General features: G+C 50.9%; 1 protein-coding gene and 1 long non-coding RNA gene across 4 annotated transcripts; one reads left to right on the top strand and one right to left on the bottom strand.

Annotated features, from left to right (window-relative positions):
* Positions 1-7,435: 7,435 nt before the first annotated feature.
* On the top strand, positions 7,436-97,295 carry IDE (insulin degrading enzyme). Of its 3 annotated transcripts, none has more exons than XM_029059371.2 (25): positions 7,436-7,460; positions 40,845-41,029; positions 41,791-41,998; positions 45,225-45,394; positions 48,515-48,637; positions 49,655-49,767; positions 51,288-51,450; positions 52,933-53,025; positions 55,232-55,323; positions 56,375-56,455; positions 57,042-57,145; positions 63,493-63,595; positions 67,501-67,623; positions 74,171-74,253; positions 79,118-79,262; positions 81,139-81,249; positions 82,147-82,267; positions 83,850-83,941; positions 85,877-85,988; positions 90,190-90,357; positions 91,078-91,350; positions 92,564-92,625; positions 92,840-92,912; positions 94,204-94,271; positions 95,160-97,295. In XM_029059371.2, the coding sequence occupies exons 2-25, from the start codon at positions 40,870-40,872 to the stop codon at positions 95,253-95,255; spliced, it is 2,937 nt and encodes a 978-aa protein (XP_028915204.1). In that variant the 5' UTR covers positions 7,436-7,460; positions 40,845-40,869; the 3' UTR covers positions 95,256-97,295. The 3 variants fall into 3 exon arrangements, with proteins under 3 accessions (XP_028915204.1, XP_007664275.2, XP_039767409.1); XM_007666085.3 differs by lacking the exon at positions 79,118-79,262 and adding an exon at positions 78,472-78,616 and having other exon boundaries at positions 7,437-7,460; XM_039911475.1 differs by lacking the exons at positions 7,436-7,460; positions 79,118-79,262 and adding exons at positions 13,637-13,731; positions 78,472-78,616.
* Positions 62,147-90,222, bottom strand: LOC114810032. The gene is made up of 6 exons (XR_003757774.1): positions 90,142-90,222; positions 87,075-87,188; positions 85,408-86,620; positions 74,999-75,139; positions 72,563-72,756; positions 62,147-62,359 (listed from the first exon to the last, which is right to left on the bottom strand). It is a non-coding gene; the product is annotated as an uncharacterized LOC114810032 (long non-coding RNA).
* Positions 97,296-101,746: the final 4,451 nt, after the last annotated feature.

The raw sequence follows: 101,746 nt of genomic DNA on the forward strand, positions 1-101,746 counted from the left end.
TCTGACTCCCAAGCCCGGGCTCTTTCCACTGAGCCACGCTGCTTCTCGATTAGACTGTCAGCCCGTCAATGGGCAGGGATTGTCTCGATCTGTTGCCCAACTGTCCATTCCAAGCGCTTAGTCCAGTGCTCTGCACATAGTCAGCGCTCAATAAATACTAGTGAATGAATGATCGATGGGGCAGAAGTGAGAGGATTGGTGTCTACACTCTACACGAGGAGTCTGAACAGGGATGGGAACAAGGAGATGGCGCGGGACGGTTTTCCAAAAGGCCGCGCGGCTTCCCACGCTGGGGATTGGACCTCGGGTGGGGTGAAGTGGCATATGAGAAGCAGCGTGGCTCAGTGGAAAGAGCCTGGACTTGGGAGTCAGAGGTCATGGGTTCCAATCCCGGCTCCGCCGCTTGTCAGTTGGGTGAGCCTGGGCAGGTCACTTAACTTCTCTGGGCTTCAGTTCCCTCATCCGTAAAATGGGGATGAAGACTGTGAGCCCTACGTGGGACAACCTGATTACCCTGAATTTACCCCAGCGCTTAGAACAGTGCTTGGCACCTAGTAAGCGTTTAACAAATACCAACATTATTATTATTATATTCTTCCACGGAAGCTGGCGCTCTGGGCTCTAGAAGCTGTCACGCTGAAACCAAAGAGACGCTGTTCATAAACGCGGGCGGTAATGTCACGGTCTGGATGAACCGTGGCATTACCAATGGACCGATTTGTCCATTCCAAGCACTTAGTACAGTGCTCTGCACATAGTAAGCGCTCGATAAATACTATTGAATGAACGCCTAAGCAGTCTTCCCGAGGCTAGCGCGAGAGGCCGGCAAACTCTCCCAGCCAAGCCCTCACACGTCGAGAGCGAGGGCCGGTTACAAGCACTGAGCATCCGGGGAGTGTTCAGAGAAGCAGCGTGGCTCAGTGGAAAGAGCCCGGGCCTGGAAGTCGGAAGGTACTGAGTTCTAATTCTGCCTCCGCCACCTTAGATGAGTCCCTTCTTGCGTGGCTCAGTGGAAAAGAGCCTGGGCTTTGGCGTCAGAGGTCATGAGTTCGACTCCCGGATCTGCCACTTGTCAGCTGTGTGACTGTGGGCAAGTCACTTCACTTCTCTGTGCCTCAGTTACCTCATCTGTAAAATGGGGATTAGCTGTGAGCCCCACGTGGGACAACCTGATTCCCCTATGTCTACCCCAGCGCTTAGAACAGTGCTCTGCACATAGTAAGTGCTTAACAAATACCAACATTATTATTATTATTATTGTCTAAGAGAAGCAGCGTGGCTCAGTGGAAAGAGCATGGGCTTTGGAGTCAGAGGTCATGAGTTCGAATCCCAGCTCTGCCACTTGTCAGCTGTGTGACTGTGGGCAAGTCACTTAACTTCTCTGGGCCTCAGTTACCTCATCTGTAAAATGAGGATGAAGACTGTGAGCCCCATGTGGGACAACCTGATTCCCCTGTGTCTCCCCCAGCGCTTAGAACAGTGCTCTGCACATAGTAAGCGCTTAACAAAAACCAACATTATTAACTTCTCCTCAGTGAGCTCATCTGCAAAATGGGGATTAAGACCGAGAGCTCGGGGGGCAGGGGGGTGATGAGGACTGTGTCCGACCTGATTCAACTCGTATCTTCCCTGGTGCTCAGTGCCAGGCACATAGTAAGCGCTTTACAGATACCATAAAAGAAGGGAGTACGGTCCCTTCAATAGTGTTTATTGAGCGCTTACTATGTGCAGAGCACTGTACTAAGCGCTTGGGATGAACAAGTCGGCAACAGAGAGAGACAGTCCCTGCCGTTTGACGGGCTTACGGTCTAATCGGGGGAGACGGACAGACGAGAACAATGGCAATAAATAGAGTCAAGGGGAAGAACATCTCGTAAAAACAATGGCGACTAAATAGAATCAAGGCGATGTACATTTCATTAACCAAATAAATAGGGTAATGAAAATATATACACTTGAGCGGACGAGTACAGTGCTGAGGGGTTGGGAAGGGAGAGGGGAGGAGCAGAGGGAGATGGGGGAAAAAGAGGGTTAAGCTGCGGAGAGGTGAAGGGGGGTGGTAGAAGGAGTAGAGGGAGAAGAGGAGCTCAGTCTGGGAAGGCCTCTCGGAGGAGGTGAGTTTTAAGTAGGGTTTTGAAGAGGGGAAGAGAATCAGTTTGGCGGAGGTGAGGAGGGAGGGCGTTCTGGGACCGCGGGAGGACGTGACCCAGGGGTCGACGGAGGGATAGGCGAGACCGAGGGACGGCGAGGAGGTGGGCGGCGGAGGAGCGGAGCGTGCAGGGTGGGCGGTAGAAAGAGAGAAGGGAGGAGAGGTAGGAAGGGGCAAGGTGATGGAGAGCCTCGAAGCCTAGAGTGAGGAGTTTTTGTTTGGAGCGGAGATTGATAGGCAACCACTGGAGGTGTTTAAGAAGGGGAGTGACATGCCCAGATCGTTTCTGCAGGAAGATGAGCCGGGCAGCGGAGTGAAGAATAGACCGGAGCGGGGCGAGAGAGGGGGAAGGGAGATCAGAGAGAAGGCTGACACAGTAATCTAGCCGGGATATAACGAGAGCCCGTAGCAGTAAGGTAGCCGTTTGGGTGGAGAGGAAAGGGCAGATCTTGGCGATATTGTAAAGGTGAAACCGGCAGGTCTCGGTAACGGATAGGATGCGTGGGGTGAACGAGAGAGACGAGTCAAGGATGACACCTAGATCGTGGGCCCGAGAGACGGGAAGGATGGTCGTGCCATCCACGGTGATAGGGAAGTCTGGGAGAGGACCGGGCTTGGGAGGGAAGATGAGGAGCTCAGTTCTAATGGCTAGGATTTTGGTCCCCTCACTCAGGGGACCTGGAGGTTGAAGCGGGGGGTTCCAAAGAACCTGAAAAAGAGCGACGGGGCAGGTGGAAAGCTGAGAACCTGGAAGGGGACATCTCAAAGCCCCTCTGGGGTGACCTCTCCCCTAGCACACCTTCCCTGAGCCATTTTTTATTCCCTGGGCATCTCAGCCCTGCTGCACCTCCTAAAACACTAAATTCCCACCACCCTCCTAGCGTTTATGAATATTCATTCATTCAGTCGTATTTATTGAGCGCTTACTATGTGCAGAGCACCATACTGAGCGCTTGGAATGGCCAAATGGGCAACAGAGAAGACCTTCCATACTTTTCTCGGCCGGACTGTAAAGTCCGGGAGGGAAGGGATCGTGTGTTCCTAACTCGTCCGTCCTCTCCCAAACACTTAATACAGTGCCCCGCTCCCGTAATAATAATAATAATGTTGGTATTTGTTAAGCGCTTACTATGTGCAGAGCACTGTTCTAAGCGCTGGGGTAGACACAAGGGAATCAGGTTGTCCCACGTGGGGCTCACAGTCTTAATCCCCATTTTACAGATGAGGTCACTGAGGCACAGAGAAGTTAAGTGACTCGCCCACAGTCACACAGCTGACAAGTGGCGGAGCAGGGATTCGAACCCATGACCTCTGACTCCAAAGCCCGTGCTCTTTCCACTGAGCCACGCGAGTGCTTCCGGTTGACTCTGAGCTCCGGGAGGGACGGGGAATGGGTCTGACCCTCTTATATCAAAAATATTTAATGAGCACTTCCTGAGTGTAGAGCCCCGAGCAGCAGCGTGGCTCAGTGGAAAGAGCCCGGGCTCGGGAGTCAGAGGGCGGGGGTTCGAATCCCGGCTGCGCCGCTCGTCGGCTGGGTGACTCCGGGCCAGTCACTTCACCTCTCTGGGCCTCGGCGACCTCGTCTGTAAAATGGGGAGAAGACTGTGAGCCCCACGTGGGGCCACCTGATCACCTTGTATCTCTCCCAGGGCTTAGAACAGTGCTCGGCACATAGTAGGTGCTTAACAAATACCATCATCATTATTACTATCGTCCACGTGGGACAGCACGAGTACCTTATGACCATCTCCGCCAGCGCTTAGAACAGTGCTTGCCATACAGTAAGCGCTTCATTCATTCATTCATTCAATCATTTATTGAGTGCTTACTAGGTGCACTGTACTAAGCGCTTGGAATGTACAGATAGAGACAATCCCTGCCCAGTGAAGGGCTCACAGTCTAAACGGGGGACAGCAAAGCGAAACAGAACAAAAACCAGACATCATCAAGATAAATAGAATCAAGGGGATTCATTCAATAGTATTTATTGAGCGCTTACTATGTGCAGAGCCCTGTACTAAGCGCTTGGAATGAACGAGTCGGCAACAGATAGAGACAGTCCCTGCCGTCTGACGGGCTTACGGTCTAATCGGGGGAGACGGACAGACGAGAACGATGGCGATAAATAGAGTCGAGGGGAAGAACATCTCGTAAAAACAATGGCGACTAAATAGAATCGAGGCGATGTACATTTCATTAACAAAATAAATAGGGTAATGGAAATATATACAGTTGAGCAGACGAGTACAGTGCTGAGGGGATGGGAAGGGAGAGGGGGAGGAGCAGAGGGAGATGGGGGGAAAAGAGGGTTAAGTTGCGGAGAGGTGAAAGGGGGGTGGTAGAGGGAGTAGAGGGAGAAGGGGAGCTCAGTCTGGGAAGGCCTCTTGGGGGAGGTGAGTTTGAAGTAGGGTTTTGAAGAGGGAAAGAGAATTAGCCTGGCGGGGATGTGCACCTCATTAAGAAAATAAATGGGGTAATAAATAATATATACAAACGAGCACAGTGCTGAGGGGAGGGGAACGGGGAGGAGCAGAGGGTGGAGGAGGAGCAGAGGGAAAGTGGGGGCTCAGTCTGGGAAGGCCTCTCGGAGGAGGTGAGTTCTCAGTGCTTAGCAAACACTATCATTATTATTACCTCAGCGCCTAGAACAGCGCTTGGCACATAGTATGCGCTTAACAAACGCCATCACTATTATTACTGTCGTCCACGTGGGACGGCCCAATTACCCTGTATCTCCCCCAGCGCTCAGAACAGTGCTTGGCAATAGTATGCACCTAAATACCATACTTATTATTCTCTGTGCCTCAGTTCCCTCACCTGGAAAATGGGGATGAAAAGTGGGAGCCCCACGGGGGCCAACCTGATGAAACCCGTCTCTCCCCTAGCGCTTAGAACAGTGCTTGACACATAGTAAGCGCTCAATGAGTACCATCATCATTATTAGTCGTATTCCCTGTGCCTCAGTTCCCTCACCTGGAAAATGGGGATGAAAAGTGGGAGCCCCACGGGGGCCAACCTGATGAAACCCGTCTCTCCCCTAGCGCTTAGAACAGTGCTTGACACATAGTAAGCGCTCAATGAGTACCATCATCATTATTAGTCGTATTCCCTGTGCCTCAGTTCCCTCACCTGGAAAATGGGGATGAAAAGTGGGAGCCCCACGGGGGCCAACCTGATGAAACCCGTCTCTCCCCTAGCGCTTAGAACAGTGCTTGACACATAGTAAGCATTTAACAAGCACCATTATCATCATCATCATTAGCTTTTTTCTCTGTGCCCCCCCCCCCACCTGCCAAACGGGGATGAAAAGTGGGAGCCGCACGGCTCAGTGGAAAGAGCACGGGCTTTGGAGGCAGAGGTCATGGGTTCGAATCCCGGCTCTGCCACTTGTTAGCTGTGTGACTGTGGGCAAGTCACTTCACTTCTCTGGGCCTCAGTTACCTCATCTGTAAAATGGGGATGAAGACCGTGAGCCCCACGTGGGACAACCTGATTCCCCTCTGTCTACTTCAGCGCTTAGAACAGTGCTCTGCACATAGTAAGCGCTTAACAAATACCAACCCGATGAAGCTCGTCTCTCCCCCAGCGCTTAGGGCAGTGCTTACAGCAGTTAACGAGTCCCACCATCAGCATCCCGGTGGTCGTTATCGAGCAGTGACAAGAAGCAGTGACAGAGAAGCAGCGTGGCTCAGTGGCAAGAGCCCGGGCTTGGGAGTCAGAGGTCATGAGTTTGAATCCCAGCACTGCCACTTGTTAACTGTGGGACTGTGGGCAAGTCACTTCACTTCTCTGGGCCTCAGTGACCTCCTCCGTCAAATGGGGATTAACTGGGAGCCTCCCGTGGGACCACCCGATGACCCCGTCTCTCCCCCAGCGCTTAGAACAGTGTTCTGCACATAGTAAGCGCTTAACAAATACCAACATATTATTATTACGTCACTTCTCTGGGCCTCAGTGATCTCATCTGTAAAATGGGGATGAAGGCTGAGAGCCTCACATGGGGCAACCTGATGACCCAGCACTTAGAACAGTGCTCTGCACATAGTAAGCGCTTAACAAACACCAACATTATTATTCTTCTTCTCTGGGCCTCAGGGACCTCATCTGTCAAATGGGGACGAAGACTGGGAGCCTCCCGTGGGACCACCCGATGACCCCGTCTCTCCCCCAGCGCTTCGAACAGCGCTCTGCACATAGCAAGCGCTTAACAAATACCAGCATTATTATTATTATTCTCTGGGTCTCAGTGACCTCATCTGTCAAATGGGGATGAAGACTGGGAGCCTCACGCGGGACAACCTGATGACCCTGCATCCACCCCGGCGCTTAGAACAGCGCTCTGCACATAGCAAGCGCTTAACAAACACCAACATTATTATTCTTTTTCTCTGGGCCTCAGTGACCTCATCTGTCAAATGGGGATGAAGACTGGGAGCCTCACGCGGGACAACCTGATGACCCTGCATCCACCCCGGCGCTTAGAACAGCGCTCTGCACATAGCAAGCGCTTAACAAACACCAACATTATTATTCTTTTTCTCTGGGCCTCAGTGACCTCATCTGTCAAATGGGGATGAAGACTGGGAGCCTCAGGTGGGACCACCCGATGACTCCGTCCGTCCCCCAGCGCTTAGAACAGCGCTCTGCACACAGTCAGCACCACTACCCACAGGTTGAGGACGGAGGCGTCCTCGCCGGTGGAGCAGGGGTTCGGGGAGGGGGGGCGTCGGACCACGTGGCGGAGGCCTCGGTCGACCAGGCGGCCGGTTGGGAGGGCCGGCGCCTGCGCAGTAGGGCGGGGGCGGCGGCGCAGGCGCAGAGTGGGCGGCGGGCGCGGGAGCGCGCCGGGGCGGTGGGGGCGCAGGCGCAGGGTGGGCGCGGGAGCGCGGGGGCGGCGGCGGCGCAGGCGCAGGGCGGGCGGCGGGCGCGGGAGCGCGCCGGGGCGGTGGGGGCGCAGGCGCAGAGCGGGCGGCGGTAGCGGGAGCGCGCCGGGGCGGTGGGGGCGCAGGCGCAGGGCGGGCGGCGGGAGCGCGGGGCGGTGGGGCGCAGGCGCAGGGCGGCGTCGGGCGGGAGCGCGCCGGGGCGGTGGGGCGCAGGCGCAGGGCGGGCGTCGGGTGAGGGAGCGCGCCGGGGCGGCGCAGGCGCAGGGCGAGCGGCGGACGCGGGAGCGCGCGCGGCGGGAGCGCGGCGGCGGGGCCCGTCCTCCCGCAGCGCGGGGAATGCGGCAGCGCCCGCCGGGCCCGCTGCTGCTGCTGCTGCTCCCCCTCCTCCGCCCCCGCCCCGCCCCGACCCGGGCTCCCACCCTGCGGTAAGCGCTCGGCCGGGGCAGCCGGGGGGGGGGGGGAGGGAGGGGGAGCGGGCCGGTCCTGGCGCCGAGCGAAATCGCGGTGCGGCGGGGGGACGGGGGCAGGACCGGCCTGCCTCGCTGATTTCATTCTTCTTGAAGACCGTCAGCCTCACGTGGGGCGATCTCCTCTCCCCCAGCGCTTAGAACAGGGCTCTGCTCATAGTGAGTGCTACAAATACCAACATTATTATTATTATTATTAAAATGGGGATTAACTGGGAGTCTCACATGGGACAACCTGATGACCCTGTCTCTCCCCCAGCGCTTAGAACAGTGCTCTGCACATAGTGAGCGCTTAGCAAATACCAACATTATTATTATTATTAAAATGGGGATTAACTGTAAATCTCACGTGGGACCACCTGATGACCCTGCCTCTCCCCCAGCGCTTAGAACAGGGCTCTGCTCATAGTGAGCGCTACAAATACCAACATTATTATTATTATTATTAAAATGGGGATTAACTGTAAATCTCACGTGGAACCACCTGAGTTCCCTGGATCTCCCCCAGCGCTTAGAACAGGGCTCTGCTCATAGTGAGCGCTTAGCAAATACCAACATTATTATTATTATTATTAAAATGGGGATTAACTGTAAATCTCACGTGGGACCACCTGATGACCCTGTATCTACCCCAGCGCTTAGAGCAGTGCTCTGCACACAGGAAGCGCTTAACAAATACCAACATTATCATTATTATTTATTAATAATGAAATGGGGATTAACTGTGAGTCTCACGTGGGACAACCTGATCACCCTGGATCTCCCCCAGCGCTTAGAACAGTGCTCTGCACATAGTGAGCGCTTAGCAAATACCAACATTATCATTATTATTTATTAATAATGAAATGGGGATTAACTGTGAGTCTCACGTGGGACAACCTGATCACCCTGGATCTCCCCCAGCGCTTAGAACAGTGCTCTGCACATAGTGAGCGCTTAGCAAATACCAACATTATTATTATTATTTATTAATAATGAAATGGGGATTAACTGTGAGTCTCACGTGGGACAACCTGATCACCCTGGATCTCCCCCAGCGCTTAGAACAGTGCTCTGCACATAGTGAGCGCTTAGCAAATACCAACATTATTATTATTATTAAAATGGGGATTAACTGGGAGCCTCACGGGGGACCACCTGAGTTCCCTGGATCTCCCCCAGCGCTTAGAACAGTGCTCTGCTCATAGTAAGCGCTTAACAAATACCAACATTATCATTATTATTAAAATGGGGATTAACTGGGAGTCTCACATGGGACAACCTGATCACCCTGTCTCTCCCCCAGCGCTTAGAACATTGCTCTGCTCATAGTGAGTGCTTAACAAATACCAACATTATTATTATTATTATTATTAATAAAATGAGGATTAACTGTAAATCTCACGTGGGACCACCTGATGACCCTGTCTCTCCCCCAGCGCTTAGAGCAGTGCCCTGCACACAGGAAGCGCTTAACAAATACCAACATTATCATTATTATTAATAATAAAATGGGGATTAACTGTGAGTCTCACGTGGGACAACCTGATCACCCTGGATCTCCCCCAGCGCTTAGAGCAGTGCCCTGCACATAGTAAGCGCTTAACAAATACCAACATTATTATTATTATTATTATTAAAATGGGGATTAACTGTGAGTCTCACGTGGGACAACCTGATGACCCTGTCTCTCCCCCAGCGCTTAGAACAGTGCTCTGCACACAGGAAGCGCTTAACGGACACCAACATTATGATTATTTTTCTTGCATCACACCCCCCCGAATCCCAGCTCTGCCACTTGTCAGCTGTGTGTCTGTGGGCAAGTCACTTAACTTCTCTGTGCCTCAGTTACCTCATCCGTAAAAATGGGGATTAACTGTGAGCCTCACGTGGGACAACCTGATTACCCTGTATCTACCCCAGCGCTTAGAACAGTGCTCGGCACATAGTAAGCGCTTAACAAATACCAACATAATAATAATCCCCCGGCCGCCCCATCCGGGCCCAGCGAGGGAGGGGAGGGAAGCATCAGGTCCTGGGGGGGACGGGCAGCGTTCAGTAGTATTTATTTATAATAATGTTGGTATTTGTTAAGCGCTTACTATGTGCCGAGCACTGTTCTAAGCATTTATTTATAGTACTTATCGAGCGCTCGCTAGTTGCAGAGCACTGCGCTTGGAACGGACAGATCGGCAATCATCATCACGATGGTGTTTGTAAAGCGATCACTATGGGCAGAGCCCTGCATTAAGCGCTTGGAACGGACAGAGCGGCAATCATCATCATAATTATAGTATTTATTGAGCGCTGATTATGTGCAGAGCCCTGCACTAAGCGCTTGGAACAGACAGATCGGCAATCATCATCATAATTATAGTATTTATTGAGCGCTGACTATGTGCAGAGCACTGCGCTTGGAACGGACAGATGGGCAATCATCATACTTATGGTATTTGTTAAGCGCTTACTATGTGCAGAGCACTGCACTAAGCGCTTGGAGTGGACAGATCGGCAACCTTATCATTATGGTATTTGTTAAGCGCTTACTATTCAGTCAATAGTATTTATCGAGCGCTCACTATGTGCAGAGCACTGCACTTGGAACGGACAGATCGGCAATCAGCATCATGATGGTGTTGGTAAAGCGATCACTATGGGCAGAGCACTGCACTGAGCGCTTGGAATGGACAGATCGGCAATCAGCATCATTATGGTATTTGTTAAGCACTTACTATTCATTCAATAGTATTTATTGAGCGCTTACTATGGGCAGAGCACTGCACTAAGCGCTTGGAATGGACAGATCGGCAACAGAATCGGCAATCATCATCATCATGATTATGGCATTGGTTAAGCGCTTACTGTATTAAGCGCTTGGAATGGACAGATCGGCAATCATCATCTTAGTTATGGTATTTGTTAAGCACTTACTATGGGCAGAGCACTGGACTAAGCGTTTGGATTGGACAGGTCGGCAGTCATCATTATAGTTATGGTATCTGTTAGGCGCTTACTATGGGCAGAGCACTGGACTAAGCGTTTGGAATGGACAGATCGGCAGTCATCATCATAGTTATGGTATTTGTTAGGCGCTTACTATGGGCAGAGCACTGGACTAAGCACTTGGAATGGACAAATCGGCAATCATAATTATGGTATTTAAGCGCTTACTATGTGCAGAGCACTGTCCTAAGCGCCGGTGGAGTTACCGGGTAGTCAGATTGTCCCACGTGGGGCTCACATTTTTTAATCCCCGTTTTTCCAGATGAGGTAACCGAGGCCCAGAGAAGTGAAGTGACTTGCCCAAGGTCACACAGCAGGCAAAGGGCGGAGTCGGGATTAGAACCCACGACCTCTGACTCCCCAGCCCAGGCTCTTGCCAGTGAGCCACGCTGCTGCTCCGTCGCCTGGTGTGGCTACAGCCCGGGCCTGGGAGTCGGAGGTCATGGGTTCCCATCCCGGCCCCGCCGCTTGGCTGCTGTGTGACCTTGGGCAAGTCACGTCACTTCTCTGGGCCTCGGTGACCTCATCTGGAAAATGGGGATTGAGATCGGGAGCCCCACGTGGGCCAGGGGCTGTATCCAACTCAGTCTGCTTGTGTCCAGCACTTAGTACAGTCCCTAAGCACTTCCCAGATACTATCGTTAATTATCCTTCGCTAAGCACTTACTATGTGCCAGTCGGTGGGGGGAAAGGGATCCGTAAAACACAGCAGCGCGGGCTCTGGGCGGTCCTGTCCTCTGGGTGCGGGGCACTGTACTAAGCGCCCGCTTGACCGGATTCGTAATAATAACGATGGTGATCGTATTTGTGAAGCGCTTACTCTGTGCCAGGCCCCGTTCTGAGCGCTGGGGTAGATACAAGGTAATCAGGTGGTCCCACGTGGGGCTCACAGTCTTTATCCCCATTTTACAGATGAGGGAACTGAGGCACAGAGAAGTGAAGTGACCGGCCCAAGGTCACACAGCTGACAAGTGGCGGAGCTGGGATTAGAACCCGTGACCTCTGACTCCCAGGCCCGGGCTTTTTCCACTGAGCCACGCTCTACAAGGTAATCAGGTTGTCCCACGTGGGGCTCGCAGTCTTCATCCCCATTCTACCGGTGAGGTAACCGAGGCACAGAGAAGTCAAGTGACTGGCCCAAAGTCACCCAGCGGACGGGTGGCGGAGCCGGGATTCGAACCCGCGGCCTCCGACTCCCAAGCCCGGGCTCTTTCCACTAGGCCGCCCCGGGAAGAGGGTCGCGGTAGACCTCAGTGGGCTTCTTTTTCTCACAGCGCTGCCCTTTCCGCCTAGTAAGGCACATGGTAGCGAAAACGTGTTTCCCAGTTCTTCCCCGCGTTCTATCCAGAGTGGGCCGTGCCTCAGTTACCTCATCTATAAAATGGGGATGAAAACCGTGAACCCCGTGTGGAACATGATCTGTGTCTTTCCTGATTGATTAGCTTGTATCTGCTCCAGCGCTTCGTACAGTGCCTGGCACATGGTAAATGCTTAACAAATACCATTTAAAAAAAAAAAATCCCTGCTTTCGGGCAGAATTAAGTGCAACCCCAAGATACCCAGGAGTCAGCATCTCTTCTCTCGTCGCCCATCCTAACCAGGCTGAAAGAGTGCAGCCCAGGAGAGCCTAGTGGGAAGAGCACGGACCCGGGTTCTAATCCCCGGTCCGCCACTTGCTCGCTGTGCGAATCTGGGCACTGAACTCCGCCGTGCCTCAGTTTCCTCACCTGTAAAAATGGGGATTCAGGGCCTCTTCTCCCTCCTACTTAGACTGCGAGGCCCATGGAGGACAGGGACTGTGGCCCACCCGATCAGTTGGGATCTACGCCAGCGCTTAGAACGATGTTTGACCCACAGTCAGCACTTAACAGATACTATTAAAACAAACAAAAAAAATCCTCTGTGCTCGGGACCACAGCCTAGGCCTCGAAACTTCTCGGTGCCATTTTAGGTTGCCAGTCCAGTGTGGAATCCAGGAGACCTGTGCCCTGGAGGCAGCGATTAAAATGCAGCTCTCTCTAAGCAAAATGTCTGGAACCACCCCCTGAACCTTAGTCTGCCAATCTGTAGCCCGGTGACTCTGAGCCCTCCTTCTTATTCCCGCCTCTCTTTCGTGGTAGGATTTAGCTTTCGGGCCGTCCGCCGGCGTTCTCGTCGTCAGCGGCATTTACTGAGTTTCTGTTTGCCCGGAGTATTGGATCAGAGGCCCTTGGGAGCTTGGGAAAATAAACAACCAGAGTAGAAGGCAAAGTCCTGCCTCCGTGGACTTTACTGTGGGGACGGGCCATCGGGCACAGGGTACGGATATACAATAGGAACAAGTGTGAGACCAGAGATGAAAATAATAATAAAAAAAAAACAGGAGGCAGTTAAATAAAATACAAAGCCAGGTACGCGTGAGTATCAAGGGTGGCCGATGGGCTTACCGGGGAAGTTGGCTTTTTTTAGAGGGAGGGAGAGTGGAGTGTGGAATGAGATGCAGTTAGATTACCTAGGGAAGGGATGTAGTTGGAAAAGAGTGGGTAGTTAAGTGAGCGGTGGCTGGGGGAACATCCGAAAGGCAGTCTTTGGGAATTTTTGTCTCATCCCTTTCTCGCTACGCCCCCAGCTCACGCCCTTCTCCCTAGCTAACCTTCTTCTGGGTCTCATTCTTCATGCGGGTCTCCAAAGGCCCGTGCCCTTTCCCCACCTGCAAAGCCTTTCTCCGAAGCCAGCGTCTCCGGGAGCGACTCCCCAGCTGGTCAGGACCTCCTCCGTCCTGGCTCCTGCTCAACCACCTTAGTGTCATGTGATTATCCGGTTAGTACTGTCCATTTATTTAACTCCCTCCTCTTGCCCTTAGACCGTCTGTTCGGCAATATCCGAACTCTCTCCGGCGCTTAACGCGGGACTCCGCAGGCAGTAATCGCTGAGTAAAAACCACCGATTGAGGAGAGCCAGTAACTATGGGGGAGAGCCTTGAAGCCGAGGCATCTTTGATGCGGAGGGAGATAAGCGACCGTGGGAGAGAAGAGAGTGATATTTCGGGAAGGGGATCCAGGAGGCCGTCTCAAGCGTGGGGAAATGGGGAAAGGCTGGAGGCAGCAACTCTGGCAAGGAGGTCGATGGGCTAATCTCGTCAAGAAATGGCCATTATTTTGAACCAGGTGGTGGCTCTTTGGGCGGTGAGGAGCCGTGACACGCCTTTGAGGAGAAATCGCCGGGTTTTAACCGCGAGTCGTTCGTGAGAGCAGAGTGGTGTGAGGAGGTGAGGTTACCGAGGTTGCGGGTTTCAGGCACAGAGATGGTGCTAATGTTTCTCTGTATTTTTTTTTTCCCTATGGTATTTGTTAATTGCCTGCTAGGTGCCAGGCACAGTACTAAGCGCCGAGGTAGATCAGGTTGAACCCAGTCCCCCTCCCACATGGGGCTCGCCGTCGTCATCCCTATTTTACAGATGAGGTAACCGAGGCCCGGAGAAGTGAAGTCTCTCCCAAGGTCACGCAGGGGACTCCCGGGCCCCCGCCATATCCACCAGGCCACGCTACATCTCGGGAAGCAACGTTGTCAGGGGAGATGGGGAAAATTGGGAGGAGGAAGCGGGGGAATGGGGAGGGTTGGGGTGCGCTGCATAGAGATGGTAGCTGTGGCCATGTGAATACTAGAACAGCGCTTCGCACATAGTAAGCGCTTAACAAATGCCACTGTAGTAATGATGGTAATCATTAAGCGCTTACTACGTGCCGGGCACCATACTGAGCTCCGGGTCGGGTACAAGTAAATCAAGTTGGACACAGTCCCGGTCCCACCTGGGGCTCACAGTCTCAATCCCCATTTTGCTGATGAGGTAACGGAGGCCCGGAGAAGTGAAGCGACGTGCTCAAGGTCACGGAGCGGACGAGCGGCGGCGCTGGGATTAGAACCCGTGACCTTCCGTCTCCCAGGCCCGCGCTCTCTCGGCTACGTCGTGATAAACTCCCCACTGTAAAAGAAAGGTCCGGGGAAGAGAGGGGCAAGAGGAGCCAGCCAGAGCAACCGATGAAGCTGTTGGAGAGCTAGGAGAGCAACGGGGACATCAGAGCCAGAAGGTCCTGGGTTCTAATCCCGGCTCTTGCCACGTGTCTGCTGGGTGACCTTGGGCAAGCCACTTCACTTCTCTGGGCCTCAGTGGCCCCATCTGTAGAATGGGGATTCACAGCGTGAGGGGGACGGGCACTGTGTCCAACCTGATTAACTTGTACCTACCCCAACCCTTTGGACAGTGCTGGGCACGTAGCAAGGGCTTAACAAGTACCATTATTATTATTATTACGAGCTAGTATCAGTCGGAGGAGGCGGTGACAGCCCGTGGTGTTGAAGGCGACCATGGGGTCTCGGTGGATTAGGACAGAGCAGGGTCCATTGGACGGAGGTAGGAAGGAGGTTAATGGTGACTTGGAAGAGTGCAGTGCAGAGGGCAAAAACCCGATTGGAGTCGGTCAGAAAGAGAGCGGGGGAGAGGAAGCGAAGGCGGTGGGGTGCTATCCGGAGGATCCAGAGAGGGTTTTTGAAAACAGGGGAGCATGTTTGAAGGCAGAGGGGAAGAAGCCATCTGTGAGAAGGAGATTGAAGATAGTGGGGAGGAGGAGAAGGAGGGAGGGAACAAGTATTTTTAAGGGATGAGAGGGAATGGGGTCAGAGGCAAGGGGAGAGGAAATAGAACGGAATAGAGGAGGGGGGGGTGGTGAAGACTTGAAAAAAGTTCAGGGAAGGACAACCAGGTGACGAACAAGACTGCAGCTCGAAAGAAACAGACCGAGCGGGGCCATGCCTGCAAAGAATCATAAATGGCAGATCTCCAGACTGGAAGCTCTTTGTGGGCAGACGACGTCAGACCAGACACTGGGGACGTTGGGGAGCAGCTGGCCACGCTGCAGTCTCCCATCGCGCGGATGACAGACGAGCCCCGGGGCTGCGACTTCAGGACTGAGATGAACCTGCGCAGAGGAGTTGTTAATAGTATCAGTGATTTCTTCAAACCCCACCCGCATCCTCTTGTCTCTGCCGGTCCTGTTCGCGTCAGGGGAAGACGGGGCAGCTTCGACCCGTTTGTTCTCCGCTCGTCAGGTTGGACACGGGCCCCGGCCCAAGTGGGGCTCACAGTCTTAATTCCCGTTTGACAGCTGAGGCCCAGAGAAGTAAAGTGACTTGCTCGAGGTCACACAGCAGATGGGCGGAGCTGGGATTAGAACCCAGTTCTTGTTGTAATGTAGTCTCCCAAGCGCTCAGTATGGCACTCTGCACGCGGTAAGTACTCGATAAATACCGTCGATGATCTCCATTTGGTTGATGGGGTGTCCTTTGAGAAGCAGCGTGGCGTAATCGATAGACCCTAGGAGTCAGAAGGTCATGGGTTCCAATCCCGGTGTTGCCACTTGTCTGCTGTGTGTGACCTTGGGCGAGTCACTTCACTTCTCTGGACCTCAGCTACCCCATCTGTCAAATGGGGATTGCGACTGCGAGGCCCACGTGGGACAGGGACTGTGTTCAACTCGATTTGCTTGTATCCAGCCCAGCGCTTAGTCCATACATAGTAAGCACTCACCAGATACCATTGTCATCATTGAAGGTGGGCGGGTTCTAAACAGAAGAAAACACTCACCCAGCGGGCGATAAACTGATGGTATTCATATGCATTGGAAATATCAGTAAATCCTAAAAGCTTAGCTAAATTCCCCGATGCTAAATTCACGGTAAGTTAGTAGAGAGAAAGGGTTATAGAGGTTGTGGACCTCCATTGCTGGTTCTTCCCAGGGTCCTGGAGCCAGAATTTGGACAGGATGGGCCACAGTGCGACTGACATCCAGTGACACTGCTTATGGCCTTTTCAGTTTTTAGGTAAGCAAAGTTTCCTCGGTTTTGCAACTGAGAGATAGCCTTACCAAGACACTGGGGGATTTCCTTCTGTACTGTATGGGTGCCAGAGATAGGAAATGCCTGCTTAAAAATAATGCTTGTTAATTCGGAGGTTTAAATAACCACGGGTGGACCTCAAGACTCAGTTCTGGCTCCCCTTCTCTTTCCGATCGACACTGACTTCATCCTTTCCCTCTGTTTCAGTTACCATCAACTCCCAAGTCTACCTCAGTAGCCCCCGCTTAATAATAATTATGATATTTAAGTGCTTGCTCTCTGCCAGGCACTGTACTAAGCACTGGGGAGCTCAGGTTGGACCCATTTCCCTGTCTCACGTGGGGCTCACAGTCTTAATCCCCATTTTACAGATGAGGTCACCGAGGCCCAGAGAAGCAAAGTGACTTGCCCGGGGTCACACAGCAGAGAGTGGCGGAGCCGGGATTAGACCTCAGTTCCTTCCGATACCCAGGCCCGGACTCTTTCCACTACATCACGTTGCTTCTCTATTCTCTCTGTTGCCCGAATCGTTTTCCTGTGACATTGTTTTATGCACATATACCCCCTCCTCAAATGGTTCATTCTTCTCTCTGTCAGGCAGAAACTCCTGACCATTGGTTTTAAAACCCTCAAACACCTCTCTCCCCTGCTTGTTCTTGCCCTTCTCGCACTGTATGCTTTACTCCTCTCAAGACCCTTTTCCACCCTGGCCATCATCTCTCTCTTTTTTTTAAAATGGTATTTGTTAAGTGCTTACTGTGTGACAGGCGCCGGGATAGATATGAGGTAATCAGGTTGGACAAAGTCCGGGTCTCGGTCGTAACCTCCATTTTACAGATGAGGTAACTGAGGCACAGGGAAGCAGAGTGACTTGCCCAGGGTCACCCAGCCCACAAGTGGTGGAGGGAGGGTTAGAACCCAGGTTATTCTGACTCCCAGGCCCTCCCCCTGTGGCTTTGATTTCGTGTTCCTCGCTGCCAACCTCTTGCTCATGCCCTCTCTCCTCCCGCTGGGAATCCCATCCCCTTCACATCCCTGTTCTCCCCATCTTGGAGGCTTGCTGTAACCACACCTCCAGGAGGCTTTCCCTGATTCCCCGGATGAAACGTTGATCGGTCCTGATGCATTTATAGGCAGGGCGAGCCTTTCATTAGCAATTGAGGAAAAGTCTTGAAAACACAAATGGACTATACTAAACGACTTTTTTTTTTCTTGGAAGAAGCGGAGTTAGTCCAAATGATTTGAAGGTAGGGGAATTGCCAGGCTTGTTTTCCGAGCACGGACCTGGCCACAAAGGAATTTTTTATAATTGGTATTTGTTGAGCGCTTACTATGTGCCAAGCACTGCTCTGAGTGCTGGGTTAGATACAAGTTAATCAGGTCGGACACAGTTCATGGGGCTCACAGTCTAAGTAGGCAGGAGAACAGGTATTGAATCCCCAATTTATAGATGAGGAAACTGAACCACAGAGAAGTTAAGTGACTTGCCCAAAGTCACACAGCAGGCAGTTGGCAAAGCCGGGTTTAGAACCTAGGTCCTCTGACTCCCGAGCCCGTGCTCTTTCCACTAAGGCACACTGCTTTTTAAGTCACTTTTTGGTTAGACTATTGTAAGAAATTACTATGTATAATTGACATGTATTGATCAATCAGTGGTATTTATTAAGCACCTACTGTGGGCAGAGCACTGTGTTCAGCACTAGAAATGCAGTACAGTAGAGTAGGTAGATATGATCCCTGCCCACAAGAGGTTATAGTTTAATCTGGGAGACAGATATTAAAATAAATCGCAGATGGATTTTTACAGACGTGCTGTGGGGGTGGGTGAGAATCAATTGCACAGGGCTGAAGCGATGCAGAAGGGAAGGCAAATGGGGAAGTGAGAGGGCTTAGAGAAGCCCACTTGGAGAAGATGTGATTTTTTAGCAGGGCTTTGAAGTGGGGAGAGTGGTGGTCTGGGTCCGAAAGGGGAGGGGGCGATCCAGACCAGGAGGAGGAGGTGGGTGAGGGGGCGGCGGTAAGGAAGACGAGATCAAAGGACGGTGATCGGGCTGGTGTTAGAGGAGCGGAGTGTAAAGGTTGCGTGGTAGTAGGAGGAGATCAGCAAGGTGAGGCAGGAGGGGGTGAGCTGATCGAGCGCCTTCAAGCCAGTGGCAGGGAAAACCGTTGGATGTGGAGATAGTCGGGCTGAGAAAGTTGGAGACTGGAGGTCCTCAAGGGGCTCCTACGTAAGATGCTAAGGAGGAAGCAGGCGAAGGGGGGAAGAATCAGAGAATGAGAAGGAATTCTTGTTGAATTGTACTTTCCAAGGGCTTAGGACAGGCTCTCTGCCTACAGAAAGCGCTCAATAAATACGATTGAATGAATGAATAAGGGCTCACCTGAAAGAGAAGAATTGGGGAACGATGCCGAAGCAGCCAAGACCCTGATGCTGCTGATTCGAAAGGTTCTGGCTCCGATCGGTCAGTGGTATTCATTGAGCACTGTAATAATAATTGTAATAATTATAGTATTTGGTAAGCCCTTATTATGTACCAAGCACTGTTCTAAGCTCTGGGGTAGATACAAGTTAATCAGATTGGACACAGTCCCTGTCCCACATGGGGCTCACACTCTTAATCCCCGTTTGACAGGTGAGGGGACTGAGGTACAGAGAAGTCAAGTGACTTGCCCCAGGTCACACGGCAGACAAGTGGCGGAGCTGGGATTAAAACCCAGGTCCCCTGACTCCCAGGCCCGGGCTCTTTACTAAGTACTCGGGAGAATATAGTACAGTGTTGTGTTTTTTTTTAAAAGGCATTAGGCGTTTACTCTTCCAGGCACGCTACTGAGTTCTGGGTAGGTACAAACTAATTGGATTGGACACAATTCATGGCCCACGTGGGGCTCACAGTCTAAATCTCCATTTTCAGATGAGGTAACTCAGGCACAGAGAATTCAAGTGACTTGCCCAAGGTCACACAGCAGACAAGTAGCAGAGCTGAGATTAGTACCCGGATCTTTCTGACTCACTAGGCCATCCAGCTTCCCTGTTGGTAGACACGTTCCCTGCCCACAATGAGCTTCTAGTCCGGAGATTCTGATTCTAGTTCCGAAGGCCGCCAGACTTGCCCCAAGGAAGGCACCGGCTTCAGGTCTGGGTTCTGGTTTTCCCTCCCCTACTGACAGTCCCAGCCTCAACTCAAGTTTGAGTGGTTCGAACAGGCCAGAAGGGAAGTGAGTTAGCCACCAGTTGGGGCATGGCAGCAATAATAGTAATAACTATGGAATTTCTTAAGCGCTTACTATGTGCCGGGCACTGTTCTAAGGGACAGGAACATGTGCCCTTAATTCGCCTTTGAGAGAGACTGTTGAAGCAGACAGGTTTACCACCGTGCATGTTTACACGATGAACTTAGCCTAAGTCGCGACAGGACTATTAAGAAATGTTCTTCCAGCGTCGTGGGGCTGTCCGTATTTGCTTGCCATGTCCTGTCCAAAGAAGCCATTCTCTGCCTGCTCATGGCACCAGACCGCCGATGCGTGCCGCAGTGCAAGTTCTTCAAGGGACTAAGGGAGCATTTTAAACCGGGCGAAAGACTTTGGAGACTTTCTCGGTCTCCTCTCTGAGAAGATAGGATCGTAGCCAAGTGAGGGGTTCGTCTGAGGTGAATGGTCAGGTGAAGAGAGCGGAAGTTGGGGAGGAAGGGTCTGAAATTTTCAGAGAATTAACCAGTGGGAAAGGACCTCAGTAGATCATCTTTGTCTGTCATCTCTCCCTTCCTTGAGAAGCAGCCTGGCTTAGTAGAAAGAGCCCGGGCTTGGGAGTCAGAGATCGTGGGTTCTAATCCCCGCTCTGCCACTTGTCAGCTATGTGACCTTGGGCCAGTCAGTTCACTTCTCTGTGCCTCAGTTCCCTCCCTCATGGGGGATTAAGATTGTGAGCCCTATGTGGGACAACCTGATTACCTTGTATCTACCTCAGCGCGTAGACAGTGCTTGGCACATAGTAAGCCCTTAACAAATACCATCGTTATCATTATTACTGGGGTGCCACAAAAACCATTCCTCCATGAAAGCGTTCGCAAATGGGGCCGAAACCCTAAGCGCATCGCTCTTTTCAGCTGCTTAGCCCGGAGGCTTAGCACTTGCCGTCTTTAGCGTTCTCTTCCGTTTGTTCTCCACCCGTAGGTGGGTTTCGGTTTGTCCTGTCACCTGCATTCGTTGGCAGTCTCACGAAGAATAGGGAACATGTCGCTCTTCTTCCCCCACAGCATCAAGGAGCTGGTTGGTGATGAGCTGGTGAAGCCCCTCAGGCAGACACACACAGGTTCAAGATAAAATCAGATATTGGCAAGATATTGGCAGCTTCTTTGGATGTGTCAGTTTGGGGGAGGGCTAAGGATGTGGGGCCTGGGGGATGCCCTGGCTATCGCCGAGATGATGTTGCCTTTCCTAGAGCTCTTGGGTTTTGTGATGCCTCTGTCTTTTCCTTCTGCCACCCCTGGGTCTTACGGCTTGCCAGTTTTTGTTTCTTTTTTTAAATTATACTTGTTAAGCGCTTACTATGTGTGAGGCACTCTATTAAGCTGTGGGGTAGATACAAGCTAATCCCCTCATGGAGCTCACAGTTTTAATCCCCGTTTTACAGACGAGGTAACTGAGGCCCAGAGAAGTGAAGTGACCTGCCCAGGATCACACAGCAGACAAGTGGTGGAGTCACAATTAGAACCCAGATCCCTCTGACTCCCAGGCCTGGGCTCTACCCAGTGAGCCACGCTGCTTCCCCTGTTGAGGTCCAGGCGAAAAAGAACTGTGGCAGGAGGGGGTAGGATTATGGTGAGGAGCTCGAGGTGGTGCCAGAGCCAGATGGACCTGCTCTGTCAGGAGTTTCATTTTGTCCTTACCGAATGTCCTTATGTCGTAGAGGCCATTTTTCTAATTTATTGAAGCCCCTTTAAATTTCAAGGCTGTTATTGTTATTATTGTTGTTGTCATTATTATTGTGTTAAGCGCTTATCATGTGTCAAGCACTGTCCTAAGCGCTGGGTTTTATACAATTTAATCAGGTTGGCCACAGTTCCTATGCCATATAGGGCTCACAGTCTAAGTAGGAGAGAGAACGGGTAGGGAATCCTCATTTTCCAAATGAGGAAACTGTGGCCCAGAAAATTGAAGAGACTCGCCCAGGGTCACACAGCAGGCAAACGGAGGGGTTCGGTTAGAACCCAGGTCTTCTGACTCCCAGGCCTTAGCTGTTCGTACTGGTCATGCTTCAGTCCGCCAATCGATTGTATTTATTGAGCACTTACAGTGTGCAGAGTTTGCTAAGCAATGGGGAGAGTACAGTATACCAGTCTAAAAGACACGTTCCCTGCCCACAATGAGCGTACAGTCTAGAGGGGTTGACAGACATGAATATCCCTAAAATTAGAGATATGTATGTAAGTGCTGTGGGGCTGGGAGGGGATGAATAAAGGGAGCAAGTCAGGACAGAGCAAAAAGGAGTGGGAGAAGAGGAAAGGGGGCCTTAGTCAGGAAAGTCCTCTTGGAGGAGATGCGCCTTCAATAAGGCTTTGAAGTTGGGAAGAGTCGTTGTCGGATTTGAGGAGGGAGGGCGTTCCAGGCCAGAGGCAGGACGTGGGAGAGAGGTCGGCAGCGAGATAGATGAGATCGAGATACGGTGAGAAGGTTAGCCTTAGAGAAGCCACGTGTGCAGCGAGATGAGGTAGGAGGGGGCAAGGTGAAGGAGGGCTTTAAAGCCGATGGCAAGGAGATGCTCCTTCTGAAATGTTAGCAGCTCCACCCAATTAAACATCCCTGATGAGCTCACCCTCAGTTCTGTCATCCAGATCACTGGCAAAGGAGCTAAATAATTGCCTTCAGGGTCACCCCACCTGCTGAGGTGATGCTGAGCCACAGGTAGCCACTGGCTACCTCAGCCCGTGTACCTGTCAAAGCCTACCACCGCCAAGACCAAGATACCCAAGACTTTGGGTATCCACCCATTCAGGGGACTAGCTCGGTTTGCTGACCAGAGGGTCCCAGGGCCGAACGCTAACGTCGGTGACCTCGTCCGCTGCTTAGTTAAATCAGCCAGTGGGATTGGTAGGAATGACTAGCAGAGCTTTGCAGTAGTTAGATTGTGTTGACAGCAGAGAGTAAGGATGGGTTATCGTTGACCCACCCCAATTAGAATTAACGATCCCTCGCCCACTCCATTTTCGAGCCGCCTTGCCTAATGAATACCTTTAAATTCTGCAGGAGATTGGGCAACCTCTCTGGGCAGGGATGATGACTGTCCCGTCGAGAATACCCACAGTCCTCCCACCTTTTCAGTTTAAAAATCTTTTAGTCAGTATAGTACAATATAATCTCCGACGGTTCAGCAGATACTTGTTGACCAGTTGACTGACCTGCTCACCGGTGATGGTCAAAAATGGCCACCCAACCTCCCGCCCCATCTCCCCACATCCTCTGTTGGAATGATCCTGGATGGCAGCCTCCATTCTGGATCTCCAAGCGGATTAGGAGCCAGTAAAGAATCTAGGTTCGGCCTCCCCCGGCCCGGAGGAGGAACTTGTCTGCATTTCCCTCAAGTCAGTTGAAAACGTCAAACGACCCCAGGTCCTCTCTGACTCAGCCTGGCCTAAAGCCAATACTTCTCTATCTTCCCTTTTCAAGAAAATTAAACACCAGGCTTCCCCGGAACTATCTCCCCTCACGTCTCCTTCCTGCCAACTGACATGTAGCTGGGAGTCGTTTTAACCTCCGGTAGTAGGGATTGTCACATCCCCCTTGACATCTCTGTGCGGAAGGAGAAAGGGAATTCCAAAGGGAGTCGATTCATTTTAGACCAGCTCTCTGCGTAAAGATCACTGGGAGGTCTGTTGCCCATCTTCTGTTGATTGTATATGGGATTGTTCTTGTTATTTGTGTGAGGAGTTGATTTAGAGTGAAGAGCCCAGTAGGGCGTATGATCTAGGCCATTTGGGAGATTTCGGAAGAAGGTGGGTCCAAGTCTAGGACTCCCTAGTTGGGAGTTTGGGTGTGGTGCCGTTTTTTGTTGTTCGAGAGGGCTTGTTTACTTTGCCATGTTCACACTCGAGGGAGTCGCTGTTGAAAGGGGTGTTGGTCGTGCGAGTTTTGACATCTGGCAGTTCCACAGAAAAATGCTCTCCTTCCCAATATTGACTGTGTCACATTTATTTTTAAAGACAATTATGGGCCCTGATAAGTAGTAGTTACACCATCCAGTCAGGCATAGTGGACAGAGCATGGGCCTGGGAGTCAGAAGGTCATGGGTTCTAATCTGTCTGCCGTGTGACCTCGGGCCAGTCACTTTGCTTTTCTGGGCCTCAGGTACCTCATCTGTAAAATGGAGATTGAGACTGTGAGCCCCACATAGGTCAGGGTCCACGTCTAACCTGATTTGCGGGTATCCATCCCAGTGCTTAGGACAGTGCCTGGCACATAGTAAGCGCTTAAATGCTATAATTATTATTATTATTGTTGTTATTAAGCGTGACCCTTTCTGCTACATTTATTCCTTTTGATACTGATTTGCTTGCTTTAATGCTTGCCTATGTGTAGATATTGTTCTTTGCTAGGGTTATTTATAGGCCTCACAAGGAATTTAGATGATGGGCATGAGAAGAGATTCCAGGAGTGAGATTCCCCTGCTGTGTCAGATCTTGGAGAAAAAAGATCCCTTTTTGTACAGTCGGGTGTAAGACTCAAAGGGTAGGGTAATGAGCAGGCTCCTTTTTCTTAAAGAGGTTTTTGAGAGAGAGCGTCTGAGAGAGAGCGTCGGTGGCTTTTTAATTGGATTTCATTAATCTTGCAGATAATAATAATAATAATGTAGTTGTTAAGCATTTACTATCTACTATGCTTGCTAAATAGCATAGATACTGTTTCTATTTTGGACGAACTATGAGATGGTTTGCCTTGACATTGTTATCTGTTGTGTTTACTATGTGCCAAGCACTGTACTAAGCACTGGGGTAGGTATAAGATATTCAGGTCCCTCATGTGGCTCACAGTCTAAGTAGGAAAACAGGTATTGAATCGCCATTTTGCAGATGAGGAACCTGAGGCACAGAAAAATGAAGGGACTTGCCCAAAGTCACACAACAGACGAGTGGCGGAGTTGGGATTAGAACGCAGGTTCTCTCACTGATTAGGAAATTCTGATGTTACCGGATGCAGATGGAGTAGAAATTATAATAGAGTTGTCTTTTGGTTAGAGGATGGCAGTTAATTAATCGTGTTTATTGAGCACTCACTGTGTGAAGAGCACTGTACTACCCTTTGAGTACAGAACCCCAGAATGATCGGGCATGCTAGTGTGATGTGAAAGAAATGCCATGCAGCTGTTTCATTGATCTTGGAATCCTTGATTTTTCACCAGATAGAACTGGGTGAATGAAAAGCCCCGAACTCTCTTACTTTTTATCTTCAATTCTTTGTCAGCTTTACGAGGCCTTCTTTTGTAGATTTCTAAGTACACCCCTCTATTTTGATACCACATCCTACTCAGAAGACAGGTGTTTAAATAGGGAAAGCAGCAGCGCTTAGAACAGTGATTGGCACATCTTAAGCGCTTAATAGTTACCGTAATTATTATTATTATAAGGACAGAAGTTCTGTGGGGGTGAGAGGAGGGTCAATAGGGGGACAGACCCCAAATAGGGTATTCAGTCTCCACCTCCAGTCTGTAAATTCCATGAGGGAAGGGATGATGGCGTCCCTCCTACCAACTTTTTTGAATTGTATAAGAACACGGGCCTAGGGGTCAGAGGACCTGAGTTCTAAATCCACTCTGCTAACTTCCTGCTGTGTGACCTTGGGCAAGTGACTTAACTTCTCCCTGCCTCACTTTTCTCATCTGGAAATTGGGGATTCACTGCCTGTTCTCACTCCATTACACTGTGAGCGCCATATGGGAAAGGGACCCGATTAACTTGTATCTTTCCCAGCGCCTAGGACGGTGCCTGAAACATAGTAAGCATTTAATAAATACCATTATTATGCATTCATTCAATCACATATACTGAGTGCTTACTGCGCTTGGGAGAATACAGTACAATAATCAACAGACACGTTCCCTGCCCTTCTAACGTGTAGAAGGGGATGCCTCCAAGTCCATACTGCACAAGAGTAAGGCGCTCAATAAATGCCATTGATTGAAGCTCAATTCTTCCAGTCTCCAGATATTTCCCTGATAATGCCGGGGCCTTTGAAAGAAGTGTTTGACTGTCAGGCAATGGGATCGGTTATTAGATCGCGGCTTCCCAGGTGCAGATATTGCTCAAAATTTCCGGAGATGGAGAACTTCACAATAATAGTCCGTTTGCAGGGTCACACTCTATATTCATTCAGTCGTATTTATTGAGCACTTACCCTGTTTAGAGCACTGTACGAAGAGCACGGGAGAGTACAATGCAACAACGGTAACGGCCCCGGTTGGTGGTTGAGGCTCTTCGGTCGGAAATCTCCGACGGTGCGCCTCTGTCCGGAAGGAGCAATGAATTAATCGTATTTATTGAGCGCTAACTGCTTGCAGAGCACCAGAGTAAGAGCTTGGAATATGGCTAAGGCAAGGCCCAAGGGAATTCTGTCTGCTACAGAGCTAAATCTAGCCAGCCTTGGTAGACCGAAGCTATTTTGGGAAGGTAATTGGTTTTTATTTATTTATTTATTTCAAATTGCACTCTAATAGTATTTTCAGTCTTGCGGAAGCAGGTTGACGTTCGGAAGATACCGGCCGAGCGTGTATAGAGAGGGTAAAGCCGTGCTTGTTTGAAAAGATTCCCAATTGGTGTTGCAGCGGCATAAACACAGATTATTCGGGCAGTGGTAATTTACTGAATGGCTATTTTGCGGAGAGCACTGTATGATACATAATTTCTAAGGGCAGTCAAAGAAAATTATATACATATATATACAGACGTGCACGTAAGTAGCAGCGTGGCCTAGTGGAAAGAGCGCGGGCTGGAGAGGCTGAGGACCTGGGTTCTAAACCCGCCTCTGCCGAATGCTTGCGGTGTGACCTTGGGCAAATCACTTAACTTCTCTGTGCCTCAGTTCTCCTCTTCTCTCTCCCACTTAGATTGTGAGCTCCCACTTAGATTGTGAGGACAGGGATAGCGTCCAACCCAGTTCACTCGCATCTACCCCAGAGCCGAGAACAGTGTTTGACTCTGATAGTGAGCACTTATCAAATACTCTTAAAGAAAGGTGCTGACGGTGGGTGCAATCAGGGGTACTTACTGAGCGCTTTTTGTGTGCAAAGCACTCTACTAAGTGCTTGGGAGAGTGCAATACAACAAACCCGGCAAAACACATTCCCTCCCTACAAGGAGCTTAGGGTCTAGAGTTCAAATACAAAACTTTCCCAATTTTAGCTTCAACAGTGACTTGGGCGGAGTTACCCAGGATGGCCGAAAAACATTTCCCACACCAGCTAATAAATCGGTGGTGTTTATTGAGCGTTTACCGTGTTAGATTATCACTGAGGGATTGCCGCTCTGCCCGGCTCCTAATGAAAACTGTGGCATTTAAGCCCTTACTTTGGGCCAAGAATTGTACCAGGGGGTGGGGTAGATGCAAGCGAATCAGGTCAGGCCCAGCCGGACCCACAAGGAACTCACACTCTGAGGAGGAGGAGGGAGAACAGGTATTTCTACCCCGTTTTCCAGATGAGGAGACTAAGTGAAGTGACTTGCCCATGGTCACCCAGCAAGCAGATGGCAGAGCTGGGATTAGAACCCAGTTCAACCTTAGTCGGTCGATCGTTTTTAGTCAGCGCTTACTGTGTGCAGAACGCTGTACTAAGCTAAGGTCCTCCGACTCGGAAGCCCGGCTTTTTCTACTAGGCCATAATGTCTCCCCGTTGGCTATTCGGGAGGTGCTTCCTTGATCCCTTTACCCCCACTTCCAGCCTCCTTTTAGACTTTGGGAGCCATTTTGAGGTCCTCTAGGATTATGGGCGGGGGGTGGGATCTGGGGAAAAGCCTGGAATTCAGTCAGGAAGAACTGCCGACGTGCAGTTCCCTGGAGGGGCTTTTGGGTCGGGGCCAAAGATACACTTCGCCAGCCAGAATACCATAGTGAACGCGTTCGCTCCCGCAGTTCCTGGTGATCGCTGCTAATTGAGCTCAAAAATGGATTCTGTCTGGGGGAAACACATATTCACCAGCACATCCTTCCCAGCATCAATCCAGCAGTTGCATTTACTGAGCACTGGCTAGGTGCAGAGCACTGTACTAAGCGCTCGGGAGAATACGATACAACAGAATTGGTCGATATGTTCCCTAACCACAGCAAGTTTACGGTCTAGAGGGGAAGACAGACGTTAATCTAATAATTTATAATATGTAATTTGTAGATATCTACATAAGTGCCGTGGGGTTGAGGGTGCGGCAGGTAATGCCCAAAGTGCGTAGATGAGGCAGAGTGGAACATCATTTAAAAAAAAAATGGTATTTAAACGCTTACTAGATGCCAGGCACTGGGGTAGAAACAGGCTAATCAGGTTGGACACCGCTCGTGTCCCGCATGGGTTCACAGCTTTACTCCCCATTTTCCAGATGAAGGAACTGAGGCCTAGAGAAGTGAAGTGACTTTCCCAGCAGCAAAGTGGCGGAACCGGAATTAGAACCCCCGGCCTTCTGACTCCCGGCCCGTGCTCTCTCCCCTAGGCCGTGCTGTGTCTCTTTTTTGGCTTCTGACGTCTACAAGGCTTCAGTCAGTCAGCGGTATTTATTGAGCGCTTCCTGTGTGCAGAGTACTGTACTGAGTGCTTGGGAGTGTCCAATATAGCAATATAACAGCTACGTAGGCACCGGTAACCCCTCGCCATAGGCCAGGGGCATCATCGTGGCCAGCATTCTCACCCTCGACCGGCAGGCCGACTGTCGTCCACCCCCGTCTTCTCTGCGGTTTGTTGGTTCTCCTTGGCCAGCTCTGGGGCAGGGGCTCCTGTGTGGTGACGCCTTTGACCGCAGTAGCTGCCGATCCTCAGCCATGCCCACCTCCGGGAATTTGGTACCCAAGCCACGCGCGGGCAGGCCTCGTACTAGGTGTCGGAAGAATCCTGCGGGAAACAAGAAGAAGTTATCAGAGATGGCTTCGTTGTTGATTAGCTAACAGGGGTAACTGAGTCACCGAGCCGTGGTCAGGCGACTGCGGAAGGGCATAAAAACCCAGTGGCTCGTGCCCAGCGAGGTAAGGGAGGCGCATCACGGGAACAGCGGCGATCCATTCCTCTCGGAAGGCTTAGGGAAGGTAAGCTGTGCAGATCCCTGTTCGGAGCGGGGAGGCAGGGACAGCGGTAGGATTTTCTAGGGGCTCCCAGGATGCCGGCCTGTGCTCGGAAGTAAGAGCATTTGAAAGAGATGTCGGGTTTCTTGGTTTTTTGGTGTGTTTTTTAATTTCGGGAAGTCTGGCGCAGGGTGGGGATGGAGATCCACCGTCAGGGGAAGGACCAAAAAAGCACCACGGTTCTGGGCGTGGCCGGCATTGGATCTCGCCCGGAAAAAACCAGGCTTGTCCTCCTGTGTGCTGTTGAGCAATTTCCACAGTTTGAATGAATTGGTTTATGGCTCGTTGGCAGCTCTGTTTGTGACTCCTTGGCACAGGATCCCGCAATTTCACATCTGATCGCTTTAGATAAATTGGGAATGGGAATGGGTCTGTTTATTGTTATAGCGGACTCCCCCAAGCGCTTAGTGTAGTGCTTTGCACGCAGTAAGCGCCCAATAGATGCGATTGAATGAATGAGTGAAAGAGAAGTTGGGCCGGGCGGGAGCTCTGCTGTGGCCAGGGAGGCTGAAGGGGGTATCGGTCCCCTTTTGTAATGGATTTTGTTAAGCGCTTACTATATGTGCCAGGCACTGTCCTAAGCGCTGGGGTTAGGTACAAGGTTGGGCACAGTCAGTGCTCCACAGGGGGCTCACAGTCTTCGTCCCCATTTGACTGACGAGGGAACTGAGGCCCCGAGAAGACAGTCACACAGCAGACCAGCGGCAGAGGCGGGATTAGAACCCAGGTCCCTATGACTCCCAGGCCTGTCTCAATCCACTAGGCCACCTGGCTTCTCCTCATCATTTTTTCATAAAAACTTCCAGGGAGAAAGCGACCTCTCATCGCCCTCCTGGAAGTGGGCATTTCCCTCGTAGTGCCTGGAGCAAAAACTGTTCTTTTGCCAACATTCTTGGTGGGAATACAGGCCATCTTTATGGTAAGCTCGTCCTCTAGACTGTAAACTCTGTTGCGGGCAGGGACCGTGCCTGGTTATTATTATATTATATGGTAACCTAATCTTATATGGAACGCTCCCAAGTGCTTAAAACAGTGCTTTGCACGCAGTAAGTGTTCAATAAATGCAGTTGAATTGGATGAATGAAAGAAGGAATTCAAGACTCAAAATGTGTAATTTGCAGAGTTTTCGATCTTAAAAAGGCAGCACTCTGGATGGAGCTACAGGATTTCTAATAATGTTTCTCCAGGCAGTGTGGCTCAGTGGCAGGAGCCCGGGCTTGGGAGTCAGAGGACGTGGGTTTTATTCCCGGCTCCGCCCCTTGTCAGCTGTGTGACTTTGGGCAAGTCGCTTCACTTCTCTGTGCCTCAGTTACCTCATCTGTAAAATGGGGATGAGACTGCGAGCCCTACGTGGGACAACCTCATTACCTTGTATCTATCCCAGGGCTTAGAACAGTGCTTGGCACATAGTAAGCGCTTAACAAATACCATCGTTATTAGACTGTAAGCTTGAGGTGGGCAGGGAACCTGTCTGCTAACGCTGTTGTATTGTACTCTTCCGAGCGCTTAGTACAGCACTCTGCACTCCGTAAGCATTCAATAAATGCCACTCATGGATTGCTTTGAAAATCGGGACAGCTGTCATCCTGCAGACACTCTGAGGATTGAATGCATGATCGTAGATTTTAGAAAAGGAAGCACAGTAGTGGAATGATGGAGAGATTCCCAAACGCTTAGTACAGTGCTCCGCACACAGTAAACGCTCAGTAAATACGATTGAATGAATACAAGATTGCAGAAAGAAGTTAAATCCTCGACCTCTGGCGGTATCTATGGCAACTAGAAGTTTGCAGTGCCATTTATTTAAAGCCTAATGGGTGCAGAGCACTCGGAAAAAAATACCCGGATGAGAATTAGACCCCCAGGAGACTCACCGAGGAACAAGGAAGGGAGCGGGGACAGGCACGGAACGAAAGAGAAGACAAAAATAGCATAAAAGACCCGGACAAAGATAAATACCAGAGCTATAAACAGAAAGAGCAGGAGGGTAGTGTGACTGGACGAGCAATTTTAGGCCCCTGGCAGCTTAGAGGCCACCTGCTGCCCCTCTAGCAGCCTTCCAGAAGTCTAAATTTGGGGACGGCCACGGGCTGTTGGTGCAAACTTGCTTCCCGCTGAGGCAGAAGCCAGACCCCTGGATGGCATGGAACGGGGTGGGCAAGAGGGACAACAGGGTGTCCCCCTCCTTTCCACTTTTCCTCCCCCCACCGGTGATGGAGCTCTGCCGCCTGGCAGGGTGGAAGGCGGAGTCTAGACTTGGGGGCAGGGAATGTGTCTGTTACGCTGTTGTCCTCTCCCAAGCGCTTAGAACAGTGCTCTGCACCCAGTAAGCGCCCAGGAAATACGATCGAGCGACCGACTGGTGCTGGGCCAGAGGGCAGGACGGGCGTGAGGTGGGGCTCCAGGGTGGCACCGAGGGGAGTCGGCGACGTAGACCGTAAATCAGTTCGCTCTTCACCTTCTTTGGCTCTCCCCTCCCAACCCATTCTCATGTCCTCTCCTCTGTGCGACGTGAAAACTCACGGTTGGGAGTAATGCCATTTCCAGCCAGGATTCGGTCTCTGATTCGGTCATATCTATTGAGCGCTTACTGTGTGCAGAGCACTTTTCTAAGCGCTTGGAAAGTACAATTCAGCCATAAAGAGAGACAGTCCCTGCCCAGCAACGGGCTCACAGTCTAGAAACAACAGATTGCTCTCTCGGACATCCATCCGCCCGATCCGGGACGAATTCCCAACCTCAATCCTTCAGTCGTATTTATCGAACCCCCACTGGGTGCAGAGCACTGTAATAAACGCTTGGGAGAGTACAGCGGCATGGCCTAGGGGAAGGAGCACGGGCTTGGGAGTCAGGGGACCTGGTTTCTAATTCCAGCTCTGCCACTTGTCTGCTGTGTGACCTTGGGCGAGTCACTTCACTTCTCTGTGTCTCAGTTACCTCCTCTCTAAAATCGGGATTAAGGCCGAGAGCCCTATGTGGGACAGGGCTGTGTCTGACCCGATTATCTTGTATCTACCCCGGCGCTTAGTACGGTCCCTGGCACATAGCAAGTGCTTAACCAATGCCACAGTTATTATTATTACAGTATAACAGGGTTGGGAGACACATTCCCTGCCCACAACCAGCTGACAATCTAGAGGGGGAGTGAACCTGTTGCGGGCAGGGAATGTGTCTGTCTGTTGTTCTATTGTACTCTCCCAAGCGCTTAGAACAGTGCTTTGCACGCAGTCGGCATTCAATAAATACAATTGAGTGAATGAAACAAACGACAGACATTAAGTGCTGTGGGGCCGAGGGAGGGGTGACTAAAGTGTGCAGATCCAAGCGTAATCTCACAGACTTTTCCCTCTTCTCCATCCTCACCTTTCCTTCAAGTAAGCCGTCTCTCAGTCCTGTGAACCTACTGACGTTTTTGGCCCGAATACCTTTTTCTGCTACTTCTGAAGTGGCATTTATTAGACGTAAGTGCATTTCTCTAGGAAAGCATCGAAACATTTTATACTAACTGTAAGATAAGGGCATACTAGTGGAGTATTCTTCGGCGAGCCTTCCCAGCCAACTGGCTAGACAAACCAATTCAGCACAGATATTCCCACTCATGGAGTAGATTGGTTCTACAGATAAGTGTAATTTGGGATATCCCCACATAATTATTATGATATTTGTTCTTACTATGTTCCAAATACCGTCCTAAGCACTGGGGTGGATACCCAAGACAGACCTGGGTTCTGATCCCGGCTCCGCTACTTGTCTGCTGTGTGACCTTGGGCAAGTCACGTTCCTTCCTCTATGCCTCAGTTATTGCATCTGTAAAATGGGAATTAAGACGGAGAAGCCCTTGTAGGATATGGATTAGGTTCAACTTGATAAGCTTGCGTCTACCCCGCCACTTAGTAAGTGCTTAACAAATGTCATTAAAAAAATAAGATCAGATCTCGCGCAAGACTCATAGTCTAAGTACTGTATAATAGTAGCATAATCCAAGTAGTTAAGGTAGGAGGGAGAACAGGCATTGAATCCCCCTTCGGCAGATGAGGGAACTGAGGCACAGAGAAGTTAAGCGACTTGTCCAAGATCACACGGCAGGTAAAAAGTGGAGCTGCGATTAGAAACCTGGTCCTCGAACTCTCGGGCCTCATATATACTCACCTTTCTCCTCTGAAAGGAGGGAGCTCGAAGGTCCTCCGAAATTGTTATTTGAAATTGGAAGAGAAGCAGTTATGGTCTAGTGGAAATAGTCGGGGAACCCAGATTCTGTGCTGGCTCCACCACTTGCTTGTTGTGTGACCTTGGGCAAATCACTCAACTTCTCTGTGCCTCAGTTTTCTCATCTGTAAAATGGGGATTCAGTACCTGCTCTCCCTCCCCGTTCCACTGTGAGCCCTGTGAGGGGCAGGGACTGGATCTGACGTGATTATCTGGTACCTACCACATTACTTGTCCCTTGGTAAGCACTTGACAAATACCACAGTTATTATTACGGTTATTGTGCTCAAAATGCATCATCCGTGCTCAGCTAGGCGATTTCCTCAGCAGCTGAACTGCATCCTTGTTCCCCTGAAGTGGCTGTCTTAATCCAACTTTCTCAAATCCATCATTTTTATTGAGCACTTACCCCATGCAGAGGGCTGTCCTAGGCGCTTGCGGGAGTAAAATGTAACAAAATGAGACAGATTCCCTGGCCTCCAGTGCCGAGTGCAATTCTCTTGAAGACGCAAAGCAGACCCAAACGTGCTCTCCTCATCCTCATCCCTTTCTCAGCTTCTGAGGAATAATGTCTTAGCCTGCCATCAGGAAAGGGATTCGGTAAATATAAAGATTCGTCATTCAGTTTGGACGGATGATTTGTTAGCATGCTGTGTCCTTGAAGCGAAAATTGCTGGAGCCCCAGAAGTAGTGTACTAGCCCATCCATCACCTGCCCAACCCCCTATTTTGTCCGATTTCCCAATGGTGAGAGGAGGAGGGAGAAGCATCTGAATTCCCCTCCTTAGGGAGTAATTGGTAATGAGGAGTGCACGTGGGTGATGGAGTGGGAGGTGTGCATTTCCTGATTTTCGAGGGTGCAGCTGTCCCAGGACTAGAAGAGCTGGAATTGGGGCAGTTCTGATTGCCTTTGGAGTAGGATCAGGTATCTGTTAAAGCCCTAGCCTTGGATAGCTTGGTTATAGCTTTGGGATGACTGCCACTTGGGTTCGTTGGTCCATTTAATTGAGATGGGAAGACGAAATAATCATAATTTTGGTATCTACTAGGTGCTTACTATATGCCAAACACTTTACTAAGCTCTGGGGTAGACACAAGATAATTGGATTGGACAGAGTGCCTTTCCCACATGGGGCTCACAGTCTCAGTCCCCATTATACAGATGAGGGAACCGAGGGCCAGAGGAATAAAGCGACGTGCCCAAGGTCCCACAGCAGACAAGTGACGGGGCCGGCATTAGAACCCGGGTCCTCCATACTCCCAGGCCCACGCTCTATCACTAGGCCACGCTACTTCTCAAAACAAACTAAATAAGCACGGCCTTCTTCTGCCGGGCGATTGGATCCGACACCGTCTTTGTTCTGCCGGCAGAGGGGAAACATTCCGGATGCCCTCGGATCAAAACGGTGGTCTCTCGTAGACTTTATGGCGTTGGGGCAGAGGGATCTCAGAGAGAGGAGCCTCCCGACAACCAAAAGTCGGACAGAGGGCTGGATGGGCTGTAATCTGACCCACTCCAAATTCCCACCGACTTCCCGCCAGGGACATTGGAAAGTGACCGCCAAGCCACTGTTAAATGTCAGGCTCCCGGAGAATGACGTCTGTAAGGAGCTCTTCGCCAAAATACATCACCTGCCGTCTCCGGGACGAATAATCAATGGGCATTTCTCCATCTTATGGTATTTGTTAGGTGCTTACTGTGTGCCAGATACTCTACTAAGTGCTGGAGTAGATACAAGCTGATCAGGTCGGACACAGTCCCTGTCCCCCATAGGGCTCACAGTCTTAATCCCCATTTTACAGGCACGGAGAAGTGACTTGAACAAGGTCCCACAGCTGATGGGTGGCAGAGCTGGGATTATAATCCAGCTCCTTCTGACACCCGCGCCTGTACTCTGTCTGATAGGCCATGCTGCTTCCTTTACTATGCACGTACTGTGTAATCATAATAATTGTGGTGTTTGTTCAGCGATTACTATGTGCCAGGCACCGTACTAAGCGCAGGGGTGGGCACGAGCAAAAGCCGAAGCCCAGAGAAGTGAAATGACTTGTCCAAGGTCACCCAGCAGACATGCGGCAGAGCTTGGGATTAGAGCCCAGGTCGTGCTGACTCTGGGGCCCGCGCTCTATCCACGAAGCCACGCTGCTTCTCCGCTCAAGGTCATCCGGCGGCCAGACGGTGCTGGGAGGATCACCCGACTTTCCCGACACCCAGCCGCGATGCCCCTACAGCATCTCAGCATTCTCCTCGGCGCACCTTGCTCTACGGAAAGCGAGGCCCTGCTAAACGGAGAAAACCTTCCAGTATTCAAAAATGTGGCGCCCGTCCCAAATCTCAAAGTCACCCTGGTAGTCAAAATGGTGAAAGATGGCAGAGCGCGGTTGGCCTGCTGAGATCTCTGAGCACTTGACAACTTGCTCGTCGCTTATACGAGCACGTCCTCAACCTTCGGAACACTGAGGAGGTGCTACGGGATTTAATCATGTTAATAATAATGTTGGTATTTGTTAAGCGCTTACTATGTGCAGAGCACTGTTCTAAGCGCTGGGGGAGATACAGGGTAATCAGGTCGTCCCACGTGAGGCACACAGTTAATCCCCATTTTACAGATGAGGTAACTGAGGCACAGAGAAGTCAAGTGACTTGCTCACAGTCACACAGCTGACAAGTGGCAGAGCCGGGAGTCAAACTCATGACCTCTGACTCCGAAGCCCAGGCTTTTTCCACTGAGCCACACTGCTTCCCCAGAGCCACGCTACATTTCAAAGATGTCGCCGTCAGGAAGAAAAGTTAAAGAAGATAGCGCAGCAGCTAGCGAAGAATCTCAATCAGCTCTTTCCTTCCTACTTATCCCTTCTCTCCTACTCCACCCCGTTTGCACTCTGGTCCTTTCAAGCGAAGCCACTCCATCTTTCCCGCTGTCGACCTCTCCCGCGTGCCTTCCCCCTTGAGTATCTGGCAGACCACAGCTCTCCCTATCTTCAAAATCCTTCTGAGGTCACTTCTCCTGGAGGTCTTCTTAATAATTTCTAATCACCCCTTCCCACAGTTACCACTTCTGTCCTTCCAAGCCACTTGGTATTCTCATAACTCCCTTGACTGTTAACACAGAACACGTCTTATATACCTATCACCCTCTCATCTGTAGCTAAATATCCTTTCCCCCCACTATCCTGTAAACTCCTCGAGAGCAGGGATCCCGTCTTCTGATTCCGCTTTAATCTTCCAGACGCTCAGTACATTCTTCCGCCCCCAGGAGCTCGATGCTATTGATCGATCTCTGTTGCCAGCCCGAGGCATCCTGTGCAGATCGCCGGTGAAGATGACATGGACGCATGCTTCCAGAATGCTAATGTAGCTTCCGACCACAGCCTGACAGGCGGACGTGATCTTTACATCTCATCGGATACCGGAAAGTGCAGCCCCAAGACCTCTGTAAAATATTCTCTGACTCTATGAAAGCATTTGACGTGGTCACCACAACTAGACGCCGGAGTTCGCTTAGTGATTTCGGCTGTCCCGCTCAGTTTATTTAAATTTCTTGGACTTTACTGCGTGAGTGACCGTGACCGGGCTGTCTGATCTATTCCCCATCACCAATGAGGTTAGACAGGGATATTTATTGAACACTTCCTATGTGCCGAGCTCTGTACTAAGCGCTCGGGAGAGTACACCACAACAGAGTCGACAGACACATTCCACAACGAGCTTACAAAGTCTAGAAAACGTATAGTGGATTCAGTTCGATTCAGTTCATTTTATGCCACCGTTCTGGAGGATGCAACAGAAGATCCGCATACAGATACTAGTCAGTCATTCGTATTTAATGAACGCCCCCTGTGTGCAGAGCACTGTACTCAGCGCTTGGGAGAGTATAGTATAACAATTTAACAGACAAATTCCCTGCCCATAATGAGCTTGCAATCTAGACAGGGAGACAGACATTCATGTAAATAAATAAGTCCCAGCTGTGGGGCTGGGAAGGGGGAATGAATAAAGAGAGCAAGTCAGGGCGACGCAGAAGGAAGTGGGAGAAGAGGAGAGAAGGGCTGAGTCAGGGAAGGCCTCTTGGAGGAGATGTGCTTTCAGTATAGCTTTGAAGGCGGGAGAAGTATTAGTGGATCTTCCACTTCTCTGGGAAGTTCTTCCAACTCAAACACCATCCCATGTTCTAGAGGCGCCATTCACAAATCGTCACATGCAAATAGCTGCGCGCCCCAGGCAAGACGTCACGCAGATCCCTTCACCACATCAGCAGGAGCTACGAACTGAGGCTAAGGGGAAGGAAACCCAAGTAATACACGTGCCTGCGTCAGGGAAACTACCTGTTTTAAAGGAAAATCTGTATTGGCAGCACAGAGCTAATCCCGGTCACAGAGTCTTGTTCCCGAGGCTTCAGGCTGGCCAAGGCCTAGATAAGGAAATAGAAAATCAAATCAGGAAGGCCAGCGCATCCTCTGGGAGACTGTCAGAGAAGAGGTGTGAGAGCGGATGACCATGGCAGTGCAGTTTTAAGCTCTAGACTCAGCCCGTGATGGGCAGGGAACGCGTCTGATAATTCCCCTGCTTAGTACTCTCCCAAACGCTTAGTACGGTGCTCTGCACGCAGTAGGCCCTCAATAAATACCACTGATGGATAGTCCAGACTGAAGGTCTAGAGATTTACGATGCTTTCCGACCTCTTCTATGGCTGAGAGACCCAAACCCCTCCCTTCGAGGCACCACATCCGACTCCTGGAACGATTCCACCGCTGTCACTGACAGGCTGTCTTCCCCGTCAGACGGCAAGCAGGAGCAGAGACGGATTCATCCGGGAATGCAGTCGGGTATCCTTGCCTTGAAACTATGCTGACTTCCATACAGCAGCTTCGGGAAGGACGCGGGAAGAGGACGGATGACGGCAGGCTCCCCAGATGGCTGCTGTGGGGTGAGCCGAAACCGGAAAAATGAAAGCACGGATGGAGGACCTAGTTTAAGGCCGCCGCGAAAGAAGGCCCTCCGTATCTCCTTGAAAACTGGGTGTCGGTTGCCAGATACCAGCGTTGACACCCAGCGACCGAGAAAGGAGCTGCTCTTTGATTCATTCAGTCGTATTTATTGAGCGCTTACTGTGTGCAGAGCACTGTACTAAGCGCTTAGAAAGTACGGTTCGGCAACAGAGACGATCCGTACCCAACAACGGGCTCACGGTCTAGAAGGGGGAGACTGGCAGCAAAACAGAACAAGTAGACGGGCATCAGGAGCATCAAAATAGATAAATAGAATTATAGATATATACACATCATTAATAAAATAGAGTAATAAATACGTACAAATATGCACAAGTGCTGTGGGCTGGGGAAGGGGGTATAACAGAGGGAGAGGGTAGGGCGATGGGGAGCTTTGTAAGACAAGAGAAGCAGCATGGCCTGGTGGAAAGAGCACAGACCGGGGAGTCAGAGGACCTGGTTTCTAATCCTGACTCTGCCACTTGTCTGCTGTGTGACCTTGGGCAACTCACTTCCCTTCTGTGCCTTAGTTACCTCATCAGTAAAATGGAGATTAAGACTGTGAACGCTATTTGGGAGAGGGTGTGTCCAATGTGTCCAAACTCATTATCTTATGTCTACCCCGCTTAGTACAGTGCCATAGTCCATAGTAAGTATTTAAATACCGTTAAAAAAAAGTCAGAAGTAAAACTAGAGGCAGCAGACACCAGCACAATGAAGGATTTTTGTGTGTAGGGGAAGGAGGGGAGAGTGTTGGGAGGTTGGGTTGGAGTTGAGACTGTTTTCACCCGTACATGCCCCCTCGGGTGAATTTCCCCCACGGTCTTCTAGGAGGGCATGACTACGGCAGAAGAGCAAGCCAGGATTTTCACTTTGTTCTTGTAACAAACCTTAGAAAGGAGGAGGTGTCCAGTTTCTGCAGGCTCCTCGGATTGCGCCTGGGGCAACTTGAGTGACCGGAAAGGGTCACGTAGAAGTTGGTGGAGATTTCTCAGTTCAAAGAGCGTAGCTGCAGCAAAGTGAAAGGAGCAGGTTTTGGAGGGGTCTTAGGGGCCTGGCTCTTTCTCCCAGGCAGCTCTTCTAGCCCGGGAGGATGGACACTACAGGCCAGTCATGAGCACCGATTTTTGAACCTATTATGGGTTGCGGGAGCTTTTTCTCTGGTCTCCTACCTGCTTAATACCTCCCTCCTTGACATTATCCAGGACTCCTCTTTCCTTTCTCCCTTTAACGTGCATATCCAGCCACTCTCCGCATCCTGTCCATTCTCCCTCCGTAACATCCACAGCGACGTCGTACTGATACGTGGTACGTCACGTCTCAACTACTGCACCGACCTCATCCCTGACCTCCCTGACTCATTCATTTATAGTTGTATTTATTGAGTGCCTGCTGTGTGCAGGGCGCTTGGAAAGTACAATTCAGCAATAAAGAGAGACGATCCCTGCCCCGACTGAGCTTACAGTCTAGAAGAGGGGAGACTGATGTCGAAACAAGTAAACGGGCATCAATATAAATAAATAGAATTATAGATATATACATAGGGGCTCTGGGACGGGGAGGGGGGGAGGAGCAAAGGGAGCGAGTCGATGTGATGCGGAAGGGAGTGGAGCTGAGGAAAAGGGGGGGTGAGTCTGGGAAGGCCTCATGGAGGAGGTGAGCCTTCAGTAGGGCTCTGAAGGGGAGAAGAGTCCATTCTCTCTCCAGTCCGTTCTTCACTCTGCTGCCCCGATGGTTTTTCTGGAAAATGATTCCGTTCACACCTCCCCACTGCACATCGTCCAGAGGTTGCCCCTCCACCTCCACGTCAAACAGAAACTCCTCTGCGTCGACGTTAAGGAACCGAGTCAGCTCTCTCCCCACCACCTGGCCTAACTTCTCTCTCTCACTTCACCTCAGCCCACACAATTGGCTTCTCTAAAACCAACCTACTCACTATGCCTTGATCTCCTCTCCACGTTGGCTCCTTGCTCACGCCCTCCTGTCTGGAACGCCCTCCCCGCTTCATATCCGACCGACCACCACTCTCCCCATCTTTAAAGCCCTATGGAAATCTCTTCTCCTCCAGGAAGCCTTCCCTGACTGAACCCTCATCTCCCCACCAAGCGGCATCCCCATCCCTTGGATAGTCTCCTCACCCCCATCCACAGCACTTACTTACATAATGAGCAACAGTGTGGCTTGGTGGAAGGAGCACGGGCCTGGGAGTCAGAGGAGTTGGGTTCTAATCCCACTTGTCTGCCACCTTGGGCAAGTCACTCTCTGTGCCTCAGTTTCCTCACCTGTAAAATGCTAATTCGGTACCCGCTCTCCCTCCTCCATTTGAGTCACATGTGGGACAGGGAACTTGTCCGACCCTATCGACCTGTACCTACCCCAGTCCTTAGAACATCTCCACCACTTAGCCACGTAGTAAGGACTTAACAAATACCGTGTCCTGACACTCTGCCGCTTCCTCTATTTGTAATTTATTTTAATTTTAAATGCCTCTGCTCCTCGAGGGCAGGGATCGTACCTTCTTATTCTGTTGTACTCCCCTAGGGACTTAGTACAGTACATAGTACGCGCTCCATAAATACCATCGATTGATTGATCGGCAGCAAGTACTCGATAAACGTCACTGACGTTTGGTTGTTATGTGGTCCTGGAATAATGGGCCAGTATCACTCACCTGACTCAGTGTTGCTCACTTACCCATCTTTCAGGCACCCACGGTATGTGCTCCAGCTGCTAATTAAGATCTTCAATACCAGGCCAACTCCTGCCTCAGCACCCCGATTTTCCTCTTGCCAGTCCTGCGGTCCCGTGACTTCGGCATTCCCGAGGGGTGTGTGGCTAGTGGGGAAAAGGGGTTGGCTCCCGACTCCTGTAGAAAGGCTCCCGGCAGCCTGCAGCAGACGCTTCGCGCCCCACTGACAGCGGTTGGTGCGGTCGCGTTCCGCTCTCCGTCTCAAACGCGGCCCGTGGCCAACGCTCGATCTTCCTTCAGTTTTCAGAGATATTCTTACGGCAAAATGGACCATTCGGCCGTGAAGAGAATAGTAAACAACATCATCAAGTCGCCCGAGGACAAACGAGAGTATCGGGGACTAGAATTGGCAAATGGCATCAAAGCGATTCTCATCAGCGACCCCACCACAGATAAATCCTCAGCAGCCCTTGATGTCCATATAGGTATTTACATTTTTGGGTACTTTGGCTTTTTCTTTGCTGACAGTGCTATGGCAGGACAGCGTACAGTAGAGGAGCAGTTCGCCGGGCAGTCGGTTTCAGAGCGGAGCCCTTCTTGGCCAGTGGAATCCACTCTCCTTGTGAGCGGAGATTGTGTCTGCGGAATCTGTCGTATTGAGTCTCCTGAGGCTTAGGACTGTGCTCTTCACACAATAAGTGCTCAAATCAGTCATACTTATTGAGTGCTTTCTGTGTGCAGAACGCTGTACTAGGAGCTAGGGAGAGTACATTGCAACACAGTCGGTAGACAGATTCCCTGCCCACAAGGAGCTTACGGTCTAGAGGGGGAGGCAGATATTAATATGAATAAATAAATTAGGGATAGGAATGTAAGTGCTGTGGGGCTGAGGTTGGGGGAGGTGTAATTAAATACAATTGATTGATTGATTGAAAAGGCTCCTGTTGGCCCGTCCTGGACGCTCTCATCTAGCGCCTTTGGAGCGGACAGATTTAAATAAATTTGACCGATCGGTCGATTGAAAAGGCTCCTGTTGGCCCATGCTGGACGCTGTCCTTTAACACCTTCGGAGCGGACAGACCCCATCTTCACGAGCCCTGGAGTACTGGCCGTCCAGTCCCACGGACCCCAGTGGCTCAGGCCCCTTAGCACGGCAGTCGTTGGACCCGTCTAATCCGGCAACCTCTTCTCCGGATCTACTGAGACTTGTAACGGGGAGGATGTGTTTTTTTTTCCTCTTCTGCAGGATCATTGTCAGATCCGCCAAATATTGCTGGCCTTAGCCATTTTTGTGAGCACATGCTGTTTTTGGGAACCAAGAAGTATCCCAAAGAAAACGAGTACAGTCAGTTCCTCAGCGAGCACGCGGGGAGCTCCAACGCCTTCACCAGCGGAGAGCATACCAACTACTACTTTGATGTGTCGCACGAACACTTGGAAGGCGCCCTGGACAGGTAAAGATGAAGAGAGATTCCGATGAAAATATTTGGGCCGGGGCGACTGAACAAACCCAACGCACCCGGGCCGGGCATCCTGGCACGGAGGAGGAGGGTCGGTGGAAACAGCAGCCTCGGCGGTGTTTTCTCGACCTGCTGGAAGCTGGGTTCGATGGCCGAGGAGCCGTGAGGCGTAGAGGAAAGAGCGCGGGCCTGGTAGGTAGAGGATCTGGGTTCTAATCCTGGCTCCGCCACCTACCAGTGGGACCTTGGGCGAGTCGCTTCTCGGTGTCTCAGTTTCCACGTCTTTGCCTCATGGGGATTCAAGAGGGAGACTCCTACGGGAACTGTGAGCCCCACGTGGGACCCGATCATCTTGTAATAATGATGGTATTTGTTAAGCGCTTACTGTTCTAAACGCTGGGGTAGATAGAAGGTAAGCAGGTTGTCCCACATGGGCTCAGTCTTAATCCTCATTTAACAGATGAGGTAACTGAGGCACAGAGAAGTGGCCTGCCTTAGGTCACACAGCAGAGAAGTGGCGGAGCCAGGAACCCGCATCCCCCGACTCCCAAGCCCGGGCTCTTTCCGCTAAGCCACGCTGCTTCTTTACCCCAGCGCTTAATACAGGACTTGGCTAGAGTAAGCACTTAACCAATACCGTTATTATTATTATTCAATAAACAAATGCTAAAGGAGGGGGAAGTTGGAAGGTGCTAATAGGTCAGGGAAGACATTCACTCTCTCACTCTCGCCCCCCCCCCCAACTCAACCTTTGTGAGCTTAAGCAAAGAAACACAGCGTGGTCTTGATCAAGGCCGATTCTCCCCCCTGCATTAGGGAGAGAGTGGACCGTCACCATAGCCACAGAGAGACATTTGTGGCGCTCCGGCACCGATCAGCTCCAGCCCCAGTGGCCGGGGTTGCCACGGGGTGATAGGCCGATGTGTACTTTTGGCGTTTTGCCTCTGACGTATGACCGCTTCTATCCCTCGCCCCGGGATCCCCTTTTACCGCCCCTCAGAGAGACACCAGGAGCAGAGTGAGCCGGAGTGGAACCTTCTGGATGAGGCGCCGGTTCTGGCTGCGAAGCCGAGCCCGCTTTAGGAGGCGAACTAGGGAAGAGACAGGGAGAGCGGCTTCCCCTTCGCCGTGGCGAGAGGCTCGGGCCGTTCCGGGCCAGAGTTTGGGCTCACCGTTTACGTCCCTCGGCGACCGAAACCGGGACAAGATGCCGGTCGTCTGGGCGGTTGCCCGGAGTCCTAAACTGCGGGAGTCCCAAAATTGATTGTCGTTGGCTCAGGGCCCTGCTGGCGGGCCAAAATGGCAATAGCTGCTGCTTCACACAAACAGGAAAGTAGGACCTGGCATCACCGTCCCCTCCCCCGGGGGGTATTTAGGACATGTCGTTCCAGAAATGGTCTCTGCTTCCTAGTCTCTGTGGATGAATTAGAATTTGTCCTCACCGGGGTTCCCACCCTTTCCCGATTGAAAATTGCATGAGCCAGCACCCCAGCCGACTCCTCCTCCTCCTCGGCAAGGGACGTCATCGGGGTTTGGCAGTTGGCCCGGAGCCGTTCCGAGTGGTCCGACAGCAAAAGAGACCGGTTAATGTGAATAGAACCGAGTAGGTCGCCTGGGTCCCCCGCAAACCCTTGTCCCCCGGCAGAGCCCTCCTCGCTGCCCCAAGATCGACCGACCCCAGAAGACCAAAAGGACCCCGCTCCCAAAAGACCCGCACTCGGGCTGACACTTTATCCCCCCCCCCCAATGGTTGGCGCGAGCGCCTTCCAGAGGGGTGGTCACTTCCTCCTCCCCCGACAGCATCCCCCCGTTTTGGACCTGTTCTTCACATTCGCTTGGCACGACCGTTCAGGTGAATCGCTCCCTCCGTAAAACCCGTCATCTGCTCATGTCCGATAATCACGCTGAGGCCACAGTCCGGATGGTAGGTGGCCAGCTTCGCCTCCGTCCCAGCAAGGGTCGCTATCACCGCCAGCAAATGTTTCTCTGCAGGGTCTCCCTTGTTCTTTACACCCAGTTCGGCCTTTTTTAAAAAATGGTATTTGTTAAGCACCTGCTGTGGGCCAAGCACTGTTCTAAATGCTAGGGTAGATGCAGGATAATCAGATTGGACCCAGTCACTGTCGCACACAGGGGTAGATGTCCCCGGTGAGGGAGGTTCCCTATTTCCAGGAGGACCAGTTCCCCGAGATAGGGGTGTAGCGTGACCTACCGAAGAAGCAGCCTGGCGTAGTGGGTAGAGCACGGGCCTGGGAGTCAGAAGATCGTGGGTTCTAGTCCTGGCTCCGCCACTTGTCTGCTGTGTGAGCTTGGGCAAGTCACTTCACTTCTCTGGACCCCAGTTACCTCACCTGCAAAACGGGGATTGGGACTGTGAGTCCCTCATGGGACGGGGACTGTGTCCAACCCGATTTATCTGTACCCACGCTTAGTACAGTGCCTGGCACATAGTAAGAACTTAACAAATATCACAATTATTAGTGGATAGAGCACGAGCCTGGGACTCAGAAGGACCCGGGCTCTAATCCCGACTCCGCCACCCGTCTGCTCTGTGACCATGGTCAGTTGAACTTCTTGGTGCCTCAGTTCCCTCATCTGTAAGACTGTGAGTCCCATCTGGGACAGGGACGGCGTCCAACTCAATTTGCTTGTCTACACCCCAGCGCTTAGCACAGTGCCTGGCACGAAGTAAGCGTTTAACAAATTATTAATAATAATTCCCATCTTACAGATGAGGTAACTGAGGCACAGAGAAGTGATTTATCCCGGGTCACAGAGCAGACAAGTGGTGGAGCCGGGAGTAGAACCCGGGGCCTCTGACTCCCAGGCCCGGGCTCTCTCCGCTCGGTCATGCTTCAGTTCTTTCTTGGGCAACCAGAAACGGGGACCTCCCTCGTCAGGGGCATCTCAGTAGTAACCCTTTCCTTCGCCCAAAAGATAGCCAGATTTTACTCATGGGCGGTTTGTTTCTTCCTCAGTCCCAGGAAGGCGTAATTCCTTAGCTTTCTGGTTCCTTAGTTACGTTCCTTAGTTACGTTTCCTCTATTGAATGTTCCCTTTCAGTCGGGTCTTAGCCTAGTTACTCGGAGTAGCCGTGCTTTCGGTTACTATAATTTACATACCGACTTCCCATTTAGGTGCTAATCAAACCCCAGTTTCAGATTTTTAAACCTTGTTTCGAGAAGTTCAGCCTCGGTTAATAGGAGTTTCATTTCTGCAGGTTCGCGCAGTTTTTCCTGTGCCCTCTGTTTGACGAGAGCTGCAAAGACAGAGAGGTGAACGCCGTTGATTCCGAGCACGAGAAGAACGTGATGAACGATGCCTGGCGGCTGTTTCAGCTGGAGAAAGCCACGGGCAATCCCAACCATCCCTTCAGCAAATTTGGGACAGGTTTGTCACAGAAATTGCTAATAGCTGCAGCTTCCCGCTGGAGTGCTTTCAGAATCTCGTTGGCTCACCGAAAGCAGCTTGGCCTCGTGGATAGAGCCCGGGCCTGGGAGTCAGATGGTCACGGGTTCTAATCCCTGCCCTGCCACTTGTCCAATGTGTGGCCTTGGGGAAGTCACTTCCCTTCTCCCTGCCTCAGTTACTTCAACTGTAAAATGTGGATTAATAATAATAATAATAATAATAATAATAATGTTGGTATTTGTTAAGCGCTTACTATGTACAGAGCACTATTCTGAGCGCTGGGGGAGATACAGGGTATCAGGTCGTCCCACGTGAGGTTCACAGTTAATCCCCATTTTACAGATGAGGTAACGGAGGCACAGAGAAGTTAAGTGACTTGCCCAAAGTCACACAGCTGACAAGTGGCAGAGCCGGGAGTCGAACCCATGACCCCATGACTGTCAGGACTGTGTCCAACCCCATTTGCTTGTAATCATCCCTCAGGACAGTGGCTGGCACGTAGTAAGCGCTTAACAAATACCATAATTCTGATGATTATTATTATGATTTCCCCCCAACTCCCTGATGGAACCCGCAAAGATGCTTAGCTTGAACCACTCCCCTCTTGTTTCCATTACTTGGGTTTCTATCTGTTGAAGACACTAGAGGCGGAGGCTGGTTTGCTTTCTGTTGACATTATCGTCGTGAACATCACAGATGAGTCATTGTGTATCTCAGACTTCTGTGTGTGCACCACAAATCCTGGCTGTGTTAAATATTTGCTGCTCAGTGTACTGCCAAGACTCGCTGACGCCAGCTTTACCATTCAGTTTCTCCGCTTTCTCTTTGGTCCTCGGTTTCCTGCTTGGGGTTCCCCCCGGGTTAAGGTGAAACCTCCCCCTTCCTCTCCCCGTCTAAACTTGTAAGGTGGCACCTTCCCCCTTCCCCCCTGCCAATCTCTAGATATTTCAGGCTAGATGCACATGGAGAGGCTGTCCATCACCCTCTGCTCCTCCACTGACCCTTGCCTCTGCGTAAACTGAAATTCATCTGTGTGAGGTATTCGTTTAGAATGAAGAGTCGGTGCCACTTTTTTCCGACCACGCCTTTTGCCTTTGATTTTTGGCTAGTGGATTCCATTTACTCACTAGGTAGTGAGCAAGGAATGGGTTTTGCGGGGTTTAAACTATATCGTGATCTGGGTTGTAAAAAAATGAGGGTAGAAATTGGATGTCAGTTCGGGAGATTTCAAAAATTCCCAAATGACTGGATTTTATTGTAGTTTTCTAACTTACGTATACTCACGTCCCCTACAGTGTAGGGGAGGCGTTTGTGTAAAATCCTTCACTTCTTCAGATCCCTTAGCGTGTGTGGCGTAGAGTTGGATCCCCAACAGTTTCCTGGAATCAAAAGAACTAGTTCTTTAACAGTCTTCTAGCCAAAATGTGTGGTGACAACATGCCCTGGGGGAGAACAGAGGGTACGGAAACATCCACGTGGCAACTATTTCTTTGGTAACCTTATCCTCTCGTATATGTAAACGAGGCAAACGGCTCGACGATCTCTCGGTGTTACAGTTGCCCGTTGACCGACGGAGTCAAGGTTAAATAGGTTGGGTAGGCTCTGTCATTGAAAAACTTAGCCCCGTCACATAACGTGATTTGGAGGTGAAATCTGCGTCTCGGTGTCAGAAGGATCTCACAATCACCTGCGCTTACCCACACACAAACTCACACGTGATCATTCCCCAGCCATGGGTGTGGATGCCTCAGGAAACCTCCAGACTCTTTACCAGAGCATAGATAGGAAAACTGTCCGGAAAAGACAATTTTCAGGGCGCCGACTCGCACCACGCCATGAACAGTAGGGTTTCAAAAATCACTTGAAGGAGGAAGACTTGAGTTACTTGAATATCTTACCCCTTCTTCTAGTATGACTACTAATAATTATGTCCTTTGTTAAGCGCTCACTATGTGCCAAGCACTCTACTAAGCGCTGGGTTGGATACAAGCAAATCCTGTTGGACACAGTCCCAGACCCACATAGGGTTCACAGTCTTAGTCCCATTTTACAGATGAGGTATCTGAGGCACAGAGAAGCCGAGCGACTTAACCAAGGCCACACAGCAGACAAGTGGTGGAGCCAGGATTAGCACCCGTGACCGTCCGCTCCCAGGCCATTAACAAAAAGTGGTATTTACCGAGCGCATACTGTGTGCAGAGCACTGGACTAAGTGCTTGGGAGAGGGCAGCACAACAGAGTTGGTTGGCGCATTCCCTGCCCACAACAAGCTTACAGTCCTGAGGATTGTAAGTCAGTGCCTCAGTTACTTGATCTGTAAAATGGGGATTGAGACTGATCCCCATGTGGGGCAGGGTCTGTGTCCGACCCCATTTGCTTGTATCCACCCCAGCGCTTAGCACAGTGCCTGGCACAGAGTAAGTGCTTTATAAATCCCACAGTTATTATTATGACTCTCCCGAGCATTTAGAATAGTGTGCTGTCCAAAGTAAGTTCTCAGTTAATACCCTTGATTGATCGATAGATTCTGTCACTCGGCCACTTGTCTGCTCTGTGACTTTTGACAGGTCAGTTAGCTTCTCTGTGCCTCAATTGCCTCATCTGTAAAATGGGGATTCAAACTCTGAGCCCCATGTGGGACATGGACTGTGTCCAACCTGATTAACTTATATCCACCCCAGCGCCTAGAACAGTGCTTGACACATTGTGAGCGCTTAACAGATACAGTAATCATCATCGTGGTCACGGACGGGATTTGAAATTGGGAGAGGGAACCCGACTGACGATGGGAAAGAGTGAGATTGGCTAGGAAGTCTCTAGATTCTAAGCTCGTTACGGGCAGGAGACGTGTTTCCCAACTCTGTTGTAATTTCCTTTCCCAAGCATTTGGTACAGTGCTCTGCTCACAGGAGCACTCAATAAATACGATTGAGTGAAGGAAATTCATTCTGCCACTTGGTTGAGCACAGCCTCCAAATCATCGATTGTCACTACGGAGGCTCGGGGAACCTCTTGAAAGGGCAAACGCGTTTCCTTTTCGCTGTTCCGTGAGCCCGTGCAGCTGCTGTAAGTCAAACAGTGGAATTTTGTCCTTTTCAGGTAACAAATATACCTTGGAAACTAGACCCACCAAAGAAGGCATCGATGTAAGGCAAGAGCTGTTGAAATTCCATTCGACTTATTATTCATCAAATCTGATGGCCATTTGCGTCCTGGGGCGAGGTAAGAGGACAGAGTCGTTGGCTCTGAGTGAGGTAATCGCCGCATATAGCCCTGTGAGGGTCTGGGTGAAAATGCCCGTGGAAAGGTCAAAGTTCTGTCCCTTGTCTGTCGATGTCATCGAGGACTTGCGGTCAGTTCAGGGGATGAGCACTTCAGAGAGATTCCAGCAGTTTGGGTCCTAAACCGAGTGGCCGTTAGATGGCTGGCGTGTGCCACAGGGCGTCATCAGGAGCGTGCCCGGCCCGTACCGGCCTCACACCCTCAGACCATCCATCCTTGCCCGCCCCAAACCTGTCGCGTGCAGGATCAGTGCGTCTGGATACTAATGATCTGATATGACCCACCTCAACTTGGCCAGGGGAACCCACTTATCTTATAACTACCCCAGCGCTTAGTACAGTGCCTGGCACATAGTAAACACTTAAATATTATTATGGTATTATTAAAGTAATTGAAATATTACTCATACAATATCAAATACAGTATGATGATAATATCATTATTATTATAGTAATAACCATTGGGTCGGGCCGGTTAAAGTGCAGAGTTCTACTGGTGGATAAGTAGGGATTTTAGGAACCGCGGGTGCCTCTCCTCACCTTCTAGGGCCAAATTGCATGAATCCTGTAGTTATTGGCCACCTTAGTTTCATTAACGAGGGCAGAGATTGCTTCTTGGTGCGGGGGAAAGAGTATGGGTCATTAATTGAAGTGTTCCAATAAATTTGGATATAATAATGATAAGAATGACGGCGGTACTTCTTAAGCGCTTTCCGGGTATCAAACACTGTAATAAGCACTGGGGTAGATCCAGGATCATCAGGTCCCACCTGGGGCTCAAAGTCTAAGTAGGAATCTTTTTGGATGCCCAGTCGCCTTATGTTCCTATAAGAAATTTGTCAGGATATAGAAGAAAGGAACCCTTAAGGTCAGACCTCATTTTGAATGATCGATCCTCCAATGAAGTGTATCCCGACTGTGGTTTATTTTGCTGATTCTAATGGATCATTTTCTTCAGAATCCCTAGATGAGCTAACCAGTCTGGTGGTAAAGCTGTTCTCAGAAGTGGAAAACAAAAATGTCCCTTTACCCGAATTTCCCGAACATCCTTTTCAGGAACACCATCTTCGGGTAAGCGATTCATCTTTTCAGATATATTTTATATTTATAGGTGTATATCATCTACTTTCTCTTCACCCTCCAGTCCTTGCCCAGATTGGAGGTTTCTGTGGTGTGGAGAGACATGTGCCGAATGATGTTTCACGGAGAGGATACGGGCAGGGATATGGAGAATGGACTGATGCGGGGAGAGGTTGGAGGCAGGCAGATGTGCGTTGATGCTGATATAGAAGTCGAACTCTAATATGACAAGTGCCTGATCCAAGGTGGGGGATTTGGGGGAAGAGAATAATAATAACAGTGGCTAAGTATTTATGTGCCAAGCACTGTACCGTGCGATGGGGTAGATACAAGATAATCAGGTCCCCAGCAAGGGCTCACGGTCCAAGTAGGAGAGAGAACTGGTCTTGATTCCCTATTTTGCCGATGAGGAAACCGAGTCCCAGAGAAGTGAAGTGACTCGTCCAAGGTCTCGCAGCAGGTGAGTGGGGGAGCCGGGATTAGAACCCACAGCCTCTGACTCCCGAGCCCGTGCTCTTTCCACTGAGCTACGTTGCTTCCCTTTCTCGTATTGCTTTCCATGCCCAGTGGGAATCTGCCTGGCTGGGATGAGAGAGTACAAGCCCAAACCATTTGCCCTGTGACCAGTTCCTCTGCCTAGTGTCTCCGTCTAGAGTCCCTGGACTGAGGCTTGTCCTTCATTCCTGGTGGAGGCTCCATTATTATCTGTTCCGCCTCTATTTGTTTGCCCGTCTTCCCCGTGAGAGCAGAGGCTTCTTCTGGTTAGGGAAAATGTTCTGTTCTTCAGGTATTTGTCAGGTGCTTATTACGTGCCAGACATTGTACTAAGTGCTGGGGAAGATACAAGATAATCGAATTGGACACGGTCCATGATGGCAGATTTCATCCCCATTTCCCCATGTTATAGATGAGATAACTGTAGCCCAGAGGGGTGAAGCGATTTGCCCAGGGTCACCCAGCAGACATGTGGCGGAGTCAGGATTAGAACCCAGGTCCTTTTGACTCCCAGGCCTGTACTCTATCCACAGGCCACACTGCTTCAGGAGGGCTGGTAACTCTAACTGCTTACCGGGGCTCTGCCTGCAGGAAGTGCTCAGTAATCCCCTTTGATTGACTTAATGAATTAGAGGACGTGATTATTTAATTAGAGACTCAGAGCTTTAGGGGCCAGTCACTTTCTAAGTTCCAAATTATACAAGCTCGCAACCCTTGCTGTAGCTAGGCTACCGTAATAAAATTAGGCATTGTTTATGTTTTTACGAACTGGGACGGAGCTCACTGGGCATATTGTAAGAGGTTCCCGAAAAATATAAAATGTTGATTGCGATTCAGAATGAAGTATCCCTTGTTGCTGTGGACTTAGATTGCAAATATTGGAACATATTTATAATGGATTTCTTAGGAAGACCACCAGACGAGAAGACAGTTTTTCTCTTTCACTGTATATGTTTTTATGAAGGATGTATCCCATGGAATATGCAATTATCTTTCTTTTTTTTTTTAATTGACAGCAAATTTACAAGGTAGTTCCTATTAAGGACATTCGCAATCTCTACGTGACATTTCCAATCCCAGACCTTCAGAAATACTACAAATCAAACCCCGGTCACTATCTCGGGCATCTCATTGGGCATGAAGGTCCTGGAAGCCTCTTGTCTGAACTCAAGGCCAAGGGTAAGTGTCCCGGGAAACAGCGTGGCTCAGGGGTAAGACAACGGGGATGGGAGTCAGAGGTCATGAGTTCGAATCCTGGCTCTGCCACTTGTCAGCTGTGTGACCATGGGCAAGTCACTTAACTTCTCTGGGCCTAAGTTCCGTCATCTGTAAAATGAGGATTAAGACTGTGAGCCTCACGTAGGACAACCTGATTACCCTGTATCTACCCCAGCGCTTAGAACAGTGCTCTGCACATAGTAAGCGCTTAACAAATACCGAACATTATTATTATTATTCTCTCTAGCCCATTCTGTTTCCCAGGTTCCTTTTCCTCCCGGGGACCACATTCATAGACAGCCTTGTCCCCTCGTCCTCTCACGGCCTGAGCAAGAGCGTTGCCCTTCCCAGTTCCGTAGTATAAATTCAGATACTAGGGCTTATGTACTAAGTGTGTCAATCGGTCGTATTTATTGAGGGCTTAGTGCGTGCAATATACTGTACTAAGCGCTTGGGAGAGTACAATATAACAGGGAACAGACACATTCCCTGCCCACAGCGAGTTTATAGTCAAGAGGGGGAGACAGACTTTAATGTAAATATGTATATAAGCTCTGTGGGGCTGGGAAGGGGCGGGGATGAATAAAGGGAGCGAGTCAGGCTGACAAAATGTGTGTACTCGGTTGTCTGGCCCCGGAACCCCAAAACCCCCGAGTTGCTCCCCAACCACTTGTCGGGTAGCCCATTTTCCATACACGTATCTCATGGCGTTTCACTTGTTGAGCTAATGCCCTGAATGAACTCTCCCCATTTCTGTACACGAGGTAAACCCGATACCCCCCCTTTTCTCCGTCCCTCAGTGCAGGCTCCGAAACCCGTGATGTCCAAAAATGAAATGATTTTCCCGCTGCTCCCCCTACTGGATTAACATTTTTCCTTTTATCAGGTTTTTCGAGAAACCCAGCAAAACCCTGATAAACAAAGAGAACGAACCCAAAGCAGAGGAGCACTGTACTGAGCACTTGAGAAAGTACGATTCGCAGAGTACAATTCATTCATTCAATCGTATTTGTTAAACGCTTACTGTGCCCAGAGCTTGGGAAAGTACAATACAGCAGTCTACCCCAGCGCTGAGGACAGTGCCTGGCACGTAATAAGCACTTAACAGATACCATTAAAAAAAAAAAAATTCAGCTCTGGTTGGTGAGATAATGTCTGTCTCCCATTCTAGACTGTAAGCTCCACGTGAGCGGGGAACGAGTTTGTTAATTCCGTTGTATTGTGCTCACCCAAGCACAAAGTACAGAGTACTATGTAAGCGCTCAGTAAATGCTATTGACTGACTGACTTTTGATTGATTGATTGATAATCGACTTTTTCACACCTCTGACAAGGTCATTAGCTTGGTTTTGTAGCTGGGAATGCATATCAAACATAACCCATTTTATGGCTGCATTTAAGGGGCGTAAACCTATTATTTTATTTTATTTTTTTTGGCTACAGGTTGGGTAAATACTCTTGTTGGAGGACAAAAAGAAGGGGCCAGAGGCTTCATGTTTTTCATCATTAATGTGGACCTGACAGAAGAAGGACTTTGTAAGTACGGCTTTTGCTGTTTGGAAATGCATTTTCTTTGTCATGTTTCTCTTTTTAAAAAAATTCTTCTTCTCTGGATCTGATGGCATTGAAATTCCAGCCCTCCAAATATGTCTCCTTTTTTGCAGTTTTTCCAGTCAGTCGATAGTCCTGGTTGCTTAGAGAAGCAAAGTGGCTCAATGGAAAAGAGCATGGGTTTAGGAGTCAGAGGTTGTGGGTTCTAATCCCAGCTCTGCCACTTGTCAGCTGTGTGACTTTGGGCAAGTCATATAACTTTCCTGGGCCTCAGTTATCTCATTTGTAAAATGGGGATTAAGACTGCGAGCCCCACATGGGACATCCTGATTACCTTGTATCTACCCTAGTGCTTAGAACGGAGCTTGGCACATAGTAAAGCGCTTAACAAATACCATAATAATAAAAAATGACTTAGCACGAGGTTCAGAGATTTTCAAGGCCAACTGTAGAGTCCACTGGTTTGTTGGGGGCGGGGGAGGGGTGGAGGCTGTTGGACTTTCCCCTTCCCAACCTGGGGACTCTGGACCCAGCTGCTTCACCAGTGCCTCCCGCCCATCCCCGCCCTGGACAAACTGGGCCCACTGGAAGGCAGTCATTCCTTCATTTATATTTATTGAGCGCTTACTGTGTGCAGAGCACTGTCCTGAGTGCTTGGGAAAGTACAATATACAGACACATTCCCTGCCCACAGTGAGCTTACAGTCTGGGGTCGGGGGGGGGGCAGACATCAATACAAATAAATGAATTACAGATATGTAGATAAGTGCTGAGGGACTGGGTGGGGGGAAGAACAAAGGGAGCAAGACAGGGTGACGCAGAAGGGACTGGGAGAAAAGGAAAGGGGGATGCTTAGTCTGGGAAGACCTCTTGGAGGAGATTTTCCTTCAATTTGGCTTGGAAGGAGGGGAGAATAACTGTCGGATTTGAGGAGGGAGGGCGTACCAGGCCAGAGGCAGGACATGGGCCAGGGCTTGGCCATGAGACGGTCGAGACCAAAGCACAGTGAGAAAGTTAGCACCAGAGGGGTGAAGTGTGTGGGCTGGGTTGTGGAAGGAGAGTATCCATGTGAGGTAAGAGGGGCAAGGTGGTGGAATGCTTTAAAGCCAATGGTGAGGAGTTTTTGTTTGATGCGGCGGTGGATGGGCAACCAATGGAGTTTTTTGAGGAGCAGGGAGTCATGTCCTAAATGTTTTTGTAGAAAAATGATCCTGGCAGCAGAGTGCAATATGGACTGGAGTGGGGAGAGACAGGAGGTGGATGCAATAATCCAGATGGGATAAGATGAGTGATTCTATTACTGTACCAATGGGATAAAGGGCATTTACCCTGGACTGTCACTTGTGCCTCTCCAGCCTCTTTGAAGCATTTTGGGGTTCACTAGGAAAGACAGAAGCCTAGCCCAGAATGGCCTCTTGAAGACGAGGCGGGGACATTTAAGGGGATCCTTAGGGGTGCTGGACCCTCGCCAGGCCAGGGCCTCAGCCCTTCAGGAAAACCGTCCTGTGGAGCCCAGGCCATTCCAGAAAGGGCATCTTTTGTCTGTGACCGGTCACTGAGCAGCAGACAAGTGGTAGAGCTGAAATTAGAACCTCTTACCTTCTGACTTCTAGTGTGCTCCCCTCCTCCAAATCTCCTCATTGCCTCCCCAGCTCCTTCCCACTTGCATATCCACTCAGTCTTCTCAGCCACCCATAAAAGGAGAATCTCCTTCCTACTTTCAAATTGTAATCCCTAGGGATCCTTATTTCCCCAACACTTCATCAATATCAGAGATCCTGCTGGTGTGACCGTTGTCGGGAGGTGAGCGCTTCACCGCCAGAAGGAAGAAGCGGCATGGCATAGTGGGTAGAGCATGGGTCTGGGAGTCAGCAGGTCATGGGTTTTAAAAAAGCTCTGCCATTTTGACTGCTGTGTGACCTTGGGTAAGTCACTTCACTTGTCTGGGCCTCAGTTCCCTCATCTGTAAAATGGGGATTGAGACCGAGAGCCCCACATAGTTCAGAGACTGTGTCCAACCCGATTTGCTTGTATCCACCCCATTGCCTCGTACACTGCCTAGCACAGAGTAAGAGCTTAACAAATAGCAGAATTATTATTAATAATAATAATAATAATAAGGAAGTCTGTTCTCTGAACTGTACAAGAGGAGTAGGGATGAGAGGTTTAAATGTGCCTTTTTTCCCCCCAGTACATGTCGAAGACATCATTTTGCACATGTTTCAGTATATTCAGAAGTTACGAACGGAAGGACCTCAAGAATGGGTTTTCCAAGAGTGCAAGGTAGGTTCTTTAGGGTTTTTACTCCTGAATCGCTCTTGCAGCTCATCTGTGACTACCTGAAGTGGGAAGTGGTGGAAGTTTTGTAGGTTCCTATCGGCCAGTGATGAAATTGCTCTTGTGAGAATCGTTGCGGGTAGGAAACATGTCTACCCACTCTGTTGCATTCTACTCTCCCAAGCCCTTACTTGGGCCGTGAGCCCCGTGCGGGAGAGGGCCTGTGTCCGACCTAATTAACTTGTACCTACCCTGGCACTTAGAACAGTGTCTGAAACATAATAAGAGCTTAACGAGTAAGAAAAGCGCTTACTGGTACAGTGCTGTCCACACAGCATGCGCTCAATAAATACCTTTGATTGACTGGTTGATTGAGAGCTGTTTGTTGTCCTCCTGCTGAACCGAAGTATGTCTGGCAGCAGTTGAGAGAAGGGGGAAACATGAGCAGGAAGAGGGAGAACTCTCTGAGGGCCAGGTGGGTTGGAGGAGATGATCATCACGCTGGAGGACTTGATGGTTTTGTTTCAACCTCTCCTGTGTCGTGTTTAACCTCTAAATTTTAGCACAGAACAGCAGAGTGATTGCCCCTTTAATAGGTATTGTAAAATGGGTATTTTACACGATGACATTTCTTCCAGGAAGCCTTCCCTAACTCATTTTCCCATCTTTCCTTCCTGGTTAACCCGTGAACTTGAGCCCATACTCTCTAAATAGGGACTTATCCTACCCCTTTCCCCCACGGCATTTATGTACATATCCTTATAGGCAGCTGCTTCCTCAACCTGTAACTTAATCCCTCTCATCCTACTAGATGGTAAACTTTAGATGGGATCGTGTTTACTTAGTCTCTTGTACTCTCCCAAGCTCCCAGTAAGCGCTCAATCAATATAAAATTATTTTTCTTCATTGAACACAGAAATACTTACATGCTGTCGATGGTTAATTTTTTGAGAAGTTAGTCCCAGTTGAAAGTAGAGAAGGGAACCTGTAGGAAAGACCAAGATATGAAATCGCGTTTGGCTTGAAATGCCCAGTTGGATTCATTTTCTCTTTTTAGGATTTGAATGCTGTAGCATTTAGGTTCAAAGATAAAGAGAGACCCCGGGGTTACACGTCTAAACTAGGAGGAATGCTGCATGTAAGTATTTTTTTTTTAAATCCACACATTTGTGAGTAGGATATTCTGTAATTATGGGTCATAATTTCATAACCCTAATAATTACGGTTCGGTTATCTCCCGAAGTGTCACTTCTTTTTCTCTTTCTCCCTCCTTTCCTTGCCTTCCCTTTTTCCTTCTCTTCATTTCCCCTTCTCTCCCAGCTTTTTGCCGTATCCCCGCTGCTGCTGTCTCTTTTTATAGCCGCTTCTTTCTTTTCCTTTTCCCACCCCCGCCTCTTACGAAACTTTCCACCTTTCCCACCCGTGGAGAAACCCCGTTCTCAGTAGAATGAATTTTGATTTTACAGCCTTGGATTATAGCCTTTTAAAAAATCCCTTTGCTCTTCTTCGAGCTTCAGCATTTTACCGTGAGGTGTGCACCACAGTTTTTATTTAGTATTTTCTACTTCCCTCTCCTTCCTTCCCTCTTGGCCTGTACTCTCACCGTTTTGCATAGGGGAAGGTGGGCGGAGAGGTCCCTATAGTGTGAATACGTTTTTAAAATCTCTGGAGAAAAATGCTTGCTCACTTTCTAATTTTTCTGCTCTATATTTTTTGTATTAAAGTATTATCCCTTAGAAGAAGTGCTTGCTGCTGAATATTTATTGGAAGAATTCAGGCCTGATTTAATAGAGATGGTTTTAGATAAATTGAGGCCAGAAAATGTCCGGTAAGTTATCTTGAAATTCAGCTCTTAAAACATAACTTCTAAAGGCATATTCTTTTGTAAGAAATCTGTACTTTGCTGAGCCATCTGATGGGTATGGCACTTTTGTGAATATTAGTCATATGTTTATCCACTTGTTTTCGTATCCTATACCTTCTCTCGGGTTTTTTTAACTGTTGCGTTTTTGTCAGTTTATATACCCCTTTGATTATACGCTTGTCTGAGCAGCGATCAGGTCTTTACTTCTGAATGTCCCCGAGCCCCTCCTCCATTGCTCTGCAGCTGGTGGGCTCCATCAGTCAATCATTCAGTCCATTAATGGTATTTATTGAGCGCTTACCGTGTGCAGAGCACTGTAGTAAGCGGTTGGGAGAGTCCAGTAGAACAGAGTTGGGAGACACATTTGCTTCCCACAGTAAGCTGACAGTCTGCAGTCCTGGTAATGGCAGCGATGGAAGACCTAGCTGGGACAAAAGTGAGATGGGATGATTTGAAGTAAGAGCCCCGACGAACGCGGAAACCACAGTCCCTTCAGAGGCTTAGGATCAAGATTCCATTTTCACCACTGTTGAGTATTATGTAGCCACTCGGTTTGGTGTTCATTGATGTCCCCTGCGAGGCAGAGCTCGGTAACTCTTGTTTCTCCCGTTGGACACTGCATCCAGGGCATTGCCTGGGTGAGGCAGGACCGTTACCCCGTGGACTGTGGGACTCTGTGGGAGTGACTCCGGTAGTTTGATATCCACAGCTTTTTGGGCAGGAAAGGAAGCCACAGTCAGCCCATCCCATCTCTTATAACCCAGGAAAGGGCCGGTGGTAGAACAAGATGGCAGCTCTACATCCGGCCCTCTGCCATTGAGATGCGGCCCCTGGCCCAGGGAACCTGGGGAGCTCCTGTTGACCTTACCAGAGCGTGGGGTGAGCCGGGGAAACTTTCTCCCCCTGCCCCGACACCCGTGGGGGAGAACCACGTACCCCCCCGGGCCCCACCCAGCCATCGGCGAGCAACAGCGGCACCCGGGGAAGGGGATGGCCGCTCCCACAGCTGCCAGGGAGAGAGTTGGCTTTGTCCCCCGGGCACTGGTTCTGGGCATGAGAGCAGCCCTTCTCTTCTACCCGAGTGGCAGGAGAAGAGGAGGGGGAAGGGGAGGACGAGACTGCGGCCGCTTCTTAGGTTCTTGCCAGAGCTGGGTTTGATTAGGAGTATTGCTCACCCCCACCTCAGGGCCCCTGTGGGGAGGAATTACTCACTTGCTTTGCCGCTGACTCTCGGGAGCCCAGCAGAAATCGGTGCCCTTGGCTAAGGCCCCGTGCCAGTGAAGCCGGGCCAGCTCTACAGCAGCAGGCAGAAAGACCGCACGGTAACGACCCCCACTAGTCCCCTTGCCCACAGGGCTCAGGGCAAGGCAGATCGGTGACCCCTCTCCTTGGGAAATCTGGGAGCGGGCGAGAGACACGGTGCTGGTTTTTGTCTGGGTGGCTCAAGGTTGGCAGCCCGGAAGCACTGTCCTCTGTCCCTTCTTCCCCGAGCTGCCTCGCTCTGACACCTAGCGAAGATCTGAAAGCTTCATTGGCAGCTGCTTCCTTGTCTCTTTCCCCTTCCTCCTCCTTCAGTTCAGTAACTGTTCAGTAATAACAATGACGATAATAATAATAATAAGCGCCTTACCATCTGCCCAAAGCGCTGGGAGAGATAGAAGATAAGTCAGACGAGATCTTCGTTCCACATGGGACTCACAGCCTAAGGGGCAGGGAGAACAGGTATTTAATCCTCATTCTACGGAAGAGGAAACAGACCTAGAGAAGGCAAGTGACTTGGCCAAGGTCACCCAGCAGGCAGGTGGCAGAGGCTGGATTGGAACTTCCATCCTCCGCCACCCAGTCTGGTGCCCTTTCAAGCAGGCCACATTGTTTCTGTCTTTCCTTTGCCTCCTTACCCCTAATCTGTTGACACCCCCTACCCCTAGGACCAGTGACTTAGTGACTTGAGAGTCAGAGGTCTTGGGTTCTAATCCTGATTTGCCACTTAGCTGGGTGACTTGGGGCAAGTCACTTAACTTGTCTGGGCCTCAGTTCCCTCATCTGTAAAAGGGGGATGAGCCCCACGTGGGACAAACTGATTACCTTGTATCTACCCCAGCGCTTAGATCAGTGCTTGGCGCATACCATCATTATCATCTGTCAATGCTTTCTCCCCCAACCCACCCCCATGGTTAAAACAAAAAGTTGGTCCTCCTTCCCCCGGCTGTAAAACGGGTATTAAATATCTGCTTTCCCTCCCCCTTGAACTGTGAGCTCCATGTGGGAAAGGAAATTTGTGTCATCTGAGAGAATTCTATCTACCCATCAGTCAATCAGTGGTTTTTATTGAGCGCTTACCACGTGCAGAGCAGTGTACCACGCGATTACAACAGAATTAGCAGACACGTTCCTTGCCCATAACGAGCTTACCGTCTAGAAGGGGAGATTGGAAATGCTCGGGACATATTAAGTGGCTTAACGGATACCACAGATATTATTAGTGAGAGTGGCCCGTAGTGCCTCAGCCACAATATCCTCTTGAATATGCCTTTCACCACCCCTGTAGCCACCTCTCAGCAAGTCGTGGCGGTTCCAACCACAATTTTCCCGGCAGAGTTCCGGAACTTTCTTTCCCCCATAAATCATTTTTATTTCAGACATTTTATAGAGTGAATTTGAATATATTCCGAAGTAAGTTGAAAGCGAATCGTTTTCCATTTTTTGCTCCTCCCTCATCTACCTCTTGAATAATGTGCCATGAAAAAAGAAGGAAAATCAATATTTACGTGGCTGGAAAATAGGCATTCATCTGGGGTCAGATATCCATTAGTACTGGCCAGGGAAGGAAAAGCCTTCTCATACTCTTTCCTGGCTTGCGTAGATAAAGGATTCTGACTAGCGGTTTAAAGTGATTGGTTGCAGGAAGAGAAGAATGGCCAGTTCACAGGGTGTCAACAGACCTGGGATTTAATCCTGATGCCGACACTTGCTGTGTGACCTGTGACCCCCAAGTCAGAATCACTTAACTCCTGTGCCTCAGATTCCTCATCTGTAAAGCGGGAAGAAAATACCTGTTCCCCCTAAGGACAGGGACCGTGTCTGATCTAATTGTATGGTATCTTTCCTAATGCTTAGTTCAGTGAATAATAATAATAATAATGTTGGTATTTGTTAAGCGCTTACTATGTGCCGAGCACTGTTCTAAGCGCTGGGGTAGACATAGGGGAATCAGGTTGTCCCACGTGGGGCTCACAGTCTTAATCCCCATTTTACAGATGAGGGAACTGAGGCACGGAGAAGTTAAGTGACTTGCCCACAGTCACACAGCCGACAAGTGGCAGAGCTGGGATTCGAACTCATGAGCCCTGACTCCAAAGCCCGTGCTCTTTCCACTGAGCCACGCTGCTTCTCCAGTGCTTGGCATGTAGTTAACAAATACTATTATTATTATTATTATCATTGTTGTTTGACCTTACTGAGGACAAAGGACTAGACTGAGTTTTAATAAAGGGCAGCCTTTTAAAGCAGGTTAGATTTCAGTCTCTGACACACTAAAATTCTAGATCTGTGAAAAATAACAATTGTGGAAATCATTCAGGATTTACTATTTGCCAAAACCCGGGGTAGATTCAAGATAATCAGGCCAGACACAGTCTCTGTCTCACATGGGGCTCACAATCTAAGTGGAAGGGGGCACAGGTATCGAATCCCCATTTTACAGATGAGGAAACCGAAACGGAGACGTGAAGTGACTTACCTAAGGTCACACAGCAGGCGAGTGGCAGAGCTGGGATTAGAACCCAGCTCCTCTGACTCCTGGACCCGTGCTCTTTCCACTAAGGCCACACTGCTTCCCTGATCCCTATTCTGTATTTTCATTTCTTTTTGTCACAACTCATTCATTCATTCAATGGTGTTAACTGAGCACTTACTACGTGCAGAGCATTGTGCTGAGCGCTTGGAAAGTACAATTTGGCAACAGATAGAGACAATCCCTACCCAACAACGGTCTAGAAGGGGGAGACAGCGTAACCAAACAAGTAGACTGGCATCAATAGCATCGAAATAGATAAATAGATTTATAGATGTATACACAGATATATATATATATACTCATTCATCCATTCCTGAGCTCTCGCTCACCACCTGTTAATGAGGAGAACTAGGTAATGACCGAGCTTCTGTGAGAAATCCGCTTTCCATGACGTCTGTTCTCACAAGCAGGCACTTGTCTGAGAAGCAGCGTGGCTTAGTGGAAAGAGCTTGGGTCTGGGAGTCAGAGGACCTGGGTTCTATTGCCGGCTCCGTCTGCTGTGTGACATTGGGCAAGCCGCATAACTTCTCTGGGCCTTTTTTGTATTATAGCATTTGTCAAGTGCTTACTATGTGCCAGACACTAGGGTAGATTCAGTGCTTAGAAGAGTGCTTGGCACACAGTAAGCGCTTAACAAATACCATAATTGTTATAGAAGCTAATGAGGTTGGACACAGTCCATGGCCCACATGGGGCTGACAGTCTTAATCCCCATTTTATAGATGAGGGAACTGAGGTACAGAGAAGTTGTGACCCAATTCCCTCATCTGTTAAATGGGGATTCAACACTTGTTCTCCCTCCTACTTTGACTGTGAGCCCCAGGTCGATTCGGATGGTGAGGAGGAGCAGATTCTGGAGGTGTGGTGGAAACAGGACTGACAAGATTTTGTGACTGACTGAATAATGGAGTCTGAAGCAGCGAGATGGGTGAAGGATATTAAGGGTGTGAGCCCCATGAGGGACAGGTACTGTGTCCAACCTGATTAACTTGGACTATCCCAGGGCTTAGAACAGTGCTTGGCACAGAGTGACCACTTAACACATACCATAATCATTATTATAATATTTAGATATTTAGGCTGGCTAGATGTGCTCACGAAAATTGCGGACGCCTAAGCTTGCTAAAAACTGCTTCACGCACAAGGGAGTAGGTCATACTGTACCATTTTTTGGGAGGTGCTGCAAACTGAGCATTTTCTGGATGAGCATTTTTAATTTCAGATTGCTCTAGCACTGGCTCTCGTAGATTGGATTTTGTCTCTTCCTCTGATTCCTGTCCTGGCAGTAGGGTCGTATTCATTTTAGCGTTCTGTTTAGTAATAAGGCCAGAAATCCAGGCGGTCACTTGGCTTCTAGAAGCTGTGGTGTCTTAGCTTGATTTCTGAAAAACAGAAAGTAAATGAAGCAGGGGTTTTATTGGATGGGTTATTTGTGGAATCCATTGGGAGAAAGTGCCAGGAAAGGCATATTATTTTCGTGGAAGGCTAAAAAGCAGAATGTCCAGCTGGGAAAGAAAAAAAAATTGGAAAGAAAAGAGCCCGAATCACTGACCTAGGGTGATTCAAGCTTTTGTTCTTGGAAAACCCTCCAGCCTCTATTGCTTATGTGAAACTGCAGAAAAGGAAATGAAAATGCTTGAAAGAGTGCAGTTGAGTAGCGTTTTTGGTTCCAGAATTGGCCACGGGATCTCAGGATTCATCCGTCCCAACGAAAAAGCGGAGCCGGTTTGAGATTTCCCGTGGCTCAGTGGAAAGAGCCTGGGCTTCGGAGTCAGAGGTCATGGGTTCGACTCCCGGCTCTGCCACTTGTCAGCTGTGTGACTGTGGGCAAGTCACTTAACTTCTCTGTGCCTCAGTTACCTCATCTGTAAAATGGGGATTAACTGTGAGCCTCACATGGGACAACTTGGTTACCTTGTATCTACCCCAGCGCTTAGAACAGTGCTCTGCACATAGTAAGCGCTTAACAAATACCAACATTATTTATTATTATTATGTCTTTTTTTTTCTGTGATCTTAAACTGTCCAGCCCCTGCTCTGAAAGACTAGCCTTCCCGGGTAGCCTCAGGTTCCAATGTCCTCCATCCTGGTGGTCCCGGCAGAGCTGAGAAGGATCTGAGGGGAATGAAAGAGGGGAATCCAGGATAGGGAGAGGAGGAAACCGATGAGATCCCTACAAATAGCCCTGCAGCTCAGGGGAGAGAGATCGGATGGGAGAGAGGGTGAGCGAGCCCCCAGCGTGTTAGTAGGTACTTAGTGATGAGGTCTGCAAACTTGTCCGCCTTTGCTATTAGAATGTCAGATCCCCGAGGACGGGGCCGCGTCTATTCCTTAGCTTAAGTGATTTAGCGCTCACTCAAAGGACAGAATCGATGCTCTGTTCCTTCTGTTGTTACTCAAATTCTCCCTTGCCTACCACTGCATTTCTTATAGGCTCAGCCTGATTTCTTTCAAACCCAGTAAGCCTCCGGCTAAGTCGCGTGGTGATCTTGTCCATTTTTTTTTTGGTCAATAGGGTTGCAATAGTTTCTAAGTCTTTTGAAGGCAAAACAGATCAAACCGAAGAGTGGTATGGAACGCAATACAAGCAAGAAGCTATCTCAGATGAAGTCATCAAGGTGAGACCTTTACCACAAATCACAGGGGAAATGGGAATCTCGAAAAACCAGGAAAAGTGCAGGTTTGTGATTTAGATTCCAACTCTCAGGAAACTTGATCCTTTTTCCAGAAACTGATTTCACCTTGTAAATATTCATTGAAACAGTTTGAAATGTGTCCCCCATGAATAGCTTTTATTTTAAAGTGCCTCTGACTGGTGTGTTTTCCAACTGTCTTGGTTTGCCTCCAAGCCAATAAATAAGTGTCCGTTCGGCTCATTGTTCCTGACGACAGGGCTTAGACGGGGAAACTTGGCTAGGCTTCCTAAAATAGTTCCCCATTTTAACCAATTTTTTTTTCTCCTCTAAATGAAAAGCATCGCTGAAGAAATCTTAGTTTAGGCCCAGAGCACCTCTGTTTTTCAAGGAGATCAGAGGGTCTGGCTAACCGGGGAAGCGGCTAAACCAGGGCAAACCTCTTCAAGAGTTGGCAGGCCTCCTTTCTGGAAAAGGTTGGCACGTGCTTAAGTAATTTCCCTCCTGGCACATCCCACCCCCACAGAGACCTCTGAATCCATTGCTCTCATTTTGGGCCTGCCAATGGAGCAGTAAGTGTTCCACCAGGTGCCAGGGCAGATCTGTGACAGAAGACTTAGCTCTTTTTTTTTTTAAGGCACTTTAAGCACTTACTATGTGCCAGACACTGTTCAAGTACCAGGATAGATATTAACTAATCCGGTTGAATACAGTCCCTGTCCCACCTGGGGCTCGCGATCTTAATCCCCATTTTACAGATGAGATAACCGAAGCCCAAAGAAGTCAAGTGCCTTGCCCAAGACCATACGCAGCAGAAACTTGGCAGAGCCAGAATTAGAACCTCTGACTTCTAGTCCCGGTCACCTTCCAGTAGGCCATGCTGCTCGCATGGATGAGCGGAGCCCCTTGGGAAGAGTGAGAGCCAGTGCCAGGCTAGGAGCGATTGGTGTAGTGAGTGAGCCAACGAGCTGGGCTCTAGAGTGTTCCCTGAGATCCTGCCCGCCCTGACTTCTCCCACACATGCTGATACATCCTAAGTAAATTCCAGGCTTCTTTTCCTGAGTTTAGTTTTCTGGGTTCTGGAGAGCAAGAGCCCTGATGCTGTGTCCACTGCTGTATAGAAAGTGAGCATGACATGAAGATGCACTGCCCTCTGACTTTTCCTGGTGCACTAGATCCAGGCTCTCCCCAATCTCCTTAATAACAACAATAATAATAATAATGTTGGTGTTTAAGTGCTTACTGTGTGCCGAGCACTGTTCTAAGCGCTGGGGGAGATACAGGGTGATCAGGTTGTCCCACGTGAGGCTCACAGTCTTCATCCCCATTTTACAAATGAGGGAACTGAGGCACCGAAAAGTCAAGTGACTTCCTCAAAGCCACATAGCTACAGGTGGCGGAGCCAGGATTAGAACCTCTGACTCCTAAGCCCATGCTCTTTCCACTGAGCCACACTGCTTCTCGTGCCTTGCAGTTGAGCCCTCGGTGGCCCAGCTGGTAACTGGTAATAAAAATAATAATAATGGTATTTGTGAAGTGCTTACTACGTGTCAACCAGTGTTCTAAACTCTGGGGTAGATACAAGGTTATCAGGTTATATACCACATGGGGCTCACAGTCTTAATCCTCATTTTACAGATGAGGTAACTGAGGCACCGAGAGGTTAAGTGATTTGCCCATGGTCACCCAGCAGACAAGTGGCGGAACCGGGATTAGAACCCACGAACCCTGATTCCCAAGCCCGTGCTCTTTCCGTTAAGCCACTCCCACCAACTCTGGCTTTCTAAGGTCCTCTCGTGCAGCAGTAAACAACTCTTCCCAAAGAAACCACCCAGAGCTTAGAATATAGGGCCGCATTACCTTTCAAGACAGCCCCTCAAACCTCTTGTTAGGAGAGACTGCCAAGGGACTCCTGAGAGGAGGAGTCAAGCCTCGTTTCCCAGAAGCCAAGGGTCTCTTTCCTGTTATTCGACAGGAACCAGAAGTAGTAAGTCTTCCCCAAATGCCATAAAACATTTCATGAAGTTCATTCCATCTATGCCTCTTCTCTGGGGCTGCTGGAGTCTTGACGGCACGCTCTGATTGCCTTGGTCTCTGGGAATAGGTTTTAATAGGCCCAGCTGCAAGGTAAACTTGCCCCCAAGCACCGTGTTCATGTCTTGTGGGAAAGTTTGGGCCAGGCAAATAGGAGTTGGGACTCTGTGGATCTTCATACTCTCTCTGAATTCCAGTCTCCCTCTGAATAAATTATGGCTTACGAATATTGTTCGTAGATGTCCTCTGCCAAAATGAATAGTGAACAGAGTTTCACAGATGCTCCACAGCTACTATTAGAGTTCTGGTCACCCTTAGAGCCCCGAAAACGACCTCTGAGCACCCCACTTGTCTTGGCTATTTGTTGGCGAAGTTGAAGTCTTGAAAATTATTCAAGCTCTTTTGACAAGATCAGCTGATTCTCTCAATGCTAGATGAAGTGGGCAGTTCCTTGTCTGGTAAACTTAGCTCTGACTTCTTAGACAATAGACAGTGACATTCCCTGCCCACAAGGACCTTAAAGTCTGGAGGGGGGAGACAGACATCGATACAAATAAATACAGTTAGAGATATGTACATAAGTGCTGTGGGGCTGGGATGGGGGAAGAGCAAAGGGAGCAAGTCGGGGCGACATAGAGGGGAGTAGGAGATGAGGAAAAGTGGGGCTTAGTTTGGGAAGGCCCCTTGGAGGAGATGTCCCTTCAATAAGGCTTTGAAGGGGGGAGATTAATTGCCGGATTTGAGGAAGGAGGGCGTTCGAGACCAGAGGCAGGACGTGGGTCAGGGGTCGGCGGCAAGACAGGTGAGATCGAGGCACAGGGAGAAAGTTAGCACTAGAGGAGCGAAGTGTGAGGGCTGGCTTGTACAAGGAGAGAGGTGAGGTGAGGTAGGAGGAGTAAGGTGAGATGGCTCGGGACATGGACATGTGTCTCCTTTGTCCACCTCTAGCTTTCCTGGAAAATCTGTGAGAGGAGGGGAGTAGACGTAGCCCAGGAAATGATAAGACTATATATCTTAGGGGAAGCAGCGTGGCTCAGTGGAAAGAGCCTCGGCTTCGGAGTCAGAGGTCATGGGTTCGACTCCGGGCTCTGCCACTTGTCAGCTGTGTGACTGTGGGCAAGTCACTTAACTTCTCTGTGCCTCAGTTACCTCATCTGTAAAATGAGGATTAACTGTGAGCCTCACATGGGACAACCTGATTACCCTATATCTACCCCAGCGCTTAGAACAGTGCTCTGCACATAGTAAGCGCTTAACAAATACCAACATTATTATATATAAAACTCTATAAACTCGTTGTGGGCAGAGAACATGCCAACCAACTCTGTGTTGTGCTCTCCCAAGCGGTTAGTACAGTGCTTAGTACATGCCTAATAAATACCACTGATGATGGGGGAACTGTAGGAGTTGCCGATCTGGCCTAGCCTCTTAGTACAGTGCTTTTTGCACATAGCACTCGATAAATACCGTCAATGATGATGGTGGGGGGGTTGTTGGAACATGCCCATCTGGCCTAGCCTGCCAAACAACAGAAGAGTGTGTTCTTTTCTTGAAGCCTACAATTTCCTCACCCTCGCAACCACTCACAGGCCTCCTTAGGCGTGTCGAAAGAGCAGAGGGGTGGAATGTGGCTGTGTTGGTGGGGGGCGGCGGAGAGATTTGTTTCTCGCTTCTTGGTCTGTTCTGTTTGGGTTCATTCGGACAGGCCCACCCCCGATCCTAATCTCAGTCTGTGTTCATGATCTGAGGTTTCCCTTGAGTTTGTCCTTTGAAATAATTGTCTTGCTTTAATATACTGTTAGCTTTAATATTAGCCAATTTAACTTGCCCTTGTGGTTTCAAATTATTTCATCCAGAAATGGCAGAATGCTGACCTAAATGGGAAATTCAAGCTACCGATGAAGAATGAATTTATTCCCTCCAACTTTGAGATTTTACAACTGGAAAAGGAAGCACCATCATATCCTGCACTTATCAAGGTACGGGTTTGGATTCCGTTGATCTCATCGAGCCTGCAAGATTGTGGAGACGTGGTAACCGTCCCATCGACACCTTTAGCTTAAAATGTCTCAGAGGGAATTTTTTTAAAGTGGTACTTGTTAAATGCTTACTCTGAGACAGGCACTAAGCGTTGGGGTTGATCCAAGATAATCATGTTGGATACAGTCCATGACTCACATGGGGCTTACAGTGTAAGTAGGAGGGAATTGCTCATTTTCTCTGCCATTATCCTCCCCTTACTCATCTCAGTTGACAACCCCATCACCTTCCCTGTGTCTGAATACCGTACTCTTGACCTTGTCCATAATTTCTCCCTCAGTCTGTCCCTAGATCCTGTCAACGTTTCCGGCTTCAAGGTACTGAATCAGCTCTCTCCCAACGTTTATCTACTCTCTTCTCCCACCACCCTCCACCTCACACTCTTTCTTCCTCTCAAGTTACCATACTGTAACCTCATTCTCCTCATGTCTCTGCATCTGACCTTGCAGTCATATCCCCCGGTCCCCACTTCCCCCCCAGAACATCTCCCCTTTCAAATCTACCAGATCACACCCTTCCCCTCTTTGAAGGTCTTCTGAAGACACATCCCCACCAGGAGGTCTTCCCTATTCGATTCCTCTCCCGTCCAGGCTATATTCCCTTCCAGCTTCCACCTCAGCCTTTTATATCAACAGATGGCAGTTTGGCACTCGCCATCACCTGAAGGAATTCTCTACATTTTGATTCATTCCTTATCCTCTTACTTCAACACTCACTCATCCACTTTTCCTTCTGCCTCCTCTATCTGCAAATTCTTCTAGCGTGGGTTTCCCTCAATAGATTGAGGGCAGGGAGCATGCGGATTAATGCTCTTGTACTCTCCCAAGCGCTGCATACAATAGGTGCTCAGTAAATACTACCAAATGGTTTAATGATTGATAGTTGTAATCAACCTTGCCTCATGGAAGGCTTTTAAATACCTAATTTCCTCCAAAAGTCATCTCATCAATAAATCTGCAAAAAAGGGTCTGCTCATATCTTGTCCAAAAGAGCCCAAAACAACCCCTATACTTATGAACCGAGCCGTTAGGGCACATTCATTCATTTCATTCAGTCGTATTTATTGAGCGCTTACCTTGTGCAGAGCACTGTACTAAAGAGCCAGTAGTAAAAATTAAACACCCATTAAGTGAACTTCATTTTATCTTCATTGTGGAGGTATAATTATGGTATTTGTTAAGCGCTTACTATATGCCAGGCACTGTGATTATGAAATACGAATAATGAGAGGGGGAGAGGGAAAAGGGAAGAAACCATTTCTTGTCCTCCCTCACTTTTGATTTGTTAAGGTGGCATTGTTTTAAAGCACCGCATTGACACATTAAACAACTCCCCTGGATTTCAGCTGCAAGGAAAAGGGTGTTAGCATGGGGAGTGAGGGGGAAAGGGAGAAATAGAAGGATGTGAGCAAAGATGAGTCGATTTCCAGAGAAGACTAGAACCTACGGAGTTTAAAGCAGATCCAAACACATTTGCTTTTACATGGGTGGGAGGGAGGGAGGCAACTGCTGAACCAGCAGACGATAAATCCAAGCAGGCTTGCTGGTAAATGGACGGGGTGGAGGGAGGCAGCTGCTTGGAACTAAATGCCTCCTTCCACTCACCTGGACAGAAAAAGAGAATGTGGCATTTCGGTGCTTACTGCGTGCCAAGCACTGTACTAAGCACTGGGATAGATAGAAGAAAATCACGTCCGGACACAGTCCCTGTCCCACTTGGGGCTCACAGTCTCTCCTTTGAGACTCCATCTGAGCAGCTGGACATTAAGCAGATGCAGAAGCAGCATGGCTTAGTGGATAGAGCACGGACCTGGGAGTCAGAAGGCCACGGGTTCTGATCCCCGCTCCTCCACGTGTGACTTTGGGCAAGTCACTGGACTTCTCTGTGCCTCATTTACCTCAACTGTAAAATGGGGGGTGAGTCTGTGAGCCCTACGTGGGACAGAGACTGTGTCCAACCCAATTTACTTGTATCTACCCCAGCGCTTAGTACGGTGCCTTGCACATAGTAAGCGCTTAACAAATGCCACAATAATAATTATTATTAGATAAGCAGTTCTCACTCCCCCTGCTCCCCTTGAGCTGGGGCCGTCCAAGCCTTTGTCTTTTTCAAGTGCCCTTGGGAACTGGGAATACGTGTGTTATATTGTACACTCCCAAGCGCATAGTGCAGTGCTCTGCACACAGTAAGCACTCAATAAATACGGTTGATTGCCGGCAGTCAGCCTAAGTGGCACCCAGCATGGAGCCGGTCAGCAGTTCCGGCCACCCCTGTCGCCATCCCTACTCCGGTGCCGTTGCGGTTTGCTGATGGTGGCTGCAGGTGGACAAATGGCATTCAGGAGTAGGTCGCCATTAAGGAGGGAACAGGTCACCCTCTGGGAACCGATGTCAGGGTCGGGAGAGCACATCCTGCCCGCCCTCCTGTTCAGCGGGGACAGTGGAACCCCCTCCCCCCCCTCCCGTTTTCCCCTTTCTGGCTCAAGAGGCGGACCAACTACTTCCTAGACAGATTTGAAGGCAGAGTAAAAGACGTCCCCATCCTGGTGCCTCGTCCTTGGGGGCCCCCTTTCAACCAACCTCTGATAGCAAGAAGAGTGAGATCAGGCTCCCGACCCATAGGTTCCTGACCCCCGATTTTGATTCATGTAATAATAATTGTTGTATTGGTTAAGTGCTTTCTCTGTACCAAAGACTATTCTAAGCACTGGAGTAATAATTATAATAATTATTAAGCCAGCCAGAGGACCTCGGTTTTAATTCCTCCTCTTGCACTTCCCTGCTGTGTGACATTGGGCAAGTTGCTTAACTTCTCTGATTCCTCAACTGCAAAATGGGGACTCCATACCTGTTCTCCCTGCTACTTAGACCATGGGCCCAGGGTGGGGGCTGTGTCCGACCTGATTAACGTGTATCTACCTCAGGGCTTAGAACGGAGCTTGGCATATAGTAATCGCCTAACAGAGACCGTAAAGCATTTTAAAAAGGACACAGAGCAGACCATCTTCTGAGCAGATGATCCCTTTGAATAAGAACAGTTGGTTGCCAGTGTCCCTGGCAAACTTTCAGCACACTTCAAGTCCCCACTGGTGAAAGAGTAGGGAGAAAGCTGCAGAAAAGAATGTAAACTCCCCCGGAATGGAATCTGCTACTCTCTTGTCTTCCTTGCCAGGGAGATTTTTCTCCACCAAGTTCCGTATGGTAGCTGATGTGCAAGGGTTGCCCCACATTAAATGAAATCACCCACAGACATTTTTTTCCCCCATCAATTAGTAGGACGTACGAATATCAATCAGTCGTATTTACTGAGCACCTGCCGTGTGCAGACCACTCGCCTAAGCGCTTGGTTGAGTACGGTTTAACAGAGTTGATAGACACATTTCCTGTTCACAAGAAGCTTACAGTCTAGAGGGGAAGACATCTTAATACAAATAAATTACAGATATGTACAGAAGGGCTGGGGCCTCGGGGTGAATAAAGAGTGCACAGTCGAGTGCAAGGGTGACGCAGAAGAGAGTGGGAGAAGGAAAAGGGGGCTTAGTCAAGGGTGGCCTCTTGGAGGAGATGTGATTTTACTAAGGTTTTGAAGGTGGGGAAGGTGATCGTCTGTCGGATATGGAGAGGGAGGGCATTCCAGGTCAGAGGCAGGACGTGGGTGAGGGGCCACTAGTTAGGTAGATGAGTCTGAGGTACAGCGAGTAGAGGAGCGCAGTGTGCAGTCCGGGTTGTAGTAAGAAACGAACAAAGTGAGATAGGAAGGGGTAAGGTGATTGAGTGGTTTAAAGCCGTTGGTAAGGGGTTTCTATTTGATGCAGAGGTGGATGGGCAACCATTGGAGGTTCCTGAGGACAGGGGAAACATGGAGAGAATGATTTTGTAGGACAACGATCCGGGCAGCAGAGTGAAGAATGGACGCAGGTGGGCAGAGACAGGAGGCAGGGAGGTCGCGAGAAGGTTGATGGAGTAACTGAAGCGGGATAGGATAAGTTCTTTGATTTACGTGGTAGCAGTTGGGATGGAGAGGAAAAGGCGGATTTTAGCGATGTGAAATTTGATTTGGGGCAGATTGAATACGTGGGGTGAGCGTTGAGTCGAGGACAGTGCCGAGGCTACAGGCTCGCGAGGCGGGGAGGGTAGCGGTGCTGTTTACAGTCAATCAGTCATGTATTTATTGAGTGCTCACTGTGTGCAGAGCACTGCACTACACGCTTGGGAGAATACAGCACAGCAGCCGGGATGGGAAAGTCACGGGGAGTGCAGCGTTTGGGTGGATAGATGAGGAGATCGGATTTGGACATGTTTAGTTTGAGGTGTCGGCGGGACATCCAAGTTTAGATGTCCTGCAGACGGGAAGAAATGGGGAACTGCAGAGAAGGAGAAAGATCAGGGCTGGAGAGGTAGAATTGGGAATCATCCACGGAGAGATGGTAGTTGAAGCCATGGGACTGAATGAGTTCTCCAAGGTGTAGGGCACCCAGAGGCGAGTCTTGAGGGATTTCCGTAGCTTTGGTACCTGGTATATCGGGACCCTTATAGAATGACTGGAAAATTCCCAGAATCTTCTCTATTCCCTCCCGAAATTTGAAAGTACCGCCTTGAAGCTCACCCATTCGGTGAGGGTTCACTGATAGAGGAGGTGCAGCACTTTACGGAAGGGAAAATTGAAGGACGATGCTGACTCCGTCGAGTCAGCAAATGTAAAATCACTCGACAGGATTTAACGACTGCCTTTTGAACGGTCAGCTTCAACTGGCAAATAGCCGTCATGTCACGGACGTCAGTGAATGTGTCCTGACGGTGTTGCCGATCAAACCGAAGGGGGAATTCTATGCCCCATTTGACAAGAACCTTCTGATGCTCCAGAAGGGGACCCACAAACCTTAGTCAGACGCGGCGTAAAATTCTCAAATCTGTAAAGCTGGCTTTCTTCTTGGTGATTATGGCCCGAGTTGGAGAGGTTTTGACCCTCTGGTCGTAAGTCATTGGCAGGGAAAAGTGAGAAAGGATAATCCCAATAGCATCTTTCTTTTTGGCCATTTGCAAAACACAGGTCAGTCGTCTCCAAGCTCTGTTCTGTCAGAAAAAGTGAGGGTAAGACAGAGTGGAAACACCCACATTCCGAGCATTTGATCCACTGTCCCTGTTTATGCCTCAAGGATTGCCATACTGTTAGACCTCAGTTAAAAGAGATGGTAGGGAAAATCTGGGGGTGGAGATTCATTAATTAATGGTTAAATTAATCCTTGTTCCTCCCCTGTCTGCCTCTTCTTCCGTCTCCTGCCTGCTGTCCTTCTTTATTTCCTTCGGGAAGGAACCCTGGAGCCAAAGAAAGGCTGGCAGGGGAGTTCAGTTCTTACTTAAATCCTATGGTAACAACTGGGGTATTTGTTAAGCGCTTACTGCGTGTCAAACACTGTACTAAGCGTTGGGGTAGATACAAGATAATCAGGTCCCACATGGGGCTCATTCACTTCTCTGGGCGTCTGTTTCCTCATCTGGAAAATGGGGATGGAGACTGTGAGCCCCACATGGGACAGGGATTGGGTCCAACCTGATTTGTTTGTCTCCACCCCAGCCCTTAGTACAGTGCTTGACACTCAGTAAGCGGTTAACAAATACAAATAGTACAGTGCCTGGCATGCAGTAAGTGCTTAATAGATATCAGAATTATTATTATTATGAAGTAGGAGGGAGAACAGGTATTGAATCCCCATTTTGTAGATGAGGGAACTCGGGCACAGAGAAGTGAAGCGACTTGCCTGAGATCACACAGCAGATAAATGGTAGAGCTGAGATTAGAACTCAGATTCCCTGACTCCCGGGCTTGTACTCTTTCCACTAGGCCCCGTTGCTTCCTGAGCGCTGTGGTGTGTTGGGACCCTAACGTAGCCCCTTTAGGTGTCCTCCTCTTTTCCTCTCTATTCTTGCTGAACGGGATGAGGAGATAATGGCAGATCTCAGATCTCTGAGGATAAACTCTGACCTTTGGAAAATTAGGGACCTGTTGTATGGCCCTACATGGCAGATTGTGACCAGAAATTTATCCACTTCCCCCAGTGGTTAGGGAAATGGAATTTCCTGGCAGAGAGCTGTTGCGTGTTTGTGCCAAGGAATTTCTTCCTGTTCCTGAGTTTACTGGCAATTTGATGCATTTCTCCCTAACACATGGCAAGTTAATTGGTCCTCTAATAGTTTGTGTGAAACTTGAGAGAAAAGGAATAGATCACAGTCTTTGCAGGGAAAGAATGATGAAAGAAAATTGAGGGCAAGGCAACCCTCCTGGCAAAAACAGCTTTTAGATCACCTGCGGAGTTCTAAGGGAGAAGGTCTCTCGGCCTTATTCAGTACTTAATCTCACACAGTTATCAAATGTACAGTAATCTCAGATCCATTCTAAACTTTTGGGTGTGTTGTGTGTGAGAGAGAGAGAGAAGTGTAATTCAGGTTGTTCACAAAATTTAAAAAGCCTTTATTTCTTTTGTCCTAGGACACTGCCATGAGCAAACTGTGGTTCAAACAAGATGACAAGTTTTTCTTGCCAAAAGCTTGTCTCAACTTTGAGTTTTTCAGGTATGTAATGCACCGCATAAATCTACCTTCAGCTTTTTCCAGTAAATCTGAAATGGAGTCCCTGTAGCCTGACAGATTGTTTTATCTTAGCATTAAGTATTTTACATCGCTTTTTAATTGTTTTCATTGATGCTGAAGGAAAAGCTAAAGGGAATACAATGGGAAAGAGAAGGACTTCTCTACCGTAGATATATGACGGGATGGTGTAGGGGCCATCCTGAATACCAGTTCTACGTTTCCACTGAGAACAGGACAGGAAAGAGTAGGGAGATTGGAGACTGGACCTAATTTATCCAGGAATAAGGACTGTGGGTAGTGAAACGTAGTCAACTTTTTTTTGGAGTCGGTGGTTTTCTGATTAGCCTGGGTGTAGGGTGCCGGTCTAAATAACCTTTAGAGCTTCCTCCCCATCCTATGTTTTAGGATTTTTTTTGACCTTAGAAAATACTCCTTGCAGAAACTGGGATGAATGAACATTTCCTTCCGTTTCAAGGAATTGTTCATCGAGTGCTTACTGAGTGTAGAGCAACTGCTTGGGGGAATACAATATAATGCTGGTAATGTGACTTTTCTAATAATTTTTCAGGACAAATAATCAGTGAACTCCAGGCCTTTACGTACTGCTCGCTCACCGGATTCTATCTGTAAAGTTTACAATTTCAGAGTATAGTCAGTGTAATTTGCCCATTTGAGTTATAATTCTGGAAACCACTGAAACCCACTGCCGTGTGTTTTTTATACAAACCACCAATTCGGAAGTCGATGCTTAGGGCTTTCACCGGCACTGTTGAAGTAAAGTCATTGAAGCAGTGACTTCTAGCTCTTGATTCAGTCTTCCAGAGAGAGGTGGTTGGTCTTCTCTCACCCCCTTAGCGCTCCAGTGAACCTGCAGATAAAAAGGTTATGGACAGATGATTACATTCTCCAAGTTTTTCTAGTTCCCAGTGTTCTCAAATTATTTATTCTGGACTGAGGTTGGAAACCATATTTGTGTAATTGGACAGCTTCCCTTTTAGTCTGCTTTGTGACCGTGGGCAAGTCAGTTAACTCCTCTGCGTTTGGTACGGTATCTGTACAGACTCTATCTTCTATTCTGACCGTGTTGCCATTGCACAATAATTCAGGATTAGATGGAGTTGCTTCGGTTTACATTTTAAGGAGCTCCTTCATGGAGCTTCTTTGACATTTTTACAGCGATCCCCTGCAGAATAGTATGCCGTCCACATGCCAGGAAGATGATTCCTTGGCTCCTGCTCTGAGAGGAGAATATTTGTGAGTTGTAGTGAATGCCGCTTTTGATTTGAAAAACCAAAAAAAACACCTGTAGATTTCTCCTGGTGCAGCCTGAATTGCACATGCAGATGGTCTAGGCCACTGGGAACGAAGAATGTGATTCAGCCCGCATTATCTAGGGGTTTCAAACACCCCCCCCCGAAAGAGTATAATTCAGATTAAAGAATATTTTGTAATGCAGACAAATTTTCTTGTGAAGACATAGCTCCAAATAACGACTATTGGACCGTACAATAATGAAATCCCTGAAAGTAGAAATAAAGGCATAAATGACGGTCCTTCCGTCCCATAAAAGGGATCCAGGCCCACAGGCCTCTGACTAATGGGCTCCACCAGGGCCATTACTGCTTGTCCTAGATGCCCGACAGTTTGGAAGGTGGCATTTTTCTAAGTGTTTTCCTTTGAAATGTGACGGGCAACTTTGAGTCACCTCTTTTTCCAGATGTGGATCAATATTCTGCACGATTAAGATGTAATCCAATAAATCTAGTGGGATTTAAAGTGACTGATAAGGAAAAATCTTCTCTATAAAGTTACCTACAAAAGGCAGATGACTCTTGGGGAAGTTGGAAACCTATATTTAAAGTTTTTTTTTTTAATGGTATTTTTTAAGCATCAACTATATGCCGGATACTGTACTAAGCATGGGGATTGATATAAATTAATCAGGTTGGACACATGGGGCTCACAGTCTTAATCCTCATTTTATAGATGAGATAACCGAGGCACAGAGAACTAAAGTGCTGTGCCCTAGGTCACACAGGAGACAAATGATGCCACCAGGATTAGAACCCAGGTCCTCTGACTCCCAGGCCCACGGTTTTTCCACTAGGCCATACTGCTTCTCGTTCTGCCCTTAATCATTGAAATATTTGCCTTTATGGACCTCATAAACTCGATGGCTTTGGTCCAGTATAATTCTTGGGCCAGCGGACAGTATCCATCTCAGAATGAGCCCAGATGTCAGTTTACAGCCAAGGTAGGTTGTCGGGTAGCCTGCCGAGCCGAGAGCTGAATGGGTAGCACTCTCTGCATCCGGTTCTCGGCGGCGGCTTTCCCTAGCCAGTCATTTCTCCGCCAGTGCAGGTTCACAGTGGCCAGCTACCACTCCGGCCCTGCCCCCCTCCAAGTCTCTAATGGAGGACCCCTGATCCGTTAGATATCTTGGGGCACAGAAGCCACCGACACTCCCGCAATTTCAAAAAAAGAAATAATTCCGACTCTAGCCCCCATTGTCCCCCTCCCGGGGTTCCTCTCCCCCACCGTAACCCCATCCGCGGGGTCGAGCAGTTGGAAGCTTGTCCCCGTTTGTGTCAGCGAGCCGGGCCCCCCTCCGGGCCCTGCAGGAAGCAGACAGGAGGCCCCCAGGCTCTGAGGTAAGAAAGGAAGCAGGAGAGGGGGACCCGGGTGGTGGAAGCCACCCCCAGGAGGTCCTCTGGACTTCCTGGATTGGCAGCCAACTCATCAGTTCTGGCGCTGAACCCAAGCCCTCTCATACCCTTTGGCTGTGGAGGAGTCCCCTGAGGCCTGGTTGAGATACGGACCGGCCGGTTGGTCGGTTCACGTCGTATCCAGCGTCTTCCGAGGGCGGTGTCTGGGCACAGGTCAACGCAGATGAATTCCTCCCTGCATAAATGTGCACGGCCCAACCCAGACCCTTTTGACCCAGCCTATTCAGTTGGACTGAATCCTGATCTCATACAGGTGGTATCTTTTTGAGGACTTCACCTGCAGCTTTTGCACGGTGGTCCCTGCTTTGGCGCTGTGGCCGGACCAAACAGTTCAAAAGAGGTTTTTACAAAATCTCTGATCTGGAAGGGGGGGAACAAGCTTGATTCTCCCAGAGAAATGCAAGTCTCTGTCCTCAGTGCGGAAAAGACAGAAGCCTCCCATTGCAGCTCCTTGAGCATTTCTCCCTTCCCTTCCTCCCCCAGATCCTGCGTTTCACTTTGCTATCAATCAGCCGTACTTTGGGTGGAGTCTGAGAAGTAGCATGGCGTAGTAGATAGAGCACGGACCCGGGATTCAGGAGGTCATGGGTTCTAATGCCGGCTCCGCCGCTTCTGTGGGACCTTGGGGAAGTCACTTCACTCCTCTGGGCCTCAGTGACCTCATCTGTAAAATGGGGATTGAGACTGTGAGCCCCACGTGGGACAGGGACTGCGTCCAACCCGATCTGCTCGTATCCCCCCTAGTGCTTAGTTCAGTGCCTGGCACAAAGTAATCCCTTAACAAATACCGTAATTACTATATTATTATATCTAGCGTTTAGAACGGTGCTTGGCATATAGTAAGCGCCTAACAAATACCATCATTTTTTATGGAGCGTTTGCTTTGTGCAGAGAGCACTCAATTAATGGCCTGGGAGAATAAATGGAGCAGTGCAAATGGAGAAAATGCAGATTCGATAGACACGTTCTCTGCCCACAAGGAGCTTATAATCTACAGGGGGTAGAGGAGCTAAAGGGGTGAATCAGAATGAGCGTCTAGCGACCGGCAGCGAGTTCCAGCCGGAAAAGGGGCGGCTGAAGGGGAACACTGCTTGAACTGGAAGACTACCCCAAAGTGCCTGTAGAAAGCCCAGGGGGAACGGTGGAGCCCGGTTGCTCTCCATAGTCAGAGTCCCCTTCCATGCACACCCCTGCTCCGGTCCCCTGTCCCCCGGGCTACTCCCCATTTGCGGGCAGCAGTTCCCCCCAAATCTTGCCTCCCCCATCAACCTGCACCGACTGCCCTTGAGCGCGTTTATGCCGGGCTGGCGGAAGGGGCGAGAATTGGGCCGAACCCCGCACCGGTACTTGGAGATTTCCGTAGGCTCCAGAAATGGACCGACCTCGTGCCGAACTCCCCGAGCTCCACCTTAAAAGGCCACACCGATCTGGGAGGTAATAAACCGGATATTTTACTTTCGACGTTTTCTTCCAGCCCATTTGCTTATGTGGATCCCTTGCATTGTAACATGGCCTATTTGTACCTTGAACTCCTCAAAGACTCCCTCAACGAGTATGCATATGCAGCAGAACTAGCTGGCTTGAGCTATGACCTCCAAAATACCATCTATGGGATGTATGTAAGTACCCAAATGAAGGAAAACCTGGAGCTTTCCACTCCTCAAAATGTTTGCTGTTGATTCGATGGAAGCATTTGTGATTAAGGTTCTGCGTTTCATTCCTTCCGAGATCTCGGTGACTAATCACGTGCTCATCATTTCAATTTTAAGCCAACTCTCGTTCTAAAGTCTCCGGCCACACGTCCATTCACATTAAGCAGATTTCGCCCCTCAGGTTCTTTTCCGCATCTCTCATCCGAGTCACTCAAAGTTTTTCTCTCAAGCAGTCGGACGCTCGTCTGAGCTTAGGTGTCCTCATCCCGTCTCACCCGTTTAATGAGTCTGGGGGAAAGGGAGTGATCGGTTTTTTTCACCCCATTCTAAAATGCAGGCTAACGGATACGATTGCCCGGGAAATTCTGACTAATAAGGCTGCATATCCATACTCTTCAGTCATGTTTCCTCACGATCACGCCACCTCTTGAGGTATCAAAGCCTTTCTTCTGTTTTTGTTTTTGTTAGTCGCTACCTTTACGCTGACCCTCTCCATTGCAACATGACATACCTGTTTATCAGGTTATTGAAGGATGAGTTAAAAGAGTATACATATGCAGCCCGCCTCTCAGGTTTGATCTATGGCATTGCATCAGGAATGAATGCAATACTTGTAAGTAAAAACTAAGAGCGAGACCGAGCCAGTCGGCTTGAGAGTTCTGCTGAGCTTGAGAAAACATAGACTTCTGCATTTTTAAATACGATGATTGATGGGTGTTTTCCTTGCATCTCTCTCTTGCCTGAAAAACAAATATTATCCTGACCATTAACGAATGACTCGGTGAAGCCACGTGCCTTTCGAACGTGGGCGTGTTCCAGCTTGCGGCTCCTCGTCGGCATAATTCGTACTAATCACGACAGAGTGCGGGTGTTTGCATGTGACTGGCTCTATCGCTGACTGCAGTTAAAACCCCCTGTATTGCACCTCTGGGCCGATCTCTCTCATCTGGCAGACACCGAGGTGTGGAAAACACTGACCCTGGATGTATTCCACTAACACTCTTATCAACGTAGCCTTCAGGTCACTCTGCATGATGACATCAGTGTGTTCCGTGATTCCTGCCATTTAGCCCTTTCTTCTTTAAGCGTCTCATCCCCGAGGGAGTTTCCGGGCCATTTATCAAACTCTGGCAGGCAGTTGTGTGGAACTCTTTCATTCACATTTCACGATAGTCACTCTCCCATCGGTATCCTGTTTGTTTCTGCCACACCCCTGGGATTCTGCTCAAAGGTCGGGTTCCCCTTAAAGCGAGGGGCCAGCGGATGAGACGGTGGGTCGACCGGGCAACTCAGGCCTCCGGGCATCGCCCGGGAATGGGGTCGGGCTTAGGGTCCGCACAGGTGGCTCCCCTTCTGGAGACGGTCCCGGGCCGTCTCCGCCAGGCACTGGAATCGACCCTTAGGCTGATCCACGCTGCCCCCCCCAAGATCGTCTCTTCTCACTAGGAATTCCTGGCGTTTCGTGGACCTCTTAATTTTGCCACTCACCTCCCAGGAGGGCGTGTCCTCACCCTAGGCTGAGTCTCTGCTGCCCGGCTCAGAATCGCGTATAAGACAGGCGTGCTGTGTTACCGACTGCTAGAGTAGAACCCCACCGTCCTCTCCCAGGATGAATGGCTACAAAACCACTGCCTTTTAAGGAAGGACTCTAACGGCAGGTGGCCCCAAACTTTTTTCTCGAGGGGTTCCAGATATCTTACTGGCACTTTGAAATCCCTCTTCTCAAGGAGTTTCAATCCCCTTTTCCAAATGCAGAAGCCGGGGACCGCAGGGCAAATTCATTCATTCAATAGTATTTATTTGTGCAGAGCACTGTACTAAGCGCTTGGAATGTACAAATCGGCAACAGGCAAACAGGGCAAATGGCTGGTCTGATGACCCTTGATCGTGGCGATCCTTGACCTGCTGTCTTGTGGGCCACAGGCCAGTTGCTGGGCCTTAGAGTGGGTCAACCGGATCGCCTCATTACCAGGCTAGCACACCGCCCACCCCCCACCATTTTGTGACTCATCAGTGGTATTTACTGAGCGCTTACTGCGTGCAGAGCACTGTACGAAGCACTTGGGGGAGTACGCCAAAGCAGAGTTGGTAGATACGCTCTCTGCCCGCAACGAGCTTAGAGTCTAGAGGCACTTTGGCAATCCGTCCCTCCACCACGTGGTTTAGCATGTCGTTTTCTGGCTTGGTCTCAGTGGAGAGGGAGGTGCCGCACAATTCTAAATCATACTGAACCAAGGGCAGTTTCTGCTAGGTTCTCCCGGAGTGTAGCGTCATTTCGTAACCGGAACCAAAACGAGACGGATGAGGGGCTCCGGGTATCTGGTGTACCGCTTTTTGGCTGAGGAAAAAAAATGATCTTTCTCTGAGGGCGTCCTACCTTGGTATGGTAATTCTGGTTTTTCAGAATGATAAAGTGACCTCGGTGTGTTTGATTAAGGAAACGTTCCTATGAGCGATCTCGTTTGGTAATATCGGAACTCTTTCCGTAGCTGTCGGTGAAGGGGTACAATGACAAGCAGCCTATTCTGTTAAAGAAGATCGTTGAGAAAATGGCCACCTTTGAGATTGATGAGAAGAGGTTCGAAATCATCAAGGAAGCGGTAAGTTGTCTGCCCTTCGGCTAGTGCCGGGGCTCGGTTTCTCGGAGACCTCGGGCTGCATCCTGTAGTTTCTGAGCAGTGCGGTTCGCCGTGCCGCTTTCCAACTGTATCCGCCAGAGCCGGGCAGTCGCTGGCTCCTCGACACCCTCCCTCGCTCAGGAGATAGTCACAGGTTGGCACCAGCCATCCGAGTCACCCTGGGCGCCTGGCGGTTCCCAGACCTCCAGGTTGGAAGCCGAGGTGGACATAGTGGGAATCGTCCCACTATTCCGTCCCTTGTTAGAAAGGCAGCTGAGATAGCTTGACTTGTCCTCTGATGTAGAAATGCCCAGGAGCGAGAGAGTGATGGTCCTGTTCGACTGAAGCCGGGGCCGGGCTAGTCGAAGGAGTAGCCCACAGAACCGATTTCTGGTTCCGTGTGCCCCTTGAGAACTGGCCTGTTGGAGCCGCGTGGCTGGGAGGTGAGGCCTAACCGGCCTGGAGGGGCGTCCAGATGGCCCCATAAATCCCGACCCCTCCCCCGAGATGGACATCTCCTAGCCTTTTGCGTCTTCCCTGCCCCCGCGCCCACGCCTGGCGGGACCAGCGCCCCGACCCAGCGGAGAAGGCTGAGGGCGATGGCAGCCTACGGAGGACATTCCTGATGTCCGCCCGAGGCTGGAAGGGCACGGAACCCAGTGACTCGATCTGCCGGTCGAGTGCTTACATGAGGTCCGAGCAGGCCCCGGCTGAGAGCTTCCCCCTCGAGTGAACGGAGCCGAGGAGAGGGAAGGGATCATATTCTCGACCCGCGGGGCCACGTCGCATTCTAAATGCGTCTGCGTGGATCGATAAATGACCTGGCGGCTATTCCAGGACCGATGGTTGTTACGAATGAAACCTCTCTGTCTCCTCCAGTACATGCGTTCTCTTAACAACTTCCGAGCAGAACAACCTCACCAGCACGCGATGTATTACCTCCGACTGCTCATGACCGAAGTGGCCTGGACCAAAGACGAATTGAAAGAAGCTCTGGACGGTGAGCCTCTTCCGCGGCACTTTCCAAATCATCCGGCCCTTGCCTGAATCCCCATCTTGGTTCAGGCCTGCTTTGGCCTCCCGCCTACGCTAGTTTCGTTAAAGCGAGGGGTTTGCAGTTTGAGACCTGCAGGCCAGAAGGTGTGTGGTTCGGTGGGCGGGTGGGATGGGAGGCAGGAATCCAAGGGACTGGGAACTTATATTCCTGGCACTCCTTGGTCTGAGTGGGTAGTTTAAAGTTAGAAAATTGGCCGGGGTGCTTTCTGGATATGGCTGTGTGATCAGTGGAAAGAGCCCGGGTTTGGGAGTCAGCGGTCGCGGGTTCTGATCCCGGCTCTGCCACTCGCCAGCTGTGTGACTTTGGGCCAGTCACTTCACTTCTCTGTGCTTCAGTTACCTCATCTGTAAAATGGGGGTGAAGACTGTGAGCCCCACGTGGGACAGGGACTGTGCCCAACCCGATTTGCTCATATCTTCCCCAGAGCTTAGTACAGAGTCTGACATACAATGAGAGCTTAACAAATACCGTTATCATTATTATTATTATCATCATCATCAAATGCCCTAAGAAAACAAAAACCAACCCCAGGAGCAGGTCATTCGGCAGGCCAGGCTTGACAAAAAAAAGAGCAGAGAGTCAACTCAAAAAACAAATGGGCCCCAGGGATGGGAGCAGGTGGACAGCTGGGTGGTGATGGCATGTCCTGGGCTGGATCTGCTGGCCTGGCCAGCCCCTGGGCACCATCTCTTCTAGTGCCCAGTTGATGAGTGGGGTCAGAGAAACTTTAACTAGAAGAACGAGAAGCATCACGGTCTAGCGGAAAGAGCACAGGCTTGGGAGTCAGAGGTCGTGGATTCTAGTCCTGGCTCTGGCACATTCATTCAGTCAGTCAGTCAGTCGTATTTATTAAGCACTTACTGTGTGCAGAGCACTGTTCCGAGTGCTTGTCTGCTGTGTGAGCTTGAGCAAGTCACTTAACTTCTCTGGACCTCCGTTACGTCATCTGGAAAATAGGAATCAAAGTTTTGAGCCCCAAGAGGGACATGGATAGTGTCCATCCTGATTACCTTGTATCTACCCCAGCGCTTAGAACAGTGCTCGGCACTTAGTAAGCGCTTAACAAATGCCATCATTATTATTATTATTATTAAGTAGGAGGAAGAACAGGTGGTGACTCCCCATTTTACAGACAAAGAGGCACAGCGAAGTTAATAGACTCTCCCAAGGTCACAAATGGCAGAGTTAGGATTAGAACCCAGGTCCTCTGATTCCCAGGCCTGGGTTCTCTCCGCTAGACCACGCTGCTTCTACACATATGCTTCCTGGGGTCAGGGCCGGGTCCCCCAAGCTACGGGTCTGCCTCCCCACTCCGTCTACAGAGGAGCGGAGGACCTGCTGTCCCTTCTCCGTGTCAATTCAGGTAGTGGGGAGGAGCCGCGGGGGGAGAGGAGGCAGCATCACGGTGGGCTGCCGGGTTTTCCAGCGAGCTTCCAGAAGTACTCGGGGAATGAGACCGGTAAGTACCGCGGAAAGCGCTCGGCCCAAAATGCCGCGCGACTGAGTTTCTGTCTTGTTGTTGTAGATGTCACCCTGCCTCGCCTCAAAGCCTTCATTCCTCAGCTTTTGTCCCGGCTGCACATCGAAGCCCTGCTCCACGGCAATATAACCAAACAGGTGAGTGCCCATCGCGTTGGCAGGCGGTCAGGACGGCGAGGGTAATGGTTTATCCTCGGTCCGCCAGTGGTCGCTTGACAGATACCCACCAACCCCGCTCGACCGGAACGAAACCGTAGTCGGCTGAAACTCGGAGGAAATGGTTCTTCATCAGTCGGTCGTATCTGTTGGGTCCTCGCTGTTGTGCAGAACACTGTACTGAGCGCTGGGGAGAGCCCAGTAGTAACAGTTGGTAGAAACACTCCCTGCCCACAGTGAGCTTACGGTCTAGGCTAGCCGTTTGGCAGGTCTGGCTCCCGGAAAGAGGTCCCGCCCAGGTGGCGTCCGTTCATATTGTACTACCCAAGCGCTTCGTGCAGGGCTCTGCACACAGTAAGCGCTCGATAAATACAACTGAATGCATTTGAGATGTTGCCTTGACCTCGACCTTGACCTTTCCACCTGCCATAATCATCCTTTCCTCACCCCAACACCCTGGGCCCCCAAGTTCAGGCACAACTCCCGAAATCTCACCCAGATCTCGGAGCCTGGGAAGCAGAGTTCCTCGGGGATACCAGGGTTGGGCCCCAATTAGACTGGCACCAAATATGGGAACTTGGGATTTCCGTCGCATCCCGAGCCCCGGCTGGTCGACGTTCACTTGGAAGAGGCGGGCCCACACGGTGATTTCCCTGTCTTAGGAGGGTCTCTCTCAAGCCAGAGGTGAAGTTCTTTAATCACCACCTGGAGCCGTCATCCTTTCCCTCCACATTCTGAAAGCGGAGGGCTTGTGCACCTAGCCGGAAATGGCCAACGTACTCCTCGAGATTTCATGTAAAATATGAGTGAGCTTCTCTTGATGAGCCTGGAGTCTTCCGGGAAGAATCGCAGCCCACTCCAGCTAGGGCCTGGCAGCCTCCTCTAGACTGTAAGTTCGTGGTGGGCGGGGATCGTGTCTGTTTGTTGTTACGTTCTACTCACCCAAGTGCTTAGGACAGTGTTCTGCACACAGTAAGCGCTCAGTAAATCCGACTGACTCCCGGAGAAATGATTCTATTCCAATAGAATGGATCGGCAGCGACGCCTAGAAAAACCCAACGCCAGCCAACTTTGGGCGATTGATTCTTCCATACCTAGTCTTCGGTGGTATTTATTGAGTGCTTATTGTACGCAGAGCGCTGTACTGAGCACCTGTTTACACAGCAAACAGGCACATTCCCTGCCCACAGCGAGCTTACAGTCTGGACACGGGGAGGCCGACGTGAATATAAATAAATTACAGATACGTACGTAAGCGCTGTGGGGCTGGGAGGGGGGAAGAACGAAGGGAGCAAGCCACTCTAGTTCCAGGGATTGCAAAACCTCTGCCGAGAATGGCACACCCACCTTTAGAGAAACCCAAGCTCCCTTTCTAGAACCCAGATTCCCCAGAGGCACAGATCCTCATCACGTAATAACAATCATCACCTTCACCGTCGTCATCATACCTGCGGTAAACGGTGAGCCCATCCGCCGACCCTGCTACTTAGTCACTGGTCGCTCGAGCCTTCCAAAATCGTGAAGAAACCGGGGAGGAACGGGGCCAGGTACCTCACGCCGGTTCCTCTTCTCCGGGTTCTTCGTCGGAGGGGTGTTGTTTTTGTGTTAAGCGCTTACTGTGTTCAAGCACTGTTCTAAGCGCTGGGGTAGATACAAGTCAGGCCAGCCACGGTTCCTGTCCCACATGGACCGGGGTCTCTCCGGGGTTTCTGGTCCGATCTGAGGATCGTTCATTCTCCACTTACAAGCTGCTGGGGGTTTCAGGCTCTGGGTGGGTGGGGCTGTTTATCATCATGTAGATAGTCTTGAGGGTGCAGTTTTTCCCCTTGAAGGAAAGGGTACGCACAAGGGAGCTTTTGCAGACAAACTCTCATGGGGCGACGTGAAGAAGACCGTAATGGAGATTTCTCCTTTCAGGCCGCGTTGGGAGTCATGCAGATGGTGGAGGACACGTTGATCGAACACGCTCATACTAAGCCCCTCCTTCCAAGCCAATTAGTTAGGTATCGAGAAGTCCAGCTCCCTGACAGTAAGTCGACATTTCATATTTATAAGCTCGGAAAACACACCGCGATACCGTCGAATCCCGGTTCATTTAACTGTGGGGTCAATTGAGTTGATTTGTGTCAGTCCCGAGTGAGCGAGGGCAGATATTACGGAGCGGTTATGGCCCTCACGGTCATCTAAGCCCAGTCCACCGCAGCACCGGCCGTACGGGATATGGAATGAAGTGGTCTGCATAAAGCCGATCCCAGGAATATCCTGATGAACCGATGAATCCTATTTGGCCCCTACAGGCCCCCGTAATCCACCTGCTTGTCTCAGGATCCCTGATGGGAAGTGCATTCTTTGGGGTTCAGCTGACCGATTATTGCTCGTCTCTGGATCCCAGCAACGACTCCGAACCGTCTGCAGTTTCCTCTCACTCCGACCCCGCCTGGGATCCCCAGTCACTTTTCCGCCCCTTTTCCTCAGCAGGGGTCCTTCCGCCCCCGATCACCTCCCCCCAACCACACCGGTCCGCCCGAGGGTGTACAGGACCGGTTTCGGGCCTCTGGGCTGAGAGAAAGGCCAAACCATTCCACCTTGTTTTAGTCCTTGTCCAAGAGGGCAGTCCCTCTCCGTTCGAAAGGTAGTGCTCCTAATTTGGTGGTCACAGGCCTGGAGCGATTGAAAACAGAGGCGACAGGGATCGTTTTTCTATCTGAATTGATCCTGCATCGGTCCCACTCCCCCACCCGCAGTTCAGCTTAAAATTCATTTCTGCTCCTCAAATGAAGCCGCCTCTGCCCAGATTCCAGTTCCCGTGGGGCGCGAGGGCACTTAGGAGAAGGATTCCATTTAACGCTAACAACAGAGTTGCCACACGCGACTCGGTTAAACAGTCGGCAGTGTTTATTGAGCCCCCGCTGAAGGCAAGGCCCCATACCAAGCACTGAGGTGAGTAAACAGAAGGGGAGACACAACCCAGTGCTTAGCACGGGGCCTCGAGTACCCAACCCTGAAAGAACTGACGGTTTAATGGAGGAGTTTCCAATCGAAGAATCTCGGTGATAAGAACCCGACGGATGGGATGGGTTTGCTTATGTCGGTTTAACAGGTATGAAGTCATTACCTGGCGTCACCTATCCTTTCCAGAACGTTTTGGAACGTCAAGCGTCTGGGCTGTGTCGGTTTGCTTCTTTCCAGCGCGCCCTTCCTGCTGCGAGCCTAGATTCATCCTGTGAGACTTGAGATGAAAACTTTCATGATAAATGCCATCTATAGTCTCTCTTAGGGGGCGGAGAGTTTGCCCCTCAATGTTCGGACCACCCCGTTTTCCACCCGCTACCCAGCTGGGCTGCGGCCTTTAGAGAGGCAGCAGGGAGCCTGAGAGGAAGAATGCGTGGAACCCGGGGCCTGAAACTCCTCCTCTTTTTCCACCATCGGATAGAGCAGTGGCATTTATTGAGCTCCTACCGAGAGCCAGGCTCTGTGACTCAGTGTTGAGCTTTCCCCTGCTCCCTTCCCACCGCCCAGGACTGTGTCTAACGCCCACCAGGGTATTCTTTCAGTTGGCCTGAAAAGATTGCAGTCCTCTCCCAGTGCTAGGTACGGTGTTCTGCACACAGTAAGCGCTTAATAAACAGTCTTACTACTACCAACTCGGTACAGCAGTTTCAAACCTCCTTCATGGCTGACCGGGTGGGATTTGTCCCCCTGGATTTAATACACGAGCGGGTCCAAATTGCATGCCTTCTGGGAGACATCTCAACCGGCATCGATGTGTATTAAGGGGTCTGTTTCCCTTTGGGGTCCCCCAAAGTTTTCAGGAGGGCCGTGCTGGGGAAGGGGTGAAAAACGGAGGTCAGAAATCAGTGTTCAGAGGGTGAGAAAGAGAGAGACAGAAGCACCAAAGGAGGGCTGTGAGGGGGTGAGAAGGTATTTGAAGGAGGTCCGGGGAACTAAACCTCAACTTGAGAGCAACTAAAATTCATATATAATGAATTATATATGTGAGCCCATAATATATAATAATGTAATATATAATATATATTATACAATATAATAGTGTAATATGTAATATATCATTATATAATAATGTAATAGATAATAATATATATTATTGGGCAGGTATTGTCTCTATCTGTTGTCGAATTGTACATTCCAGGTGCTTAGTACAGTGCTGTGCACATAGTAAGCGCTCAATATTGAATGAATATATAAAAATTGCAGCTAGGTTGGAAAGGGGCTTCTTGGCATAATTTTTTTTTTTTTTCCAAATGATATTGGTTAAGCGCCTGCCACGTGCCGGGCACTGTACTAAGCGTTGGGTTATACATAAGCTAATCATCTTGGACACAGTCCATGTCCCAGATGGGGCTCACAGTCTTAATCCCCATTTTACAGATGAGGTAACCGAGGCCCAGGGAAGTTAAGTGACTAGCCCAAGATCGCGCATCAGATAAGAGGCGGAGCCAGGATTAGAACCCAGGTCCTGCTGACCCCCAGGTCCGTGCTCTATCCACTAGGCCACGTCGCTTCTCGATGTTCTGCGATGTTCGTAAGGAATGAACATCAATAGGTACAGCGTGACCTCACCTGGCACAGTGCTTTGGAACGCACCGTCTCGAACGGTGCCTTGTGAATTGAGTCGGTGGGAATCAGGGAGTTAGGGTGTCATCACCAGAAACTCGATCCCGTCCATCCCACTGACTCAGTGATTCCCAAGACACAGTTTCCCAGTGGAGCCGTAGGAGACCCAAGGTGAATTGAGCTCAGGGAACCCCGGAAGCGTCCAGCGGGAGAAGGACTAAACGATCCCGCCTCCCTTCCAGCTTTCAGCGTGTCCCGGTGAGACCGACCACGGTCGGCCTCCCGACCCAGAAGTTGCCTTTTAGAGTGAAAACCCCACTAGACTTGACCTTGAGGCAAACCGAGGGTCAAGTGCCCCTTCGGGCGGAGCCTTGGAGACAGCCCTGGGTCAAGGTTGGACTCTCCCTGCGGCTTTGCGGTGCTCTTTGAAGCCGAACAAGTCCATCAGTCAGTGGTATTTAGAGAACGCTTGTCGTGTGCGGAGCACTGTGCTTAAAGCGTGGGAGAGTTCAATATAAAAGTGATGCGGGACCTGGATCTAGATGATGGTTCTGACTTCTCCCCACGTGAATCTGGAGGTTGAGCCGAAGCCCCGGAAGCTAAAGCCCTTTCGTCTGCGGGGAGAAGCGGAGAGCCGATTTCTCTCTCCTTTGCTCTGCAGGTTTTTCTGCGTGGCCCGGCCTGGCCTTCAGACCACCACGTCTCGGGGCGTCTCCCGTGACTTGGGCTGAGACGGCAGGGCCGGGCCCTGGGAGCTGCAAACAGTCAGTTGTATTTTTTGAGCACCTGTGTGCGGAACACTGTACTAAATGCTTTGGAGGGGTTCTGTCCCAGGGACACAGCTTAAAAAAGGGCATTCTTAATAATAATTGTGGTATTTGCTCAGCACTTACTATATGCCAAGCATTGTCCTATTCACTAGGGTAGATCCAAGGTAATCAGGTTATCCCACTGGGTGCTCGCGGTTTTAATCCCCGTTTTACAGATGAGGTAACTGAGGCACAGAGAAGTTAACCGGCTCGCCCAAGGTCACACAGACGAGTGGCAGAGGTGGGATTAGAACTCACGTCCTCTGACTCCCAAGCCTGGGCTCTTTCCACTGAGCCATGCTGCTTCTGCCTAGAAAACCTCCGTTTATTTGATCCAGTCACCTGAGTTCTGTAGGAGAGTCAAAACGCTCTGCCCAAAGGTCATTATGGGAAGCAGCACGGCTTACTGGTTAGAGCCCGGGCCTGGGAGTCCTGTCTGCTGTGTGACCTTTGGCAAGTCACTTCACTTCTGTGGGCCTCAGTTTCCTCATCTATAAAATGGGGATGAAGACTGTGAACCCCATGTGGGACGGGGACCGAGTCCAAGCCGATGGGCTCGTATCCGCTCCAGCGCTTAATACAGTCTCCGGCTCGTAGTGAGCGCTTAACAAATACCATAATTATTACTATTACGAGGTTCTGAATCCCAGGTCATAGAGCAGCACCTGTGTGGTGTGGTGTGTTCAGACGGGCGGTCTGTAGGCTTCCCGTAAAACGTGTGGTACGATTCAGGGTCTCCCATTTTCTAAAATTCAGGGAACTCTACCCGTATCCGATTTTCCCGTGCGAGGAGCTGACCTGTGGCATCATCCGAAGGCCGATTCCGCTTTTGCTCTTTGCCTTTAGGAGGCTGGTTTGTCTATCAGCAGAGGAACGAGGTTCACAATAACTGCGGCATCGAGATCTACTACCAGACGGACATGCAGAGCACCTCCGAAAACATGTTTCTGGAGCTCTTCTGCCAGATCATCTCCGAGCCGTGCTTCAACACGCTGCGGACCAAAGAACAGCTGGGTGAGCTGCCCGGGGTCCACCGGGGTCTCAGCCCGGTGGCTCCGGGGTGGGCGGGGACTGGGTCCGGACCCGACCGTCCGGTATCTGCCCCAGGGCCCGGCGCCGGGTCGGGCATGCAATGATGATAATTATTAATAACGGTGCCGCGGGTTAAGCGCTTACCGTGGGCCGGGCACCGTACCGGGCTCGGGGTTAGGTAGAAGATAATCGGATCCCGCAGGGGCTCACGGGTCACCCGTCTCCCGGACCCGTACTCTTTCCGCTAGGCCACGCTGCTCCTAGAGGAAAGCGAACAGATATGTTAGAGGTGGTGGAGAGCCTCGGATCCATCACTGGTTCTTAGTGAGCGCTTACTGTGTGCAGAGCACTGGACCACTGATTGGCTGGAAAGGAGTTTCTGCCCGAGGCAGAGGGAGAAGGGTAACGAGAAGTGAAGAGACTTGCGGCCCGAGGTCAAACAGGAGACGAGCGGCGGGTGCGGGGGTCCTCTGACTCATATTGGGGACGAAAACTCTGAGCCCCATGTGGGATATGGACCGCGTCCAACCTGATTTAACTGGCATCTACCCCCCGCCCAGCGCCCGGCACGTCGCAGGAGCTTAACAAGTACCATAAAATACCAAAAATCGGTGTCGGTTGGCGTGTCAGCGGGGCCCACGGCTTGGTGCCGGTCTCCCTCCCCCTGCCGCCCGCTAACGTCGGCGTTCTTGCCGCCGCCAGGTTACATCGTGTTCAGCGGTCCCCGGCGGGCTAACGGCATCCAGGGGCTGCGCTTCATCATCCAGTCGGAAAAGCCGCCTCACTACTTGGAGAGCAGAGTCGAGGCCTTCCTGATCACCATGGAGAAGTCCATCGAAGACATGACCGAAGAGGCCTTCCAGAAGCACATCCAGGCGCTGGCCATCCGCCGCCTGGACAAACCAAAGAAACTGTCGGCGGAGTGCGCCAAGTACTGGGGAGAGATCATCTCCCAGCAGTACAATTTCGACCGAGGTACGGGGGCGGGGCGCCGAGCAACCGACGGCCCCGGGTGGGCGGGTCGAAGGCGGGCCGCCCGAGGGATCCCTTCCTAAGAGAGGAGGAAGGGGCGGCGATGCTGGGAGAGGGCAGAGGATGGAGTGAGTGATACCTTCTCCCCCCGCCCCGGTGGGGGGCCCTGGGACACCAGATTCCCGAATCCTCTTTTCCCTAAGCTCACCTCGGGCGCCCTCCCCTCGCCCCAGGGAGGGAGATCCCTTCGCGGTTTTTCCGGGACGACCCCAAACCCCAGGAATTCCGGCCTCGGTCCTCCCAACCGGGCACCGAGCCTGAGGGGAGGCGGGAGATATTGAAAGGGAGGAAGGGGCAGGGGGCAGGGGGCAGGAGGAGACCGTACCTGTCTCGCCGCCGATCCCTCGCCACGTCCTTCCTCTTCAAATCCGACAATGACTCTCCCGCCTTCGAAGCTTTATTGAAGGCCCATCTCCTCCAAGAGGCCTTCCCTGACTAAGCCCTCCTTTCCTCTTCTCCCACTCCCTTCTGCATCCCCGACTCGCTCCCTTTATTCATCCCCCCTCTCGGCCCAACAGCACTTATGTCCATATCTGTAGTTCATTTAGAGTAGCGTCTATCACCCCCTCTAGATTAAGCACATTGTGGGTGGGGAATGTGTCTCTTTACTGTTGGATGGTACTCTCCCAAGCGCTTAGGACAGCGCTCTCTGCACGCAGAAAACACTCAGTAAATAGGAATGAAAGAGGGGGTGGAGGGATGGGAGGAAAGCAGGGCTGATCTCCCCGACGGGGTGGGTCCGTGCACGGTAAGGTCGAGTCAAGATCGCCTCGCTTACGCGCCGGCTCATCCGACGCAGACTTGGGTTTCACGTCGGGCAGCGTCGCGGAGTCTAGAGCAGGGGGGATCCGGCCCTGGCTCCAAGGGAGCTCTCTGCCGAAGCCCTAGGGAGGAGCTGAGACCCAGCCGCCCTCGCCGGGAGGAGGTAAACGGGACGGGGAGCGGGGAGGAAAAGCGGGGAGAAATCCATCCCTTCGCCGGCATCTCCCTCTCCCCCGGCCCCGGCCCGACCGGCTCCTCACCGGACGGAAGGTTCTGGAAGGCCCGAGACGGGGAGCCGAGCGGAGGGCGGCTTGCCCTGGCGGGGTTGGGTCCCTCGGCAGCCGGCCGGTGGCCCCTTGCGGATTATCGGTGACCCGTGTGAATTGCTTTTCAGATAACACTGAAGTTGCCTATTTAAAGACCCTTACCAAGGAGGATATCATTCGGTTCTACAAGGTACGCAAGCTTCTGTCTCCCATTCGGGAGGACGCGGAGGCCCCGTGCCCAGGCGCGACAGGGACTCTGCCTTGGGCTCATCTCCTAACTACCCCGGCGGTCAGCGCGGTGCTTGGCTCACAGTAGAGCGCTTAACGGATGGTGCGGTCAGAAGTGTCCGGAACCCGAGCACGGGTGGTCGTGAGCATCAGCCGACGTTGCCTTTGTCCCACAGGAGATGCTGGCGGTCGAGGCCCCGAGGAGACACAAGGTGTCCGTTCACGTCCTCGCCAGGGAGATGGATTCCTGTGAGTGTTGTGGGCTGCTCCCCGGGGCCCCCCTAGACCCGCTCCGGGGGCGATTTTGTCGAAACGACTAGAGCCGCTTCTCGGGCCGGGCTCCGCTGGGTGGTCCGCCCTGGTCCTGGGGGTGGTCGCGGCCAGCACGGCTTCTGGAGACCGTTGGGTGAGGAAGGGCCAGTGTCTTTGGTCACCTGGAGAGCCCGAAGGAGAAAGAAACCTCCTGGCAAGGCGCATATTCTTCACCCAGCTCCGTCGTTCGGCAGGTCTTTGTCCTAGTTGAGAAGGGTCACGGCCTAGTCGATATTCGCAGGCCTGGGAGTCGGAAGGTCATGGGTTCTAATCCCAGCTCCTCCACTCGCCTGCCGTGTGACCTCGGACGAGTCGCTTCACTTCTCTGTTCCTTGGGTCCCTCGTCTGTAAAACAGAGGGGGGCGAGACTGGGAGCCCCACGTGGACCGGGGACTGCGTCCAACCCGGTTTGCTTGTATCCACCCCAGCGCTTAGTACGGTGTCCGGTACCTAGTAAGCGCTAAACAAATAATACAGTTATTATCATTAGTCCAGTGAATAGCACCTCTGTCCTAAAATCCACCCGTTCCGGTTGGGAGAACAGGGGAACGCCGGGAGGGCGGGTGACGGGTGGCCCCTTTTCCACCGCTGCCCAGGGTCGCTCCAGATCACATCGCCCGCCCCAAGCCGAGTTGCAGGACCATCACTCCCACATCTGGGAAGAGTCATGAAGTTTTGGTTCAAAGAACAAGGTGCCCACAGCCTAAGCCAGCCCTGGCTCGGGTCTGGTGCCCCTCACAAGAGCCTCCCCTATCTGGGCATCTCTTGAGGGCTCGCTGCCCACCTAAAGAATGGGGAATTAGGTCACGGTCGCCGTTCCTTCCCACCACCCCCCGGTTCAGCCCTCCCAAAGCCCTTGCCGCTCCAGAGAGCCGTCGGACAGGGAGTCCCGTGAAACGTTCAGTCGGTGAGAAGGCCTGCACGAGTCGCCATCTGACACCCAATCTGGCCGAAGAGCAGCCCGCTTACTGACTAAAAATAAAGGGCCAGAACGTTAGGGGAAAATCTCCCTTTCCGACCCTAACGAGGCTCACCGGTCAGTGCTTTCCCTTTCCGGGAGTCAGAGACCTTATAGCCGTGGTCAGGCTCGTCCCTCAGACTCCCCGTGGCTCCTTTCCTTCTGTGATTAGGGTCTTCTCCGGGGGAGGAGGCGGGGACCGCTCCGTCTAGGCCCGCGGGAAGCGGTTCTGCGGCCGGAGCTCGGTGAGATCGTGTCGTTCTCTTCCAGGTCCCGTCGTAGGCGAGTTCCCGTGTCAAAACGACGTCAATCTGGCCGCGGCCCCAGCTTTGCCCCAAGTAAGTCACCGTGGCGGAAAGCGGGCCCTCCGTCTCCCCCCCCCCCCCCCGGGGGGTGCCCAGCCGCTCTCCGGTCCACCGCTGCTTCCCGGCCTGCGGGTCTCGGGCCCATTCGGGCGGGGCTCGTCCCCTCCGCCTGGCCACCGGTCCGTCCGGAGGAGCCAGCTCCCTGCCTACCGGGGTCGAGGTCTCCGCTGAGAGGGGGGTGTCCTGCCAGCCTGAAGATGCGCGTACACGGGCAGTCGATTGTACTCATCGAGCGCTTACTACGTGCAGAGCACTGTACTGAGCACTTGGGAGAGTCGGTAGACGTGTTCTCTGCCAACGACGAGCTTACCGTCTACAGGGGGAGACACGGTAACATAAATAAATGACAGCTAGGTGCCTAAGTGCTGTGGGGCCGGGGATGATTAAAGGGAGCGAACGGGAGCGACGCAGACGGGAGCGGGAGAAGAGGGAAAGGGGGCTTAGTGAGGGAAGGCCGCTTGGAGGGGTCGTGCCTCCAGTTAAGCTCTGAAGGGAAGTCACTGTCTGTCGGATATGAAGAGGGAGGGCGGTCGTTCGGGGACAGAGACATCGGCGGGGAGATAGATGAGATGGAGGTACAGAAAGTAGGTGGGCAATAGGAGAGTGAAGTGTGCGGGCTGGACTGTAGCAGGAGGGAGGAGGGGGCGAGACGATCGAGTGCTTTAAAGCCGACGGCGAGGAGTCCGTGTGTGATAGAGACAGGCCAGCCCCGCCTGCCACCGGGCCGCAAGAAGGCGTGGGGGGTGGACCAGGGTCTTGAAGAGAAGGACGGGATGGGGGCGGCCACCCTGGTAGGACAGAGCCTGAAGCCGTGTTTTGGTTTTCTGTGCGTACCCGCGGGTTTTCCCCCTGCCTCCGCAGCCCGAGGTGATCGAGAACATGACAGCGTTCAAGCGCAGCCTGCCGCTCTTCCCCCTGGTGAAGCCACACATCAACCTCATGGCCGCAAAGCTCTGAAAGCCCCCACCCGCCGGCCAGGCACAGGCAGACGAGCCTTGGTGGCCCCCTCCCTTCTCCTCCTCCTCCTCTTCCTCCCCCACCACGTGGTGGTCCGCCCGCCACGGCCCCCTCCTCACCAGGGAACGCCCGCCACGGAGGCCCCGTCGGCCCCACGGCTCAGTCGACCTCGGCCCTGAAACGAGAGATTCAGACAGTTAGGAGAATCAGCCGCAGTCACGTGTCACTCTGTAGAGAAACCATTAAAACCCAGTTTGATTTATTACAGCCTCGTAGATGCAGTGTATTTTAAACTATGCCCCCCATCACAACCCCCATCCCTCCACCCCCCCCCCCCCCCCCCCCCCCCCCGGTAGTTATGGCTTCCCGAAGGGAATCTCCCACGTGGCACACCGGGATCCCCGCAGACGGTCCCCTCCCCGGCTCCGCAAAGTGACGCCGTTTATTCGAAAGGAGAGAGAGTCCTCCGAAAGAAAAGCACGGAGGCTCCGGGGAGCTGTCGAACGACCCCGACCCAGCCTGGGATCCATTTGCTCCGTTCAAGGGATCGATGATGGAAACCGGCAATTGGACAGATCTCCGAACGGGAAGACCCAGTTCCTTTCCCAAGGAAGACCTGGAGCCCACAGGCATGGTTTTAATCTTTTTATACGTTTCGGGACTTTTCTACAGACTGAGGATGCCGGCGCTCTGTCCTCGCGTGTGCGCATGCGAGCGTGGGGCAAGTTTCCGAAAGCGCTCAGAAGCCGCCACCCGGCCCAGGTTCAGCTCTCAGAGTTTCTCTGGCTCCGTTTTAGACTCAGCGCTTCTATCTAACTGCCGTCTCGGTCGTTGACGTGGCGGGGGTCCGGCCGTTTCCTTTCCACCGGACCCGGGATGAACGAGGCGGTCCGGGTGCCCCCTGGATCCCTTCCTGAAGCTTCCTTTTGAGCTTCCATTTCATGAGAAATCTCTCCTCCAACGTTGTGGGAAGACCTCTTGCCTTAAACCAGTGCACGCTTTTTCGAGGAGGGCCGGGGGAACTGTTTTAATCCAAGACGGGCTTGCTTTTTGAGGTCAGGTCAACGCGGTAGGCCTGATCGCTCTTCAAATATGCAACGTCTCACTGGGACGAACCCGGCCCCAGTTGTGGCCCGGGGGAGACCCGGGCGGGGAGAACGGTCGTTCCTGGCACGTAGGCCCCTCCGGAAAATAGATCCGGATCCATCCGCGGTGGGCCCCGCCGGCACGAGGCAAGGTATCGCTCTGGCATCCGGTGTTTTCCGCAGGCGGAGCAGTCGGACCCTCAGACTTGGGCGAGGGTCCCCAGTGGGTCGGCGTGGCGCGGTGTCCCGCTTCCCCGGCAAGGAACTCTGGGAACACCCCTGTCTCCCCCTCCTACTTTTTCAGTCCCGCCTCTTAGCCGGCGGCGTGGATCCCGGACGTCTGAATCTCTCCCGGGTCGAAAGCGGCCGGATCGGCGAGGCCGCGGCGGCCAGCGCGAGGAGGGATTCCGTGCCGTTGGGACCGGGGCCCCGACCCGCTGACCCCCGGGTGGGTGGGAAACTCCAGCGGACTACGGTCCCGGGGACTCGCCCGACTCGTTGACGGTGACCGGCAGACTCCGATCTCTGCCTATTTTAAAAGCGCGGAGGGTGACTGATCATCGGCAAGGAACGTCGGTTGCTTTCAGGTGCCCTCCGGGGTTTCCCCCTTCTGAGTTTGACCCAGTAGGACCTTTCCGACAACTCAGGCGTTATTCCGGCTTCACTTCGGTGGAGACAAGGCTGCTCTGTGTATGTGCGCGCGTGGCGTGTGTGTTTCCAAGCAATAACTGACTGCCCGGGACACTGTCATTCTCTCTCTCTCTCTCTGTGCTCGTTACATCAGATTGGTGAAATCACTTCTAAGTTATGATTAGTTCTCTGTAACTCTTCCGGGTGCCCGTCTGTGCGGTGGCTTTGGGCCCCGGGGAGTCTGTGCGTCCCTGCCCACGCGGCAGCCCGCCGGGGGAGGGACCGCGAGGGCCGCCCTGTTTACAATAAACGATCTGGATTTGGATCCCGCTGTGTACTTGGAGTCTTTTGAGTCGGCGGGATCCCGGGCGTGGCACGGGACGGCAGGCTGGGGCTGGGCGGCTTTCTCGCCCCTTTGATGATAATAAGAATGATATCTATTAAGCGCTTATTATGTGCCAAGCGCCGTTCTAAGCGCCGGGGGAGATACAAGGTCATCGGGTGGTCCCAGGTGGGGCTCACGGTCTTCATCCCCGTTTGACAGATGAGGGAACTGAGGCCCGGAGAAGCGAAGTCCCACAGCTGACAAGTGGCGGTGCCGGGATTAGAACCCACGACCTCCGACTCCCAGGCCACGCTGCTTCTCTTAATGGGAAGAGGCCCATCGTTCTCCCTGAAGAGAGTGTGAACAGCTTCATCTCTTGTGGCGTTTTATGGAATTGCCTATTCGCTCCAGTGAAATATTAATACTATTAATAATGTCATATTAGTTAAGGGCTTACCATGGGCCGAACATTGTACTGTACACTGGGGGAGATACACCATCACATCCCACATGAATTGTATTTATCGAGCGCTCACCGTGTGCAGACCACTGTACTGAGCACTTGGGAGAAACAGAAACATTCCATGCCCACGAAGAGCTTTCAGTCTAAAGAGGGAGACGGACAGTAATATAAACAAATAAATTAGAGGAAAATCAATAAATTACAGACCTCACATAAGCGTGGTTTAGTGGATAGAGCACGGGCCTGGGAGTCAGAGGGTCATGGGTTCTAATCCCGAACTCTGCCACCTGTCTGCTTTGTGACCATGGGCAAGCCACTTAACTTCTCTGTGCCTCTGTAAAACGGGGATTAAAACTGTGAGCCCCACGTGGGACAACCCGACTACCTTGTATCTACCCAAGCGCTTAAATACCGTAATTATTATTATTATATTCTAAGCAGGAGGGAGAGGACGTATGGAATCCTTCTTTGACAGATGAGGGAACCGAGGCACAGAGAAGTCAAATAACTTGCCCAAGGTCACACACCAGGCGAGCGGCAGAGCTGGGATTAGAGAAACCGAGGTCCTCTGACTTCCAGGCCCAGCCTCTTTCAAACGAGGCCGCGCTGCTTCTCTCAAGCTGGAGAAACGTACGTGGGTTTAATATGAGGAACATCTTTGGGAAGCTGTGATTCCTGGACTTCTAAAGGAGAGTAGGCTCCTAAGTACAGGGCTCTGCACCCAATAAGCGCTCAGTAAATACCACTGATTGACGATTGATCGAGGGGAGAGCCAGAAATGCCCTCCCCTAGTCTGAGGGACTTGGGAATTTGCGGTTCGGGAGAATATCTTTGGGAGAGCCGAGCGTCTCCGGCCTTACCCCACCCCCTGCTCATCCACCTGAGCTTTTAGGACTTTGATTTTGGATCAGCGACCCCGGGTCTGATCAGAGCCACTGAGCGACAGCTGGGTTTGCCCAGACGTTTTGCCAGCCATAGGCCGAGCTGTCATCGATCGATCCATCGTGTTTATTGAGCGCTTACTATTCATTCAGTACTATGGGCGGAGCACTGTACTAAGCATTTGGGAGAGTCCAATACAACCGAGTTGACGGACACGGTCCCGGCCTCCGAGAAGCTTTTGTCTAGAGGTCACGGTCTGTATCCCATTACTCCCCATTACTACACGCTGAGAAGCAGCGTGGCCTAGTGGTTAGAACGTGGGCCCCGGAGTTAGAGGGACCTGGGATCTAATCCTGGCTCTGCCACTTGTCCAGTGTGTGACCTTGGGCCGGTGACTCCACTTGTGTCCCAGCTACCTCACTCGTCGAATGAGGATCCGTGTGGGTCATGGACCGTTTCCAACCGGATTACCTTGTGTAATGGTATTTGTTAAACACTGTTCTAAGCGCTGGGGTAGATAAAAGATACTGGCCTCCAGTTCCTGGCACATAGTAAGCGCTTTAATACCATGAAAAAAAAGATTCCAAGAAGCCCTTCATTTACATAGTTCCTGAGGCCTCTGTGGGACAGTAATCATGTTGGTATGTGTTAAGCGCTCACTATGTGCAGAGCACTGTTCTAAGCGCTGGGGGATACAAGGTGATCAGGTTGTCCCACATGGGGCTCACAGTCTTGATCCCCATTTTACAGATGAGGTCACTGAGGCCCAGAGAAGTTGTGACTTGCCCCAGTCACACAGCTGACAAGTGGCAGAGCCGGGATTTGAACCCGTGACTTCTGACTCCCAAGCCCGGGCTCTTTCCACAGAGCTACACTGCTTACCACCTGTGTCCACCCTGGAGGGCAACCGAGACCGGAGTTGAACCGGCCACCTGCCCCAAAGGAGGGTGGCCACTGAGGGCACAATAATATGCCACCCAGTTGCCTCATCAGGCACGTGAACTAACCCAATGACATCATATAGGCCACTTTATAATAATGATTACGGTATCTGTCACGGGCTTACCACGTGCCAACCTCTGGGGTGGAGACAAGATAATCCATTTGGTGCCGAGTTGTACTTTCCAAGCGCCCAGTACAGTGCTCTGCACACGGTAAGCGCTCAATAAATCCCACGGAACGAATGCATCAGATTGGACACAGTCCCCGTCCCGAATAGGGCTCAGGGTCCAAGTAGGATTTAGTCCCCATTTTCTAGGTGAAGAAACCGAGCCCCGGAGAAGGTAGGTGACTCAGCCAAGGTCACAGAGCAGACAAGTAGAGGAGGCCAGATTAGAACCCAGATCCTCTGCCTCCCAGGCCCACTAGGCCACACTGTTTCCACTTAGTGGAAGTCCACCGAGTCGACCCGCACCTCAAATCTCTCTCCGGGGGCTCTCTGACACCATCTCCCCTTCAACTGGCCTACCCGGTGTGTTCCTTCCCTGAACACGGTGGCTGCTTCTGAGGGGCAGAACTTGGCAGGCAGCTGGGTTTGGAAAATGCAAAGGCCCTACGAGAAGCGACCGGTATTTGGACAGGAGGCACGAGCTGCAAACCGGACCAGCCGGCATCTATCACTGGCATCGGACGTTTACCGCGGGCAGGGCACGGTACCGAGCGCTTGGGACAGTACAATACGAGAGTTGGTGGACATTCCCCGCCCACAGTGAGTTTAGAGTCGGTAAAAAAAGTGAGGCAACTGGCCACCTTACCCCTGATGATCCCAGGGAAAAAGAGGTGAGGTGGGAACGCCACCGCCAGCCGGGAAGAGACGTTCCTCCCGTGTCACCGGGGGCGGCTAGAAGTGCCCACGGGAAAGGACAGAGACCAGTCAGAGGCTGTGCGTGACGGTTTCAGAAATACTAATAATTGTGGCGTTCGTTAAGCGCTTACTACGTGCCAGCACTGGGGTGGAGAGGCAGCGTCTGACCCTGGAATCGGGGAGGAGGGAGATTCCCGGCCAGCGAGCTGCCTTGTGAACCCAAGTCTGGTGGGAGCAGCCCGGCCTAGTGGATAACATGGGTCTGAGAGTCAGAAGGACCTGGGTTCTAATCCTGGATCTGCCGTCTGTCTGCTGCGTGGCCCTGGGCGAGTCACTTTACTTCTCTGGGCCTCAGTCTAAAATGGGGATCGAGACCGTGAGCCCCATGTGGGACGGGGTCTGTGTCCAACCTGATTGACTTCTAACTACCCCGGCATTTAGTACAGGGCCTTCGGTTTCCCCACATTCCTCCCAATCTTCCAAAAGATGAAGGACTCTGCACTCACGTTCCAGTTTTCTGGATGAAAATCTCCAGCCCTGACTTCTCCTTCCCTGCAGTCTCACTTTCTCCTGCCTCCAGGTCACCCCCGATAGACTTCCTCATCCCCCTCTCCCCCAACCGTCCTCCCCCAGACTCTGCCGTCACCACGGTCAGCACCGCCGCCCTCCCTGTCTCGCACGCCCATGACCGTGGTGCGATCCTCGACTCATCTTCCAAGCCATCCAACCTGTCACCAAGTCCTGGCAGTTCTCATTTCACAGCTGTAGAATCCGCCCTTCCCTCTCCATCCAAAAGGCTACCGGGTCGATCCGAGCACCTATAATCCGTCGCCTCGATTACCGCCTCCTTGCTGACTCCGCCTCCTGTCTCTCCTCTCTCCAAGCCATACTTCACTCTGTTTCCTCCATTTTTTTTGAAAACCGCTCATTCCGCATCTCCCCCCCAACCTCCAATTGTTGTCCATCCACCTCTGCATCACCCCTTACAGTCTGCTTGAAGGCACCCCTTCGGCTCTCTCCCTTGGTGACTTCTTACTACACCCAATCTACCCCCTCTGCTTCTCTAACCCCAATTTACTCTCTGTACCTCGATCTCACGCCTCCCTCCATCAAACCGTTACCTATATTTTCCCTCGAGCCTGAATCTCCTCCTTCCCCTCCTCCTTTTTATGGCACTTAAGTGCTCTGTGCTAGACTCCATATCAAGCACTGGGGCTGATAGGAGCTCAAGGTTGGACACGGTCCGTCCCGCACGGGGCTCACAGTCTTAATCCCCATTTTAGGGATGAGGTCACTGAGCCA

This window comes from Ornithorhynchus anatinus, chromosome 3, assembly GCF_004115215.2.
Source record: "Ornithorhynchus anatinus isolate Pmale09 chromosome 3, mOrnAna1.pri.v4, whole genome shotgun sequence".
Taxonomy (NCBI): Eukaryota; Metazoa; Chordata; class Mammalia; order Monotremata; family Ornithorhynchidae; genus Ornithorhynchus; species Ornithorhynchus anatinus.

Excerpts from the sequence above, each read along its gene's own strand:
- IDE (XM_029059371.2), top strand. The coding sequence starts at position 40,870 with ATGGACCATTCGGCCGTGAAGAGAATAGTAAACAACATCATCAAGTCG. Across the intron at positions 51,451-52,932 it reads GTCTGAACTCAAGGCCAAGG|GTTGGGTAAATACTCTTGTT; the intron begins GTAAGTGTCCCG and ends TTTTGGCTACAG. Across the intron at positions 67,624-74,170 it reads CATATCCTGCACTTATCAAG|GACACTGCCATGAGCAAACT; the intron begins GTACGGGTTTGG and ends CTTTTGTCCTAG.